The sequence below is a fragment of the Phocoena sinus genome, chromosome 2 (genome assembly GCF_008692025.1).
Source record: "Phocoena sinus isolate mPhoSin1 chromosome 2, mPhoSin1.pri, whole genome shotgun sequence".
NCBI classification, from domain to species: domain Eukaryota; kingdom Metazoa; phylum Chordata; class Mammalia; order Artiodactyla; family Phocoenidae; genus Phocoena; species Phocoena sinus.
This window is the reverse complement of record NC_045764.1, coordinates 150,578,677-150,720,983: the sequence shown is the minus strand read 5'-3', so window position 1 is coordinate 150,720,983 and position 142,307 is coordinate 150,578,677. Positions and strand designations below refer to the sequence as shown.

The window sequence follows — 142,307 nt, the reverse complement described above, 5'->3', positions numbered from 1 at the left end:
GAGAGGCCCACGTACAGCCAAAAAAAAAAAGATTATCAGAAAACATGAAATTATAAAAAAAATAAATTATTACCTTATAAATACTTTTGTTTTTTTTTTTTTTTTCTTTTTTTTTTCGGTACGCGGGCCTCTCACCGTTGTGGCCTCTCCCGTTGCGGAGCACAGGCTCTGGACGTGCAGGCCCAGCGTCCACGGCTCACGGGCCCAGCCGCTCCGCAGCATGTGGGATCTTCCCGGACCGGGGCACGAACCTGTGTCCCCTGCATCGGCAGGCGGACTCTCAACCACTGCGCCACCAGGGAAGCCCTTGTTTTGTTTAAGAAGAGAAAAGAATGTGGGCAAGAGCAGAGGACGAAGGAGAAAGACCTAGATTCTGGCCACTAGCTTCCTCTGGTTCTGAGCATTTGGTAATTAAAGGCAGACTTCTCTGTCAGGAACCCAGCAAGTAAAGCGAAGGAATAGACTCTATATGTGTCATGTTAACATTTATCATTGTCTGGAACCTTGGAAATATCTTTGAATGCCCCTGAAAAATATATCAACATAATACAAAGTGAACTAGAAATTTAATAACACTTGAATTAACTTAATTAATAGGTGGTCAAATGTCTGTCGTTGAAGTTGCCTCAGCGAAGATTTGACTCTACTATGTCTGCAGGGACCACATCTTTGCTTGGCTTCTCCCTGGAAATCTTGGGTACTTCCTTGGATATCTTGAGCCTCTGGTAGGATGCTATGACATGTCCTCCTCCTTGGACTCCTTTCCCAAGATCTGATTTGGTTCACCAAGCATTTACTGAGTCCCTCCAATGTGCCTGGCAGTATAGTATCTGCTGTGGATACATAATACAATGCATGGGTGCTAATTTGGGATTAGCATCTTTAGGATTTGTGACTGAAGGCTTGAAAAGAAGTTTTGACACCTTTTGACTGTCCCTTAAAAAAACAATAAAAAACAAAAAACCAACTACATCAGTGCTGCATTCTCCTGTTGCTTCTTCTTCTTCTTCTTCTTTTTTTAATTGTTAAAAACAATTTATTGTGGACAGTTTCAGACATATACAGCACATGAAAATAACAATGTACCCATCACCCAGCAAAGGACAAGGATGCTGTTGCTTCTAATAGAAGAGGATACTAGGTGAGTGAGTGCAAGCTGGATGGGGCTGGAAGATGATCAAGGATGTCCCAATGGAAACTGTTCGTGAAATTGTTGGAGCTGGAGGGTTGGATCTCAAGTAGGACTATGAACTCAAGATCTATATGTGGAAATCTTCCACGTAAAGATGAGTCCACTGAGACTCATGGGCAGAAAATAGAACAGAAGCCTAAGGGCTAGACCTTGAGGTGCAATTCATAGTTGAGGGGGAAGGGGAGGAAGAGAAGGCAGCAAAGATGAGTAAGAGCAATTAGAGAAATAGGAAGAAAACCAGGAGAGTACAGCACTGTTGTAGTTGGTTTTTTGTTTTTTATTATTTTTTTAAGGGACAGTCAAAAGTTGTCAAGACTTCACAGCATGAACCCTGAGAAAAGGACCTTGGGGTGTAGGGTGACCAGCTGTCCTAGTTCCCCCAAATCTGTCCCAATTTTAGTACTGAAAGTTCTACATCCCAGGAAACATCTCAGTCCTGGGCAAATATGACAGTTGGGATGTGCAAAGCCTTAAGCTAGATACTAAGTTGGGGCATCAAAAATGAAGAGTTCAGCAGTCAGTCATGTAGACACATACCCGCTAAGAGACCACATCTTAAAAAAATCAGATTCTGTATTTGCCACATCCTCTGAGCATCCTCTAAAAACCCTGGCTTGGACACAGGCCAAGGTTAATAAACTGAACTAGTTGGATCCAGTCTTTGAAAACCTTTGATCACTTTTTGAGGTTTTTGGCCTGGAAGCATTTCCTATCATAAAATTTCGTTAGCCAAACACTTATTTGGCTCCCGTACTGTTTCTCTAAATTGCCTTCACTCAGGTAATTGCTCTTACTGGAAACACAGCTGTCCAGATAGAGTAGATGGCCTTTCAGGAAAGAAAGTAAAGTTAAAAACTGATATACCAAAACAAACGAACAAACAAACAACAAAAGAAAACCTGGTGTGCCTGAGAGAAAGATGAAAGAAAATTAGCTCACTCCATCAAATCTATAGGTCGAATTTTGAGAAAACTGCAACAGATTTGGGGAACTACAAGGTACTTCTCTGGCAGAAGCCCATAGCTTTCCAGAAGCCCATAGCTTTTCTGAAGACCAAACATATTGTGGTTTTGTGAGTGGCTGTCTCAAAGTTCTTCTTCTAGTAGTATCTTGTGGTGTTTGGAAATCAGGGGAAACTATGAATGATTTTCATGTTTTCTGGTTTTGTTTTTTACATGTTTTTGTTTCTGCCCATTTCCTTTAAGCCGGAGGCCCAAAGCTGGCAGCCTGTGAGCCAGTTCAGACTGTGAATGTGTTTTCTTTGGCCTACAGGCTGTTTTTCAAATTTTCGAATTAGTTGCCGGCATTTAAAAATCAGGAGATTTCATTCCCCCCTGCCCCGCCAAAAAGAAAAAAAAATCCGGATTTCCTGCTTTTCTTGAAAAATTGGAGGATCTGAAGACACTGGGTTGCACGTCTACATTGCAATGATGTGCTGGAGCTGAGCAACAGCTGCCCCCTTTGGACAGGGTGTGTGCTCATCCTTTGGCCCCATCCCCACCTGGCCTGCTACCTCCCTTTCCTTTACCTACCAGGCCCATCCCAAGACTCCACAGAGAATGAGGCTTCCAAAATAGCTCCGTCATTAGTTCTAAACCATTTACTTTGAGCTGCTTCCTGTTCTACATCCCGACATGTTCCCAGGACTTGAAGGTTCTGATGTCACGACTGACTTCCTGTTTGTGGATTCTACTCATCCCTCTGGTTTGACACCTGGCACCATTCCCTCAGGCTACCTGTGCTTCCTGTCCACCCTGCCCCTGGCCCTCTACACCAGGAGGACCCACCCATGTTCCACGCTGCTGGCAGCCACAAAAACCAAGCCAGAGGCATCCCGCTTGGTTGGCTCTCACCTCGTATCTGTCCCTGCTCTAATTCCCCACTCACTACTTCTTTCAGGGCCAACCTGGTGGCTGACCATCCGACTTTGTCTTCTGTTTCCATCCTTGAAATCATCCCTTGGACTTGACCATAGAATTCAGCTCTTGTTTCAGCTCTGGGCCTCTCTCTCTTATGCTTTGCTTGTGACTCTTCGTACTTACAAAATCTTCAACTAAAGCCAGCTCTTGGAAATGTATTAGAGTGGTGCTAGCTGCTGTATCAAACAAATCCCCAACATTTCAGTGGTTTACACCATAAAAGTTTATTTCTCACTCACATAACAGTCAAAGGGGAGTTTTCCTGGCCTTAAAGCGGGACCAAGCCTCCTTCCAACTGTGGCTCTGCTATCCTTGAAGGTGTCAGAACCCTCTTTATCCAGCTAATGAGCAACAAAAAGGAGAGAATGGTGAGGAACCCCTGCTTCTTCACTGCCTTCCAGCCTGGAATTGACACATGTCACTTCCACTCACATTCCCTTGGTGAGAGCTTACCATGCGTTCCCACCTAAACGTAGGAGGAGATGGGAAGTATAGTCTGGGTGTGAGGTGCCAATCCCCCAGTGACAGTGTCTGCAAGGGAAGGGAGAGCCTGAGTTTGGGGAGGGCAACTGGCCTTCTCTGCCACAGCACTCTGTCCAAGCAGAGGCCCACAGAGCTGTCTCCCTGGCTGAGCTGGTACTAGTCCCCATTAAGTGTGGGAAGGAAATTGCACATTTTTCTCCAGGATTATAGAACTCTCCATGGCAGAACTCTCCATGGCAACTGACAAAAACCCAAATCAGCCTAAGGAGAAAGGGCATTTGCTGGCTCTTATAACCGGAAAGTTAAGGGAATGAGGTGGCCTAAAGCGCAATTGGAACCAGACCCTTAACCGTGGATATTAGGTTTCTTTTTCCTCTTTGCATTTCTGTATCTTGACTGAGTCCCCTCTATCCTTCTGTAGATTTTCTCCATGTGACAGGGAAGGAGGCTGACACCTGCCCTTGCATCACCTCCTCCCAATTCCATGCTCTAAAAGGCAAAGGCCACTTCTCCTCCAGCTTCAAGCTGTAAAAACCACAGAGAAGTCTCTGATTGGACTGGCAGGGGCCACAGGCCTACCAGGGAGACAGATGAGTTGTGAGTTCCTTTCCTAGCACATTGGAGTGGGAGCAGAGCAGCTTAGTTAGGGAAGCAGGTACTGCAGGACAGACAAAGCAATGCATACATAAACCTTTGACAGCACAGCATCTGACCATACCTCTGTGGCCAGCTCAGGCCCTGGGCCTCAGTGCAGATCCCAGGGAGCAGCCCCTTGAGACCAGAGCACACTCATTCTACACTATTCTAGTTAAAGCCATAGTTTCCATAAGAGTTAATAGGATCTTCTTGACTTTCCATGAATTCACCAGAGTTGGAAAAAGGCCTGATGATGTTTCTTTACAAGACCTGAAGGCCTTGCAAGTTTCATCAAGTTCCATCAAAGGGATATATTTACATAATGAAATATCATTGGAAAACTTGTGTTTTTCAGGCAAGAATTCACTTCAAGTGCTGAAGCATCTCCTTTATTCATCCATCCAACAAATCATCATTTGTCACGTGTTGGACATGCAATGATGGATCAGTTCAAGTCTATGGCCTCACCAGGCTTAGAATCTCTGGTATATTAGCAAACACAGTTGAGGCAAAATCTGATACCATGATCAAGTCTTTAAGGTAATAGTGTTACACAAACAAACAAAGATACCCTGAATCCTGAGTGTAGAATCAAGAGCTTCTCAGGAATGGAAGAAACTCCTGATATGCTGAATAAATGAAGGTAGGACTCAGGAGCAAATAGCAGTCAGAATATCTTGGAGTCAGGATGTACGGCAAAGCAATTTGGAGTGTCGGTATCACTGGTATGCTACCTTGCAGGTGTGCCGTTGGGACCAGCCATCCTCTAACTCTTTCCTTGATTGCCACTGAGTTTTAGTTGGAGATTTTTTCCCCTGAACACACATTTCCAATTTTTTATTAAGTCAATGACAATTGTTTTACATTTTCAGAAACTTATAATACCATTATGCAAAGTAAAGAAAACCAATACAGTCTAGCTCTTGATTCTTTTAATAAACTTTTTATTTTTGACTAATTTTTTTTCTTTTTTTTGCTTTTAGAAATACCTTTACTTAGAATTCTCCTAATGTTTATCCATATTGGTAAATTTCTCTTATAGCAGTTCAAATATCTAGGTAGGAGAAGGACACTTCCAGGGAAAACAGGGAATTTAAAACTTTGTTATTTAAGAAACAAACACATTATCTTCCCCAAATACATCAGAGGGCATGCTAGGCTTGACATTTCAAAACAATCACTCCTCAAACAAACTTAGAAATAATAGCACTATGAAAATGTTTGAGTCTGGTTAACTTCAAAGCATAAATCATATTATTGGAAAGCCAATCTCTACATCATTGTTTCCTGGGAAAGTAGTATGAAGATCATAGCTTTGATAAGCTTCAATAAGCATCAGTATACAGTCCACATCACTTGCTTTAGTTTGTTTGGACCTACTAATTGCTCCAAGACTTCTCCTGAATGGTCTGTTATCAGGGGGCATCCATGGAAGTGTAATATACATATCTGAGGACAGCAAGCAAGGACAGCTTCTACAGCCTTATCAGTCACATTCACACAATACCCCATATGAGTTTCCTCTAATTTCTTGGCACAAGGTCCACTAACAAGCACAACCACACCACTGTGAGATACCTGAGTAGCTGAAAAATCAACTCTGCAAAAATGGGCAGCTTTCTCCTAATGTCTGCAAGTACACCTCAGTAATATCTAAGCAGCCACCTAAGTCAATGATTTTTTTTTTTTTAATTTCGTTTATTTATTTTTGGCTGCGTTGGGTCTTCGTTGCTCTGTGCAGGCTTTCTCTAGTTGCTGAGAGCGGGGGCTACTCTTCATTGCGGTGCGCGGGCTTCTCATTGCAGTGGCTTCTCTTGTTGCGGAGCATGGGCTCAGGTGTGCAGGCTTCAGTAGTTGCAGCACGCGGGCTCAGTAGTTGCTGCACGGGCTTGGTTGCTCTGCACCATATGGGATCTCCCCGGACCAGGGCTCGAACCCGCGTCCCCTGTATTGGCAGGCAGATTCTTAACCGCTGCGCCACGAGGGGAAGTCCCTAACTTTAGCAGCCGGCAATTGAGTGCAAGAGCAAGGACTCCTTCATCAGTGAGATTGAAGCATCTTTTCAAAGAAGCTTCGTGCAGGTAAGAACAAGGTGAAGCCACAGCTTTTATTCCTTTTGAAGTTATGGAAATTCTGTTTTCTTTTGAGGAATTTAAATTTAATTTCTTCAGTTTTCTGCAGTTACATAGGTGCAGGAGAGCAGTATCTGAAATATCACAGCTTCGTAGATCTAGAGTTTGGACTCAGGATGTAAAATCTCACTGATATTTGAATGTGTTATCTGCCCCTGCACGCTCATTATTTTGAACAGTCTATCTTTTATGTTAGATGGCAAAAGCTTAATGTCTGTGATATATCTAGAAATATTCTTCATGAAGCACCAAAGGCATCCACTGAGGGCTGGGCATCACGGCCGCCCTCAGGAGCCTCTTCCGCGGTCCCAGGGAAATCCAGCCAGAGACCGTCTGTCAACTCCTGCCCCGTGCGAGATATTATTTTTGACTAATTTTTGATTTACAGAAAAGTTGCATAGATAATACAGAGAGTTTCTATATATCCCTTGCCCAGTTTCTCCTAACAGTACACTTGTCAGAACTAAGAAACTAACATTGGTACATTACTATTAACTAAACTCCCTACTTTGTTCTGATTTCACCAGTTTTTCTGCTAATACCTCGCTTCTGTTCCAGGATCCAATCCAGAATACCACATTGAATTTTGTAGCTCTTGTTTTTTAAGGATCATTATTTGTTAGGAATGGGTCAACTCTGCCTCTTTTCTTCCTTGCTGCCAATGCTTCAGACATTTCATGGTTCATTAGCACCTGCTGCAGTGTGAATAAGGGAAGGAAACAATTTTGAAATGCAAATCAGCTAAATGTTGTTATTTATTGGTCTGTGGCAGTTAGCTCAGTTGTTAATAAGGCCAAGGTTATTGGCTCCATCTCTGTCAATGAGTCAGCCGGCTTAGCAGTGACAGGGGAAATTTTGTCCTGTGGCCATTATTTGCACCCTAAACCTTGTTCAGCTTCTCTCAAATGCAAACTTTTTGCCACAATGGGGTAATGGTGGAAGTCTCTACCCTATCTATTACCTTGCTACTCAAAGTGTGGTTCACGGACCAGCAGCATCGGCGTCACTTGGAGTTTGTTAGAAATACAGAATCTCAGGCCCCGCCCAGATATAAGAATCAGAATCCACACTGTAACAGGATTCCCAGGTGATGAAGAAGCACGGCTATTCCGCAAGTGTTTATTGAGAACCTACCCTATAAATGTGCTGGAGTCACAAAAGAAAAAGGGAAGCATATCTCACCGTCACAGAACATACAACCACCTAGCAGGGATTTAAGACAAGCCAAATGACAATTACAACGTCATATTTAAGCTGAGAGCTGAAAAATAAAAAGATTTAGCCAGTTGAAAGAGGGAGGAAGGTACAGGGGGTTAGGACAGAGGAAAATCAGGTTAGGGGTGGAGGAACTCAGGGGCAAGGGAGATCATGGTGTCTCCTGGGAACTGCACATAGCGCAACATGGCTGGAGCCCCAAATGCCAACACTGGGAATGTATGATGGGGATGATCCAGAGATTTCCTTCTCTCTGTATTCACCAGCATCATCAACAATATTATTGAGCACCAACTATGTGCTAGGTACTGTGCTAGGTGTTGGGCATATAGGTAATAAATATCATGGTCTCATTAGATATGGGACTCTAGTCCAGGTCAGTTCAATGTTGCAATTACCTAAACAACTGGAGGGAAAAAGTGCACAGTACGCCAGAGGACTTGCAGGTACAGCTCAAGGATCCCCCAGATGGAACAGTCCAAGGGAGGCTAGACCTGCGTTTACATAGGGTCAGTAGAGTGTGACAAATATGGAGTGGGTAAGAAAAGGGGTCCCAACTAAATCATCCTGTAATAAAAGGATGCATGAGTCCCATAGGGCCAGAAGGTGATGCCGAGGTCAACATTAGGCAAGGGACAGGAAGTGTATTCATTTTTTACTGCTGCATAACAAATCACCACAAACTTAGTGGCTCCAAGTGAAACCCGTGTATTAGCTGACAGTTCTGTAGGTCCAGCAGGCTTGGTTGGGCTCTCTGCTTAGGTTCTCGCAAGGCTGAGGTTAAGGTATCAACCAAGCTGGGCTCTTATCTGGAGGCCCTGGGGAGGAACCCACTTCCAAATTCATCCAGGTATTGGCAAAATCCAGTTCCTTGGGGCAGTGGAACTGAGGTTCCAGTTTCCTTGCTGGCTGCCAGCCAGGGTCGACCACTCTCTGCTCCTAGACACCACCCAAGTGGCCTCTTATATCTTCAAGGCCATCAACAGTGTATCAGATCTCCCTCATGCCCTGAATTTCCAACATCCTCTTCTGCTGCCGGCCGAGAAAACTCTCTGCTCCTGAGAGACCATGTGATTAGATCAGGCCCACCCGGATAATCTCCCTGTCTTGAGGTCAACCGTGCCATATAACGTGCCATAATCACAGGAGTCATGTCTCATCGTAGGCAGAGATTAGGCTCTCTGTGGGGGGTGGAGGTGGGGTCAGGGACCGTTTTAGAAATTCTGTCTACTACAGGAGCTAGGAATCAGATGGAGTTTTGGAATCCTAACTGGCAGGTCTTGGTTCCACATGAGGCTTATGGTGAGGGTGGAAGTGGAGTCTGCCTTCTGATGAGCTCCCGGGAGGTGTGCCCTTGCACCATTCTGATTGCACACAGTCAGCGGTTGCACACACATAAACCCCATGGTTTATCTGATCTCTTGAAGGATTCTGGTTGTCATGGTTACTTCTGGGGCCAAGCTCCCCCTTCCCCTGAACTAAGTCAGTCTGTGAATCCTCTTGCCATCCCTGTGAAGGGTCTCTGTTCTGTTCCATGACAGCCCAGATCTGGAGCTCAGTCCCATTTCAGTCTTGGCCCAAAAAGACACTCACTGTGGCCTTGGTGGGAGCAGCAGACCTTACCAAGGTTTGAGACATGCACCCTATCATCCCCCCAAGAGCAATGAGCATTTCTTTCCTTAGAGGCCCTTCATGATGATTGGCTCTCTCTCCTCTCTCCAGCTTCCCACCCTGCACTACTTTACCTATTCCTGCCTCTCAGAAGCCAAACCCATGTCTCCCTTTATCATATGCAAAGCAATTCCATTTTCAACAGCTCCAGGTTTTCTTTTGCACAGCTGATGATTTGGCTAAAGCTTTGTTGTCACCACTTCTAAGAATCTACCAGATTCAGTCCTTAAGTCAAGACCACCCTCTTCCCAAGTCTTTCTTTCCAGGGCAGTGAAGGGGGAGGTGATTTCACATGCTGTGGGTGCATTTGCCAAGTATAGGGAGAGCACAGGGTTGTAGCACTTCCCCTAGTGGGTTACAGGGAGGGAAAGACTGGAAAGGGAGCCTAGGAGGGTGGAAATCAGGTCCCAACTGAGGGGAATCGTTTTTACTAAAGAAGGAGCAGAGAGTGAGAGAGCAAAGCCTGTTTTAGAAGGCGAAGAAGCACAGAACTGGACCTTGAAGGAAGATTAAGGTTCAGGTAAGTAGAGAAGAAGAAGAAACTGCTTTCCAAGCAGAGCCCTGTTGACAGGAAAGGCAGGGAGGAGGACGGTTTGGGGCTTGTTGTCAATTACCAGACCTTTTCGACTAGAGTAGGGTCCTGTCACAGAACATGCTGGGTGTCAAGGCCAACTGATAAAAGGCATAGAACAGAAGGCAATTACCGGACTTCCCTTCCACAGGCGGTGAGTAGCCATTGAGGTTTTCGGCGTGGCATGTCAGTTTGTGCTACCAAGGTCACTTTTTATTGACTTAGCCAGTACGTTTGCAAATGTATACTTTCAGATTACACAAAACCCGCCTTTACACACACACACACACACACACACACACACACACCCCTCCAATTCACAAAAGAGCACTGTTTGTTAACAACCTGCATTGATCTCGGTTTTTTTTCCTTTGGCTTAGTGATTCCTTAGTTCACTGGGAATCAGCAGCAGAGCTGCCACTGACAGGTAATGTATTAGGTGAGATTAATTGGCTTTCAGCATCCAGTTCCACTTTTTACTGAGTCTTCTTAAAAGTGAGAGAGCTAGGGGCTTCCCTGGTGGCGCAGTGGTTGAGAGTCCGCCTGCCGAGGCAGGGGACGCGGGTTCGTGCCCCGGTCCGGGAGGATCCCGCGTGCCGCGGAGCGGCTGGGCCCGTGAGCCATGGCCGCTGAGCCTGCGCGTCTGGAGCCTGTGCTCCGCAACGGGAGAGGCCGCAGCAGTGAGAGGCCCGCGTAGTGCAAAAAAAAAAAAAAAAAAAAAGTGAGAGAGCTATAAACTTTGTTTCTCCAAATCCCTCGTGGCTAGGGTTCTGTTTGATGCACATTAGGCTCTATCCATTAAATGCACTCGTGAGAGATTTAAATGGCAGAAGAGAGGAAGGGGGCACCTTTCTGATGCTTGGGCTGTGTCTGCTGAAGAGCAATGTCAAAGCCATGTGGACATCTACAGCAGCATCAGTCCAGTGTTCAATTTCCAGATCCATGAGTGTCAAGTGGAACTTGGGGCAGAGGTAGCAGAGGTGGTACCTGATCCCTGGATTACAGCCATGGTGGTATCTTAAATAGAGCAGTCTCATTAGTAGCCTTCTGGTTATGGAGGAGTCAAGGTTTCCCCAGCAGGTCAGTTCTGCAGTGCTCTGGTTTTCATTCCAAGAGGGAGCTCAGTCCTCCAACCCTTCAGAAAATTATAAAATTATTAATTTTCTTCTGGTTTAAAATACCTTGAGTGGCTTCTGTTTCTTGCTCTGAACCTTAACTTCTGCAGCAAGAGGATATAAAAGCATAGTTTTTCACTAAATAGACTCAAAAAATATTCTTAGGGTTGACGTCCGAACCGTGTTGAATTGAGGGGTCTGGAACTACATGTCTCTCAGCATATGGGCTTTTCTAGGATAATGTTCCCAAGGTGTGGTGCATATACCTCTAATGATAGGTATACCTCCCTCTATGGGAGGACTTTAGATAGTACATGAGTGAACATTTACACAGCTTTAATGGATGCATATTTATTTTTAAATGTTCTAAAAGAAAATGGACAGGTAGCATATCAAACCTGATTTCATGAATCACTGACTTCATGAATATATTGCTTATGGGAAGGCGAGAGTGGATTGTGAGCGCTCCAGCAAAATATGTTAATTAATTTAATGAAAAATAGGAAGGAAATATAGATAGATGGCACACAGATTTGGCAAAAACCACGGAGACGGTATTCAAGTGACTGAGGTTTGGAAAACCCTTTCCTAGTAGCTCATTCTTGAGTCCCCTTACCGTATGAATGAGGGGAAGCAACTTGAGACCATAAATCCTGTGCTCCAACCTATACCAGGCCCCATCCCAAAGATCACCATTCTTTTTCACTCCAGATATGATGGAAAGCCTATATTCCTCTGGAACGTCACAGAGAGAACACCCAGAGCCTTCGGGTTATCAAACGTCAAGGCTGGATCAGCCCATCAGTGGAACCAAAGGGTGGGGTGGAGAGGAGAGATTGCAGAATGAGCCTGGCTCCAGGAACAGCATGTATTCAGCACAGAGCCATAAGTTCAGAAATACCAGACTTGGGTGTGTTTGTTATGGAGACTTACTACAGTGAGAGGGAGGGTAAGAACCCAGGATTATTCTCAAAGGGAAAGCTGGCAAAGTCATCTCCCAAGAGTCCCTGTCAAAAGCCACAAACCCCAGACACACTAACAAAATAAGGGGACATCCAGGAGCCACCCTACTTCTCTGTCCTTGTTTTCATCCCTCAAACCTCAGATACTGCAGATATGTATGACGCTAAATGTAATGAGTACAAATTGCAACTACTCAAAAGCTATACCTTGATAAAGCTTAACTGCACCAGCAGAGAGATAAGACAAGAAACTGGATTAGAGGACATTTAGAAAAAAGGGTCTAATAGGTCAGTGATTTCTAAATGCTGGTCTATAGACCAGTGTCCAGCTGGCTACAGAATAATCACCTAAATGGGGGATGGATGAGTGTTTCAAATATTTTTTCCAGCTTTATTGAGATATAATTGACATATAACATTGTGTACGTTGAAGGTGTGCAATATGTTCGTTTATATACTTATATATGGTGAAATGATAACCACCATATGATAGGTGGGTGCTTTAAGATTGTAGATTTCCAGTCACCACCCAGAGAGCATTCTGGTTCAGGTCAGAAATGGACTCTCGGGATTGGTGTTTTTTGTTTTTTGTTTTTGTGGTACGCGGGCCTCTCACTGTTGTGGCCTCTCCCGTTGCGGAGCACGGGCTCCGAACGCGCAGGCTCAGCGGCCATGGCTCACGGGCCCAGCCGCTCCGCGGCATGTGGGATCCTCCCAGACCGGGGCACGAACCCGTGTCCCCTGCATCGGCAGGTGGACTCTCAACCACTGCGCCACCAGGGAAGCCCCTGGGATTGGTGTTTTTAACAAGCTGCCCTGACAGTTCCGATGTTCAGTCAACTTTTCAAACTACTTTTTTTTTTTTTTTTTTTTCAAACTACTTTTTGAGACCTTGTGACTCGTGTCTCGTTGCTTCCTTCCATTCCCCATGGGCCCAGCCTGGTTCATTTCTTCCATGTTGGTTGACACTGAAAGCTCGCTAACACATTTCCTGCCCCTCTCTTATCTTAAAACACTTTAAAGGCAAACCAATGACTCCAAAGGACAGGAAAATCATACAGTAAAGAGAAATAGGATTTAGTGTCCAAAAAGAGCTTTCCTTCTTGGGAAAAGTCATCATGTAACCTCTCAAAACTGCACTTTTCCTCATCTTTAAAAACAGGGGTTAATAAATGTGCCCACATTACTGGGTTGTTATAAGGATCAAACAAAACTATTGATTCAAACACCTAGTGACATGCAATCTAAGCTAATCACATTATTTCTGTGCTCAGAAGCACTCAATGGCTACTGGAGCCTACATGTCTTGTCTGGTCTATCAGGCTGGCATCTCTTCCTCTGGCATCTCTTCCATCTCTCCCTTTCCCTGTTCAGCAGGATTCTGTAGGACAGTCAGTCCCAAAGCCTCTGTGGTGAGCACATGACCCAAGCTAAGCCAATCAGACTCTGTCCTGGGAATTTAAACTTTGAGTGGGGATTCAGGGATGAGAGGTTTGAAGTTGAGTCATAGATTCATCCTCTGGAGATCCCCTCTCGCTTGGTCAGCTCTTCCTTCAATTCTGTAAACTCGCCCATGTGCTTCCAACAGATTGTCTTCTTTTTCATTTCAGCTAACACAGAGTCTTCTGAAGCTAAAGAGCCCTAAATGATACAGCTCCCCATCATCTACAGAATGAAGCAGGTTAACTTCTCATCCTGTGTTACAGATTCTCCACATTGTGTTTATATCTCACGTAACGGCCCTTCCCTAACTAAGCTTAAGCCCCTGTGTGACAATCCCCTGGGAGCTAGCTACGTGACTGTTGGCATTTTATGGGCAAGAACGAGGTCTAACTCATTTGTGTCCTATGCCAGATGGCTTGACGTATTTTGATCAGATTTAATTGAGAACTAGCTCTGACATTTAAAAGTAAGAAAAGACATCCTGTGGCTCAGAGCAGAAATACTTTCCAGACACTAAGATGACAGAGAATCTGGGTATCAACCAAGTTCTGGGGATATTTTTAAAAGTATATACTAAAGGACATATCCTATTCCTTTGGCTAGGAATTAGCTTTGGAAGTTTAAGATAGAGGGCCCAACTGATGCTCAATGAGGCCAAATGCTCCTGGATTTATATAGTATAATCCTCTGAGTTATGCCTTTGGGTATTCAGAAAGGTTATTTGTACCATCAAGACATCCTGATGACCCACGAAATCTTACTCATAAGTGCTCAGTTCTGGGAACTTAAATCAAGATGTCTATAATTTTTTTTAAACAAAAAATTCTTAACTGATCTTAACAAAAAATAACTTAACTGGTGGCAAGACTGTCAGCAAATTCTCTTTCCCTTCCTTATCTGTCCTGGTCCCTCTGCTAACATTATTAGCTCCAGTCACCAACTAGCCATTGCTATCTGGGGCCACATTCACCAGAGATTTTATATTCCCTGATAGTGGAGAGAGGTAATGATTAAGGTAATTTCTCCTTCAAGAATGATGCAATGAACAAGACAACCTTGGAGTCCAGTAAACTGGGGTTTCTACCCTACTCTGGCACTTGTTAGTAGTTTAACTTCAAGCAAGTTATTTTCCCTCCCTAAGTCTCAGTTTCTTTATCTGTGGAATGGGGACAATAACACCGTCCCCCATCTCCAAGATTCTGATTCCGTTAGTCCGTGGTGGCTGTGGATCATTGGAATTTTGCTATGAGTATCAAACGTATGAAAAGCCAAGCCTAGTGCCTGGTTCTGAGTCTGTGCTCCATAAATGTTCCTTTCCCTTCTCCTCCAATGCTCTCTTCCCTAGTAACATCTGTTAATTTCCACTCCGGACCTCTAATCACATTATATACTGGTATATGTACATAAAAACAAGTGATTTTAATATATAAACGTATTCTATCTACATATTCATTCATTTGTTCAACAAATAGTTATTGAGAATCCATTTGCGCCAGGCACTGTGATTAGACCAGTTAGACAAGTTCCCTTTTCTCATGGGTCCTACTTTCTAGGAGGGGAGTGATGTGACAGGGAGGTGTAGGTGTGGTGGAGGAGTGCCATGTGGACTGGGCAGGTGAGGGAAGACTTCTCTGAAGAGGGGGCCTGTGAGATCCAGAGGGCAAGGAGGAGCCAACCTGCAACCAGACCAGGGAAGAGCACCCCAGGCAGAGGGCAGAGATGTTGAAGTGGGAAAGGAATAGGATCCGATTTTATGTTTAAAAAGTATCACTCTGGCTGCTGTGTCTCAGTGGATTACAAGAGGCCAGGATGGAAGCAAGTCCACGTGACTACAGAACATCACCCCGGACACGTGGACTCCCAGAGTTAGAAAGGAGGGCAGAGGAGCTCTGGCCCAGAGATGCATATGCAGGAATGACTGGGGGGCTCACCAGCCTGGGGAACACGGGTCCTCATCCCCACTTGCACAATCAGCTGGGGGCATTACTAACAAAATTTCAAGGATCCACAGCCACCACTACAGGCCAAGAGAATCAGAATCTCAAAGATGGGGCCAGGTTAATGGAATTTTTTTTTTTTTTTTTAACAAAACTCCCCAGGATATATTCAGAGTTGAGAATCATTGTGGCTGGGTGAACTCTCCAGGGCCCAAGCTCTCTCTGCTCCCTGAGACACCTTTCCAGTGTTGGACATCCCATTACTATGATGTTCTTTTTCAGAGTGGGCTAAAAATCAGTCCCTGGGTAGCTTCCCTGTACACCCACTCTTGGGAGGCCAGTCAGCAACTCTCTTTCTTCTATCCAACCCCCACCTTCACCCCCATTGTTGCACGTCACACCCACCATCACCCAAGGCAAATTTTGGCATAGGGGAGTGAAGGAAGTACGGAAACCTTGGATAGGAAAGAAGGAGTTGTCAGGCTTCCCTCCCTTCCCACCCCTGCAGGGGCCCCATCTAACAGGCTCTTGCACCCAGGGATACCGTGTAGGCTGCTCAGAGCCCAGCTTTGTGGCAGCAGTGGCGAACACGTGACCAGGAGGTGAACTGATGACTGTCCTCTCCCACCCAGTCCACACGTGCTACCAGAGAATTTGAGAACTGGAAGGGGCTTTAGCATAAGTAGCTTAATTCTAACTTAACTACGGGTGGGTGGGGGAGGGAGCCAGACACTAAATATAGTTAGTTTTGTATTTCTGGGGCATTCCTAGAAGCTTGAGAAGGGGGAAGGGAACTTGATCAACTGCATTCTGGCAGGCTTTGTGTTCTATAATTTACAGTCCTCACAAAAGCTCCATGGAACAGATGCTGTTCTTCTCATTGAGAGATTAGGCAACTGAGGTTCAAAGAGGTAAAGTAACTTGGCCAAGGTCACACGGCAGATCAGTGCCCAGGGCTCAGCCTTCATCTACCACTGTACCATGCTCCCTCTTGGTGTCCTTCTCTAGAATCTTCCTTCGGTAGACGGATAATCAGCATCACCTTTTCCCCAAGTCACCCCATTCGAGGCCAGGAGCCAGCTCTCCAATTCCTACTACCTATTGCCCATTACTCTGTGGCCTCTGCCCCCTGGGTGCCCTCTACCAGTGCCCAGCCTCTTCTGGCCCCTCTTTCCTCTTCCTCGACCATATTTCCAGAGCACGAAGAAACCCTAAAGTATTCAGAAAAAACCCAAACATGGAGGTTGAAAATGTGTCCATTTTGCTTGCATGTTTTGATGCAAGGGCTTAGGGAGGGAACTGCTTTCACTCCTGTTTTGACGTGTAGCCCATCACTTTACCAGCATTGCTATGATTTTGCATGCTGACTCCTCAGCCGTGGGAAATTTCCCAGCTGCTCCAGGCCTCCAATGATCTCTCCTTTAAAGGCTCTGCCCACAGTATTAGCACTCACCTAGGAAATCAGCTTATCCTGTAATGTTCTCTTTCTTTTTTTAAAAAAATTTGTTTATTGAATTTATTTATTTTTGGCTGCGTTGGGTCTTCGTTGCTGCGCGCTGGCTTTCTCTAGTTGCGGCGAGCAGAGGCCACTCTTTGTTGTGGCGCGCGGTCTTCTCATTACGGTGGCTTCTCTTGTTGTGGAGCACGGGCTCTAGGCGCGTGGGCCTCAGTAGTTGTGGCATGCGGTCTCAGTAGTTGTGGCTCTCGGGCTCTAGAGCACAGGCTCAGTAGTTGTGGCTTGCAGGCTCTATAGCGCAGGCTCAGTAGTTGCGGCACACAGGCTTAGTTGCTCCACAGCCTGTGGGATTTTCCAGGACAAGGGCTCGAACCCGTGTTCCCTGCATTGGCAGGCAGATTTTTAACCACTGCGCCACCAGGGAAGCCCCTGTAATGTTCTCTTGTCATTGCATATGGACATGTTATGACCCACCACTGCCACCAACTCATGTTAAACTGAGGGAGGATGTTCTATACTCCATCTGTGTTCCCCAACATCTGAGTTACTATTGAGCTCTTGTTGACTAACTGATTGGCTGATCTGTATACCAGGACCACTCAAATGAAACCTGAAAGGTGGCACCACACCTATTCCTAGACCTCAAAAGAGCAGGGACTAGAGAAAGAAGCCATTCTTTATGCTGTTTTGCTTTCACCGCAGAACTCAGTCCCTGGAGGAAGCCATTCCTATAACCACGATCCTCTCCCACCTGAAGGAAGCCTCCTCCAGCTCTTGGCAGAGCCTTGTCACCTCCTGCAGGAACTCAGGAGCTAACGTCATTATCTCAGGGGCTCTGCCAGGCCTTTTTTTTTTTTTTTTTTGCTGTACACGGGCCTCTCACTGTTGTGGCCTCTCCCGTTGCGGAGCACAGGCTCCGGACGCGCAGGCTCAGCGGCCATGGCTCACCGGCCCAGCCGCTCCGCGGCATGTGGGATCTTCCCAGATCGGGGCACGAACCCGTGTCCCCTGCATCGGCAGGCGGACTCTCAACCACTGCGCCACCAGGGAAGCCCTGCCAGGCCTTTTATGAATCTTATCTTAGTTAATTCCCACAGCCAGCCTAGGCAGCATTATTCCCATTTCACAGCTAAGAAAACTCAGGATCACAAAGGGTAAGTAGCTCACTCCAAGGTATGTAAGGACAGCTAGTAAAGAGCAGAAAAGGGACCAGAATCCAGGTGTGCCGGGCCACAAAGCATCAGGGCACCTAATGCTCCTGTGTGTGCTTCATCTTGAGCAGATTCACGGCTCTTCAAGGTGGAGACCAGGTTGGGGTTCCCCATAAGCCTTAGCATAGAGCAGGGGCGTAGTGAGTGTTTGCTCAGCAAATTGTTAGAGGAAGTTTACCCTGATTACCTATTGTGTGAGAAACAGCATTGGGGGAAAGAGGAAGTGTTTGCATAGTGATAAGGCCTGTGTGCCTGATGGTAGCCCCAGGCCCTGGGCCAGGGACAAGAAGTGGGCGGGTGGGCAGCAGAGTGGAGCCTGGCGAGAGGCACCTCCCTGACAGCGGCTGAAGGGAGTACTGGGGGGGAGGCCAGAGACCTAGGATTTAGTGGAGGACGGGAGCAGCATCCCAAAGGTTGACTGGCTTTGCTTCCCTGGCATCCAGGCCTACAGGTTTCCACCACCTAAAGGGGCTACAGAGACAGGGAGGGAAGAGGGAGGCATGCTCTCAGTGGACACCAGGGCCACCTGGGGGTTGAGGGAGTGGCTGTGTGTGAGGCAAGGGATTTGTGTTTGGGAGCCGCTGGGGGCAGATATAATGCTTTGAAGGTACTCCCCAGGAAGATGCAGGAGAAATATGGTTTGATCCAACACCTCTGAGGAGAAGACATTTTCTTGGAGGACCCCAGACCAAGGAGGCAAAGCATGGAAAACCATGGTTTGGAGGGATCAGAAAAGGCGGAGTTTGATATGGGGAGCTGGTTCCGAGAGATGGCTGGGCCTGATGAGGGCACAGGGTGTGCCTTCGGAGGGACCACAAAAGTAGAGGTGCAGGGGAGCAGAGGGAGTGGGGACCCAAGCGGATGCTGCACATCCTGGCCTCACCGTTCACTGACTGTGGGACTTTGGGCAAGTTACATAACCCGCCTGACCCTCAGTTTCTTTATCCATAAAATGGGAGATAATAGTACCACCTGCCTTATACCATTGTTGAGGGGGTAAAATGAGATAAAATATGTACTGAGCTTATCACTGTGCCCAGAAAAGAAAAAGATTCAATAAATGTTAGCAGTAGCTGGTGATGGTGAGGTATGTTCCTGGGAGGGAGGGATCTAGAAATACAGTGAAAAAATAAGCCACTGCCAGCCTATTCTGTTTCATGACAACTTAAATTTACTGAGTGCATACTATGTGCCAGAAACTATTCTCAATGCTGTAAATATTTTATTTCATTTAATCCTCATCACAGGCTTAGGAGATAGACACTATAATTTTCCTCATTTACATGAGGAAGCAGAAGCACAGAGAGTTTGGGTAATTAGACTGAAGTCACACAGTTAATAGGTAACAGAACTCGGGAATTCTGATTCCAGGACCACACACTTACATCCTGCCTCTCATCTGCTTAGATAAATGTAAGACATCTAGAGATAGAGCAGACAACTGGTCATGGAGTACACAGCAAGGCATGGGGCTTCTCAAACCTCTATTGCACCAGAATCTCCTAGGGAGGTGATCTAAAATGTGCACACCGGGGCACCATGCCCAGAAAACCTGACTCTGGCAGCAGTGAGAGTGGTAGGGCTGGGGCAAGGGAGGACAGAAATTTGTATTTTTAATCAGCTCCGTAGGTGATTCTGATGCAGGTGGTCTAGAGGTGGGAGGGGAACACATAGACAGTGCAGTGAGTGAAGTGGTGGCTTCACCTTTGCGAGCCTGCGATTTCTTCACTATGTTTTGGACGCATGCTTATAAGAAGTCAAAGAAAGGCTCTGTTCTCAGTCTCTGGCTTCACATTTTACAAAGGATGAAGTCAACACCTAGATGGTGTAATTTCTAGCCCCAGGTCGCCCAGTGAGTGGGTGGCAGGGCAGAGCCAGGACCCCTATCTAGAGCACATACCTCCTGTGGGAAGCCCAGTTCATGGCTCTCAGTGTGGGCTTGCCAGGAAGTCCAGGTTATTGTAATGCTGGAATGTTTTTACTTTAACTTCACTCCAAAAGAGTCGATTCTCTCTAATGATTTTGCTTGGTGGTGAGTCTCTTTGCCCCTGACCAACATGTAGGTAGTGGCTTTTGACCTCTGGCTTAGAGACTCTGATGGTTCCCTTCCACACTGCTGGGTCTTCTGCTTTAGGGATGCAAGTTGAGCTTTCTTCAGAAGCCGCTATCTGAAATGCAGAAGTTGGCCATCTGTAGAACTGACAGCACTGGCTGTGGTCTGTGAAACACCAAATCTTGGAGAAGTACCTCTTTAGAAAGGTTATTAATACTTCCTTTGCCCACGTGCCGCGATGATTTTGTGCAAGAAAGAAAAAAAAGAGCCTCCCTCATGTGCCTGCGGAGAGAGCTTCCTCCTCATCTGAAGCCCTGGCTTCCCATTCCTCCCTCTTTGCTAACACTTGAGCTGGCAGAACGTGGCTGGCCCAGGAATGAACCTTGTCCCCAAGCTGGTGTTCCAGATACTCTCCTTACCAGAGGTCTAATTTCGTGTCGTGTTCCAGGAGAAAGGGCAGCAGTGCTTGAGCTGGAGAAACAGGGATGTAAGTCAGACTGAGAAATATTTATTGAGTGCACGCTGCTTGGAAGGCATGGAAAGGTTAGGTATTGAAATAGGAATGGCCATGGGTTAGGTGGAGCATTAGTTTTCAACTCCGGATGCATGTTGGATCACAGAGAAGTTTTAAAAAATCCAAATGCCCAGGTTGCACCCATACCATTTACATCAGAATGTCTGGGGGGGTGTAGTGGAAGTAGCCAGACATCAGTATTTATTAAAGATCCCCAGATGGTTCCAGCGTGCAGCAGAGTTAGGGAACCACTGAAATATGCTATTGCCCTGGACAAGACCCAGATATTCTGTTTTCATTGGTCTGCATTGGGTCCTAGGTGGGTCCTAGGCACTGGCATTCTTTAAAAAGCTGCCAGGTGATTTCAGTGTGCAAAGGTGATTCAAGTAAATAATAAAGGGAAAGGCATGTGGGCATTATCAAGATGCCCACAGCTGGTGGTCTTTCCCCATCTATATGGTCTGTAATCGCTCACAAGATGGAGCTTTTGCGGAGGGAGAAAGAGTTTTGGTGGATTTCAGAGACAGCTGGTGATGGTAGACACCAGGTGCTGACCACTTAGTAGCCTATCAAGGAAAATGCGTTGGAGAGAAAACAAAATTTCCTTAGAACCAGGAGTGAAGGCCAAAAACGGTGTAATCCTCTGCTCTAGGTCACCAGGCTTTAAGGTCTCAAAACAGTTTTGAAGTAATCCCAAGTGCTCTTAGGATCTGCATGTGTACAGGCTTCAGGCATGGCTGTTTCCAGGGGTTTGGGGGTACATGCCATTTGGCTCTCTATTAATCCTCCTTTGGAGCGCCTCAACTCTGGGGCTACTTCCACAAAGCACTGAGCAATTTCCCCATTTCTTTCTTTCCTTCTCAGTACTTTTATTTCTTCTCAGAAGCATAAGTGGCTACAGACATAAGGTAAACATGGGGTCCCTGCAGTTCCCATCTTACCTCCCTGATCCTACCTCCTTCCCCCACTAGAGTCTCATCTTCACAGCTCTTCTTTTTTTGTCCCTAGGTTCTTCCACTCCAACTGGTCCAGTGGATTTCTTTTCATCTCATTCCTGTCTTGGGATTCTGCCTTCCTGGCCTCCAGGACTTCATCTCTCTGCCCTGGGCTCTGGGGCTGGTGTTCTCCATAAGCAAACAGTGCTGATGGCACAGAGGTGACACCTACCTTCTATTCCTGTTCTTTTCAGCTTTGGTTTGCTCTCAAGACATGTGGGTAGTGGTGACAGTTCATGTCATGGTTCTTATGTTTTCTGGAACTTCTTCTTTGGGGACATATTTTTTATCTTTTGCTTACATCATTTCTAAAATTCTTGCTAGTAATTTTTTGTTAAATCCAGACTTAATGTTCTCAGCTCATATATATCACTAGAAGAACTTTGATCCTGGCAATAAGGATTTACAGGCTGTAACTTAAAGGCTGGGTCCTGATAGTTTAACTCGACAATGTTCTAGAGACAACACTGATGAAGGGCATTAATTGTGATGGAGGGTTGGTGAGGAGGTCATGCTTCCTACTAGAAAGATAAAAATTCAGCATCATGGGAGTCTGGAGAGGAAGATAAATCTTGTTTTTTCAAGCAAAGTGAATTGAGGCGAGACGCTAATTGATGCTACAAGTTTTGCATTAACTATTAACATCTTTATGGATTTTCTGAAAGACTTAAATTTACTTAAACCCCACAAAAGTTGTATTTTGAATATAAGTGAGGGTAGAAAAAGAGAACCCAGAAGAATCTAAAACTTCTTAGTAGAGTGGGAACTAAATAATAAAGATCATGTTTTATCAAATGTAATTATGTCTGAAAACCGGTCTGCAGTTAGGAGCTCTCATTTCTATTCTCAGCTCTAACACTGACTCATCATATGGCTTGAAGCAAGTCACTAAACAACATTGGACCTCAACTTCTCCAGATGAAAAAATGACAATTAAAATACTAGATAGAGGAACTAGCATTTATGGAGCAACTGCTCTATGTCAATGTGCTAAGTGCTTTATATTATGTTGCAGTATTTCATTCAGCAAATATTTGTTGACCGCCCAGTGTGTACAGGACATTGTGCCTGGCCTCAGGGAACAAAGCAAAGATCTTGCTCTCTTAGAGCTTAAGTTCCATTCGGGTTGGGTGATAATAAACAAAAAAGAAAGAAAGGAAGAAAGAAAGAAAGAAGGAAGGAAAGAAAGAAAGAAAGAAAGAAAGAAAGAAAGAAAGAAAGAAAGAAAGAAAGAAAGAAAAAGAAAGAGAGAAAAAGAAAGGAAGGACAAGATACTCTCAAATAGTCACAAGTGCTATATAGATAATAACACCAGATCATGTGATAGAAAGTAACCTGGGGACAGGGTTACTTATGTAAGGTGGGAGGTGACATTGGAATTGGGACCTGAACAGCAGAAGCAGTTTGCAGAGCCCAGAATCCATGGGACAAGATGTGGAGAAGAGAGTTCCAGGTAGGCATTAAGTGCAAAGGCCCGATGCAGGTAGGAGCTTACATTGTTTGGAAGGCCAGGTGACTGTAGGAGAGTGAATGGGTGGGTGGTAGGAAGAAGTGATCACTGGGTAAGATGAGATTATAGAGGTAGGCAGGAGCCCGACTGCAGTGGCTTTGGGGCTGTGGAAAGGTATTTGAGCTTTATTCTGATTGGCCTGATTTATATTTTTTAAAGAAAATCACTTGAGGTGTATTAAGGAACATGATTATAGTGGTGCAAGAATGGAAGCAGAGACAACAGTAAGTAGGGAGGCTGTTGTCTTATCTAGGTGAGAGAAGAAACGTTTCTGTAAAGGGTCAGATGGCACATATGTTAAGCTCTCTTGCACACATTCTTTTTTTTTTTTTTTTTTTTGCCGTACGCGGGCCTCTCCCGCTGCAGAGCAACAGGCTCCGGATGCACAGGCCCAGCGGCCATGGCCCACGGGCACAGCCGCTCCGCGGCATGTGGGATCCTCCCGGACCAGGGCACGAACCCACGTCCCCTGCATCGGCAGGTGGACTCCCAACCACTGCACCACCAGGGAAGTCCCTCTTGCACACATTCTGTTTCTCTTCCTCACTCTCCTGATCCTCCTCCTTTTTTTTTTTTTTTTTTTGTGGTACGCGGGCCTCTCACTGTTGTGGCCTCTCCCATTGCGGAGCACAGGCTCCAGACGCGCAGGCTCAGTGGCCATGGCTCACAGGCCCAGCCGCTCCGCGGCATGTGGGATCTTCCCGGACCGGGACACGAACCTGTGTCCCCTGCATCAGCAGGCGGACCCTCAACCACTGCGCCACCAGGGAAGCCCCTCCTTCTTTTTTAACAACCCTCTGCAAATGTAGAAACCATTCTTGGCTCTTGGGTGATACAAAAACAGGAGGTTGCCTGCTGGATTAGGCCTGACCAGCTGGGCAGTAGTATGCCGACCCCTAGCTTAGAGAGAAGTAGAAACTGATCAGCATATATTTAGGACACAGAACTGGTAGGACTTGCTGATGAACTGCTCTGTGTGGGGTAGGGTTAAGAGAAAGAGGAAACAAGGATGGCCTCAGTGAAGAAGTAGAAAGTGGTGTCATTTACTAAGATGGGGAAGCAGCAGATTTGGGAATAGGGGGAGAGGGGATATAAAGAGTTAAGTATGAGTTGCCTATTAGTCATTCAAGTGGAGATGTCAAGTGGGGAGCCTGATATAGACTCTGGAGTTTAGGGGAGAGGTCAGGGCTGGATATTCACATTTGGGAGTTATCGGTCTATGGATGCATTTAAAGTCATGGACTGGATGAGATCACACAGAGTGCAGTGCAGAGGTTCCAGGACCAGCTCCCGGGGGACTCTAGAACTTAGAGGACCCATAGAAAAGGTCCTAGGAATCACTCTCTGGGTCAAAGAGTATGACACATGACAAATTGTTTTCCAAAAGGGTCTTTTGCCTCTTCACAGAATGCATCTTGTTTTCGCTATTTAAATATACCCTGTGAGTGGGACTGTACAAATGAATGGGCGGGGGGGGGGCACTGGAGTTAGGAATCCTTGACAGCTTTTGCATTGGAGCTGGGGATCCTCAAGCCACACCAGAGGATTAGTCTGGTTAAAGGAGTCATCAAAGGGCCATAGCTCTTCCAGGGACTTCCAACCACCGAATTGCCCAGCAAGGTTATTACAAATCAGATTTTTAATAAGAGCTTCTGAATCACTGTCTGGAGTGAGATGTGTTTTAAACAAACTCCCTCTCACACAAACAAAAGTTTGCGAAACTTGTGGCTTAAGGATAGACTGGCTGGAGGGTGTGTCCTAGTGACATCTCTTCACCTCCACAGTCTGGGGGGTGGGGGGATGGGGGTTCAGGAGTCTTAGGTGAGACTGGCTGGGGAAGTTTCAGGATGATGGGATGGCAGAGGACTGTTAGGCCAGGAAAAAACAGTTTCTCTAGTTGAGGGACACTTTCCATTTGCTCTCCAATTCAGAATGAGGCCTTTTCCCCAAACAGATGTAAAATGGTACCTTGTTTAATGCTGATGCAGAGTTCAAAAATTCTAGTTCCCTAGGAATATCTACTCTGCCCTCTAGTTACACAGCACAGAGGGTAGATTTTTTTTTCCCACTGTCCTTATATGGAAACAAGATCACATTTTTCAATTTAAAAAAAAAGATATGAGGACTTTCCTGGTGGCGCAGTGGTTAAGAATCTGCCTGCCAATGCAGGGGACACGGGTTCTAGCCCTAGTCCGGGAAGATCCCACAACTAAGCCCGTGTGCCACAACTACTGAGCCTGCACTCTAGAGCCCACAAGCCACAACTACTGAGCCCACGTGCTGCAACTACTGAAGCGCGTGTGCCTAGAGCCCTTGCTCCATGACAAAGAGAAGCCACCGCAACAAGAAGCCCGTGCATGGCAACGAAGAGTAGCCTCCACTCGCCGCAACTCGAGAAAGCCCGCACGCAGCAATGAAGACTCTACGCAGCCAAAAGTAAGAAAATAAAAATAAAAAAATTTATTTAAAAAATATGCTCATTGTTGGTGAAACTGAATTAGTACCTACATTTTGGATACATTATGGATTAAATAAATTTGTTTGAAAACAGCTAAGGAATAATGGAAGAAATTTGCTGTTAGACCTTCTGCTAGGAGCTAAGGAATTAATCTTGCATTCATTGAACCATTATTTATTGTGCCTTCTAAGTGCCAGGCACTATTTTAGATTCAGGAAATAAAGCAATGAATAAAATGGACAAAAATTCCTGCCCCTGACACAACAGATATCCTAGTTAGGGAGACAGATCAATAAGTGTGATAAATAAGTGAAATGTATGCAGAAACTAGATAGGGATGAGTACGAAGGAGAAAAATATAAAGGAGGGAATGGGGGACAGGAAAGAGCTGGGGGCCAGGATAAGTGAGAATATAGAACAGGAAAGGACTTAAGAGCTGTGACTGCAGAAAGTAACTCAATTTCCCTAAGTCTCAGTTTCTTCACCTGTAAAATAATATGTAATAGCACCTTTCTGAAGATGGTTCAGGCCCTCAGACTGACTCTGTCACTTTTAAACTATGGGACTTTGGGTACAAAAGTTCTCTGGCCTCTCAGAACCTCAGTTTCCTCATCTGTAAAATCAACAGATTTCCCCAGCCTATGTCCCATGGGTTTTGAAAACGCCAAATGAGATCATTAATATTTGTGAAAATATTTTAAAACATATAAGCTATTATTTAAATGTAAGAAATTTAAAGAAAACACACACACAGGTATTTTATGGGTTGCAGATCTCTTGCTGATGGTCAGCAGAGCCTCAGGACTGAGAGTAAACAATGAATTAGATAACGGCTTGGTTCTGATTCCCTGCACTGGCAGGGAAAAGGCCAGTGCAGATTATCAGGATGTAGTGAGTAGATGAACAATCATATCTTAGATCAGGGATAAAATAATCAAACTAAATGTTCCTAAGTAGACACCTCATAAGGTAATTATTATATGACATTTGTCAAATTTTAAAATGCTTTACAGCTCCTTTATGTTTGTTCTTGTTTTGTTCGTGGGACTTCAGTTCCAGGAAAAGAATGAAAGAAGTTATAAATACAGAACAATTATTTAATTTACTAAGAACAGACAGTCCATCTTCTGGGTATTTCTGTAGATGCTCAATAAACATGAATCGAAGTAGATAATTCTAAACATAGGCTGTGGAGTACTCCTTTTTTATCTTCCTATTTTCTTCAGCCCTGAATATTTGATAGCATCCCCATAATGGTTTGTTAAATCAATAAACATGTCGGTATGCATGCATGCTATAGTGTCTGGCACACAGTAGGTAGTCAGTAAATATGTGTTAAATGAAAGCGTGAATGATTACCATGTAAATTTTCTTACTATAGACTAGCCAATTTGATCCCTAAAGTAATTTAAACACTTAAAACACACCAATACTTGCTTTCCCTGCATAACGCTTACCTGGTAAACTGCATTAGGTTCATCTCCCACAGTGGGCTAACACAAGGTTTTATTCAATTTAAATACAGAATCCAAATTTAGCTTGAATAGTACCTAGCAGAGTAGGTGCTCAATGTTTGCTAACTAAGATGCACATTCAGAAATCAGTTATTCGTAGGGGGCTTCCGTGGTGGCGCTCGTGGTTGAGAACCTGCCTGCCAATGCAGGGAACACGGGTTCGAGCCCTGGTCTGGGAAGATCCCACATGCCGCGGAGCAACTGGGCCGGTGAGCCACAACTACTGAGCCTGCGCGTCTGGAGCCTGTGCTCCGCAACAAGAGAGGCCGAGACAGTGAAAGGCCCGCGCACCGCGCACCGCGCAGAAGAGTGGACCCCGCTCGCCGCAACTAGAGAAAGCCCTCGCACAGAAACGACGACCCAACACTGCCAAAAATAAATAAATAAATTTATTTTAAAAAAAAAGAAAAGAAATCAGTTATTCCAGCCCAAATACCCGGCTCAGGAGCATGAACTGGACACCTCCAGCTCACATTCACCAGGTGACCTCTACCCCTTCTCTGAGGTTCTGGCCCCCGCTCGCCTAATAGCCAAATTAGAATCTTTTCTCAGCCTCTCGAAGTCTTCCTCTCAAGTGCTCAATGTCCCAATTGTCACCAAAGCGCTGGGACAACGCAACCTCTTCCCCACGTCCGGTGCGCCTGGGAGGTTGGTGGGCGGGCCCAGCGATGGGCTTTGTGGCTGTTTCCTATTGGGGCTTGGTTGCTATGGTATCACCGACCTTAAAACTCGCGGGCGCTACTTCCGGATGTTCAAGGAGAATTGCTTCCTGTGCTGCCCGTACTTGCTATGGTCGACTGGGCGGTCACAGAGCTTAACAAAAATGACTTTTTCCGGAAGCTTCTAGAAAACCTCATTTAACCACTTTAATTTGAAGGCATTACGTGGTATCATATGCCTTCTTCCCTTTCAAAAGATTCACTATACATTTTTCATCTATTTGCCAGCCTCCAAAATGGCGCCAGCGGCATTGGAAGGTCAGAGGTGAGTTACGTGATCCCTCCCGGTTCCGGCGCGATAGAGGCCCAGGGTGGTGAACAGTCTCCGGCACGATGTCTGGTTTCTCTGGGCCACGGGCCCAGCGTGGCCCTTACCCGTTAGCGTTGCTGCTTTTACTCCTGCTTGGCCCCACCTCGGTCCTCGCCATCTCCTTCCATCTGCCTGTTAACTCCCGCAAGTGCCTCCGCGAAGAGATCCACAAGGACCTGCTGGTGACGGGCGCGTACGAGATCACCGACCAGTCTGGGGGCGCCGGCGGCCTACGCACCCATCTTAAGGTGAGGTACTGGGTGGGGCGGGGAGAGAAGACTGAAAGAGTCGGCGAGGTAGCTGGGGACTCGAGAGTCCGGCGGGCGGAGGCCTGGAGGGCGGTCTGGCCTCCCGGAGCGCTAAAGGGCGAGCTGTCGAGACCGCCCCCTCACCCCGCTTGTTGGCTGTCGCGGGGCGGAGCTGGGCGCCAAAGCTGGGAGCCCATTGAAGGGCCGCCCGGCCTTGGCGGATGTGGTGACAGCTGAGCGGCGACGGCCTTGACTTTGGGTCCTTGTCACGGTCCTATACCTGTTTTGGTCTTAGGTACCTTGAACTGTAACTAGGGTCTCCAAAGAAGTCTTTGGATGCTGATTATGTGTAGGGACCGGCATCTTAAGACACCTGGATGCCTGCAGGAAAACGACGGAAGCACTGAAGCTTACTGTGAATAACAAAAAGCTGTTATTTCTTGGGCATCAGCTGTGTGTCAGGTCCTGTGCTACTGTACACATATTACCATTTAGTTCGTACACTACCCTACGAAGTAGATACTGTTAGCCTCATTTTACACACGAGGAAACTGAGGCTCAGAGAGGTAGTAGAACATATTGGTGTCAGAGCTGGAATTGATTCTTAGTTTGGGAGTTAAGTAAGGTGACAGAAAAGTGCTGCAATCTTATTCTTTTTGTTTTTTATTTGTAATTCCTGTGATTGATTAAAGTCGATTACTGGTCACAAAACGGTTTCAGTCTCTAGTCCTTTCCTTTTTGGCACCCCCGAGTATGGACTTGGCCAAGTTTTCGGTAAATTTCAGTGATACTCTTGGATGGTGACAACTACTACTATAGTGCCGTTTGGTCCCATATTACATTTAGGATGACCGGGCCTGATCTTTGAAACGTTAATATAATTTGATATGTGTCAAGATTCGATTGTATTTTAGGTAATTTTATTCATTCACTATAAGCACGTGGTTTTTGTTTTTAACAGAATGGGTCTTGAACTAAACAGGAAGAAACATTTTTACATTTTAATAGAGCTTCAGGTATAATAAGACCATAATTTATTTTTAAGGTATTGGAACCCAGTAGTGGTAACAGATGCAGTTTATATAGACTTTATTTGAGAGATATAAACTAGTTTCAGTGCTGTTGCACCATGAGCCAGCCTTTTGTTATTCTCTTCAGATACCAAACACCTTTGGCCAAGAAAGAGATGATGGCATAATTTTTTTGTTTGTTTGTTTTTTGTTTTTTGTTTTTTGTGGTATGCGGGCCTCTCGCTGTTGTGGCCTCTCCCAGTGCGGAGCACAGGCTCCGGATGCGCAGGCTCAGCGGCCATGGCTCACGGGCCCAGCCGCTCCGCGGCATGTGGAATCTTCCCGGACCGGGGCACGAACCTGCATCCCCTGCATCGGCAGGCGGACTCTCAGCCACTGCGCCACCAGGGAAGCCCGATGGCATAATTTTATATGCTTAGATAACAACATTTTGGGGGTCGTGCTTCTGGCTCTTCAAAGGATGTGTAGTGCATAGAATCAGAGAATTTGAGCAATGAGAGTTTACTCTCATCTTTAGTGTTGCCCCCTCTGATTTGTACTTACGTTTTAAAACCCTCCCGTGGCTGACTGTTCTTCATCTGGTAAAATGTAAATTTCCCAGCGTACTCTGTAGCGTTCTTCATGACCTGTTCCTGAAGCTTTGTATGCTTTGTCACTCCTCACTTTGCATTTTACATATGAACCTCCCTGAACAGTACCCTAAACTCACTTATTTTCATCTTATATTGTAATTACTTATATTTATATTTTGTCTTCCTCATTAGACTGTTAGTATCCTGAGGGCAGGAATTATTTTCATGTTTGTATTTTTCAGAATGTCAGGCGTACTGCCTTGCTTCTAGTAAGCACTGAATACAGGAAGCATATAGTGTAGCATAGTCTTATGGGAATTACATCTGTATCCAAGGCTGCTGAAGGGACCTTGACAGCAGGACTCTGTGCATCTACGCACTAGCATTTTACCATCAGAGTTGCTCTCCCCATGTCTGCTCTGTTCTCTTGCCACTAACCAGCTTAATCGGACTACTCCTGGGGTCCTTAACCTAAACGCCAAGTAGGTAATGTAAATGAATGAATTGGGCCAGCTATAAGAAAAACAGTGGTGATGTTAAATGGGAGATAATTGGGAGTAGTGGAAACTGTCAGTTTGGAGTAGCCAGTACTCATCTCTTGATGAGGGCCTGTTGCCACACCTGATTTTTCAAATGAAGTCAGAAATCTAGATTTTCATGTGAAAGCTCCTGGTTTTAAAATGTCACCAACGAATTCAAATCAATTTTGGCATTTGTTTATTTTCAGTTTTATAGAGAAGAGTGCAGTCAGTCCACTGTGTACACATTACCCAGATTCAACAGTTATCAGGTTCTTGTCACACTTGTTTCATCTTAACTATTTCTCCCTTCTCATTTTATGCTGAACTGTTTTAAAGTAAATCCTAGATATCGTGGTATTTCAGTCCTTCATAATTCAGGATGAATCTCTTAAAAATTATGAACTTAATCACAATGTTATATGACTATAATATACCTCACAAATTTAACAATAATTCCATAATGCTATCTGATAATACCCAATTCATATTCAGATTTCTCCGCTTGTCTCAAAAATACCTATTTAAAATTAATTTGTTGTATCACTCAAGTCTCTTTAATCTATAGCAGTCCACTCTCCCTCCCCGCCCCCGCCTTTTTTATATGCTTGAAATTGTATTGTTGGAGTCAGAGGTCCTTAAATCACGTCCTACATTTTGGATTTGTCTCTGCTTCCTTGAGGTGTCATTTAACGAGTTCTTTCCCCCATATTTCTTGTAAAAGGAATCAGCTGTAAAGATGTAACTAGATTCAGGTTTATCTTTTGGTGAGGTTACTTTAAGGGTGGTATTGTGTACCTCATGTGGCATCACGGCAGAGCACACAGTACTTTTTGTGCCCCTTAGTGCTGCGAAGATAGATCAGTGGGTTCAGTTGGGTGTATTAGTGTCCAACTGCTGCTATAACAAATTACCATGAACTTAGTGGCTCACAACACACATTTATCTTACAGTTCTAGAGGTCAGAAGTCCTAAAATCAAGGTGTCAGCAGGACTGTGTTCCTTCTGAAGGTTCTAGGGGAGAATCCATTTACTTGCCTTTTCCAACTTCTAGAGACCACCTGCATTCTTTGGCTGGTGACCACTTCCTCCGTCTTGAAAGCCAGCAGCATAGTATCTCCAAAACTTTCTCTTCCTTTCTCCCACCCAAACCTGTCTCCCTCCTCAGCTTCCATCATCTCATCTACTCTGACTGTGCTGCTTCCCTCTTTCCCTTATAATGACCCTTAATTTAATCCACATCTGCAAAACCCCTTTTGCCACATAGGGTAACATATTCACAGGTCTGGAAATTAGGCTATGGACATCTCTTGGGGGGTGGGGACATTATCCTGCCTACCAAGATGGTAATAGCCCAAAGCCTCCAATGTAAAACTTCCAATTAATCTTTCACTTAGGAAGCCACTGATGACTTATGTAAATTACTTGTTTCATTAAGGTTGTGAAATGATGATTTTCTAATTGTTGTTCCTTTCATATTTATTAGCTGGAATTATTAAAGAATTCATCACTTGAGGCCATTTGGTTACCCTAAAATTTATAATTCAGGAAGGAAAGTCGGGGTAAGTGCAGAGTTTATTCCTTCTTATTGACAGTTTTCAGAGTAAGGAAGTTACCCTTGTCATTTCCAGTGTAGTCTGAAGAAGGTTGTTTTTGTTGTTTTAAGTATTATACTGAGATCATTTTTTATTGTTGCTTATTTCAATTTTTGGAGTCATTGTTTTAGTCATCTGCATTCGTTCTCTATGCTCACTTGTCTCTTTGGCTCCTGTATCCTTTTGACACAATCCTATTAGACTTTGATAGCTGCCCTGTTGTGTGGAACAACTAGGTGCCGAAGGCTCATCTTTTGTATGTCAAACCCCTGACCTGGATGCAGCTATTCCTCCAAGAAGTTGTGGTTCCTTTTTGTGAGAAATGGTATTTTAGAGACCGTTAAGTTGGGTGTCATTTTTAACAGTTTAATATATTGTGCAGGCCACAGACCTATCTGTGGTTTGATCCCACTCCTTAGCATAGTTTGCAACCTTTTTTCATAGCCTCTGTCCACGTAGTTCTGCTTTGTCTTAAATTTTGACCACTCGTGGCCCAGACACTGCCTCCAGGGTTCTCTCTATGCATCATTTCAGCTTCTGAGGTGTGACTCCGGAGTGCAAGGATCTCATTGGTTCAGCTCCTTTTTTTATCTAAGTCTCTGAACAGCCTGTTGCTTATCTTCTCTTTGGTCATATATCCACCCCTGGTTTAAGCAGCTGTGGTTTGGGTTGAGGTTTGGAGAACTGGACACTTTCTGAAGTGCAAAACTTGGCCAACTGGGCTTGGCATTTAGTTATTGCTCTAATTGAGGCAGTCTCTCTTAGAAGGGTCTTTGTGAGTGTAGTGCCTTGATAGACCTGTCTCGTTCATCATCTCCCTATCAAGGAGCACCTTAATGTCCAGTGAATACATCAGTGTTATCATGTATCACACTGTGTTGTAGTTTTGTATTTACCCATCTCCTCAGGTAGACTTTAAGCTCCTTGAGCAGAGGCTGTGTCTCAATCATCATTGAAATGCCTGTGTCTAATACAGTGCCTGGTACATAGTAGGACTTCAACTTAAGGAATGAATGAACAAATGAATTGACACTGTCCTAGCCTCATCTCTGATCTTTACCTCTTCCTTCCTCTTCACCTCTCTCCTCCTGCCTCTAGCTGTTCTGAATACCTTGCAGTTCTTTGAACACAGTGTTCTCTTAACCTGGACCAGTCTTTGCCTGTACACCCCTCTTGTGTGCTTCCATTACATCCTGTTTGACACAGCTTACTTTGTGAACTCCTTGCTGTCTTATTCATCTTTGTGTCTTCGGTTTAATATACTACGTAGGCATTGTTGTACAACTGAGTTAAATATCTTAGTCTTATTGAGCCTGCACCTGGAGTCAGACAGATTTGGGTTCAGATCCCATCAGCTCCACCATTTAAAGGGTGTATGGTCTTAGGGGAATTACTTAACCTTTCTCTTTGGGTCTCTTATATGTAAGATGGGGATGATAGACTTCATAGAATTGTTAGAAGGGCTAATGGAGGTGGTTTCTTTAATCGTTCAGGGCCCATTGTGGTGGGCCATAGATGTTGGTACTCTTCTTTCCTGTCTAGTGAATGAAAATTGAATTGCTTATCTGACTCCCCCACCCTATGTCATTGCAGTGACCAGATAAAGAATATTTTAATGAGAGGAATTCTGAGTTTTTATGATTCTCGCATTCATTCAATAAATATTTATTTAATACTTAGTATATGCCAGACATAGCTGGGGTTATAACAATGAATTGCAGACAAGGTCCTTGAGCTCTAGTGGAGAACAAAGACAAAATACAAGTTAAAAAAAAATACACACAATGTCAGGTAGTGATAAGTACTATAATGAAAAATCAAGCAGTAGGTGGTAAGGCGTGATTAATGGGGTAAAGTATTTGAGTGGCCAGCGAAGGCCTTTCTAGAGAGAGAAATGGATTGAAATGATGGGTGGGACTCTTTCCGCAAAGATTTCTCCTTCAGGCCCATGTTGGGATGTGCTTTGTGTTAAGATTTCCAATTGAGGTTATCCCTTCTCTACTCATTTCATAAAATGAGGCTAAACCAGGCTAAATAGTTTCAGATTTAAAGACTGCTGCACAGAATTGAAGCAGAAGTACCAACTCATCATTCATAGTGAATGTAGAAGTTTCCTCATTACTTCAGGTCCATATTAAAAGCCCGTTGTAGGGACTCAGAATCTGTGAATTGAAAACCACATTTTCAGAAAGACTAGATGATACCATAATAATTTAATAGATTCCAGTACCATTTATTATTTAGAATGCTTGTTAATGGTGAAAATTGGAGGATGAATTAATTTTAGGGGATGAGATGAGTTAGTTATTGCCTAAGGGTGATTTATGTTTTGGAAATACAGAAAGAGAGAAAGCAATTGTGAGGAGATGTCATAATCATCACTGGAAAGGAAAGAAAAGCCTACCGGTAATTTAGATCACTTATACTTTTTTTAACCTCTTCCAAATAATCTTATTGGTCTAAGGTTTATTTTCATTGTCATTCTTCAAGAGTGCTGTTGCTATTAATAATTCATTTTCCTAAATGAGATTATCTTTTATTTGGATATTACACTCAGTTATGGTCCCCGTGTTTCCCAACTAGCTTACAGATGAAAAAGCCAAACAAGAACATTTGGAGAGTTCAGCCTTGAGTCGTACGCTTATCACAATTTAAGCATAAAAATTATCAAGAAGGATCTTGGCGGTTGGGAAACCATTGGCTTATAACATTTTTTCACACTAAAAGCTGTATGAAAAGAGTGTTTGTGTGTGTGTATGCTATAGCTTTTTATTAAATAAAAATTTATTTATTTACTTATTTTTGGCCGCACTGGGTCTTTGTTGCTGCACGCGGGCTTTCTTTAGTTGTGGCGAGCGGGCTTCTCATTGTGGTAGCTTCTCTTGTTGTGGAGCACGGCCTCTAGGTGCGTGGGCTTCAGTAGTTGTGGCACACAGGCTCAGTAGTTGTGGCTCGCGGGCTCTAGAGCACAGGCTCAGTAGTTGTGGTGCACAGGCTTCGTTGCTCTGTGGCATGTGGGATATTCCCAGACCAGGGATTGAACCCATGTCCCCTGTATTGGCAGGTGGATTCTTAACCACTGCGCCACCAGGGAAGTCCCTATGCTATAGCTTTAATTGATTTTATTTGGAACAGTTACACTTCAGCTCATGATTACTGTTGTCTGTACTGAGGGCTGATCTTTTCCTGTTAGGAAAAATATGTCTTTTTCAAATTTATATTTGATGTGACTGTTGTCCAGTGGGTTAGAAACAGGTCAATAAATAGATGGTTTAGTACAGAAGGCTAATTGGTACATTAAAATTTAATAATATTAAAATCTAGTTTATTTTTGTATTATATACAGATTTCTAGCTTTAAATTAAATCCTGACTCTGTGTTTCCTTCTCCATAAAAGTTAAACAATATGTTACTTTATTTATTTATTTAGTACAAAAAGCTTCAGCGTTTATTAAATAAAGAGGAGGTAGAAGATAGATGTGGGAACAGACCAGGATCCCCTCCTCCTAACTACACATATGCAGACATACAGACACAACTGAGAAAATGACAGGGACAATTCAGGGGACAGACTGAAGGGCAGAGGGAAACGGCACCCTCCGAGAGTGGGCCCGGACCCAAGGGTGGACTGAGACCTGGGCCAGCGGTAAGCGTTCTGAGCGTTTATGCTTGAGCAGCTTGTAGATGAGCTCCTGGGCTCCTGCAGGCATGGAAGGGGGGAACCTCAGGTCCACCTTGACGATGCACCGATGCATCTCGTTGTGGGAAGCACTCTCGAAGGGGGGGTTTCCCACCAGCAGCTCATAGCAGAACACTCTGATGCACCACAGATCCACCTTTACGTTGTGCATGCGCCCCTCAATCATCTCTGGGGGCATGTAGTCCAGAGTGCCACACATTGTCTTCCTCCTCAGGGAGGGGGCGTGCACAGACCAGCCGAAGTCGGCAACCTTCGGCTCTCCGTGGAGCCCCAAGAGCAGATTCTCTGGCTTTATGTCTCTGTGAATCACCTTCTTCCCGTGGCAGTATATCAGAGCATCTGCCAGCTCCTCCATGGTCGTGGCTGTACACTGCTCGTCAAAAGTGCAGCTCTGGGGGCTTCCCTGGTGGCGCCGTGGTTGGGAGTCCTGCCAATGCAGGAGACGCGGGTTTGTGCCCCAGTCTGGGAGGATCCCACATGCCGCGGAGCGGCTGGGCTCGTGAGCCATGGCCGCTGAGCCTGCGCGTCCGGAGCCTGTGCTCCGCAACGGGAGAGGCCACAACAGTGAGAGGCCCGCATACCGCAAAAAAAAAAAAAAAAAAAAAGTACAGCTCTTCTGCATGTTCTTGTAGAGCTCCCACCGGGAGGGCATACTCCAGAATCAAGGAGATCCTTGCCAGTCATAGAAGTAGCTGTAGAGACGCAAGATGTTGGGATGCTGCGGATGGGCCTGGATTTCAGTCTCCCTGTGCAGCTGGTGCTCCACACCCTCCTTCTCTACCTGAGACTTGAAGAGGACTTGGAGCGCCACGATGAAATGGCTTTTCTTCTCCCAAGCCCAGTACACATTTCCAAACTTGCCTTTGCCCAGAGGACGCCCAGTCTCAAAGTCGTCAATTGGGAAGGAACGCATTGAGAAGCGTGGGGTCCCATTGCTGTTCTCCACCAGCTTCTGGACAGGGGCACCTGTGGGCTGGGCGTTGGAGCGACTCATGAGGACAAGTGCAGATGGGGTTACAGGCTCCTTCCGGAGGACTCTCTGAGGCCAGACTGAGCCATCTGCTGGCCGTAGGGCCATGCATAGACAGTCTCCTTATGGATCCTTAGAGGGAAAAGGGGAGGGAACTGGAGCCCATGGCACAGCCCACGCCCCTGGCCCCTGGCAGACTGGCAAATGACTGAACCTGCCTCTGTTACTTCATTTAAATTTCTCTTGTTCAACAATTGTCCCCAGCCTTCTCTCTTTTCAACTGGTCTAGAGAAGGGGGCTGCTTAGAATTTGAAATTGCTATACATATCTTTATGATGACTTCTGAAGACTGAGCCTAGTTTCTAGGAAAAGGGAACAGATTTATAAAGGTAAATCTAGTGAGGTGCAGTGACTTCTGTGTTGTTTCTTGTGTGAATTGCTAACTGGTGGTTGATCCTGAGCCATGGCCCCCAAATGCATACGCAGCCTGGCATCCTGGACAGTAGAGCCCTCTGTGAAATCAGCCAGCTGGCCACAGACCAGAATTCGGGCTCTGAAACAAGCCTCCGACTTGAGGGAGATTGATGTCATCTGCTTTATTCTGTGCCCCCAACCTCATTGTTCAACACAACGTGTGGGAAATCAAGGGACTAGTTGTTAAGAAAGAACAAGGCTTTGTTTGTGCCTGAAAGGGTCACGCTGGAGGTTTTACCGTAAATAACTTTGGAACAGTATGAAAAAAAACATTTGATCTGGCTTCACCCCCGCAGCAGTATTGTTAGGGCAGCAACTGGTCTTTCCTTCTCATTCCCCTCCCTTCCTCCCTCTCTTTCTCCAGCTTTCTCCCCCCGCCCACCCCCGCAACCCCCCAATTCCCACCCCCCCAGTCAAGTATGACGTATTGCCTATGTTGAGTTAATGTCGTAAATGCTGATAGAAGCAGGAGGAGAGCATCTATCCTTTATCATACCAGTACCTGGAAATCTTCCATGTCTAGTTTTCAGTACTTCTATAAGCCTTCTTAAACTACTTCTGTGCTGTGCTCTGCCATTGCTGAATTGTGTTGGAAATTTGAAAGAATTTAGTGTTGCTAAATGCTGCTTATGGCCTTTCTAAGTTTGACTTTGTTCTGGGTAAAATCTAGATGTGATCCTTTGATTTCAGGGGTGCTGTTGGTAGACTTGGTACTTACTCTTGTTTGAAAGATCAGAGTAAATTTGTTTTCTGCCCATTAAATATAGCTTCTGGGCTGACAGAGTCGTCCATGTTCTTAGTGTGTAGTACTCGTGGTAGTCTCTTGCAAGTATTTCTGATGCTATTTTTCTAGTGTAAAACTACAGCATCTTCAGTGATTTGGTGTTCTTTCTGATTGGACCCCACAGTTTAAGATTCACTGTGAACTATTACCAAATGAAGCGTACAGACCTACAACCCCTGATCATTATATATGCACCCACAGTCCTCTCTTCTCCTTTCCCCACACTTAATGTTATTGGGTCCTTCACGTAGTTTATTACTTACTGGGTAAAACACTTGCAGGAATTGCTGAAGTCATCTGGTATTTCTTTCTATCCCGTTAGCAGCTAAAATGATTCGTTGAATACCTGCTTTGTTAGGCATTTTGTATCTCTTCAGTTTCTAAATCTTACGGCTGCTTCCTTGAGGTTTACCTGTCTGTCTTTTCCTGTCTCCATGCAACAACCATTTAGGCCCTAGTCACCCCTGGGTTTAGTCGATGCAGACTACTTTATCTAGTTTGCCATCTATTAGCACTTTTAGATTGAAAGTATGGTTAGTGACCTAATTGTTTGTGGAGTTCTGAGTTATCACTAACAAGCAGTTACCATAATAGCAAAAATGCTAACAGTAACAACGACAATGCTGATAATTACACTTACTGAGTGCTTGCCAGCTGCCAAACACTGTTCTAGGTACTTTACCTTTATTAAATTTAATTTTCACAATAACCTTGTAAAGTACATACTCTTGTTCTTATTTTACATATGAGGCACAGAGAGGTTAAGGAACATATCCAAGGCCTTACAGCTAGCAAGTGGCCCAACTGTGATTTGAACACCAACCTGAGGCCTGACTCTAGAACCTTCAGTCTAACTACTATGCTGTACTATCTCTCAAAAGGAGAAAAGGGTAGGTGTTTCTGTTTTGGTTCATTTTTGTTCAATGTATAGAGCTTCTCCAAGGAACTTGGCTGTTTCTGAATTCCTGAGTTAGTCATTCAGGAGTTACAAGGTTTATGGTTAGCCTTAAAATAATATGTACACGTTGTATACTCAGTATTATACCCCAGATTGGTCATAAACCTGAGGAAGACAGAGTGCAGGTAGGAGCCTGTGTGAAGGAAATTACATCTTCAGAGTTTCACTAAAGCTGCAAGCTGATTGACCTCTGCTGCTATGGTAGCACACCTGGAAAGACGTGGATTTGGCTTTTGGTTTTTAACATATTCTTGGACTGGTGGGGTATGGAGCTGATTCAGCAAATGAAAGCAATGTGTGACCTGTGCCATTAGAAATACACAGACTTCCCACCTCCCCCGTAGATCATATGTCATTTTATAAGGGTAGGTATAGACTTGTCCAAATTAACTATTTGTATTTACAACATAAAAAGTATATGAAAATGTTTATTTACTTGCTTGGCTTTGATTATAAATTTCTTGAGAATCTGGAGGTGTATGTGTATATGTGTGCGTGTGCGTGTGTGTGTGTGTATGTATGTGTATGTATGTGTTTGACTTCATCTTTCTGAATAGTATTTTTTTACATAAGCTTTTTATCTTAGAACAGTTTTAGATTTACAGAACAGTGAAGATAATACAGTTCCCATATACCCCACAGCCAGTTTCCCCTATTGTTAATATCTTATGTTAGTATGATACATTTTGTCTGTCACAATAAACAAGTATTTATACATTATTATTAACTAAAGTCTATACTTTATTCAGATTCCCTTAGTTTTTACCTAATGTCCTTTTTTCCTGTCCCAGGATCCCATCCTGGATATATTACATTTAGTCGTATTTCTTTGGGCTCCTGTAGATTATGACAGTTTCTCAGATATTCCTTGTTTTTGACAGCCGTTTGAGTTTTGAGGAGTACTGGTCAAGTATTTTGTAGGATACCCCTCTATTGGGATTCGTCTGATGTTTTCCTCATGATGAAACTGGAATTAAGGGTTTTGGGGAGGAAGACCACAAAGGTAAAGGGTCATTTTCATCATATCATGCCAAGGGAGCATATTGTCAACATGAATTATCACTGTTATATTGTCCTTGATCATCAGGCAGAGGTAGTGTTTGTCAGGTTTGTCCACTGTAAAGTTACTCCCCCCGCCCTTTCTATGCTGTGCTCTTTGGAAGGAAGTCACTATGTGCAGCCCACACTTGAGTGGGGAGTATGCTTGACCTCCTTGAGGGTGCTTTTTCTAAAATTTCATAAATTATCTGAGTGTTCTGCATGGGAGATTTTCTTCTTCTCTCCCAGCTTGTTTGTTTGTTTGCTTGTTTAATCATTTATATCATTATGGATTCCTGGGTATTTATATATTGAATTACAATCCAATACTGCTTTATTTTGTTGCTCAAATTGTTACAGCTTTGGCTTTTGGGAGCTCTTTCATTTGGCTCCTGTGTCCCTTTGACAAACCCCTGTTGTTTTTTGTCTTGTTTTGTTTTCCAGCGCTTCTTTACTTTCTGGCACTACAAGATGCCCCAGGCTCATCTTGTGTATTTCTTGTTCCAGTCCTGGGGTCAGCCATTTCTCCAAGGAGCCCTGGTTCCCTTTTATTGGAGAATGGTATTAGAAACCAAGATCTGGATGGGTAGTATTATTTTTAAGGTATCTTTTCCTGACACTTTTTTTTTTTCGAACACACTTGTGGTAGCAGCAAGTGGCCAAAAGTAGCCCCAGCCTTCTTGCAACTTTAGAGTAAGGCTGAGAATTCCCTGAGCAGCAAGAGGAGCCAGGATGGGGAGAGAAGTGGTGCTAAAGAGCAGAGGCCCGCGGTTCGCGAGCGTTCATCCAGTTCCTTCAGGTCCCATGTCTGCGTTATTAGGTCAGGCAGATTGTTATGGAGGGTCATTAAAAGCATCCATCTGAATTGTATTTCTATCTTTAGCAAGGCTGTGGTTGAAAGTGGAGAGTCTAATATTGGTCACAGTCCTTTCACAAGAACCTTCCTGATAAACTGTTCTTGTTTAGTTCCAGGAAAATTATCTCTGAAGATAAATTTGTGAGCTTTCATCAGAAAACAAATGATGTGTAACCCAACTTGTTTCTCTCTTAGTCTTGGCTTCCAGAAAACTGAGAGCCAGATTTATTATGCACCTACCATTTGCTTAGTTCAGGTTCTTGATAGTGCCTATTAGTTTCTTCCTCCAGCTGAACTGTATTCCTTAATTCCTAATTGCTTTATTTGCCTAGTGTTTGGGCCTAAGCTACTTAAAGATCCTTTTGAAGTAGGCAGGGTATTATCTTGCATGTGTGGTCAAGGAAGGGGGGCAGGCTTCAGGAGCAGAAGAACTGCTCAAGAACCTGTTTTCTCTGGCCACTGCCTAGAATCGTCCAAGAAAATCCAATTCTAAATAAGTCTTGTTTTCCCAGTGGACCTGTATTCTCACTTATTTGATGGTTTTGGTGTGAGTATTCACATATTCTTGATATCAGCTACTGTGCATATACATACAATTAACACTTTCTTCCCTACTTTGTAAGTTGTGAACTTTGGTTTGCTTTTCTTCAGAAGGTGTTATCTAGAAAGAAATCTTTATTACTTTCCATTCCTTGATGTCACATGGGCAAATTTTATGCCTTGATATTACCTTTGGTTAAGAACTTTACAGTAAGTTTTATGTTTTTATTGTTAAGGGGGAATCCTTTAAGGGTTTGCTGTTATAGTAGGTGAAAGTGGCAGTTATCATATTACCAAGGTGGTTCTCTAGTAGAATTTAAGAAGAAAAAATAAAATCTCTTAATTTTCGAGAAACCAGATGATCTTTTAAAGTGATCTGTAATCAGAACATTTTAATTAAAGAAATTTAAAACGATTATTTTAGCCTATTAGACTTTGCCGGCTCTGGCTAGTCACTGAGATTTGCCCAGTTTTTTTTTTTTTTTTTTTTGGCGGTACGCGGACCTCTCACTGTTGTGGCCTCTCCTGTTGCAAAGCAAGAACCCGTGTCCCCTGCATCGGCAGGTGGACTCTCAACCACTGCGCCACCAGGGAAGCCCTTTTCTTTCTTTTTTAAGGTCAGTGGCTTGGCTCCTTAATAACTGCAAAGTTATGAACTACGTGGGAAACCTACTGATTTTCAGAAAAATTCTGGGATCTGTTAGAATCCCCAACAGTCTATAAGAGCCTAACATGAAGGTTAAATTGTCAAGTTGCCCGTCTGGATTTCCAGATGTCTGGATAGATACCCTTATATAGTTGTGTCATCTGAAGGTCATAGGGAGTATAGAAATGTGGAGACACTGATGGAAATGTGATCATTATCACACACTATTTCCAGGAGGTAAATTTCATGCTGATAAATGGTATAGGCAGTGATGGGTGTTTTGCCTTCAGCCTCTTGTAAAATATTTGCGTCTTTAATACATTTTCAGATGTCATAGAAAGAACCAGCAATGCAAGTGGTTCTACCATGACTATAGTTCCTCAGTACAGTGTAGAAGAAGACAATTTAAACAATTTTTACTCCTTCCGAGAACCAGTTGGAAGTGTGGATTGTATTCGAGTCTTTCAGAAAAACATGGCAGACTTCTTAATTCATTTTGCAAAGTACTCAGTGAAGGATTTTTGCCACTGCTTAATAAGAGTTTTCTGACCTGTACCTAGGATCATTTGTCATCTAAAGAGGCTCCTGTCCTTAAATAATTTTTTTGAAGAACCCTTTTAAAATCTTAGGAGAGGGGCTTCCCTGGTGGCTCAGTGGTTGAGAATCTGCCTGCCAATGCAGGGGACACAGGTTCGAGCCCTGGTCTGGGAAGATCCCACATGCCGCGGAGCAACTAGGCCCATGAGCCACAACTACTGAGCCTGCGCATCTGGAGCCTGTGCTCCGCAACAAGAGAGGCCACCATAGTGAGAGGCCCGCGCACCATAATGAAGAGTGGCCCCTGCTTGCCACAACTAGAGAAAGCCCTCACACAGAAACAAAGACCCAACACAGCCAAAAAATATAAAAATAAATAAATAAATTTAAAATAAAAAATAAATAAAAGTATTCTAGGGCACATGTATTAAAAAAAAATCTTAGGAGAATGCAAAGAGATCATAAGCTGTTCTTCTAGGAAATAACCTGGTTGGGCAAATTTATGCCAAGTCTTGTAAGTCTGATTAAGTTGAATTGTCCTTTGTTTGGCTTTTTCTTTTAGTTGATAATTCAGGAAAAGTATCACATGAACAAGAGGCCTTTAGGAATTTTCAGGGCCAAATATTCCCATGCAGATTGTTTATTTATTGCTGACTTCAAGGCCTCTACCTTGTGGCTGCCTGCTAATCCCTCTAAGGTGGAGAATGCAGACTGAACAGTGCCATGTCCCACTCAAGAGGACTCTCAGACTCTCTGACTTGCACCAACCCAAAGAATCCATCAGATTCTGTTAGTCTTTCTTGGCTTCTGTGCATTCCACTTCCTTCAGCCATTCCTACTGTGGGGCTGCAACATGGAATGTGGAAAGAGCATAGGTTTTAGACCCTGTCTTCAAATCTACCTACACAATTTATTAGCTCTGTGATAATGAACAAATTACTAAGTTTCTGCCTCAGTAAAATGGGGATAATAAGACTGGCCTCTCTTGGATTGTTGTGAGGATTAAAGACTATGTAGGTAAAGTTTATAACATAATCCCTTAATCCCCGTTTCCTTCCAAACCACTCAGGTGTAGACCCCAGACCTAAATCATATAATACTTTTCTTTGCTCCTGCATCCTGGCTGCTAGGTGCGGCCACTAGAAATCCATGGTCCCTGATCTCAGCTCTCACCTCAGTGCTGCCCAACAGTTCTTTTGTGTGATTTTAGCCAGCTTTCTTCCTGTCCTATGCAGAGGTCAGATATCGGTGGCCCAGAAGCTGTTTCTATAGACATTTTTTTTTGTGGTACGCAGGCCTCTCACTGCTGTGGCCTCTTCCGTTGCGGAGCACAGACTCCGGATGCGCAGGCTCAGTGGCCATGGCTCACGGGCCCAGCTGCTCCGCGGCATGTGGGATCCTCCCAGACTGGGGCACGAACCCGTGTCCCCTGCATCGGCAGGCGGACTCTCAACCATTGCGCCACCAGGGAAGCCCCTATAGACATTTTTTGTTTGGCCTTGAGATAGTTTTTCAAATGTTGGGATTGGTTGTGAGGATTTAAAAACTAGGAGATTTCAAATAACAGTTAAAATGTTTAGGTTCTTACGGAGAATTAGATTGTCTGAAAAACTGGCATGCCATGGTAGTAATTGGTTTCTCCCTTGAGACCGGCCTGTCTCCTGTCTGCCACATTGTTCACCACACCCCGTGGACTTGTGCTGGCCCGTTAGACTCAGTGTATGCTGCTTGCTTGGTCTTTGTGGGCGTTCACTTTTTGGTCTTGTCCTGTGGGCTCTCCGGTTTTTTTGTTTGTTTGTTTTTAAGTATTTATTTAGCTTGCGCCGGGTCTTAGTTGAGGCATGCGGGATCTTCGTTGCAGTATGCATGCGGGATCTAGTTCCCCGACCAGGGATCAAACCCGGGCCCCCTGCATTAGGGGCGCAGAGTCTTACCCACTGGACCACCAGGGAAGTCCTTGGGCTCTCCGTTTTTATTTTATTTATTTATTTATTTTAATTTATTTTTTTTCTCCATTTTTAAAATTCCTCAGATGTGGCCCCTTCTCTCCATACACAAAGCCTTCATCATCTCTAACCTGGAGTACTGAGTTAGTGTCCTAACACATCTTCTTGTCTCTAGTATTGTCCCTCTTGAGTCTGTCTTCACAGTGTTATCAGATTTATCTTTGTAAACTTCAAGTTGAATCGCATCACTCTGGTTTCAAATTCTTCATTGCCTTTTCCACTTGGTGCGCAGTAAACTCCTTAGCGTGATGTTGTAGTTCTACATGATCTGGCTAGTATCTCTCCAGCCACTGAACTTCTCTGTGCCTCAGTTTCCTCCTGTGGAACATGGGAGAAAAAATACTTCTTACCTGTAGGGTTATAGTGAAGATCAAGTAAAAAGTGCATATAAAGGCCTTGGCACAATACTCAGCATTTAGTAAGTGCTTAATAAATATTAGCTATTAGTGTTACGATGATATCATGTTTTTGTTCTGTTTTGTTTTTCTGGACCTAAGCCTTCGTATTTGCTGTCTCTTCTACCCTGAATGTCTTTACTCCTATTCTTCCCTTGATTGCAACTCATCCTTCATGACTCAGCTCCCGTGTCACCTCCTCCATGATACACTCTGTGACCCTCCATAATCCCATGGCACAGACGCACTCTCCACACTGCAGCGAAGTTGTCTCATTTCTTATTCTTCTCCTATTTATACTCTTAAGCCCTTCGAAGATGGGAACCATCTTCCACATCCTATTTCTCCAGTGACCAGTGCAGATCCAGGTATCTTAAATGTTTGACAAATTAATGAATGATCAACATCATTCATGGCAGAAGATACTTGGTTAGTATTACTGCTGTTACTCTTAGGGAATTTAGATGTGCCATAAAACCTTTTTTATTAACCCATCATTTCAAATTTGTCTATCAGTGGTAACTATTCTTTCGTTATGTTTTTCTTCACAAAACTGAAATAACTTTATTTCTGACCATAAGTGATACATGCCTTTGTAGAAAAAAAAATTATAAAGAAATCTCACTACTCAGAAATAACTAGTGTTATTAAAGTGCTTTAAATATATAGGTTTATATGTATACTATTCAATTTTCATATTTAAAATCTCATCTATAATTGAATCTTGTTTTACAAACAGCATTAGAACGTCCAGTTTAATATAATGAATCCACTATTTTTGTGTTCTACATTTCAAGTAGCTTCCTGTCTTAGGTCATGAAGTGTGCCTTCTGCCAAGACAACCATGTACTCTAGAAAAGAAGCCTGAGACCCGGTCTGTCATATTACTGTGTCAAGCCCTTGCTTTATATGCGACCGTTCACTTACCAATGTATGCCGCTTCGTCTGTGCTTACAGGCCATTCTGTAGGAATGGAGCGGTTTAAATTTGGAAAACCAGAGGCAACAACCTGGAAGACAGGAATTATCATTTGTGGAAGCCAAAGATGTCTTTTTTAGGAGTAATTTCTTGTTTATCCCCCTGCCTTCCCCCACCCCTTGTAGCCATTGACATAATCCACATAAAATCTGCAGGAATAGCTCTGCCAGATTTTTCCTCCAAGCACGCCTTCTTTTCCTTCACTCCTTGTGTCAGGTGCTCCATTTCCACTCTCCACCCCTCCCCCCAACCATGTGTCAAGATTTGTTTTAAACAGGAAATGTGTTCTTATATATCTTTCTCCTTTTTGTATATTCTTTCAGTAATTATCCACTTCCATTTTCCCTTTCTAGGAAATGATACTGATCTACATTCTATAAAGTGAACTTTTGCTAATAAACCCACTTTATATCAACTATATCAACTGTGTGAAATTTGCTGTATTTGGGTTTCACCTTCTAATCCAATTCCTGTCTTTGGGAATGGTTGGACCATAGTGATCATAACACACTGTCTTTTTTTTTTTTTGATAAATTTATTTATGTTATTTATTTGGCTGTGTTGGGTCTTCTTTGCTGTGCACGGGCTTTCTCTAGTTGCGGCGAGCGGGGGCTACTCTTCTTTGCCATGCATGGGCTTCTCATTGTCGTGGTTTCTCTTGCTGCAGAGCACAAGCTCTAGGCGCACGGACTTCAGTAGTTGTGGCACATGGGCTTCAGTAGTGTGGCTCGCAGGCTCTAGAGCACAGGCTCAGTAGTTGTGGCGCACGAGCTTAGTTGCTCCGCGGCATGTGGGATCTTCCCGGACCAGGGCTCGAACCCATGTCCCCTGCATTGGCAGGCGGATTCTTAACCACTGCGCCACCAGGGAAGCCCTAGACTGTCTTTTACAGACAGTGTTTCTTTCCATTTCTCCAATTTCTATAAGTTCTCTTCCCGAGTATTATTTGCTGCCTGTTCTTACTTACTTTTTACTTTTAGATTACAGATTCTGCTGGCCATATTCTGTACTCCAAGGAGGATGCAACCAAGGGGAAATTTGCCTTTACCACTGAAGATTATGACATGTTCGAAGTGTGTTTTGAGAGCAAGGGTAAGTAAATCAGAGTATTTTCCCTGAATTAAGCATCGTCTTCTAAGCAAGTTAGAGCATGAACTTTCTCTCTTGGTCTGGGCAAGAAGAGGAAATGAAAACTACATTTGCTGGAGTGCACACACGTATAAGTGAAAGTTGGCGAATTGGTAGGGTTCTTCACGTGCAGGAGTAGGCATTTCTTGAATCCTGTGATATACTTGGCTTGAATGATAGAGTTGAATTTGGTATAGATGCTAGAAAATAGTGCATTTATATGCTAGTGATATGTTTTCTTTGGGATTAGAAGTAGGGTCTGTCTGACAAATAATGTATCATCAGAAGCAGTTTCGATCTCCAGGGCACTTGCTATTTCCTAGTCCTGATAACTTGCTGTGGCTTCTTCTGTGCATCTCAAGGCCAAGAGTCCTTAGTAACTTTTAGGCTGATTGATTACCTGATGGCTTCTGTGCTCAGTGGTTGGGGACTTTTTCACTCCCTATTCTTCAGCTTCAAGGACACCAGACTCTAAAAGCTGTATGCATTTATACCTATTATATTACTTGGGACCCTTTGGGGCTGCAGGACACAAAAACGTAACTCAAACTGGCTTAAAGAGGAAGAAGAGAAAGACCATGTGACTCTCTCAACAGGGAAGTCTACATTGTGGTACTGACTTCAGGTAGGGCTGTATCTTGGGGTTTTAACGGTATCATTGGAACCGTACATTGTTTTTAGTGCTTCCTCTTTTTGCCTCCATTTGACTTTATTCTCAGGCTTTCTCCGTATGGTAGCAAAAGGACTCCTGGCAATTTTACATTTATAGAATGTTCAGAACATACGATCCTAGAAGAAAAGCAGGCACCTTTGCCAACACCTCTAACATATTCCCAGGAATAGCAAAAGAACCAGCTGCTTTTAACAGTTAATCAGAAATTGACCCCTGATCTAAAGTGGGTCAGTTTAGCCTAAAAGCTAAGGGAGTTTGCCTGAAGTAAATGGAATAATAGATTAAGAATAGAAAATTAAAAGACTGTAATAGTGATTTCATGACTGATACCCTTCTCCCTGCCCCCACCCCTGCCAGTTCCAGGATGTCTCAACAGTATTCCAGACATTTCCACATGGTGTGCTATTCTTACCTCAAAACTCAGACATCTAAGACTGTATTCATGACCTACTCTTTCAAATTAGTTCTCCTCACTCATCAGTATTAACACCATCCTTCCAGTTACTTGGGCTCACATATTTTAAATTACATACTTTTGTCTTTTCCAGTGTGTCATCAAGTTATGCTGATACTTCTTTCAAAATACCTCCTGTATCAGCCACCACACAGATCTGAATTCTAATCTTTCAAATCATGGATCATGTCATTAGCCTTCTAACTGATATCCCTGCTTTTAATATATCCAAATACTGCCACCAGATTTATCTCCTAAAACACATCTTTCATTATGTCAGTCCTTTTTCAAAAGCTTTCCCTTCTTTGTAGTGGCAGTAATATTCCTGTTCTATAGAATGAAACACAGAATCATGAAATTTTCAAGCTAGAAGGGATTTTAGGCATCATGGCTTTTAATAGTCTTTATACTCTTGCTCCATCCAACCTTATCTTCCTCTGCCCATCAGGCCCCAGTCATTCTGGTTTGCTCTGCCTTCTAAACATGTCACATTTATTCATTTGTTGGAATGCTCTCTTCCCATATGAACATAGGTTTACCTTTAGTTTTGGGATTTTTTTGTTTTTGTTTTTTAATATTTATTTATTTGTTTGTTTCAGCTGTGCCAAGTCTTAGTTACCCCACGTGGGATCTTTGTTGCGGCGTGTTTAGTTGTGGCATGCAGGCTTCTTAGTTGCAGCATGTGGACTCTTAGGTGCAGCATGCATGTGGGACCTAGTTCCCCTACCAGGGATCGAACCCAGGCCCCCTGCATTGGGAGTGTGGAGTCTTACCCACTGGACCAAAGGGAAGTCCCTACTTTTAGTTCTTTTAGAATGCATCCCTCAGCCGTTCTAGTCTGCTTGATATCTCAATCGATTGATTGATTCATCCATCACTGTTCTAGGTGTTGGGGATATAGCAGTGAATAAAACAGAAGTCTCTGTTCTCAGTGGAGCTTACATTTTCATTGGAGCAAGCAGACAATAGACAAATATAAGTCAAACGGGGGCTTCTCTGGTGGTGCAGTGGTTAAGAATCCATCTGCCAATGTGGGAGACACAGGTTTGATCCCTGGTCCAGGAAGCTCCCACATGCCGCGGAGCAACTAAGCCTGTGCGCCACAACTACTGAGCCTGTGCTCTAGAGCCCGCGAGCCACAACTGCTGAAGCCTGTGCGCCTAGAGCCCATGTTCCGCAATAAGAGAAGCCTTGCACACCACAACAAAGAGTAGCCCCCGCTTGCCGCAACTAGGGAAAAGCCCGCGTGCAGCAACAAAGACCCAGTGCAGCCATAAATTTATTTATTTATTAAAAAAAAATAAGTCAGATGGTAATGAGGGCTTTGGAGAGAAAGCAAACACCTTAAGATGCTGAGCATGTCTCAGAAACAGCAAGGAGGTCAGTGTGGCTTCCTCTGAATAGTGCATCACTTACTGATTGGATTGTTTATTTAAATATTTGAATATATATATATCTCACACACACAGCCTTGTGTTGTTAAGTGTCTCGTGTATATATCTTACATTCCCAATTTTGTACTCTTTGAAGGCAGAGATTATCTTTTGTTCTGAATTTCTTATATGCTGATGCTGTGCATGTAAATGCCTAGGAACTAGTTCAAAAATGTGTGTGTATGTATGTATAAATGTATGTGTATACACACATGTTATAGCCAGCATTCAATTTCTAGTTTCATTTGTGTTTATTCAGCTGTTTATTCTGATGTGAAGACCTGATACCTTGTAGTCTTCGGAGCACCTTTAAAAGACTGTCTATTTGTCAGGCAGAGAGAAATTTCAAAAGGTGTTTTTACAAAGGAGACCCTTTATGGCCATGATGTCAATTAAGGGGCTGGGCTGGCTGTTCTGTGCAAGAAATTGTATGGTCTGGACTCAGATGGTCTGTGGTTTTGTGGTTTCATTCGTGTTTGAATAATGCTAAAGCTGTGCTGTGGCAAACAGAGATAGCGAGAAGAGTCTGTTAGGAAGAGAATATCTTGATCATTCCGACCAGGCGGAGCTGTGAGCTGCTTGGATTTCACAACTTTTTAAGTGAGGAAGGAGAAGCAAATATTTGCATTGAATCTCTTACAGGCAGTGCTGTGATCAGGATTGCACATTAGATTTGGGAGAAGATACCTCTCTGGGTGTCACTTTTTGTTTTGCTTTCTTTTGTTTTGGAAACCTAATTGGTTTAATGCTCAGAAGGTATCTGTGACTTGGCTTAGTTTCTTTCTTTTTCTTTTTTTTTTAAATAAATGTATTTATTTATTTTTGGCTGCGTTGGGTTTCCATTGCTGCATGCGGGCTTTCTCTAGTTGCAGCAGGCGGGAGCTACCCTTTATTGCATGTGCAGACTTCTCATTGCAGTGGCTTCTCTTTGTTGCGGAGCATGGGCTCTAGGCACGCGGGCTTCAGTAGTCGGGGCGCACGGGCTTAGTTGCTCTGCGGCATATGGGATCTTCCCGGACCAGGGCTCGAACCGGTGTCCCCTGCATTGGCAGGTGGATTCTTAACCACTGCGCCACCAGGGAAGTCCTTGGCTTAGTTTCTTGATCCTACCTATTCAGTCTTATAAGCTTTCAAATTGATCTTTCTAGTCTATCCAAAAGAACTTCTTTACTGTCTTTTAAACATGCCACAATCCTTTCAATAGCTGTCTTTGTTCATGTGTTCCCTTCTGTCCAGATACTTTGTCTGCTGTCAGGTGCTACCTCTCAAGTGAAGTCTGTCCACAACTAATCTCTTCCCTCTTCTAACCTTTGCTCCATAGCTGGGATTGTCTGAACCGTTTTTGTTTTTTCCTTAAAGTTTTATATGCCTTGCATTTTTACTGTAGCTGGTATGCATATTTATGTCTTAGATGCCCATAGAATTATTTGAAGGCAGAGATTGCAATCTCTGTTCTAGCGCCTTGTGAGTTCTTAATGAGTAGTTTTTGAATTGACATTTCAGAAAATCTCCAGTGTTTCTCAGGGTACAGTACCACTCTCTATGGCTTATGGTCTCAGGAACCATGATGATTAACTGGCAATATTTCCCAAAACTCCTAATTTCATGCAGGCAGTTTTTAATTATACAAGTAATCAGGTGAATTCCAGGAGATTGAGACTGAGCAGTTTTCTGGGGCTCTTTTGAATCTTTCACTTTCTCCTATTTGATGATGTAAGAATAGAATTCCTTTTTTTTTTTTTTTTTTGCGGTACTGTTGTGGCCTCTCCCATTGCAGAGCACAGGCCCCGGACGCGCAGGCTCAGCGGCCATGCCTCACAGGCCCAGCCGCTCCGCGGCATGTGGGATCTTCCCGGACCGGCGCAGTGGACTCTCAACCACTGCGCCACCAGGGAAGCCTGAGTAGAATTCCTTTTGATCAAGCTGAATCAGATTATCTTTTCTAATATGAACATTGCTCTGTTGGTCCTACTATCCCCAATAGACTTTTCTGTTTGTAAGAAGTATCCCTGAGAATTTTACTCTTATTGTTAAGTTTCTTCTTGGGCTCTTCTAAAGGCTTTGTGGGAATAGTCCCATAACACTTTGTTTACCTATTGAAATGGCCTTACATCGACCAAAATGTTTGAAATAAGTGGAATAGTAGACAAATCCTGTGTACTTTTCAGTACTCATATTTGTATTAAGTAAATTCAAGCTTAGTGTATACCGAGTAATCCTTCTCTCAGAATTTCACAGGTCAGCCTTTTCAGATGTGGAATGTGCCTTTTCAGCCTAAGTTGGTGCCCTCTACCTATTGGTCTATATGCCACTCAAGTGTATGCTGTTGTGACTTTCGTTTCCTAATCCAGTGAGCCTGTGTGTTTTCTCTTCCCCTGTTCTGTTCCTGTGTAGTACCAGCTGCAGTATCTTGTGTCCTGCTCCCTCAGAGATGTTTGCCAGCAGCATGTTCTTGTCACTTTCTGGCACCCCACACAGATAGAGGCTTTGTCTGGAATGCTTGTGATTTTTAGCCAGAGCCAGGAATTTTCTGCAGCTGAGTAGGGGGAGGAGTTGCTGCTGTTTCCCTCTATTGAGAGGGTAGGGCTTAGGGAGAGGGAGGGTGGGTGGGTGATTTCCCGGAATTTTAAACATTCCGCACAATGAATCCTTTGATTTCTTTCTCAGGAACAGGGCGGATACCTGACCAACTCGTGATCCTAGACATGAAGCATGGAGTGGAGGCGAAAAATTACGAAGAGGTATGTCCTGCTGTAACAGCCAGTAGAGGCAGTAGCTTGCTGTTCTGTGAGGTTTCTGTGACCTAGTCAGGCCAACAGGCTGTGCTTTGCCCAGGAGGCTGTGGTTTTCTCAGCAGTCATGTGATAACCAGCTTGGTATAAAAAGTTATGTTAACAGCCTTGAACAATAATTCTGGCTGTGCTGTCAGCCAAATGACTGGACCAACTGTCCCATAGAAATGTTGGTGTGATAAAACCCAAGCATATGCCATTAGTGCTCTTGAGACGTCTGAAACCAAATATATATTTATAATTTTTAAAAGCTGGAATTCATTTATGTTAATGTTCAAGGTTAAGAAAAGTGATTTTTAAAAAAATTCCTATGGCTTTTATTCCCCGACTGACAGCTATGTATATAGCTAGGGCATAGATTCAGTGCCGTTTTAGACTTGAACAGTTGTGCTGTCTTTGAGAAACACAATAATCAAAAGTAGCTTTTAGTTAAAATAATTTCAAAGAGAGAGCAAGATGGAAGAAAAAACTGCAAGAGACTAACAGTTTTGCTGACAGGAAGTATTGTAGAGAACAAAAATAGGCATTTATTTGGGTGGTAGGGAGGCGGAAGTGTGCATAGAATTAGGGGAAGGGAGACCAAGCCCTTTTAATCTCAATTATTGTGAGAGACTCTGGGGGCAGCACAAAATGGTTCTTCAAATGAAGAGCACCTTTGAAAAGCCACAAGAACTATTTAAGACTGGAGGATTGATCTTTACAGAAAGATAAGAGTGTTTGTACCGAGATGAGTCTTTTTACAGCAGTACCTGAAGGCATGAAGAAGAGGTGGGGTACAGGAAATGTAAATGGCTTTTGAAGAATGTAAACTGAATAAACAAAGGAAAGTTGTTTTAAGTGATTTAAGAGAATTTTCTAGGAATGTTGGAACAGGAGAAGTTATTCTATCTTTGGTCAGAACTTGGAAGGGAAATATCCTAAAATGGAAGATTGGAAACGACTGGCTGGTTCTACGACAGGAAGTAGTACTACAATGATTGCAGCTCTCCAGGTCTTTCCTCTTTTTTCCTAGTTCATGTGTGTGTTCAACTGAACAAAACTAGACTGAGTTATTTGTAGGGAATAAACAGGAGCAAGTGATGCAGTTGTGAATGGAAGACAATTCCTAGTGGAGACTTTGATTTGCTTGTTTCTGTCTCCAGGCTAGTTTAAGTAAAAGAAATAAAGCAAGAGCTTCTTTGTTTGATGAACTTAAGAGTAAACTGAAAAATCCAAGAATCCTAATTATATCTAAATAAGATCATGTAAGTTAAAGCACTGTTGTACGGTATAAAACACTAAGAAAAATGTTGTATTATCATGAGGTAGAAGAATAGGTAAAATGATTTTCAGTTTTTGAGTACTGCTGCTATATTCTCAACCTCAGACTGCATATTAGACATAGCTTGTTTTTCTCCAAAACAGATGGTATCATTGTGAGTTTACATATAGAATGATGTGGACGTCACTAGCGTATGGCATTTTACTTTTTAATTATTTTTTTAATATATCTTTATTGGAGTATAGCTGCTCCACAATACTGCGCTAGCCTCTGTCACACAACAAATTGAATCAGCCACGTGCATGCATGCATCCCCACGTCCCCACCCTCTTGAGCCTCCCTCCCACCCTCCCTATTCCACCCCTCTAGGTCATCACAAAGCACCGAGCTGATCTCCTGTGCTATGCAACTGCTTCCCACTAGCTGTTTTGCATTCGGTAGTGTATATATGTTGATGCTACTCTCACTTCGCCCCAGCTTCCACCTCCACCCGGTGTCCTCAAGTCCATTCTCTATGTCTACGTCTTTATTCCTGCCCTGCCACTAGGTTCAGTAGTACCATTTTTTCTTAGATTCCCTATACATGCGTTAGCATACGGTATTTGTTTTTCTCTTTCTGATTTACTTCACTCTGTATGACAGACTCTAGGTCCATCCACCTCACTACAAATAACTCAATTTCGTTTCTTTTTATGGCTGAGTAATATTCCATTGTATATGTGTGCCACATCTTCTTTATCCATTCATCTGTCGATGCACATTTAGATTGCTTCCATGTCCTGGCTATTGTAAATAGTGCTGCAACGAACATTGTGGTACATGTCTCTTTTTGAATTATGTTTTTCTTAGTATATGCCCAGTAGTGGGATTGCTGGGTCATATGGTAGTTCTATTTTTAGTTTTTTAAAAAACCTCCATACTGTTCGCCATAGTGGTTGTATCAATTTACATTCCCACCAAGAGTGCAGGAGGGTTCCCTTTTTACCACACCCTTTCCAGCGTTTATTGTTTGTAGATTTTTTGATGCTGGCCATTCTGACTGTTATGAGGTGATACCTCATTGCAGTTTTGATTTGCATTTCTCTAATAGTGATGTTGAGCATCTTTTCATGTACCTCTTGGCCATCTGTATGTCTTCTTTGGTGAAATGTCTATTTAGGTCTTCCACCCATTTATTTTTCTTTTTTTTTTTTTTTAAGCAGAGGTCTTCTTAGAAGCCCATATGATTTAAATTTATTTATTTATTTATTTATGGCTGTGTTGGGTCTTCGTTTCTGTGTGAGGGCTTTCTATAGTTGTGGCAAGCGGGGGCCACTCTTCATCGCGGTGTGCGGGCCTCTCACTATCGCGGCCTTTCTTGTTGCGGAGCACAGGCTCAGTAATTGTGGCTCATGGGCCCAGTTGCTCTGTGGCATGCGGAATCTTCCCAGACCAGGGCTTGAACCCGTGTCCCCTGCATTGGCAGGCAGATTCTCAACCACTGCGCCACCAGGGAAGCCCCTTCCACCCATTTTTTAATTTGATTGTTTGTTTTTTTGATATTGAGCTCCATGAGCTGTTTGTATATTTTGGAGATTAATCCTTTGTCCCTTGTTTCATTTGCACATATTTTCTGCCATTCTGAGGGTTGTCTTTTCGTCTTATTTATGGTTTCCTTTGCTGTGCAAACGCTTTTATGTTTCATTAGGTCCCATTTGTTTATTTTTGTTTTTATTTGCATTACTCTAGGAGGTGGGTCAAAAAAAGACCTTGCTGTGGTTTATGTCAAAGAGTGTTCTTCCTATGTTTTCCTCTAAGAGTTTTATAGTGTCTGGTCTTACTTTTAGGTCTTTAATCCATTTTGAGATTATTTTTGTGTATGGTGTTAGGTAATGTTCTAAATTCATTCTTTCACATGTAGCTGTCCAGTTTTCCCAGCACCAGTTATCGAAGAGGCTGTCTTTTCTCTATTGTATGTTCTTGCCTCCTTTGTTGTAAATTAGGTGGCCATATGTGCGTGGGTTTATCTCTGGGCTTTCTATCTTGTACCATTGATCTATATTTCTGTTTTCATGCCAGTACCATACTGTCTTTCTTTTTTTAATTTATTTTTTTATACAGCAGGTTCTTATTAGTTATCCATTTTATACTTATTAGTGTATATATGTCAGTCCCAATCTCCCAATTCATCACACCACCACCACCACCACCACCCCCGCCACTTTCCCCACTTGGTGTCCATACGTTTGTTCTCTATATCTGTGTCTCTATTTCTGCCCTGAAAACCAGTTCATACTGTCTTGAATACTGTAGCTTTGTAGTATAGTTTGAAGTTGGGGAGCCTGATTCCTCCAGCTCCGTTTTTCTTTCTCAAGATTGCTTTAGCTATTTGGGGTCTTGTGTGTTTCCATATGAATTGTAAAAATTTTTTTCTAATTCTGTGAAGAATGCCATTGGTAATTTGATAGGGATTGTATTGAATCTGTAGGTTGCTTTGAGTAGTATAGTCATTTCCACAATACTGAGTTTTCCAATCCAGGAACATTGTATATCTCTCCATCTGTTTATGTCATCTTTGATTGCTTTCATCAGTGTTTTATAGTTTTCTGAGTACACGTCTTTTACCTCCTTAGATAGGTTTATTGCTAGGTATTTTATTCTTTTTGTTGTGATGGTAAATGGGATTGTTTCCTTAATTTCTCTTTCTGATTTTTTGTTGTTAGTCTATAGGAATGCAAGAGATTTCTGAGCATTAATTTTGTATCCTGCAACCTTACCAAATTCATTGATTAGTTCTAGTAGTTTTCTGGTGGTATCTTTAGGATTTTCTGTGTATAGTATCATGTCATCTGCAAATAGTGACAGTTTTACTTCTTCTTTTCCAATCTGTATTCCTTTTATTTCTTTTTCTTCTGTGATTGCCGTGGCTAGGATTTCCAAAGCTATGTTGAATAAGAGTGGCTACAGTGGACACCCTTGTCTTGTTCCTGATCTTAGTGGAAATGCTTCCAGCTTTTCACCATTGAGTATGATGTTTGCTGTGGGTTTGTCATATAAGGCCTTTATTATGTTGAGGTAGGTTCCCTCTATGCCCATTTTCTGGAGAGTTTTTATCATAAATGGGTGTTGAATTTTGTCAAAAGCTTTTTCTGCATCTATTGAGATGATCATATGGTTTTTATTCCTCAGTTTGTTAATGTGGTGTATCACATTGATTTGTGTATATTGAAGAATCTTTGCATCCCTGGGATAAATCCCACTAAATCATGGTGTATGATCCTTTTGATATGTTGTTGGATTCTGTTTGCTAGTATTTTGTTCAGGAACTTTGCATCTCTGTTCATCAGTGATACTGGTCTCCAATTTTCTTTTTTTGTGGTATCATTTTCTGGTTTTGGTATCAGGGTGATGGTGGCTTCGTAGAATGGATTTGGGAGTGTTCCTCCCTCTGCAATTTTTTGGAAGAGTTTGAGAAGGATCGGTGTTAGCTCTTCTCTAAATGTTTGGTAGGATTTGTCTGTGAAGCCATCTGGTCCTGGACTTTTGTTTGTTGGAAGATTTAAAATTACAGTTTCAATTGGGAGATTGGGATTGACATGTATACACTGATGTGTATAAAATGGATGACTAATAAGAAAAAATAAATAAACAACAACAACAAATTACAGTTTCAATTTCATTGCTTGTGATAGGTCTGTTTATATTTTCTAATTCTTTCTGGTTCAGTCTTGGAAAATTGCACCTTTCCAAGAATTTGTCCATTTCTTCGTGGTTGTCCGTTTTATTGGCATATTGTTGTTTATAGTAGTCTCTTATAATCCTTTGTATTTCTGCGGTGTTGGTTGTGATTTCTCCTTTTTCATTTCTAATTTTATTGATTTGCATCCTCTCCCTTTTTTTCTTGATGAGTCTGGCTAACGGTTTATCAATTTTGCTTATCTTCTCAAAGAACCAGCTTTTAGTTTTATTGATCTTTGTTATTGTTTTCTTCGTTTCTATTTCATTTATTTCTGCTCTGATCTTTATGATTTCTTTCCTTCTACTGACTTCAGGTTTTCTTTGTTCTTTCTCTAGTTGCTTTAGGTGTAGGGTTAGATTGTTTATTTGCAATTTCTCTTGTTTCTTGATGTGAGATTGAATTGCTATAAACTTCCCTCTTAGAACTGCTTTTGCTGCATCCCATAGGTTTTGGGTTGTCGTGTTTGCATTGTCATTTGTTTCTATGTATTTTTTGATCTCTTCTGTGATCTCTTGGTTATTTAGTAGTGCACTGTTTAGCCTCCATGTATTTGTGAGGTTTTTTTTTTTTTTTTGGCTGCATTGGGTCTTTGTTGCTGTGTGCAGGCTTTCTCTAGTTGCAGCAAGCAGGGGCTACTCTTCGTTGCGGTGTGCGGGCTTCTCATTGTGGTGGCTTCTCTTGTTGCAGAGCACGGGCAGGCTTCAGTAGTTGTGGCATGAGGGCTCAGTAGTTGTGGTTCGCAGACTCTAGAGCACAGGCTCAGTAGTTGTGGCACACAGGCTTAATTGCTCCATGGCATGTGGGATCTTCCTGGACCAGGGCTTGAACCCATGTCCCCTGCATTGGCAGGTGGATTCTTAAACTGTGCTACCAGGAAGTCCCTGTATTTGTGTTTTTTACAGTTTTTTTCCTGTAATTGATTTCCAGTCTCATGGCATTGTGGTCAGAAAAGATGCTTGATACGATTTCAGTTTTCTTAAATTTTCCGAGGCTTGATTTGTGACCCAAGATGTGATCTATCCTGGAGAATATTCTGTGTGCACTTGAGAAGAAAGTGTATTCTGCCACTTTTGGGTGGAATGTTCTGTGAATATCAATTAAATCTATCTGGTCTGTTGTGTCATTTAAAGCTTGTGTTTCCTTATTTATTTTCTGCTTGGATGATCTGTCCATTGGTATAAGTGGGGTGTTAAAGTCCCCTGCTATCATTGTGTTACTGTCAGTTTCCCCTTTCATGGTTGTTAGCATTTGCCTTATATATTGAGGTGCTCCTATGTTGGGTGCATAAACATTTATAATTGTTATATCTTCTTCTTGGATTGATCCCTTGATCATTATGTAGTGTCCTTCCTTATCTCTTGTAACAGTCTTTATTTTAAAGTCTATTTTATCTGATACGAGTATTGCTACTCCAGCTTTCTTTTGATTTCCATGGAATATCTTTTTCCACCCCTTCATTTTCAGTCTGTATGTGTGCCTAGGTCTGAAGTGAGTCTCTTGTAGACAGCATATATATGGGTCTTGTGTTTGTATCCATTTGGCCAGTCTGTGTCTTTTGGTTGAGGCATTTAATGCATTTATATTCAAGGTTATTATTGATATGTATATTTCTATTACCATTTTCCTAATTGTTTTGGGTTTGTTTGGTTTGTTTTTGTGGGTATTTTTCTTCTCTGTGTTTCCCACCTAGAGAAGTTTCTTTAGCATTTGTTGTAAAGCTGGTTTGGTGATGCTGAATTCTCTTAGCTTTTGCTTGTCTGAAAAGCTTTTGATTTCTCTGTAGAATCTGAATGAGATCCTTGCTGGATAGAGTAATCTTGGTTGTAGGTTTTTCTCTTTCATCACTTTAAGTATATCCTGCCACTCCCTTCTGGCCTGCAGAGTTTCTGCTGAAAAGTCAGCTGATAACCTTATGGAGTGTCCTTTGTATGTTATTTTTTGCTTTTCCCTCGCTGCTTTTAATATTTTTTCTTTGAATTTAATTTTTGTTAGCTTGATTAATATGTGTCTTTGTCTCTTTCTCCTGGGGTTTATCCTGGATGGGACTCTCTGTGCTTCCTGGACTTGGTGACTAGTTCCTTTCCCATTTTAGGGAAGTTTTCCACTATAATCTCTTCAGATATTTTCTCAGACCCTTTCTTTTTCTCTTCTTCTGGGACCCCTATAATTCAAATGTTGGTGCGTTTAGTGTTGTCCCAGAGGTCTGTGAGATTGTCTTCAGTTCTTTTCATTCTTTTTTCTTTATTCTGCCCCTCGGCAGTTATTTCCATGATTATGTCTTCCAGCTCGCTTATTCGTTCTTCTGCCTCAGTTATTGATTCCTTCTACTGTATTTTTCATTTCAGTTATTGTGTTGTTCTTCTCTGTTTGTTCTTTAGTTCTTCTAGGTCTTTGTTAAACATTTCTTGTATTTTCTCAATCCGTGTTTCCATCCTATTTCCAAGACTCTGGATCATCTTTACTATAATTACTCTGAATTCTTTTTCAGGCAGATTGCCTGTTTCCTCTTCATTTATTTGATCTTTTAGGCTTCTACCTTGATCATTCATCTGTGACATATTTTTTTGCTGTTTCCTTCTTTTTTTTTTTTTTTTTGGATGAGTGGGATTGTGTTCCTGTCTTACTGGTTGTTTGGCTTGAGGCTTTCAGCACTGGACTTTGTACGCTGTTGGGTAGAGTTGGGTCTTGGTGCTGAGATGAGGACCTCTGGGAGACCTCACTCCTATGAATATTCCCTGGGGTCTGAGGTTCTCTGTTAGTCTGGTGGTTTGGACCTCGGAGTTCCCACCACAGGAGCTTTGGCCTGACCCCTGGCTCGTGAACCAAGATCCTGCAAGCCACACGGAGTGGCAAAAAAAAAGGGGGGGGGGGTAGAATGATGACAAAGAAAAAAAATAAAATTAGACTAGGAAACTAGCAGATATGTGGGGCGCTTAGGCTCAAGGAACAGAAGGGGCTCAGAGGGTGGGGGACCCCACCTGGGAGCTCACCAGGTCTCCGAGCTCAAGTGGGCAGGGCCATCCCAGAGGGCCCCCTCCCACCTGCCTCTCCTGATCTCCCTGGCCTCCCTCCTATGCCCCCAGGACCCACGCAGCCCCAAGGGGGCCTCTGAGGGGATAGGACCCAGCCCGAGAGCCAGGCAGACTTCTGCCAATTGGGCAGGGGATAGCATGCTCCCCCCTGATCCGAGCCCCCAAGGGTCCTTCCAGGCGTGGGGAACCCTCCCCCCCGCCAGCCACCCTTCAGGAGCGCTGGTCCTATCTGGCCTCCACTTCTCCTCCCCTCTCAGTCCCCCCACATCCTACCAGTTCGCTTGGGGTTTCCTCCCGTCACCTTGGGCGTGGAGGTCCCCCACCAGCATCCTGCAGGCACCCTAGTTTTGAGGAGACGCAGACTCCACGTCTTCCCACACTGCCATCTTGACTCCGCCCCCCCCCCCCCACGTGGCATTTTAGAATCCCCATACCTCCTGGCATTTCCATCATCCTTGGACTCTGTTTACACTGGGAAAGGGCCTTTATCTTTCCTGACCTTTTACTTAACCCAAGAGGGGAATCCCTAGCAGAAAGGAAACCACAGTGCTTCCTTTGCCTGCTTCCTGCTTCGGAAGTCTGGCACGTCCTAAGCCTTTCTTTACGCACATGGTTACAACACAACTCTGAATTCTCTTTCTTAACCAAGAAACTCCTCCCACTGCTTTCTTCGGTGGTCTACCTCCCCACTCCCCCACCCCACAAAAAGCAGATCAGACTGAGACAGAGGAGGACAAGTGGTTATTACACAGGCCAAAGACTAGCCCTTTTCTCAGTCTGTGGCTAGGCTGCCTTAAACCTTGCTCAGAAATAGCTATTAGTTGTCTCTGGGCTAATGCCTGTGACAAGAACATGGATAATAGAAGCACTTGTTGAGTGGTTAATTACCAGAGAGCACTGAGCGTATGTAGAGGTTTTGAGGCATTTAATTTCAGGTCCTTGAGGCAAGGGAGAGACTTTATCTCCGGAGGATTGTGGCCCTTCAGCATCAGTATTTAGATTCAGGAAGGTGGCACATTTCTTTTAATGTTTTTTTCACATCACAGCTCTCCCTCACATTTGCAGACTTCATAATTCTGAAATCCCATGTGGTCCTGTAAGATTCAGTAGTAATCGCTGTCTAAATAGCTGGACAGAGTACCACACTACCTACTAAATTGTTATGGAGGATTAGTTAATGCATGTGAATTGCTATGTAAACACGATACAAATGTAAGGTGACATTATTTGAAGGCAGATCGGTTGCCATTTTGTAAAGAAGCATAGTCTTGTAGTTTGAATTCTTTAAAGAGAAAGAATGTGTATTTCCTCAGAAATAAAGCACTTTTGATTCCCTCCATTGTATTTTAAGGACCTCTCACCCCTATCAGAGGGTGGCATTTGCCCCTCAGAGGGTGGCATTTTTGTAGAATCAGTATGTGAATTGAGCCATTTCTTTTTAGTTTGTGGTCTGTGAACTAGATCAGCGGTTTGGAGGGACTTACTGTCTAATCTTACAGTTGTGGGAATGAAGGCAATTATCCCACCAAGAACGAGCTGTCTGACATATCCTCTAACTCTTGGGCTGTGTATGTCCCCTCTTGCTTGGATGTCCACATTTTCAACTCAACTAAAGTCATGTTTTGCCTAGGGGTCTATTAGTATGCCATTTGCTACCAACAAATACACCAAAAACACAGTTGCACTTGTTGGAGCAACAGCTGAAGGCTTTCCAAAGGTTCTGTTTCTCTGAATGCCCTCATGAAGGAGGAACTCTGGTTTTATATACTTGATCCAAAATCCCTTTCTTGACATAAGTTAAATGAAATAACATGGGTAAGGCACCTGACACATAGGTAATCAGTTCAGTAGATTTTAGTTCCCTTCTCCTACCCTTTCTAGAAACTGCCAGATGGCTATGACAGAGTAAATAGGATCTTTCTAAATTTCATTCATTTAGCCCTAAGGTTGGCAGTATTAGCTGGACTTATTTTGCACAGCTGACCTTTTGACCTTCGTTGAAGAAGCCTGTGATTCACATGCCCCCATGTATAAGTAGACTTGCCTTTGGGTGTACAACTGTCTTCATTATCTTGATTGTGTTAGACTGGATGGTCTCCACTTTTATTGCTATGCTTCTAAAATTTGCAGGGGCTGTGGAGTGGGGTGTGGAGATAACAGAGTCATTTGTCTGAATCTGGTTCTCCTCAAAAAGCTTCTCTCTTGAGTTTCTCAGTGTTCCACCAAGGGAAAGAATCTAATGATTCTCTAGAGGCTGGTTTCACATGTGTGTTTTAAGAAGCAGTCTTTCAGATTTAATACCTTTCCTTGGTACAATTACATAGAACTCTGAACTCTTTAGATTCAGATCATCATTAGAGGAATGGAAGATTTGGATATGGTTTAAGAAGAGTAATTTTACGGTTATTTTGGAGGTGTCGTAGATACACAGGGAAAGCTTTCCCAAGCAATACCTACCATTACAGATGAAGAGTGATAGATACTGTGGTAGAGAGAACTTTTTCCTAGGCAGTGTGCCTGGTGAAGATGAATGCTGAGTGAAAGTAAATGCAGAGTGCTCTTAACATACAGGGAGTGTGTGCTTCAGGGGACCAGCAGCACATAGCTGCTATGAGAATGTTGGCTCCTTAAAGAAGGCATAGAATGGACCTAATGGGTTAGCTACAAGTGTGTACCATGTATCAGGCATGTGGGACTACACAAAGTATATATCATTCTAATTCTGTTGAGTTCAAGATCCAAACTAGTGTGGGGGGAAAGGATAAAAAGCAAAAACAATGTGAATATGACAGTATATGATTGAGTGTTAATTGTGTGACACAGTCTGAGTGTTGTAGGGCATTAGGGAAGAGGGAATCAGTGTTAACAGTAGTGGTTAAAGGAGGCTTCATGGCTAAGGCTGGAAAGATAGGTACGATTTGGGTACACTGAGTGTGTACGCTTTTGGAAGTCAGGGATTCATTTCTGCTTACATTTTACAGCAGAGCTTTGCAGTTTTGATGCTAAATGCTTTGGTGACCCTGGGTAGGGAGTCAAGAGACCGTGGTACTGCTAGTCTTGGTCTTCCCCTCAAAGGACTGAATAACTTTATGGAATCATGAGTTTCCTCATTTGTAAAATGAAGTCTCTGGTAGCTCTGATATTTTTGATTATTTAATGGTTAAATGCAGCCTACAAGGGGAATGCTACCTCCTAGTGGAGAACCTATGGTACACATTGTCAAATAGGGTTTGCTTTTATCAGACTGTTGGCAAAACACACATCATCCTTCCAACCTTGGAAGAGAAAAGTAGACCAGAATAATGGCCTGCCTTCGTGAGATGTGTAATTTCACATTCTTACAGACACTTTGAACATTGAATCAGATGTTTTGAATAGCAGAACAACAGTCAGTGGGGATATTGATAGAGGTTTTCTTATTAGCTTTTTGATATAAAGTCTTGATGATACTCTTATTATTATTATTTATTTGGCTGCATTGGGTCTTAGTTGCAGCATGTGGGATCTTCGTTGTGACGTTCAGGCTTCTCTCTAGTTGTGTGCAGGCTCCAGAGTGCATGGGCTGGGTAGTTGCAGCGCGTGGGCTCTCTAGTTGTGGCGCACAGGCTCAGTAGTTGTGGTGCACGGGCTTAGTTGCCCCGCAGCGTATGGGATCTTAGCTCCCCGACCAGGGATCGAACCCACGTCCCCTGCATTGGAAGGTGCATTCTTAACCACTGGACCACGAGGGAAGTCCCTTGATGATACTCTTTGAATGCTTAGTCCTGGGCAAGCGAAGAGGGTCTACTTTAAAATACTTAGGATAATTTGTTTTAAAATTTTATTCTATTAGTTATAAAAATTAGAGTAATGCAGTATGAAACTTATGAAGCTTAACTGATAAACTGGACAACTTACCCAGATCCTTGTGGCCTACTATAGCACATTCACTTCACTTTTGATCCAGATAAAACTTAGTCTAGTCATCTGGTTTTCTTCACCAAATTTTTTGTTCCTACAGAATAAAATATAAACTCAGACTTGGATTGCAATTCTAGCTCAACCAAGCTCGGAGACCTTGGGCAAGTTATTTAACACTCTGAGCCTTAATTTCCTCATCTGAGAAATTTAGGAATAATAATGTTCACCATATATAGGATTATGTTATGAGGATTAAGTGAGAGTATAAGGTATAAAATACGGATCACTTTCTGGGTATATAGTAATAGGTCTACTTCATTATATTACCTTCTTCATCCTCATCCTCAATTTAGCTCCAGCCTAACTTTTTTTTTTTGTGGTACGCGGGCCTCTAACTGCTGTGGCCTCTCCCGCTGCGGAGCACAGGCTCTGGACACGCAGGCTCAGCGGCCATGGCTCACGGACCCAGCCGCTCCGCGGCATGTGGGATCCTCCCGGACCGGGGCACGAACCCGCGTCCCCTGCATCGGCAGGCAGAGCCCCCAACCACTGCGCCACCAGGGAAGCCCCAGCCTAACTTTTGAGGCTTATATTTGCTGTTACCCATCACCCACCCACACAAGCTCGCATGCACGCACACACACGCACATCTACCTACTTTATGGCTACTCATGGCCTCCTAAGCAGGGCCTGTACTTTCTTCCCTACATGTTTTGGTTTGCAGGTTCCCCTCAGCCTTAAATATCTGTCTCTCCCATCTCTTAAAATCCTGTACACCTTGTATGACCCAACTCCCCCACTTCCTGTTAAGCTTTCCTTTATTCTTCCAATTGTAATTAAGTTTGTGCTACTTTCTTTGCATTCCACTTTCAATGTGTACCTTTGTTGTAGAAGTTAATACATAGTGCTTTATATTATGGTTGTAGCTTTTTAGGTGAGCCTCTCCACGAGACTGTGAGCTTCTTAGGAGCAGAGATCATAATTTATCTTGGTGCCTTGCACATAATAAGCCCTCAAAAAAACATTGTTAGGGTATTAACATGTTAAAAAACAAAACAGAAAAACCTTTTTACATTTGTTTTGATTTCTAGGTTTAGATTAAATGTAGAAATATATTCATTATTTTTGTTATTTCCACTGAGTATCCATGATATGTTAGATGGTTAAAATAGCAAGTTGGTTTTCAATATTGTTTTAGTCTTTTGGCAATTCTTTACGTTCGCTGGATTTTAAACTAATATCAAGAATAAAGGTAGTTATCAGGCAGAGATGTTTTTTAGGGAAAGAGACCTTCATCCCACTCAGGAAGTCTGCAAATAATTTACTGAATTAAGGGCAGGATTGAGTAGGGATTTCATTGAGAAAATGAAATCGACTTGGATGATATGTTATGAATAGAAGTATAGAGTCTACAGTAGGTCCTATACTAGAAAAGGGGTTAGGAAATTGAATGATTAAGTAAACAGTGGCCCATATGCCATATGGAGTGCTATGTAGCAGTTAAGAAGTAAGTATGAGGTGAATCTACAAGCACTGAAGTTTTTGCGGTAAGAGGGCCTCTCACTGTTGTGGCCTCTCCCGTTGCGGAGCACAGGCTCCGGACGCTCAGGCTCAGCGGCCATGGCTCACAGGCCCAGCCGCTCCGCAGCATGTGGGATCTTCCCAGACAGGGGCACAAACCTGGGTCCCCTGCATTGGCAGGCAGACTCTCAACCACTGTGCCACCAGGGAAGCCCAGCACTGAAGTTTTTGGAAAGATTTTTATTAAATGAAAAGAAGGAAGCCTTAGAACAACATATACATTATGATCGCATTTATAAGTATGTTTTTAATTATATTTTCCTATGTACATTTATATACATACAAAGGCGTAAATAGTGTGTTATCTTCTGACAAGGTCTAGAAAGATATACACCAAGTTCATAACCACCTCTGGGAAGGAATGTGTGAATGTGGGGATCGAGGAGCTGTGAAGATGGGCCTTTTGTTTTTGTTTCCTTTGCTTCTGAATAATTTAAATTCTTTAGTAAGGGGACATATTTATATGTTTCTTGTATAGCTAAAAAATAAATGAAACACCAGAAAGGAAAAGGATTGGGACAGGTTTGGGGGACTATATTCTACAAAGGCTATTCTCAGTACCAAATTTATTTTCATTCCATCCTCCTTTTGGGGGTTTTAGGCCTTTGGGCTATTGTCATTTAACCAAAAAAAGGGTGGGGAGTTAGAAGTAGTCTTCAAAGTAATTTTTAAGAATATTATTTTCAGCTGGCAGAGAGAGGTACAGCCATAGTTTCACTTCCAGTTCCTTTTATAAGTTTCTATTTAAGGAGCCTTAAAGCACTTATCTCTAAAGATGTATCATGCTGTTGCCTTCATACTGTCTCATTCAAGAAGCTTTGGAGGGGAAAGCATATACCAGGAGGGAAAATGTTAAACAGCCTAAGGTTCAGCTTATTATATATGTCTTGTATCTTTTTCCTGGGGGGATTTCTTTGCTCTGCACCTCTATATGAAATCAATTAACAGATATATATTGTAGGTTAATGGCAAAACCTGGTGTTTGGGTATTCAGCTAAGAGTGTTAGCTCAGTGTATTAACTAACCATTGTAAATCTTATACCCAGTTAGCTTTATTCTGTTCTGTAGCTAGCTGTCAGTCAAGCTATTAACTGTATCCAACATTTTACAATTGTAAGAAATGTACATCCAGTGAAAGAAAACTTAGGTGGATCATTACAAATCCATCACTATAGTTTAGGTACCTTAGGACTTCCTTGGTGGCGCAGTGATTAAGAAAAAGTGGGGAGTTGTATAGAGAATGTATAGGGAGTAAAGAAGCAGATGTAGAAATATCTTTTGAAGAATTCTCTGTGGAAAACATGTAAGAGCAACTGGTATATGAATTTTAAGATCTGAAATGCTCTGGTGTTATATCCCCATTTTAATACAAATCATAATCTAAGATTGATAAAGAAAAAACAAATAGAATAATGAAATCCTCTCTCTGATCATATATGCCTTTAGTTACTAGATACTCTTGGAGGTTTCACAGTGGTCTGGGGTGAAAAAGGAAGACAGTTTATTTCTCATACCCTTCATTCCTTAGCACACAGTGATGTCCTTGGAGATTTATTTTGATAACTGGCTGTGTAATTAAAAACAAAACACATGGGGATATATGTATACATATAGCTGATTCACTTTGTTATACAGCAGAAACTAACACAACACTGTAAAGCAATTATACTCCAATAAAGATGTTAAAAAACAAAAACAAAAAAACTGGTTTTTTTTTTTTTTTTTTTAAGCAGAGCTAGGATTCATCTGGGTTCTAGAGCTCTGTTACAAACCTTAAAGCGTTGTGGGATTTAAATGAGCAAACCAGAATTCTCTAATTTTGCAGTTTGAGTTAATTATCTTAATGTTATAGTTATATGTACTCTCTCATTCCTGTGCATTCCCTATTGGGAATTTGGTGTGTTTTCTTCTCAAAACCACATTTGACTAATACTATGACGCTCTCACACTTATGCTAATAATATTACTTATTTCTTAGACAAAAGTGGAAAGGCAAAGTAAAATGCTTTATTAAAGTCAGAAATCTTGGAAAAATAATATATCTTATTTTATAGGCTACCATATTATAGTACTACTAAGGAGGTTTTAATCAAAATTAAAGTATAAAAAAAGTCTGAGATGGAAACATATAGACAGTAGGGAAGGGAAGAAGCCCAAATTTTAAAATGTGTTAGAATGATGACAGAAGAAATTTTAAGTTTGGCGAAACTTTTAAAAAGACTCCTCTGTTATGTTGTGTTCTTGACTGTAGCAGTTTTTTCGGGGAGTGTGTTCATAATTCCTTTCTTTTCCAGATTGCAAAAGTTGAGAAGCTCAAACCTTTGGAGGTAGAGCTACGACGCCTAGAAGACCTTTCAGAATCTATTGTTAATGATTTTGCCTATATGAAGAAGCGAGAGGAAGAGATGCGTGATACCAATGGTGAGGGGAGGGAAGCTCTTGTTTCTCAGTACGTGCACCGTAAAGGAGATAGATCCCCAAACTTTAAATTCTGGTGTACCTTTTTCTCAGATTTGCCAAAGGGGGTTGTGTGGAAGGATAATTGCTTACTTCCGTGTTGTTGCTCTACAGGTAAATGAGCCTTGTTAGATTTTCAAGGGAATAGCAGTTTTTTCTGTGGTAAGCAGTTGACCATATTCTCAGTCAGCTCATAGTGTATCAAACTAATAGTACTAATCTTTGTAATTTTTAACATTTATGTATAGGATAATGAAAATTTAAGAAAAAAACTTATCTGAGATCCTACTGTAAGGCCTAGGGGCAGAGTGAAGCTAATTAATTGCCTTTTCCCCCTGGCCGTTTACCCTACTGAGCCTCACTTCATTACATTTACACTGCTTTTGCTTTTTTTTTAGAGTCCACAAACACTCGGGTCCTGTACTTCAGCATCTTTTCAATGTTCTGCCTCATTGGTCTAGCCACCTGGCAGGTCTTCTACCTGCGTCGCTTCTTCAAGGCCAAGAAGTTGATTGAGTAATAAAGCCCAGTCTCCTCCCACCTTGTATCTTAGCCAGCAGAACATCGCTGGGATGTGCGTGGCCTAAGACATCCTACCAGCAGCACCATCAAGGCACGTTGGAGCTTTCTTGCTAGAACTGATGTCTTTTGGTGTGGGAGGACGTGGGTTACCACCTACACCCAATAAGTCAAAGAGGGACTTCTTTTTAACTTGGTAGGATTTGGACTGGTTTTGCAACAATACGACTATTATTAGAGTCACCTATGACAAAAAATAGGGGTTACCTAGATAATGCCAAAGCCAGCATTTGTACTGGGTTTCCTCGTATGATCTGTTTGAACCATGTTTTCTTTCCTTCTCCCACTTGCTCACCAGCTTGGGCTTCCACTCTAGTTCTTTTACCAACATTTGTATGACCATGTTGAACTTGTTTCATTCTGATTGTCCTCTTTGGATTTCTGTGTGACAATACCATTAACTTTCTCTTGACCCTTAGCTGAAATGTTTAGATAGTTTCTGGGGATACCCTTTCACAATTTTATGTCTCTTAAAAGTGTAATGGATGTGACACCTCATAGAAATGAGCTTTGAACTGTAGATTACTCTTAAAGAAAATTTCATTTTAGAGAATTAAAATATTTGTGCTCAGCCGCTTGAACTTCTTTCTTTTTGTGTATTTATGTGTGTTTAGTTCTATGCAGTTTTATCACATGTATGGATGTGTGACCACCACCACAAGATGCACAACCGTTTCATCACATGGATCCCTTGGGGTACCCTTTTATAGCCACAGTCACCTCCTTCCTTAACCCCAAGCCCCAACCTCTGGCACCACTAATCTGTTCTCCATCTCTCTAATTTTGTAATTTTAAGAATGTTATATAAATGGAATCACACAGTACATAACCTTTTGAGACTGACTTTTTTCACTCAACGTAGTGCCCTTGAAATCCATCCAAGTTGTTGCATATATCACTAGTTTGTTCCTCTTTATTGCTCATTAGCATTTCATGGTGTGGATGTACCACAGTTTAACCAGCATCTGAAGGACATCACTGTTGTTTTCAGTTTTGGGCCATTACTAATAAAGCTGCTGTGAACATTCATGTACATGTTTTTATGTGAACATAAATTTTCATTTCTCTGGGATAAGTGCCCAAAAGAGCAATTGCTGGGTTATCTGGTAAACACATGTTTATTTTTGTAAGAAACTGTCCTGCTTTTTTCAGAATGACTGTGTCATTTTACGTTCCCATTAGCAATGTATGACCAATCCAGTTTCTCCACATCCTCACCAGTATTTGCTATTTTTTTTTAATTTTTTTAGTCATTCTGAGAGGCGTGTGTAATGATATTCATTGTGGTTTTAATTTGCATTTTCCTATTAGTAAATGGTGTTGAACATCCTTTCATGTGTTTATTTGCCATCTGTATTTCTTCCTGGTGAAATATCTGTTCCTTTGCCCATTTTATGATTAGATTGTGTGTTCTTTTTACTACTGAGGTCTTTTTTTTAATTGAAGTATAGTTGACTTATACTATTGAGTTTGAGGAGTCCTTATATATCCTAGATACAAGTCCTTTGTCAGTTATGTGGTTGCTTAAATTTTTAACATAACTTATACAAAGGAAAATATAAGTAAAATTTACGAAGTCTTCTTACATGGCAAGTCACTGACTTAATTTCTGTTCTTATGTATTCCATCTAGACAATTAAGACATATGAAGTATTAAAAGGTAACACATCTGGAAGGATCATGAATCGAGTAAATACCTGAAAATATATGTTATAAAAGCAAATCCAATAATCACTTTGGGAATATGAGGTGCCTAAAGGCCAATACTAAGGTAAATAAGAGAAAGAGTGGACGCGAATGATCATGTTCATAAACAACAGTGAAAAAATAACATCACTTGATATTTTCCCCACTTCTCCCAATAAAGTGGGTGGGAGTTTGTCCTTTCTGTAATCTCTTTTTTTAACCCTGCTGACTGTTACAGGGCTTGTCCCATCGCAATGACAAGCATTACAGGACTTAGGGCTCTGCAGCTTGCAGTTAAGAAGCAGCATGTTGGAATTAACAGAGAACAGTGCTGTCATGACCTGGATAAAGTACAAAGGGGAAAGAGGGAGTGAGTTATGTTGTTAAACTCCCAGGCTGTTCTGTAAATGGTCCAGCTATTGTGAACCCAAAAGCCTTTATTCCCCCTCTTTTGACTCCCTCTATGCATTCCTCTGGTGTGGCATAAAAGTAGTGCTGTCATTAATTTGTGCAACGTTGCCATCTGCTGTTAAGAATTGATAGATACTGTTTCTGAGAACCTGGCAGCCAAATCTCACCATAAGGGCAGCAGATGTTGAGAAAGTCTATCTGTGGTATTACATGTACTAAACAACAGAGGATACATCCAAGCAGGGAAGAGAATAACCAAATTTGTGAGTTAAGATCCATCCTTAGACGTTTAAAGGTGAAATACTGTTCTGTACCATTAGCCTAACAAGAAACTTTCATATTTCTGACTGGTGCCTTTTCCCTTTTTAGAAACAATGAAAGCTACTCAGTTGGTAGTAGTCTTCTGTTCTGACAAAATGTCAAAGAAGAAGATAGGAGAGGAAAATACTTTATTTGGCTGATGTTTTGTTCCCACATGTGACTTTGTGAAACTGAAATTCTTTCCTGTGCTTTCCTTTTACTCATGCCAAGACTACAAACTTGGAATTTGTGCTTTTGGTTTAAAGTTCATTGATATCACAGTTTGATTTTATCTAAAAAGTAAAATTATTTGCCTTTGATAAAAGACTAGTGCAAGAGCAAATCAGCTTTAAAAACGAAAATGTTATCTGCTTTCCTCCATTTTTGAACCTGTTATTCAACAAAACCTGTAAATTATTGATGAAAGTGATAGTTTTAAGTAAGCTTTGTTATACCATTGTCATAAACCCCTGTCATAAGCTGTTTTTATGTTTGTTTAATGGAAAGAGGCATGTGGGATTTATGGATTTATACAGATTCACTTGTAAGTGTTGGATTGGGGATTTTTGTGTAAATTTTCTCAAATAAAGGCTAGCAGAAACTATTTTAGGTGTATTTTTCTGTTACTCGAGTATCTCTTTGTCTGGATTGGCAATAATTCCTCCATATTCCTCAGTATTAAAGTATGGCAAATTATATGTGACGAATTAGAGAAAAAATGTTTGTAATTTACTCCAGATGGATAAAGTTTATGTGAGCTAGTAAAAGTTTGTTATACTTTATATATAAATGTATAAACTATATAATATGTATATTAAAGTAATAATAATTATACATGTTCAGAAAGACCAAATAGGGTTCTGTAAGCCAGGAATTCTCTGTAGCTTCTCTGTTTTAGAAACTGCTACTGGAATTATTCCTACAGAGGGTCTTTTCCCTTTCCCTCCATTCTTAGAATACCCCTCCCAATTTAGAACCCCCCCAGGACTTGCTTTTTTGACCCATCACATCTATGCAAAACCCCACTCCAGCAGGTAAAGGCCATTTTCTCCGTTCCATTTACTTGCAGTTGAATCTTTTCCATAAAGCTTCTTTTTTCTTTTAAATTGTTTTTGTTGTTGTTGTTTTGGGTTTTTTGTTTATGTTTTTGTTTTTTTGTCTTTTTTGCGATACGTGGGCCTCTCACTGTTGTGGCCTCTCCCGTTGCGGAGCACAGGCTCCGGACGCGCAGGCTCAGCGGCCATGGCTCACGGGCCCAGCCTCTCCACGGCATGTGGGATCCTCCCGGACCGGGGCGCGGACCTGTGTCCCCTGCATCGGCAGGCAGACTCTCAACCACTGCGCCACCAGGGAAGCCCTTTTTTTTAATTTAATTTTTATTTTTGGCTGCGTTGGGTCTTCGTTACTGCGCGTGGGCTTTCTCTAGTTGTGGCGAGAGGGGGCTACTCTTGGTCGCGGTGCGCGGGCGTCTCATCGTGGTGGCTTCTCTTGTTGCAGAGCACAGGCTCTAGGCACACGGGCTTCAGTAGTTGTGGCACACAGGCTCAGTAGTTGTGGCTTGCGGGCTCTAGAGCGCAGGCTCAGTAGTTGTGGCACACGGGCTTAGTTGTTCCGTGGCATGTGGGATCTTCCCGGACCAGGGCTCGAACCCGTGTGCCCTGCATTGGCAGGCAGGTTCTTAACGACTGCGCCACCAGGGAAGCCCCATAAAGATTCTTTTTAAGAGTCAACCTGAAGTGCTTTACACATTGACTAGCTGGCCTCTTGTTTACCCTCTACCTCCATTCCCCCAAAAAACAGTTAATAAATTATGTCAGTGAATCTGTAGTTTATAAAGTAGTGGTTCCCAACATTTAAGTGTAAATACTTTAACATCAAAAAATGTCTTATTTCTTACTGATATTTTATAGAACATAAATAATGAATGAATTCAGCAAAATGTGTAAGTGAATTTAAATTTAATTGTCTCAACGGTATATATGTTAAATAGTTGTACGTGTTCTACAATTAGCTATTCAGTCTGCTACAATGATATCTCATATAGCCTGAGCCCCATGAATAATATGAATTTTTCTAGTACCACATTTAAAAAGTAAAAGAAACAGTTGAAATTTATTTTCTTTTATTTTTAAAATAATTTTTATTGGAGTATAGTTGATTTACAATGTTGTGTTTTTCTGCTGTACAACAAAGTGAATCAGTTATACCCATACATATATCCATTCTTTTTTAGCTTCTATTCCCATATAGGTCATTACAGAGTATTGAGTAGAGTTCCCTGTGCTACACAGTAGGTTCTCATTAGTTATATATTGATATTTTATATATAGTAGTGTGTGCATGTCAATCCCAATCTCCCAATTTATCCCTTTCCCCCTTGGTAACCATAAGTTTGTTTTCTACATTCTGTGACTCTATTTCCGTTTTGTAAATAAGTTCATTTGTACCAGTTTTTTTTTTTTTTAGATTCCACATATAAGCAATATCATACAATATTTATCTTTCTCTGTCTGACTTACTTCACTCAGTATGACAATCTCAGGACTTCCCTGGTGGTCCAGTGGGTAAGACTCTGTGCTCCCAATGCAGGGGGCCCAGGTTCGATCCCTGGTCAGGGAACTAGATCCCACATGCATGCTGCAACTAAGAGTCCACATGCCGCAACTAAGAAGCCTGCATGCCGCAACTAAGACCTGGCACGGCATGCATGCATAAATAAATAAATATTTTTTAAAAGTACGACAATCTCTAGGTCCATCCATGTCACTGCAAATGGCATTATTTCGTTCTTTTTGATGGCTGAGTAATATTCCATTGTATATATGTACCACATCTTCATCCATTCATCTGTTAATGGACATTTAGGTTGCTTCCATGTCCTGGTTATTGTAAAATTAATTTTAATAATACATTAAGTCTAATATATCCAAAATAGGATGTCAACATAAAATTCAATATAAAAATGTAAAAATGACTGAGATATCTAACATTCTTTGTTCCATATAAAGTCTTTGGTGTGCATTTTACGGCTACAACACATCTTACTTCAGACTAGCCACAATTCAAGTGCTCAGTAGTTTCGTGTAGCTAGTGGTTACTACATTGGACAGTGAAACTATAGACTTTGCTAAGTACTTGGGTAGTTTCTTTAATATTACCAGTAAATCTATGGCCCCTGGGAATCATCCATTCACAAGAGATGATAGAGAACTTCTGCTATATAGCATCCTAACTATTCACTTGTTAAAATATAAAATGGAAATACTGTTTTTTACCAGAAGCACTTTGAAATCAGTTATACCTTTAAAATGGTGTGTATTTCTGGACTTAAGAATATTCCAAAGTCAGATATTTAGTTTCATTTTTATCTAGTACAATGAAGTGCTGAACTTGAGTTTCTGTTTTGTATTCTTTAATATGGAACAGGATATTTGTTAAGCTTTTTATCTATGCATTATAACTAGAACATAATATCAGGCTAACTGTCTAGTTCCATATTGCAAAGGTGCCAGAAAAGTGAATTTTTTAGCTTTGGCTGAAACCTACTCAGCTCCTCTGAATGAAAGTCAGCGCTTCTAGCTATAAGTAATTGTTTTTTCCATTCAACTCAAAAATCACTTATTGATCATCTATTCTATTTAATGTGCTGAACTAAACTCCAGAGTAGACCCAGATAAATAAGAAGCAATACCTATCCTCACTCAAAGTGCCTTCTAATTAATAGGAGGAGGTAGATGGAATGTCCTCTCTCCAGCATGATCTCCGTACTTTCTTTAGCCACCGCTGACTTAACATTTTGCATATTCCTCCAGGAAGTCTTCACTAACCCAGCTAGTTTGGCTTGGAAGGGTACCCCTCCTAAATACCTTTCTAGAAGATTGTACTTTCCTTTTAATAGCACTTATATACGGTTGTAATTGCCTGTTTATTTGTCTGTTATATGGATTGTAAGCTCCAGGAGAGTAGGAACCATGTTTATTTTGTTCTCTTGTAACCCAGCACCTGACACAAGTTGGTGCTCAGTGTTTGTTGGATGAATGAATTGAAAGTTGAAAACTATCTGTACAATCTAAGAACCCCGGAATGAAACCAACAAAAAATTTAACAGGGGTTATCAGTCAGTCAGTCTTGCATTTTGGTTTAAAAACTGTTACATATGTATGAAGTAATAACGACCTGATATTCTTTCAACAAATAATTTTTAGGCCTGTAATATCAAGCACTTTTCTAGGCACTGATGATACATAGTTGTGAAAAAGAGGGCAAAATCCAGGCTCTCATGGAGCTTATATTCCAATGAATGGTGATAATCAATAAAGTAAACAAGCAAGACATCAATTTTACAGATAAACATTGTGAAGAAAATAAGGGGTGATGTGATCTGGTGGGAGAGCTGTGTTACTTTGCATCAGATTGGCTGTGAAAAAGAGAGGTTTGGTTAAATACAAGCACAGCGTAAGTAGATCATCATGAAGTCTGGTACAACAATAGAAAAAATGGATCCAGATCAAGGAAGACAGAAGTCCCTTGTACCCTCCTATTCAGACCCAATGTGGAAGGTTATGCAGAGTGTAGCATATCATACTTTAAAAGGAATATTGATGGGGCTTCCCTGGTGGCGCAGTGGTTGAGAGTCCGCCTGCAGATGCAGGGGACACGGGTTCGTGCCCTGGTCCGGGAAGATCCCACATGCCGCGGAGTGGCTGGGCCTGTGAGCCATGGCCGCTGAGCCTGCGCGTCCGGAGCCCGTGCTCCGCAACAGGAGAGGCCGCAACAGTGAGAGGCCCGCGTACCGCAAAAAAAAAAAGGAACATTGATGAACTCTAGAAAGGTCAGAGGAATGTGAGCTCGTTAGCTCTCATACCCTTCACCCCATTCTACCAATTCTCTTCCTCCTGTATTTGCTGTCACTATCTACCTAAAAACAAACCTAGATGTGAGTCTCCTGGACTCAGATTTGCCTCACCAACCATATCCTAGCTGAGCACAAAGTTCTAAATGTTCCTCAGATGGATTTCTTAAATCTGGGTCCCTTTTCCACTCACAGTGATAGTACCTCAGTGCTTGTCTCCCAGCCTCCAGTCTTTGTCTTCCATATTGTCATCAGAGTTCTTTGTAAAGTATAGCTTTGGTCTATGTAAGGTGATCATGTTGGTTTTTGTCTGTGCTGGGCACATGAGCAAAAGAAAACTTACTAATTATGCGAGGGGTGGAGGTATAAACTGGGACATCACATCCCCCAGCAAATCAGGACATATAGTCACACAAATCATATACTACCCTGCTTAAAAATCTCCAATATTTTCCATTGCCCACAGGAAAAGCCAAATTCTCTAAATAAACATTTGAGGCCTTGTCTTCTGCTTCTACCCCACATATGCCATGGCCTCCAGCCACATTGCCTTCTCTTAGCCCTCAAACATCCTGTTCTCTGAAAGACATCTGGAGCCATGTTGCTGGCTTTGACTCCCAGCTCCCCTCACTACCTATGTAACACAGAGCAGGTTACTTAACCCTTCTCTCTCAGTTCCTTTTGTAGAATGGGAATACTATGAGGATTAAACGGGATTATACATAGAAAGAAAACCTTTAATTTTTTAAAAATATTTATTTATTTAGGCTGGGTCCGGGTCTTAGTTGCAGCATGTGGGATCTTTGCTGCAGCGTGTTTTAGTTGTGGCATGCCGGATCTTTTTTAGTGGCAGCACGTGGGCTTCTCAGTTGCAGCCTGCATGTGTCATCTAGTTCCCCCACCAGGGGTTGAACCCAAGCCCCCTGCATTGTGAGTGGGGTGTCTTACCCACTGGACCACCAGGGAAGTCCCAAGAAAACCTTTAGCATAGTGCCAGGAACACAACAATAAATGTTGGTTGTTATCTCTGTAGGACATATTCCCACAATTTTACGATTAAAAAGTAACCTTGGGCTTCCCTGGTGGCGCAGTGGTTGAGAGTCTGCCTGCCGAGGCAGGGGACACGGGTTCGTGCCCCGGTCCGGGAATATCCCACATGCCGCGGAGCGGCTAGGCCCGTGAGCCATGGCTAATGAGCCTGCGCGTCTGGAGCCTGTGCTCCGCAACGGGTGAAGCCACAACAGTGAGAGGCCCGCGTACCGCAAAAAAAAAAAAAAAAAAAAGTAACCTTGAAGGGTCTCCCTGGTGGCACAGTGGTTGAGAGTCCGCCTGCCGATGCAGGGCACTCGGGTTTGTGCCCCGGTCCGGGAGGATCCCACATGCCGCAGAGCAGCTGGGCGCGTGGGCCATGGCCGCTGAGCCTGCGTTTCCGGAGAGGCCACGACAGTGAGAGGCCCGCGTACCGTAAAAAAAAAAGGGAACCTTGGAGATGTAAAGTTGCCCAAGGTCACATAACTGATGGAACATGTTTTTCCACTGTATTGCAATTTTTTTAGTGACTTTAGGGCGGGGGAGCACCCTTTGCAGATCCCCCACCTCCAGATACAGTATCTGGCAGTGTGCAAAGAATGTTGCACGAGGTCAGTTGGTTAAAGATTTGGAAAGACACGTAGAAGGAGAATGTGAAATCTGGAAAGAGAGTGTCCGGAGAGTTGACTTAAAATATTCTTGACGTTATGTGGAAGATGGAGGGACCCAGCGTAGTCCTGGGCAGGTCTGGAAGAAACAACTGGGCCCACTGACTGAGATGACAGGAGGCAAGTATTTCCGCTGGGGGGGAAAAAGGTATAAATTGAGGGGAAAAGGTATAAATTGCTTACTAAGCAAAGAGCGCTGTGCGATGTTGGAAGGGACTGTATCCCCAGTCACTGCCCTTGAGATAGGCCTGGCGCCCATATGAGACTGGATGACCTCTGGACGTCGAAACTGTCTGAGCCTAGAGTCTGTCATACAGAGTGAAGTCAGAAAGAGAAAAACAAATACCGTATGCTAATGCATATATATGGAATCTAAAAAAAAAAAATGGTACTGATGAAACTAGTGGCAGGGCAGGAATAAAGATGTAGACATAGAGAATGGACTTGAGGACGTAGGAGGAGGGTAAGTAGCATGGACATATATACGCAACCAAATGTAAAATAGATAGCTAGTGGGAAGCAGCTGCGTAGCACAGGGAGATCAGCTGGGTGCTTTGCGACGATCTAGAGGGGTGGGATAGAGAGGGTGGGAGGGAGGATCAAGAGGGAGGGGACATGGGGATGTATGTGTGCATGTGGCTGATGATTCACTTTGTTGTGCGACAGAGGCTAGCGCAGTATTGTGAAGCACTTACACTCCAATAAAGATCTATTTTAAAAAAAAAACTGTCTGGGGCCCTGGCCAGCAATCAGGGGAGGGGTCTGCAGACCCGTCGATGACGCCCTTGCCCCCGCCAGAGCCACTGGACTACACGCGGTCTCCACCAGGCGCCGCCACCACCGCCCGAGGCCTCGACTTCCCAGACCGCCCGAAGGAAAAGCAGCCTCGCCGCTAGGCTAAACTAGCGACCAGCGAAAGCGGAGGAACCCCCGCCGGGCCGGAAGCACCCAGAACTGCTTCCGGGTCAAGGGGGAAGGACCCACCATGGAGTCTCGCTGGGTGGCGGGGTGGCTGGGCTGACGGGGCCGCGGGCTGGCGTCTGAAGCGGGAGAGGCGCAGCGCCGCCCGGGACACGCAGGCGGGTCCCGCGGCCGCCGCCATGTCGGTGCTGGGCGAATACGAGCGACACTGCGATTCCCTCAACTCGGACTTTGGGAGCGAGTCCGGGGGTGGCGGGGACTCGGGCCCGGAGCCCAGCGCTGGTCCGGGGCCCCGAGCCGGCGGCGGCGCGGCGGAGCAGGAGGAGCTGCACTACATCCCCATCCGCATCCTGGGCCGCGGCGCCTTCGGGGAGGCCACGCTGTACCGCCGCACCGAGGTAGCGGCCCCCGGCTCCGGGCGCCCCCGCCCCGCCTGCGCGGCCCTGCTCTCTCTGCTCGTCGTCCTCGCTTAGTGTTAGGGCCCCGAAGGGTATCTGTCTCGGGGTCTTCATCACTCGTTCAACTCTCCTGTACTAGGAGTTCGTTAGAGCACTGGTTTTACTGACTGGTCGTTTTTGTTTAAATCAGGCAACTGAACAAGTCATTGAACCTTCTCTGAGCCTTAGTTTCCCCATCTGTAAATTGGAGTTAGTGATAGCTACGTACCTTAAACGTAATATTTACTTTTTAAGGTTATTTTGTGAATCGAACAAAGGTACTTTGCAAACTGTAAATTAAAGTAGTTTATGAATGTGAGGTATTGTCAAAACTTCCTTCCTATTGTGCTGTACAGCTCTCCAAGGTCGAGGTGGAGAGGAGGGGATAGCTTCAAAATTCCCACATCCGTGGCAGGTCCTCTGCCTTTGCCATATCTTTAGGTTCAGATATGAACACGCAGTTGGAGATTTTTCTTGAAGATCATGGGGAAGATTGTAGCGTGTTAGTTTCTTCAGTGATTATCCAGCAGCGTTTATGCGTGGGAAATACTTTTTTATTTTTGGTATATTCTAAGCCATTAGTTCTTAACCTTGGGAGGGACAGGACTCCTTTGAGAATCTAATGTAAACATACCCTCCCCCCAGTCCACTACTGCACACATACAAATCCTTTGAAGAGATTTGTGGATTACTGACCCTCAAGTTCAGAATGTATACTGATTAAAACCCTATACTGAGGAGTCTACTTCCAAAAACTAACCATGAACAGGGTTTGATCACTGAAGTCTTAAGACTCTAGTTTTAGAATAGGTAAGCATCCATGAGAACTTGCTGGGGTTGCTGAAGGCGATTGATATATCAGTGATCTATCTGTCTGCAGTTCTGGTGTGTGTTCCAAGGTACTTTTAAGGCTAAAAGATGGAGGAGGAGAGAGGTGGTTGCAAGATTAATGTATAAGGTTAGAGTTACTGTTGGTATTCTGTTTTCTTATTGGTACTCAAAATATGAGAATCAGGAGATGAGCTTTGGCATTCCTATTTTATAGTTAAAGAAACTAAGATAGTATATTTAAGGACTTGCCCACTTAAATTAGAAGCAAATCCTGGGCTAGAATGGAGTTTCACATCTCTCTGTCCATGCCTTTCCATTATTATCATGTTGAACTTGGTTACCAAGGTTGTTTTAAGTTTGATTGCACTTTCCCTAAAATTGCACAGTGTTATCCGTAACACCAAATGTTTATTACATCTGTGAATTTACAAGGTTTTAATTAGAAGCAGCCCTTTCCCTCAAGAAGCGTATATTTCATTGGGAAGACATGTTAGTCTTGTTAGTAACAAATAGCGTTTAAGTTGTATGTGTATATAAGGGGAAAAGAATGGACAAATATTTTAGCGTATGAGCTCTGAAAGTTAAGGAAATGCACAGTGGAAGGTTCATTGATCTTCCCCCGAAGTTTCAAAGGCCTAACGAAGCCATTCTAAAGGATAGGGAGGGTCATTTAGGTGGGGATGCTCCTGGGCTGGGGAGCAGTATCTGTAAGGAATTAGAGCTGTTATAAAACGGAGTGAATATTGGGAGCCACAGGTAAGTCTTCAGGAATAGAGGAAAACATGATAACATAAAAGTGACAGTAGAAACAGAGCTGCAGAATGGGACAGGGTGAGGAAAGTGAACTCAGAGCCCTTAGACCTGGCTTATTCTTATCCAGAAAGGATAAATGAAAATCACTAGAGAAATCTAAATTTATAAAATTAGAGGCAATTTTTTTTTTTTTTTTTTTTTTTTTTATGCGTTACGCGGGCCTCTCACTGTTGTGGCCTCTCCCGTTGCGGAGGACAGGCTCCGGACGCGCAGGCTCAGCGGCCATGGCTCACGGGCCCAGCCGCTCCGCGGCATGTGGGATCCTCCCAGACCGGGGCACGAACCCGTGTCCCCTGCATCGGCAGGCGGACTCTCAACCACTGCGCCACCAGGGAAGCCCCTAGAGGCAATTTTAACATTTCTATTTTACAAGAAACTGTGGTCAGCCATAGGTAACCATTTTCCAGTTCTCTATCTCTCCAATACAGTCCTCATCATGACTAGCAGTCTTTCATAATGTCCCTCAATAGAATCTTTGAGACCTACCTCCATCCCATATTTTTTACCTGGAATTGACATCATGTAAATTAAGTGTAGAAATGATGTAACAGCATCTTTTTTTTTTTTTGCGGTACGCGTACGCGGGCCCCTCACTGTTGTGGCCTCTCCTGCTGCGGAGCACAGGCTCTGGACGCACAGGCTCAGCGGCCATGGCCCACAGGCACAGCCGCTCCGCAGCATGTGGGATCTTCCCAGACCGGGGCACGAACCCATGTCCCCTGCATCGGCAGGCGGATTCTCAACCACTGCGCCACCAGGGAAGCCCTGTAACAGCATCTTAATGCTTTCCCAGGCCTGCAGTAAATTATGATGCTTGGTTGTATGCAGAACCTTTAAAGTCTGTTCATGTTTAAAGGAAAAAAAGGAGTCAGTCTAGGAAGTTTTCTTTCTAGGCTTACAGATCCGGGTGTGGATTCATTCTCTGCCAGGCGCGAGGAAAGCATGATAGCTCTATTACTGTGTTACAGGATGACTCATTGGTCGTGTGGAAGGAAGTTGATTTGACCCGACTGTCTGAGAAGGAACGTCGTGATGCCTTGAATGAGATTGTTATTCTGGCGCTGCTGCAGCATGACAACATCATTGCCTACTACAATCACTTCATGGACAACACCACCCTGCTGATTGAGCTGGAATATTGTAATGGTACGGTAGAATTCAGTGGGACTTCCTCCAGTGAGACATTCCTGTGCTTATACTTACCTTAAGGGGGAGAGAAAAAGAAGATGCACATACAAAGAATAAGAACTTTAAATGGATTTCTAGAGTTTAAGAGAAATAGTTCAGGCCCTGGAGAGTTTTGAAATGATCTACAAAATGAGGGGAGGGATTTTTCCCCTGCATACTCAGATTCTCCTTTGTGATGATAATTCCATCTTCAAATTACTTGTTCAGTTGAATTTTACATTCATTTTTCAAGGTTTTTTCCTTATGAAATGACATTAGTCAGGCATTAGAGACATAGCATGGTTTGACACTTGATATAATATATAATGAAATGGCTTGATATATAATGAAATCTTATAGGTAATATTTATTTATATTGACTTCAGCTAAAGCCATCCTATTGAAAAGTGGTCCAAACATCTTAGCTGACTGAAAATGAAAATGATTTCTTTGAACACTTTTGCTTGTAAAATAGCAGTATAGCCTGTTTGTTAAGAAAATAGACCCTGAACCCATATCCTAAGCTTCACTACTTTTTAGCTGTGTATCTTGCATTAGCAACTTAACCTCTCTGTGCCTCAGCCTCCTTATCTTAAGTGAGCTTGATGATAAGCAATAGTTACCTCCTAGGGTTGTTGTATGAAATGAATATGTAAAGCTCCTAGCATAGTACTTGATATGTAGCAAATTTTTGATAAATACTGTACAAGCTATTATCCTTATTACATAAGAGAACCCCCAAAGCCCTTTCTTGAGCTGCATGCTAAAGAGGTCCCAGCATATTCTTCACTTAAATCTCTTAAGAGAAAGCTCCTAGACTTCTAACTTTCTTACTAGATTCTTGTGTACCATGATTGTTCCTGTGTTCAACCCTAAATGTATGAGATTATATTAGAAATTTTTGAAGTAGCAGAAGCCTCAATTAGCTAACTTCCTTTGTGGTTAGGAGGAACTAGAATGAATGGTGTATTTATTGAAACTCTGAGTTACTAAATTGCAAGGGGAAAAAAGTTGTGAAACTTAACCAGGACTACAGTGTAAGTTACAGCTGCAGGTAGGAAATAAAATGAACCATCATCATTTGCAGTCTGTATTACTTGGTAATGAAAGGGAGAAGCAAATTCAGACTTACTCTGCAGGAAGGAGTTAGTAAAGGGAGTAATGATTGGAAACAGTCTAGAGTCTACCCTAAATTTTGGGAAACTTTTTCAGTGTGAAGTGGAAAGAAAAAGAAGTTGATGATATACACCTGTATATACAAAACATCACATCACAGCTGTAACCCAAATGTTCTAATAGTCACACTGAGAGAGTTGTTACCAAAATATTGCAGATTCCTTTAAAAGGAGTTTTGGAAAAGAAAATCATCTGATTTTGAAGACTTTCAAAGTAATTTTATAAATTAGGGCACTATAGAAAGTGTCTTTACTCTCATCTTTTCTAAAAATGCTGTACTTCCCGTTTTCATATTGAGTCTCTTCTATTAGGGAGGGGAATCTCTGAAGAATATTTCAGATATAGTCCTTGACAGATGGGAAGAGTTTTGTACCCATGTACCCAAGAGCTGAGAAGGAAGAAGGGGTATCTTTTAAGAGGAAGCAGAATCCTTCACTTACTGTGGCACCTGTTAAAACCCTAGGAGCGTTGATCTCTATTAAGCAATTCAAACCTGTTTCTTGTTTTATTGCAGGAGGGAACCTGTATGACAAAATCCTTCGTCAGAAGGACAAGTTGTTTGAGGAAGAGGTAATTCATATTTCTGTGGAAGGAAGCTAGAATTGTAATGTTGTGTTTCCTGCATTCTAGTTCTGTATTTACTCTTACAACAATGAAGAGTGTTTTTTTCCTTTTATTCAGACTCCCTCCAGGCTCTGATTGATATTCATGAGAAAGGAAATCTCTAACAAGGAAGCTGACTATAGCTGCTTCCTAAATGGTTTACCTCCACATCATGATTCTCTATGAGCTTTCTTTCCTGGTTCTGTTACTGCATACTGGTATGCCCAGTTTTCTATACCTTTGCATTCTTCCTGGATTTCTTTCCACAAGTCTGCTTCATCATACTATATAACAATATTGGAACTATTTTATAATGATCTGCTTTTTTTTTTTTTAAACCCCTACCACTTTTCTTTGCCTACTCAACCTACAAGCAAGAAATGTCAAGTCATGTTGAATCATAACCTCTGGTTGCAGCTTCCTTTGTTTTGTGTGTTCGAGTGTGTGTGTTTATTTATATGGTTTTTTTGGTTTGTTTCCAGTCCAAGTATAATTTATTTTTTCTCTGCAGATGGTGGTATGGTACCTATTTCAGATTGTTTCAGCAGTGAGCTGTATCCATAAAGCTGGAATCCTTCATAGGTAATGAGTGAAAGAATGTGGGATGTATTCCTTTCCACCAGTCCAACCCTCACCTTGGGTACCTCCCATCAGCACTATTATTTTCTTGATTAAGCAGTCAAGGCTTTTCCGTTGATATAATTTAGGAAGGAAACAGTGAGTAATGAGGGGCGTTATCTTCACTTCCTAAAGTTAAACTGTGATCTAGGAAGAATCTCCTCAGTAGCTAAGTACTGCTCAGTCATCACTTTAAGAAGTATTTTAGAGGTGAGTTCATTAATTCATCAGTAAAGCCTAGAAAGCCACAATAAAAGTGGTATTAGATTGGTTGGAACTCATAGTAAATGTTTTCTCTGAGCAATTGTTTTTAATTTTATAATTAAGTCTTTTAATTTAAGTAAAAAGGGCTTCCCTGGTGGCTCAGCAGTTAAGAATCCGCCTGCCAATGCTGGGGACATGGGTTCAAGCCATGGCCTGGGAAGATCCCACATGCCACGGAGCAACTAAGCCCGTGTGCCACAACTACTGAGCCTGCGCTCTAGAGCCCGTGAGCCACAACTGCTGAGCCCACGTGCCACAGCTACTGAAACCCACGCGCCTAGAGCCCGTGCTTCGCAACAAGAGAAGCCACCGCAGTGAGAAGCCTGCATACCACAACGAAGAGTAGCCCCCGCTCACCACAACTAGAGAAAGCTTGCATGCAGCAACAAAGACACAACGCAGCCAAAAATAAATAAATAAATAATTTAAGTAAAAAGCTTATTCACTTTGTACAATTAATTATGCAGTTTTACCAGAGCTTTGGCCAGGGGAAACAGCTTTCTATTCACTTCTAGCTATAGGAGAGAACCATTATAAGAACATTTCCACGTCATTATACCCTGCTTAAGTGAGTCATGGACCATTGTTAGAGATTAATGTTAATACACTAGCATTTCCCTTTTTATTGATTTGTCCATTCAGTTACCATATATTTCTTGATAGCTGTCGAGTGGCTACAGTTGTGTATTGTTACTTTCTTTTCGACAATTACAAAGAATATTGTTCTGTTTTTTTCACATCTTTCAGTAAAGGAAGCCAGAGTATGAACTAGACACAGTTTATTTGTGTTACTTATGGTCAATTCATCTTTAGAAAGATAGTGATTTTATTTAGGTGATCTGCATAGCCTAATCATTTTGCTGCTGGGCTGTGCTGTCTCTTCTGTCTCTTCTGTTCTCTTGCCTTAACAAATTTGAAACTTTGGCACCAACCAAGTGTTAAAATTGCCTTGATAATCACTTATTTCAAGGCACAAGTGTTAATTGAAGAGGCAGTACACCTTATAGGAATTATGATTACCTAGGGCACCTTTTTTTTTTTTTTTTTTTTTTGGTCTGACCCTCTCAACTTTTCCTAACGACTTCAGTGTTTTGGGGGACATGCCTGTGCCGCGAAACCACGGAGGATGAAGTTAATTCTCTGCCTCCACTCCCCCAAGTCCCCTTCTCAGTGTTAAAATGTATGAGAAAGTGATGACCACTCTTTGGGATCCCGTAACAACCTGAGCAGTGGTAACACACTCTTTTTATTTTGTAATAATTTGGGGCGGGAAGGGGGATGAGATAAAATAGTTGAGTATATGGGTTTAATATACAGCATCTTTTTTTTTCAGAGATATAAAGACATTAAATATTTTTCTGACCAAAGCAAACCTGATAAAACTTGGAGATTATGGCCTAGCAAAGAAACTTAATTCTGAGTATTCCATGGCTGAGACGGTAAGTATGTGTTATCCTTGACTTGGTTGGTTTTGTTTTGTTTTTTGGTGGCACTATGCAGCATGTGGGATCTTAAGCAAAGTCCTAACCACTGGACCGCCAGGGAATTCCTCCCGACGTACGTAGTTTTTTTCTTTTCCTTTCCTGCACTGTGAGATATAACTGTACCCCCTAAATTTTGCACACTTTTCTCAATATTTTTACAAGTTCTCCATACTTCTAAAGCAAGTCTTCAGGAGTCTTTTTCCTGGACCCACTGTCATTTACATGCTCAGGTGTTTTTTCAAGAGCCATTGTCCACATAACAGCTCTGACATCATTGGCCTTTCCAACACTGACTAGAGACTTTTCTAAAAGCAATAAAATACTTCACCATTTTTTCCAGCCTAGGATCTTTAGTAGATTTCACTTTATCTCTCATTTAATGTTTGTTCTTAGGGTGTTAGACATCTCTGTGTTTCCTTTGAGTTTTTTCTGGTTCAGAAACCCTATATTACAAATAAAGGCTGATGCCCAAAGAACAATCTCATCTTTATTATGATACACAGTCTGAACTGCAGAGCTCCCTTCTCACCTGATCCTATGAAGGACCATTTGTAAAGAGTAGACATAAGCTGATCTTTAAAGACAGTGATCCTTTTAGGACTTATAAAACCCAATTGTTACTCTTCTGGTTTCACAATGCTTTGTCTTTAAAAGAACTTGAAAATGTAAACTAATAAAATTAATTTTGTCCTGATGATTATTTTTGATAATGTTGAAGTGTGCCTACAAGCAATCTAGAAATATCCAAGGATACTGATAGCCAAGGTTGGGAGTCGGCTTCAGGGACTCAGTTTGCTTGTGTGACGGTGCCATATTGCGTTTCTGAGGAAGTAGTCATGTTGTTGCATGGATTTTTCTCATCAAGAGTAATCCGATAAAACCAAGATTTAACTTTTTTAACCCAGTTAAATGCAAAGAAGGAACAATATGTAAGCCATCTGAAAAACTGCTTTGCCTTGCTGATGAAAGATGGCTGTCAGTTTTATTAGAATTTCCAGGGTACTCATTGTCTCTCATCTTGGGAGAGGCATGACCTCCATTCAGGGCATTTTTTTCCCTTCCAACACATTCTTGAACTCAGAAGGTCTTTTTAAATTTGGATGAAATTCACTAGCTGTGTTAGTATTACAAATGTTAAATTGAGCCATTTACAAAGTTTCACTACTATGCATTTCAGTTAGAACTTTTAACCTGTTTATTCAATTACCATCTCTGCACTACCAGTGTTTTTTTTTTCCATTAGTGAACTTTTACCAAGTATGCTTTTTATAAAGTCTGTGAAGTCTTAAGTGGGTCTTGGATGCCTAAATCCTCTGGGATCCAGGAATCACAGAGCTTTTCTGTCTCCCAAATTACCATAGGTCTTTACCACAGAGATTGTCCCTTTATAATTGGCCCAAGAGATCTGATATGAATGATTTCTCCTCATAGTGGCATCATCTCATAAAAACCATTTTGGGATATGCTGATGAATGTTTTGTAATTGTTATCACTAGTTCTAGGAAATTTAATTTAGTTGTTGAGATATTAATATAGTTACCTCAGAAAAGAAGTTATTCTTTGATTGCTTTCTTTGTTGTTCAGCTTGTGGGAACTCCATATTACATGTCTCCAGAGCTCTGCCAAGGAGTTAAATACAATTTCAAGTCTGATATCTGGGCAGTGGGCTGTGTCATTTTTGAACTGCTTACGCTAAAGAGAACGTTTGATGCTACAGTAAGTTGATGTATTATCCCTGCATTGTCCTTGCAAATGGTACAGCTTGGTTGAGAGAATCAGCTTTATCCCTGAGCTTCTGATTTCTTGAACAGAAATCAGCTGTAGGAAAAATAACCAGTATTCAGGCACTGGCTTAGTAGTGTATTACTAAAATTCTATAGACAAGATTTATTTCCAACTTGAATTCCACACTGAAATAATCATAATCAAGTAGTTTGAGCACGGTCCTTGAATCCGTTGACTATAATTTTAAAACTGGCTCTAGGATCGACTGTGTGATGGGGCAATTTAGATAAGCTATTTCATTTCTTACGCTTCAGCTACATCATTTTATAAAAGCTAAGGCAAGTTATATAATACTCATGAAAGTGTTTTGATCTTTTTTATGAAAAATTACACCCTGACTCTTACTAAAGATTGCTACTGTTTTATAAACAACAAATCCCTTTAAGTCTCTTTTCTTTTCCTCTTAAGTAAAGCCCAGTGTAAAGCAGTGCTTGCCAAACTTTAATATACATAGGAAATCACCTGGGCATCTTGTTAAAATGCAGACTCTATTTTAGTGTGTCTGGAGCTAGGCCTGATATTCTGCATTTCTGACAAACTCCCAGATGATGCCGATGCTACTAGTCCATGGGTCACAATTTGAGTTAGCAGAAGTGGATTCACATCCAATATCCTCTACAAACCAGATGTGAGAACTTAGGCAAATCACTTCATGTCTTTAATCCTCTATTTCATTAGCTATAACAAGGGAAAAAATACATATTCTTCTCATAGAGATGCTCTGCTAATGTATATGAAAATGCAAATATAAGATAATGCAGAATTCTTTGGCCTTTTGTGAGACCTGTTTATTTTTCTAAGTGCTGAAGTTTATTCTGATCTATCATCTAGTTTTCTTAAATAACATAGTGGAAAGAAAATGAGTTTTGGAGTCAGATAGACTTTGGTTGAAATTATGGCTCCATTTTTACTATCCGTGTAGTCTTGGGCAAGTTACTTTACGTCTCTGAATTGGTAATGATAACCTTGCATGGTGTTTGCAAGGGTTAAAAAGCATTATATGTGCAACTTGTGTTTCTATTGGTCTCAGTAAAGGTGGTGGTGGCACTGTTATAATAATTTCTTATCATTATGAACTTATTATTCATTGCCTTGTCTGTTACAGCAGAGTATCACCTGTATAACCATTATTCGGATATATAAATTAGGAGGCAAATTAGTTGGCAAAGGACATACTTAAAGCCAAGGAGCATAGCTAACCTTGCTTTCCTTTTTCTTAGGATTCAGTTGAAGGGTCAGATTATAATATACTCTGAGTATTATTCTATTGGTCGCATATTATTCTATTGGCTCCATGTTGGCCAGTTGGCTTCATTCTCTGACAGCAGTAATGCATCCCTGACCATTTCTTTTTTTTTTTTTTTGCGGTACGCGGGCCTCTCACTGTTGTGGCCTCTCCCGTTGTGGAGCACAGGCTCCGGACACGTAGGTTCAGCGGCCGTGGCTCACGGGCCTAGCCGCTCCACGGCATGTGGGATCTTCCTGGACCGGGGCACGAATCCGTGTCCCTTGCATCGGCAGGCAGACTCTCAACCACTGCGCCACCAGGGAAGCCCCCCTAACCATTTCTTGCTGATATATACCAACGGTTGTAAAAAGAAGTCAGACCTAATTCAGAACTATTGCCATTTCTTTATATGATAGTCACAGGCATCTCAAAGCCCCTACTAGTAGATTATAATGTCATCTTTATATAACCAAGGACAATACAATAATCATTTTCTCATAGAACCCACTCAACTTGTGTGTGAAGATTGTACAAGGAATCCGGGCCATGGAAGTTGATTCTAGCCAGTACTCTTTGGAACTGATCCAAATGGTCCATGCATGCCTTGACCAGGTAAGCGTGACTTAACATATTGATTTCAGTTCAGTGCTTTCCCTTCCAGCCTCAGTGTTTGGAGTATGGCATAGATGAACCTGCACAAAACCACATCCACTTCCCCAGGGTAGGATATATTTGGGGCTGTATCCGGGAGAATAGGCATTGGCAATTCATGATAGTTGTGTGCTTCAGCCAACAAATTCTTCCTTTACTAACCTGCGAAATGAATTTACCATCTAAATTGTGCTGCCTTTTTTATGATCAAGATTAATTTTTTAAAATTGATTTTATAAAATAATAGAGGTAATTTAGAGTTCCTAATGTGCAGAATGTATACAGTTCTAAATATCACAGTTGCCTTGCAGTGCAGCTCTAGGTCAGTATTATTCAAAGGTGGTCCAGGAACCACAGGCGTTAGAATCGCCAGGGGATGGCGGAGTTTTACAAGAAGAAAATGAAGATTCCTGGGCCCCACCCTAGACTGACTGGATCAGAATCTCTGTGGATAAAGCCCAGAAATCTTTATTTGTAACAGGCACTCCAGGAGATTCTTATGTACTATATATACTGAAATTTGAGAACCACTGCCCTGACAGTTAAAACAAGTGAGGAAGGTACATTCTCATTCACATATAAGTGTTGATGATAGTGAGCATGAAGCATAGAATGTGACATAAGAAATAGGTTTTTTGAAACAGAAGGATGGTATATAGTGATCTTTGAATAACAAACCTCCAGGCTTCTAAGAGGAAGTAAAATGCGTCTTTAAATCCCATTTTGCCCATTCCATTTATTTATTTAAATATTTATTTTGGCTGCACCAGGTCTTCGTTGTGACGTACAGGATCTTCATTGCGACATGTGGGCTTCTTAGTTGGGGCACATGTATTCTTAGTTGTGGCATGCACACTTCTTAGTTGCAGTATGCATGCAGGATCTAGTTCCCCAACTAGGGACCAAACCCAGTCCCCTGTATTGGGAGCATGGAGTCTTACACACTGGACCACCAGGAAGTCCCTTGCGCATTCCCTTTAAGTTAAAACTAACCCATTGATACTTTTTAGGATCCTGAGCAGAGACCCACTGCAGATGAACTTCTGGATCGCCCCCTTCTCAGGAAACGCAGAAGGTAGAGAGCAAAGAAGTTGCTTCATTTTCTTTCTGTAGATGGCTGACTATTAGAAGCCTGACCAGAGTACTACAAAGAGAGGGTGGTGTTTCCTGACTGTGCCACTCTGCTGCTGTTTTCTTCCAACATCTCTGCTTTCATTGCTTGTTGTAGTTCCTGACTTTCAGGTCCTTAACCTGTGCTACTTTGTTCTAAATTAATACTGATGAGACCCTGGAGCCCTTCACTCCTCCCCATCTTCTGTGAGTTCTAATCTAGAGTTTGGGCACTAGAGTGTAGTAATTAAGAGAGGAGGGCTCCGGACTCAGACATCCTTATGTTTGTATCTGAGTTGTGTCATTATCTTTGTCAAGTTATTTAATATCTCTGTCCCTTCGTTTTCTCTATAAAGTGAGGTAGGGTGAGGATTAAAGGAGGTAACGCATATAAAGTGCTCAACATATAAAGCCCAGGGCCTGGCACAAGATGCTCAACAATTGTTGGATAGTAGTATGGGTTTGGACCAGGCCTTTGCTTTTTAGTGCATTTGTTTAGATGGTAGATTGCAATTGGAGGGGTCCTCTTCAGATACCTTTTGCCCATTTCCTGTAGTCGAGGTTGATTGATTCCTGACAGGTTATTTCCTGAGGTTTATTTAGTGTTAAAGATCTCTAGAGGTAGGAAGAAGGTCCTTTATCCCTCATTTTTTGTAGGAGGCTTCAAACCCTAACTCAGAGGAAGAGGTGTTCTTCATCCTTGTTAAATGCTCTAGTCTCTATTTCATCCTGTTATACTATTTTTTTTTCTGTTATACTATTTTTGCCTAACAAGCCTTCTTCCTCCTCTACCAGTTCTTTGTTTTTGAATCTTCCCAATATTCAAATATGTACTGTGCTCTTTTTCAAGTGTTGCCCTTACGTGCATTAAGTGATACCTAATTCCATAATCTCTGCTGTTTGGTCAGCAACCTTTATTCTGTTGTATTAAATTAATCCTTTTCTGGTTCTCCAGTTGATCTCCAGCCAGCGTTTTAGTGCATAGGATTATGTATAGTACTCCAGAGGCAGCACTGTAACCTTCCATTTGTGTTCTTTTCGTATTCAGGCAATAGCACCCTTTAGGGCTGGTTAAGCATATTCTAATTCTTTATCTGGCTTATTTTCCAACAATATATTCACTGTTTAAATCTCTTATTTAAATATTTCCATTGATAATGCAATTTTTATTGAGAGAGTTGGAGATTTACATGTAGTGCTTTGTTAGAACTTTGTTCTTTGATGGAAAAACAGAAGACAAAGAGCTTTCGAGATAAAGCACAGACACAGGGAATTGTGGAAGTATTCAGGAAGCACTAAGTCCTGTTTGGCTAGAGGTTCTAGACCTGGCGTTCTCAATAGCAACACCTCAGGAACTTTAAAGAAAATGCTGGTTCTTAAGCACCACCCCAGGTCTTCAGCTATAATTAATTTAGGCAGAATGAGAACCCTGAGTTAGCACATGGGAGTGGATACAGGGAAGGAAGGCTGGAAAGGTAGGCAGAGAATGTTGAATGCCAGATGAAGGAATCTGTGCTTTATTCAAGGAATAGTACGGAAGTGTTGGTTATTTATGAGAGGGCAGTTCATGTGGGGAGAGATGCGCCTTAGGAAGAGTTATTTAGCAGTAGTAATATCAGTGTTAAATCAGTATAGGACTGATTAAAGTGGATTGAAACTGTGGTAAGACCAGTTAGGTGCTACCACAGCCCAGTTGGGAAGTAAAGCTGCCCAGAACCAAGGTGGTGAGACTGGGAAGGAGATGTGAGTGAAAGGGCATTGTATAAGTAGAATCTATAAAACTTGAATATTGAAGAAAAGAAGACATCTGAGTCCAAAATCACTGAAGTTTTAAACCTAGTTCACTGGGAGAATAGAGGGTGCCAGTTATAGAATTAGGAGAGTCAGAAAGAAAAGCTGTATTGGAGAAAGACAATGAGCTAAGCTTTAGAGATGTTGAGTTTAGGGAGTCAGTGGACAGACTAAAGGAAGATGTCAGCAGGTTCCTAAAATGAGCATCAGAGGTTCTCAAGGCTCTCTGGTCCAGCCTGGAACATTCCTCAGAGACAGAAAGCAAATGGCCCCAGACTGCTGTCCCCCCTGTATTTAATGAATTGTCTAATGCTAGGCCTATAGAACTGTTTCAGTTGTATCGAAGTACTTTCTTAAAAGTATTGTAACATTGTGGGAGGCATATGGTTTATAGAAGATTAAGTCTGTGAAAGGTTTTAAAGAGACACTAGTGCAATATAGGAGCCTATTATTTCTCTCATGTATCTTTGCTTTTCTTTTGGTAGAGAGATGGAGGAAAAAGTCACACTGCTTAATGCACCTACAAAGAGACCAAGGTAATGCTCAAGAGACTCTTGAAAAGTAATATATCTTAAATTACCACCAGGGGGTCTTTCTTTCTTGGGTCTGGACATTGTTTGATCCCAGTAAGAAGCCTTTGGCATCCTTTCAGAAGCCAACATCTGCTTAAATGTCAAATAGTCATTTCAGAGAAAAGGAAAGCTATAATTTTACCCTCATGCTAAAGTGGACATCATTATCATGATGAATGTTGAAAAGTTGAAAAGTGTGGGTGTTATGGATCAGACTGCTATCTGATCTGGCTGAGCTGTGATGAAGCCTTAAGGCAGGAATTGCATAGCCTCCTATGTTAGATGGTTGAAATAAGTCGTCGAGAAAGAACATACTTTCTCATACCATAATTGGCAGTTCTCAGGGAAAAGACTGGAAGCATTTTTCCTCGATATAATTTTTATGTTAAATGTTCCTTTGTTCTGGGGGTTGTCGTCAGGTCAAGCACTGTGACTGAAGCACCCATTGCTGTGGTAACATCCCGAACCAGTGAAGTCTATGTTTGGGGTGGTGGGAAATCCACTCCCCAGAAACTGGATGTCATCAAGAGTGGCTGTAGTGCCCGGCAGGTGTGTGCAGGGAATACCCACTTTGCTGTGGTCACAGTGGAGAAGGAACTATACACCTGGGTGGTAAGTGAAAGCTACGTACTTTAGAACAGTGACGTGCGCCTCATTGTTTACTGGGCCCAGGCTGTCTAAGAATTTTGTTGGTTGAACATGTGCTGCAGAAGTGGCAGCATGGGATGATGGAATGTAAGCTCCTTTGAGAGTAGGGATTTTGTCTGTTTAGTTCACTGATGTATCCCCAATGCCTGGTACATGTTAGGTCGCTTATAAATGTTTTTTGAATGAATGAATAAAAGAGAGAGAAAGAAAGAGAGAAAGAATTAAAAGGCTTGGACTCAGGAGATTGGATTCTCATTTACCACTGGGTGATTTCAGAAGGTCACTTAATTACTCTGTTCTATTACCATGCATTTCAGAGCAACTCATACCTGTGAAATAGCTTTGTAAACAAGTGAAGCAGTGTACCATGTCAGGAAAATTCTAAGACTTCCATCAGTGATTGAAGATGGAATATCTTGAGTAGAATTTTCCTTTGTTCCCCTCTAGATTCTATCCTCTCTTTCACCTCGAACAAACTGCCTATATTTGCTGTCTCTTTTCTTATCTCCCACTCATTCCTCAATCACCTACAGTGCAGCTTCCATCCCTCCACTCAATTGAAACTACTCTTGACAAAATGACCTATAAATTGTGAAAATAAAACAGATAGGTACACTTGAGTCCTTGCTTGATCTCCTGTAGTATTTGACATAGTTGGTCACTCCCTCCTTGAAGCCTGGTCTTCCCTTGGCTTCCGCAAGAGCATGTTTTCTTGACTTTGCTCCTGTCTCTTCTGCTGTGCCTTCTCAGGCTCACTTCAGGCCGCTTTTTCTTTACCCGACCTTGTCTTATCTTAGGTTCTCAGTTCTTCCCACTCTTCCTCCTTCCTGAGGGAGCTCATTTTTTCCAGTAGTTTCAGATAACTTCTCCATGAGGACAGGCTTTATCCCCAGTGTGTAACAGAGTAGACACTCAACTATTGATTGATAGAAAGAATGAGTGATTTGGCCTCTGTTATAGAGTTTTAACTTGCTGTTATTTCCTAAAATCCTCTCACTTAAAGAACTAGCTTCTGGGGGGCTGCCAGAGGTGGATTGAAATTAGTGCCTTAAAAAACATTTGTGTAAGGACTTACAGTTGAGTTATTGAATGGGAAGAATTACTTATATCTTTAGAACTGTTGAAAAGTCATGTAGGACTATTCTCAGTGCTTTACAGCAGCGTCTTTGATGTTACCAGATTCCTTATGACTGTTACGTATTTCAGGGAAACTGTGACCAAAATTTGTAAAACTTTTATAAGGATTTCCAAGAGGCTGTACTCCTGTAAAAAAAACAATCAAATTAGACTACGTAAAGAATTTTTTCATCATCACCCATAATTAAATAGACAATTCACCTTAGACTTGAAGAAGAAAGACAAAATTGAGAATGGGTCCTTTTAAGGCCCAGTGGATATCAGTCTGGATACTTTAAAAATCTTTATCTGTTGGCAGGGGTTTTTTACTATCTACCATTAAAAGGTTTAATCCTCTTACCTTTTTTTTTCCCCGTTTCTATATTTCCAACTGATTTTTTTCCTACTGTTTTTCTTAATAAGTGATACTACAGATTAGATTAAAGATTTGGCGTGAAAAGTTTAAAACTTCACAAGACCTATTTATTTCACAGAACATGCAAGGGGGTACTAAACTCCATGGTCAGCTGGGCCATGGAGACAAAGCCTCCTACCGACAGCCAAAGCACGTGGAAAAGTTGCAAGGCAAAGCTATCCGTCAGGTGTCATGTGGCGATGATTTCACTGTCTGTGTAACAGGTAAGCCAGCAGCAGAAAGCACCCAGGTGCATTTAATGTGGGGTATTTTAGTTAATTCTATGCAGTTTTAGTTGGGATTTTACAACGAAAGACAGTATCCAAAGAACCAAAGACAGTGAGCAAATATTATACACATTAATAACAACATGCCCAACTTGCTATAGCATTAGAGTAGTGATGAGCAAGGAGAAGGCAGGTGGATAACAGAGAAGAGGTGGGATTAGGAGAAATGTATCGTATGTCCCAGTTGTGGGGGGAGCAGAAATAACCTCACTACCTAGTCAGGTGTAGATAACGCTGAGTCAGGAATTAGGAGCTCAAATTTAGTTTGGGTCTTGCCATTACTCACTTTATGATGTGTAAAATAGAGATGGCCCCGGTAAAATTTTAAGCCTCTTTAATATATCATCCCACCATTCTTTTTTTAACTGTTACCGTAACAGTACACATGACCCCCTAAATACCAACAACTCTAGGCTTGATAGACAGTCTGTCAGATTTCTCTGATATAATCATCCCACGTGAGCTCATTGGCTGAGGTCATCCTCATTCCAGCCCTGCCCAGCTTTCTGATGAGACAAAATAAGTCATTCCTTTGATGGGTTCTGCTTTCCTCCCTTTCACAGATGAAGGTCAGCTCTATGCGTTTGGATCTGACTATTATGGCTGCATGGGCATGGACAAGATTGCTGGCCCTGAACTACTAGAACCCGTGCAGCTGGACTTCTTCCTGAACAATCCAGTGGAGCAGGTCTCCTGTGGGGATAACCATGTGGTGGTTTTGACACGAAGCAAAGAAGTCTACTCTTGGGGCTGTGGTGAATATGGTAGGTGTAGCCTTGACTCTGTCCACTTATTCCCAGGCGGACAGCCTGACCTCTTGCTTGTGTGCCTCTAAACACATCATGCAGCCTCTATTTGAGAAGTGTTAATTCAGTAAAAGAGAATCTTTTTTGGTTTTTTGGCTGCGTTGGGTCTTTGTTGCTGCGCGTGGGCTTTTTCTAGCTGTGGCGAGCGGGGGCTACTCTTTGTTGCGGTGCGTGAGCTTCTGATTACAGTGGCTTCTCTTATTGCGGAACATGGGCTCTAGGTGTGTGGGCTTCAGTAGTTGTGGCACGCGGGCTCAGTAGTTGTGGGTCGCGGGCTCTAGAGCACAGGCTCAGTAGTTGTGGCGCACGGGCTTAGTTGCTCCATGGCATGTGGGATCTTCCCAGACCAGGGCTCGAACCCATGTCCCCTGCATTGGCAGGCAGATTCTTAACCACTGTGCCACCAGGGAAGTCCAGTAAAAGAGAATCTTATGGACTATTTTCATTGGGAAGGAAGCACTCATTTTATTTTGTTTTATTTTTTTAAGTTGAGGGGTACAGTAGATTTGATTTGATTTGATTTCTTTCTTTTTTATTTATTTATTTATTTGGTTGCACCGGGTCTTAGTTGCAGCAGGTGGGCTCCTTAGTTGCCGCTTGCCGGCTCCTTAGCTGCAGCACGTGGGCTCCTTAGTTGCGGCTCGCGGGCTCCTTAGTTGCAGCTCGCCAGCTCCATAGTTGTAGCATGCGAACTCTAAGTTGCAGCATGCACATAGGATCTAGTTCCCTGACCAGGGATCCAACCCGGGCCCCCTTCATTGGGAGTGCAGAGTCTTATCCACTGCACCACCAGGGAAGTCCCTGGAAGCCCTCATTTTAATGATTTTCTTTCTTATGTGTGTCTCAGGAAGGCTCGGTTTGGATTCAGAAGAGGATTATTATACACCACAAAAGGTAAAATCAGAGGCAACTTCTTCCTAGAGCCTGTCTAGGTCACACAGACTACAGTAATATGTCCTCTTTACCTGACTCCTCATATCAAGGTGTTTATCCCTGAAATATTTCCTATCTGGGAGACTGACAATCCGGGATTCCTAATTTAGCACTATGTGGTCTTGTCATCTGACTAAATCATAAAAAGTTGCGAAAGAAGATGCAGCCACTGTGGACACTCTGGAGTCACATCTTGCTTGGGGATGAGCACTAAAATCAGAATGTATAGCGAAAAAGTCACATCAAGCTAAACACACCCTGGATGGGAAATATTGGAAAGCAATAGAGTATCCCTTAACCCAGCACAGCCATTTCCCTTCCCCTTTCCACAGTTGGATACCAAATGAAGTAGTTGTTTGTATTTAGGGGTCATATTGTATAAAATGTAATATCTAATTCCTCTCAGTACTGCGAGAGCTGGCACTGTGAGAGCTGGCACGGGAGCTGAAACAAGCAGAGAGAGCACGGTCATATGCACCCTAGGACACAGGCTCACCCACTGTTCACTATTAACAATGTTTATTTACATTTTAAAAATTAACATATATCTGTGGGACCATTCTCAATCAATAGGATTCACAGTTATTCCTCTTCTTCTGAAAAGACTATAGGAGAAGGTTTGAGGTTTGAGTTTTCAGGTTTCACAGACATCCATCATGTCCCCCCACCATTCTTCAGCCCTGTCTAGTTAGCTGCAGAGGGATGTGAGCCTTCAGAAGTCTTGGCTGCTGCCTCAATCCTTGGTCACCTCACTTATTATATGACCAGACTAGCACCCCACAGGGCTACTGAGTTTCTTCTATAACTATCATGGGATCTCTGCATCTCAGAGGACTAAATCAGTAATAGATCGAAGCTTCTCTTTTCCCAGTGTTTTCTGAGAAGTCTTCCTAAGTAGGACCTATTGCTAAAACTTTTAGCTGACCTGGAATTGCCTTCTTTTACTTTATTATAAAAGTTGAGCTCCTTGTTGAAAACAGTAGCCTCTAAGCTTCTGGGCAAATCTGAAGAAAATAGAGCAACCTTTATTTCCCTGTAGTCATTCTGCTAAATGCAGAGCATCATTTTTGAAAGAATTTGAGGGTTTTTCCCTAATACAAGTTATGTTTGGGAGATTTTCTGATTTTTTTTTTTTTCTTGCAGGTGGATGTTCCCAAGGCCTTGATTATTGTTGCAGTTCAATGTGGCTGTGATGGGACATTTCTGCTGACCCAGTCAGGCAAAGTGCTGGCCTGTGGACTCAATGAGTTCAACAAACTGGGTCTGAATCAGTGCATGTCTGGAATCATCAATCATGAAGTGAGTACCCCGTTTGGTATCCTAAGTACATCATCAGAACTTCTCTAGGTTGGAATTTCTTTGGAAATGCTATTATTGGTTTGTGACTGTGGAATTTGACTTAAGAATAAAGTGACGATCTCACAGACATTATGTCCAGTAAAGTAGCCAGCCACAAAAGTGTACATACTATATGATGCCCATTATATGAAGTTTAAGAACAGGCAAAATTAACTTATGATGGCAAAAGTCAAAACAGTGGTTGCTTCTGGGAAGAGGGGCATAGGTGTTAACAGAAAGAGTAGGAGGGATCCTAGGGTGATGGAAATGGTCTATATCTTGATCTGGATGGTAGTTTTACATTTATATACCTTTAGAAAAATGTATCAAGCTGTACAATATTGTATATATGTTATACCTCAATAAATAAATTGATTACAAACAATCAGTGACGGAATTCAAATTCTACCTTATCACTGAAGTAGATACAAGAAAATTAACATTATGAAAAGAAACATTTTTCCATGTATCACCTCTCTAGGGAGTTTTTATGATTACTCTCAAATCACTGATCCTATACAGGCTTATTAAATGTAATTACCATTCCCCTCCTTCAAGAATGTCATAAATTCGCCACTGATTAAGTACTAGTCCCCTCTTTGTGTTAGTATGATGAATTTTTGTCATTTTCTAAAGAGTCATATTGAGACAAGTTTGCTGTCTCAATGGAAAAGGTAAGAATTAATTTTTAAGGGCTTCCCTGGTGGCGCAGTGGTTGAGAGTCCGCCTGTCGATGCAGGGGACACGGGTTCATGCCCCGGTCCGGGAAGATCCCACATGCCGCGGAGCAGCTGGGCCTGTGAGCCATGGCCGCTGAGCCTGCGTGTCCGGAGCCTGTGCTCTGTAACGGGAGAGGCCACAACAGTGAGAGGCCCGCGAACCACCCCCCGCCAAAAAAAAAAAAAAAAAGAATTAATTTTTAAGCCATCTCTAAAGTAGTGATTGTGAAATGGGAGAGTGCAAATTTGGAGCAGGTCTGGGGAAGGTGTCCATGTACTTTGAAAAGGCATGTTCAGAATTACCATTACTTGATTTGGGTTTTGTTACAACATTGTGTTTGTTGTGAAATTTTAAACTTACATGGGAAGATTTATTTTTATGCTAATCTAAAGGGGAAAAAAACAAAACAAAACAAGGGCTTCCCTGGTGGCGCAGTGGTTGAGAGTCCATCTGTTGATGCAGGGGACGCGGGTTCGTGCCCCGGTCCGGGAAGATCCCACATGCCGCGGAGCGGCTTGGTCCGTGAGCCATGGCTATTGAGCCTGCGCGTCTGGAGCCTTTGCTCCGCAATGGGAGAGGCCACAACAGTGAAAGGCCCGCGTACCGCAAAAAACAAAAAAAAAGGAACGTGGTTTTTAACAAGTTGAGAATATTGTAGGTAAAATTAGATCACAGTAAACTGATGGGCTGGACAGAGTCTTCAGGATTTTAATTCCTTCCCCTGCTTTTGTTAGGTATGTAGAGTGTATAACCAAGACAAAAGTCAATGATTCTATCCTTATATAGATGCCTTCTGGGATGGAGAGTTCATGTTGTGCATACCCTAATTTAGGAATCTTAAAACTTTTGTGGTCAGAAAGTCCTGTCTCATACTAAATTCTCTGATTACATATTGAGCTTATTTCTTCTTTTATTCTATTGGAGATGAAAAGCTACCTGGCACCTTCTTAATAACATGATTCGCTTGAAAGGCCTTTTGATCACCACGACAACATTTTCAGCCTGTTTCCCCTCCATTTTTTACTTCATGAGTCTTTGCTTTGTGTTCTACCTTGTTTCAGGCATACCACGAAGTCCCCTACACAACCTCCTTTACCTTGGCCAAACAGTTGTCCTTTTATAAGATCCGTACAATTGCCCCAGGCAAGACTCACACTGCTGCTATTGATGGTGAGTTGATGTACGACTGTGTACACAGGCCTTAGTATTTCAGGCTCTTTTATTCTATCAAGTAGTAGCGCTTCTTAACTATATGTACACATTCTCCTGATTTCCCCCATCATCCAGTATTATCTCATTAACAAATTGGGCATTCAAATAAATGTTCTGTTGGTAATCATTATAAGTATATAATCAATACATTCCTTAATGAGAATACCATACCTATAATTTCTGGCAACTGCTATTTGTATTTAGCACCATCTATAAGTTTTCTAAGTTAAATAGTACCCATTTTCCACATTTAAAATAGAATATATAATATTGAATCACTTCCTGGGTCTAATTGGTCATAGTTCTAGATGCCCTAGCTGCCCTAGGTCCAGGATTGTGTAGCTAGCTTTATATTTGTATACTCTAACAACCAGAAGCTAGTCTATGGGACTCTGCATTGTCTGCATTTTCCCTCTGTTTCATGACCCATTTGTACCTGGTTATTTATTTTTGCTTCTGTCTCAGAGCGAGGCCGGCTGCTGACCTTTGGCTGCAACAAGTGTGGACAGCTGGGTGTTGGAAATTATAAGAAGCGTCTAGGAATCAACCTGTTGGGGGGCCCCCTAGGTGGAAAGCAAGTGATCAGAGTCTCCTGCGGTGATGAGTTTACCATTGCTGCCACTGATGGTGAGTCTGTACATGTTATTTCAGGCTTTCTGGATAGGTGGCTATATTTTAATTTTTGCTTGCAAAAGAGGTGGACTGGTTATTTGTGTAGCTGGATCATATGTTTACTTTTTTATCTGTGTTAAATTGGTGGCCAACTTTTATGCCTATGGAGTTTCATTAACTTTTCATGTGTCCAACATAATGATTGCTGTAAAAAGGTCAGATTTCTAGAAAATGGCAAGTTAGTACTCTTAAATCCCTGCTTTTTTTACTTTACTTTTTTGGTACAATGTTTTAAGAATTATTAAATACTTATATATATACCTTGCCCAGTACCATGTTGGTTCCAGTAAATGTTGGGTGGCTAGAGAGGAGAACAACATAATTTAACCTTGTTCCTTGGTTGGGGTCAGCTGCACTGCAGTGATGTCTTTAGGGACTGCTAAGGCTTGAAGGGCTATATACCATGTGTTTCTCAACTTTCTGAATTGGTCTAATAGAATTTTCTTCTCTCTTTCCTCTCAGCTATTTCTTCTCCTCAGCATCCTGCTCCTATCACTTCTCTTCTTTTTTGCAGCTTCTGCTAGCCTTCACTCCCTTTCCTCTTTCTTGTGCTTTCTTTTTTTCTTTTTTCTCTCTTCCTGTATCACCTTCTAAACTCTCTTGATTTTTGTAGCCACTTCTTTCTTGTGACTAGTGAACAACAAAAAAACATATTTCATCTTCTTATCTTTTGACTCATTTTGGCTTTTTTTGTTATTGCTCATGCTCTGGGACGTCTTTGTTTTCTTTCAGTCTGTGTCTGTTACTTACACAGGAGAGGTCCAGCAATAGTGTCAGATAAGTGATCTGTTACCATATTTAATGAAGTGAACCAGCCTTCAGAGTAGCACTTTAACCTTCCCTGCTTGTCCCCAAACAAGTGGTTTTAGGGAACAGACTGGTTAGTTCAGGCTAAATAAATGGAAATGGTACCTAGAAAGACAGAATCAGGATGTCACTGAGGATTAAAAATAGTATAGCAAGTTCAGTAGCACTTTCTGACAGGTCCTCAGAGAGGTAATGTTTCTTCAGTATCTGTGTACTTCTCAAGTTAAACTTCAGAATGACGAGTATAGAATTAGACTCTGTGTCTGGGCATATTACCTGTTGATAAATGTTCCTCTACTCCTTTGAACTGTACTTGATCACCTCATTCACATAGCAGACATAAACTGAGTGCCTACTATGCTCCAGGTCCTCCTTTAGGCTCTGGGACTATAGAAGTGAGTCTCAGTAAAAATAGAACCATTGTATGATCCAGCAATTCTACTCCTGGGCATATATTCGAAGAAAAGGAAAACAGTAATTCGGAAAGATATGTGCACCCCAGTATTCATAGCAGCACTATTTACAATAGCCAAGACATGGAAGCAACCTAAGTGTCCATCAACAGAGGAATGGATAAAGAAGATGTGGTACATATATACAGTAAATGGGATATTACCCAGCCATTAAAAAGAATGAAATTCTGCCATTTGCAACAATGTGTATGGACCTAGAGGGTATTATGTTTAGTGAAATAAGTCAGAGGATGGCAAATACTCTATGTTATCACTTATATGTGGAATCTAAAAAATAAAACAAATGGATGAGTATGACAAAACAAAAACAGACTTACAGAGAGTGAGATCAAACTAGTAGTTACCAGTGGGGAAGGAGAAGTGGGGAGGGGCAAGATAGGGATATGGGGTTAAAAGATGCAAACTACTATGTATACCATAAATAAGCACCAAGAATATATTGAACAGCACATTATTTTATAATAACTTGAAATGGAATATAATCTATAAAAATATTGAATCACTATGTTGTATACCTAAACTAATATAATATTATAAATCAACTATACTTCAATTTAAAAAAAAGTGACGGGGCTTCCCTGGTGGCGCAGTGGTTGAGAGTCCGCCTGCAAATGCAGGGGACACGGGTTCGTGCCCCAGTCTGGGAGGATCCCACATGCAGCGGAGCGGCTAGGCCCATGAGCCACGGCCGCTGAGCCTGTGCATCTGGAGCCTGTGCTCCGCAACAGGAGAGGCCACAGCAGTGAGAGGCCCGCGTACCGCAAAAAAAAAAAAAAAAAAGTTTCAGAAAGCCCCTGTCCTCAGGGAACTCACAGTCTAGTAGGGTAGGGGAGACATACATATAGACAGATTAGTGCAGTCAGGTAGGTTCAGTGCCATGATTGTAGTATCCAAGTCTAAAGCCTGGAGTGTCCAGAGCACAATCCTCTCCCTTTTTTTTTTTTTTAATATTTATTTATTCATTTATTTGGTTGCACCAGGTCTTAGTTGTGGCAGGTGGGCTCCTTAGTTGCAGTTCCCGGGCTCCTTGGTTGCGGCATGTGAACTCTTAGTTGTGGCATGCATGTGGGATCTAGTTCCCTGACCAGGGATAAAACCCGGGCCCTCTGCATTCGGAGCGCAGAGTCTTATCCACTGTGCCACCAGGGAAGTCCCTCTCCCTTTATTATCTAATTGAGCTTATTACCTTAAATCTTCCCTGTGCACTGATAGCTTTAATTACTGTACCTGACTTCTAGACTCACTGATTCAACAGTCCCTTGATTTGGATGTCTAAAGATAAAGTGGCTTTATAGCCCAGTCTTCCCACGTTGGTCCTGATTCATGCCTAATGGGCATCTCAAACAAACTTACTGTATTCAAATTTCCGATCTTTTCAAACCTGTTCCTCCTGCAGCCTTCCTGTTTCAGAAAATGGCAGCTCTATCCTACACCCCACGTCCCATCCATTCACAAATTCTATAGATTATCCTCAGAATATATCCAACCACTTTTTACCATCTTCACTATTACAACTGATCTCCCTGCTTCCATCCTTGGGCCCCTGCAGTCAGTTCTCCTCATGGTAGCCTAGGGGATCCTTTTAAATACCTACTGTTCAGAATCTCTACTAGTTTCCTATCTCAAACAGTAAAAACCAAAGTCATTGGAATGGCCTGCATGACCCAGACTCCAGTCACCTCCTGACCTCTTCTGTGGCCACCGTCCCCTCCTTTACTTTGCTTCAGCTGCAGAGAACTTCTGTGTTGTGTTTGTGATACATACTTTGCACTTTGCTATTCCCTCTGCCTGGAAAGCTCTTCCCCTAGATATCCACCTGGTTCTCTCCCACTTCAATCAGGTCTCTGCTCAAGTATCAACAAGTACTTCTCTGACTACCCTGTCTAAAGTAATGATACCCTACTATTACTGTTTATCTCCACTTTTCTTTATTGTTTATCTTCCTTCTTAGCGCTTAATGCTACCTGAAGTAATTTATTTATCAGTCTCTCCCCACTAGAATGTCAGTTCCACAAGGGCAGCAACTTTATTTTGTTCTCTGCTCTCTTCCTAGCACCTCAGGCAGTGCCTATCATGAAGTAGATGCCCAATAATTATTTGAATGAATGACCAAAAATGTTGAATGAGTGAATGAATGGATGGCAGCATGTAGGAGCGGTGGTCATTTTTACCTGGGTGGCATCAGGAGTTGTTTAGGCTTTATATAGGGGAATAAATAGCTTTCCCTTGTTTTGTACATGGTGGAAAATCTTTTTAGCTCTAGGGCATAAAGATGGGGAACCCAAAAGAGTTGGGAAGCCAGTGTTCTGTTCAATTGTCTGCTGTTTAATTTTTTTTGTCTAGATAATCACATTTTTGCCTGGGGCAATGGTGGTAATGGTCGCCTGGCAATGACCCCCACAGAGAGACCGCATGGCTCTGATATCTGCACTTCATGGCCTCGGCCTATCTTTGGATCTCTGCATCACGTCCCAGACTTATCTTGCCGAGGCTGGCACACCATTCTCATTGTTGGTAAGGGCTCCATATGTGTTGGTTAGGAGGCTTTGACAGAGGATAGACCCACACCTAAGTTACTAATGGTCACATTCTGGCAAACAGAAGTGTCCTGAAGAAAAGAAGCTACTCGTGTAAGTCTTAATAATTGTCAGTGATACCATATCTAGTGGTAGGAATAGAACATTGTTTGCTGTCTTATGATAACATAAGGGCTCTGACCCCCTTGCGGTAGAATTTACTTCTAGTAGTCCACTAATTAGTTTATCTGTGCTCATGCTTTTGTGAGAAACATACAGTACACCTTTAAAAAGAAACTAAATCATAACTGCCTCCTGCATAAAGATTCCTTTGTTATGAACAAATTATAAAGGTCTGTGGGAAGGTTTACAAGTTCATTCTTTAGGTCAGTGGTTCACAACCTTGGCTGTGCGTTAGAATCCCTTGAGGAGTTTTTAGAAATCCCATTGTCCTGACCAATTAAATCAGAACCTCTGGGGTGGAACCTAGGCATTGCTACTTTCTAAAGCTTCCCAGGTGATTCCAAAGAACAGTTAAGGTGGAGAATTGCTACATAGTTGAATATAGAGTAGCTATTGGTGCTTGGCTTATAATATTTTTATCTGGTATGAGAGATAGCAGTTGTCTCCTAGATTAACTTTCTATCCTAGGCTGTCACTTTTCCTGTCTCTGGCTGTAAACCATGCTTACCTACTGAATATTTTTCCTCAGAGAAAGTATTGAATTCTAAGACCATCCGTTCGAATAGCAGTGGTTTATCCATCGGAACTGGTAAGTAGCAGTATCTCAGGTACCAGTGGTTTTCTGAGGTGTGAGTCTTTGGGTTGAATTCCGTGCAGTCTCCCAAAAAAGGAAATAGGAAATATCTCTGGGAAATGAGGAATACAGTGATCAAGAGGGAAGGTCATAGTTTGGTAGATTTCACAATAAGTTACGACTTCTACATTGCGGTCAGAGGGAGAGTACATCTTTGCCACCACACATGTGGGAGTAATTACGTGGCTTGCCCAACATTGTGTTGTGACTTACGTACTGTTCCTTTCCTTTCAATGCTAGGGGCTATGGGTTCTGTCTACCCTTTACTTCCATAGTGTTCCCAGGGGTATTCCAGTCTATAGAAGTAGTCCTTCAGAATAAGCCCTTAGAATTAAAAGTTGGCTGAACTTTCAGTGTAGTTGGGAAAATCAGCCCAAACCTCTCTAATACTTTTCCTTTGGCTGCTTTCTTCATGGTTCTCTTATTTGGGGCCATGCTAGGAAATTGAATCTGTGTTCCTTCTGGTTTTCCATTTGCTAGGGTACCTGTAGTCTTTGATGTCTCAGAACTGGATTCTGATGTTTTGTGCAATCAAAACAGATGAAGACCCAGAATGAAAGCAGACTAATCCTCCAAAAAGACAGTTGAAAATCTGATCTAAACTTGTTGAGCTCTAGTTTACACAAACACACATCATACCTTTTATTAGTTTCCTTTAGTAACCCATTGCTCAGCATCTGTTTGTGCATATTAATATCTGTCACAAACGATAAAATACCTTTTTGCTAAGCACAGCTGTTATATTACAGCTCTGTTTTACTAGAACAGTATTTAAAGGAAAAACTTAAGATTAAAAGCACATGTCCATTGTCTGGAAAATATAAACTCTGTAAGGGCAACGATTTTTGTCTTTTTTATTCAATAATTTTATCCACATTGCCTAGAAGAATGCCTGGCAAATGGTAAATGCTCAGTAAATATTTGTTGGTTGACTATGTTATAACCATCCAATGGAATATTATATGTGTTAAAATGAACAACATCTACAAATATTTCCATAATGTGAAATGTAAAAAGCAAGTTGCAGCAGACTACATGCCTTTTTATAAAGTTCAAAAACAAGCAAAATAAATAATATATTGCTTAAGGATACCTAAGTATGTGATAAAGTTTTTTTTTTTTGCAAGAAGAAATGAAAAATACAAAATTAATCAGAGTAGTTATATATAGGTAGGAGGCCAGAGAAGGAAGGAATTCACAAGGCAGATGGAGCAAAACAGGTATTATTCTTGTTCAGCCCTGTCCCATAGCTTTTTCTGCGATAATGGAAATGTTCTATGTCTGTGCTGTCCAGTGTAATAGCCACCAGCCACATGTGGCTGTTGAGCAGTTGAAAAGTGGCTCTTGCGACTGAGGAACTGAATTTTTCATTCTGTTTAAATTTAAATAACCATATTTGGCTAATGGCTACCGTATTGGAAACTAATTGTACTTTCACGTAGTAGATGCATGTATGGTTATTTTGTTAGGCATCAAAACTTACACATATGTTAAAAATAGTCTTAATGTGTATGTCAAATGTAACGTAATTATTAAAAGCCATTTAAAACAAAAAAGCAAGCTTAAGAGGTTATTTTGGCATCTACAGTTCTGCTGCTTCGGTAGGATCGCAGTGTGGCATAGTCAGTCCTCAAGCCAGCTTAGCTGGTGATCGTAAATAAGCTTTTACATTTAACTTTAGAATATACCATGCAATTTTTTTTTCTTTTAGCTTTGGCAAATTACTTTCTTAGTTATATTTTTCTTTGGCTCATATTAAAGCTTAGTGTCATTTCCTGACTGTGCATCAACTCATCTTCATTAAATGTAACTTGGAATATGCTGCATGATATTTAAAGAACCAGCCATCATATTTTTAAAATTCTTACGAATAGTCATTAAAGAATTTAATGAATTTAATGGTTGAGGACTTCTCCATTCAGGTGTTTCCCCAGAAAGGGAGATAATGGTGAGTTTATCTGGCAACTTTAAGAGGTGTTTGGCTCAAATGTGAAAAAGCTTTGTATATAAGGTGAACCTCTATGAAGGATGCTGGAGTCTGGGTATATCTGTTAAGGCATGGATGCTGTGGTTGGGGTGAGTATTCAGTAATGCGGTAGAACATTGATAATCTGCTGTGGACGTAAGGATAAGCAAGTTTGGAAAGTAGAAGTGAATATTGCTATAAAGATACTGATACACAATACCTTGTATAAAAACTAAAAATTTAGTCCCAAGTATCTGATTTACACTGTTGCTGTTCTGCTTCACGCAACTCTAGGAACCTCTCCGGGGGTCGGTGGGGCTATCAGATGGTAAATCTTGCTGCATAGCAAAGCTTTCTATTTCTGTGCTGTGTATCTGTCAGTGGTTCAGAGCTCTAGCCCAGGAGGTGGCAGCGGTGGCGGTAGGGGAGAAGAGGAGGACAGTCAGCAGGAATCTGAAACTCCTGATCCAAGTGGAGGCTTCCGAGGAACAATGGAAGCAGACCGAGGAATGGAAGGTTTAGTCAGTCCCACGGAGGCCGTGAGGATCAGTAGTGGGGCCAGCAGCTCCTGTCCTGGCTGGCTTCGAAAGGTAATTCCTTTGGTAGAGGTACCTCTGTAGGGACTAGAAAGGATCTGTTTCCCATGTCCTATCCAAGCGTTTTGCAGCAGGCATCTAGGTTTCTGATTTCTACCTGAATCGAAATCACCAAATCTCTAATCCTTTTTCTTCCTGACAAGAAAAGGTATAAGATGTGCTCATACCTGTATTACTTAAATGAATGGAAATTAATGCAGCCTTCCTTGAAGGCAGTTTTTGTAATACACGCATGCAAAGATTAAGCTTCTAGATTTTGTACTGTGGTTCGTAGAAGTAGAATATTGGGGCAATTGGAATGCCTTATGGTAGAGAAATGCTTAACAGTGGTTATCTATGAGTGATGGAATTACTGGTGATTTTTATCATCTCCCTTTGCCCATCTGTATTTTCACATTTTCTACAGTCAACATTTATAGTTAGAGAAATTTTAAATTTTTTACCCGCCCCCCACCAAAGAGAGAACGTGTAGATTTAAAGCTCCCTCTATAATAAGATTAAACTTGACAGCTACATAGGAATATGAATGGAGGAAGCAGCACACAGTTCTGTCTAAAGCTTTAGGTCAGCCTTTAGCAACCTGGCAGTTGGCCTCACTGCCATTACCTTAGAGCTTCCCAACTTACTGAATAGCCTGTGTAGACTGAGTGTGTTAGAGAAACATGTCAGACACTCCAAAATGTTCTTGGATTTGAGTTTGAATTCGCTTCACTGTTCACTCCTCAGAGGAAGGAATGGCAGGATATTGACAGGTAGGGCGAGCTATGTTGTAACCACAACTGTCCTGCTCCACTAGAGGGTGCTGATGTTACGACAGAGTGAAAGCTATAGCAAGAAGGGAATTTGGTCGAAAGTAAATGGCTCAAACAGAACTGATGAGATTCTTTCTTTTATACATAGGAGCTGGAAAATGCAGAATTCATCCCTATGCCTGACAGCCCATCCCCCCTAAGTGCAGCTTTTTCAGAATCTGAGAAAGATACTCTGCCCTACGAAGAGCTACAAGGACTCAAGGTGGGCTCTGAAGCTCCTTTGGAACACAAGCCCCCAGAAGGAGCCTGGGTAACTGAGCTTTTGCCTTTAAATCACAACTAGGTAAACAGTGGCTGTAAGCTCTGCCCACTTCTCCTGGCCTCACTGTCCTCCCCTGTAGCTTCATTGGTTTCCCAGCTGCCCAGCATCAACTCATACTGTCTGTTCAGTAGTGCTTAAAGCCTGTATGCAAGGCGAAACTGATTTCTGTGGAAAAGTATCTACCCTTTCACATTTCTGACAGGCCCCCATCTTTCTATACCAGATGATTGTCTTTCTTTTCTCTCTGCCTCAGAAGTACCAAAACTGAAATTCCAAAATTCGAATCCAACTTTTCATGACACTGCTAGGGTAGGTTGGAGGTTCTAAATGTAAGTAAGAAATAATACTTGTAGTCTACTGGGGGAGCAATGCATGTATACCTAACTTTGGTAGAAATCAAATTGTGGTAAATATCTCAATAAAACTGTAAACCAGGGATCATCAAACTTTTTCTAAAGGGCTACATAGTAATTATTTTAGGCTATGCGGACCATACAGTCTCTTGCAACCATTCAATACTGATATCGTAACACAGAAGCAGCCAAAAATAATGCATAATGAATGGGCATGCTTATGTTCCAATAAAACTTTATTTATAAAAACAAGCAGTAGGCTGGATTTGGCCCATGGGCTATCATTTGTTGACCCTTCCTATAAACAAAGTACAGTAGAAGAAGGGAGAAAAATCCAGGCTAGGATAATTGAAAAGCTTCCCAGAAGAGGAAGTAAAGCCTTTGAAACTTCAAGGTAAACATTTTAATTCCTCTGTCAGTTAGCCGTCTTGAATTGTTTTGGCGATCCTATTTACTGAACACCTCTTAAATCTCTTCTAAAGTGTGATCCACTACATTTCATGAATATTGACCCTTTGAATCATGGTATCCTCACTGTGGTCAGAAAGACTTGTTCCATCTGGGAAGATCCCACATGCCATGGAGCACATAGAGTAGAGTGCGCCACAACTACTGAGCCTGTGCTCTAGAGCCCACAAGCCACAACTGCTGAGCCTTGTGCCACAACTACTGAAGCCCGCACGTCTAGAGCCCGTGCTCCGCAACAAGAGAAGCCACCGCAATGAGAAGCCCACACACCACAACGAAGGGTAGCCCCTGCTTGCCACAACTAGAGAAAGCTGGCGTGCAAAAAAGAAAAAAGAAAAGAAAAACTTGTTCCAAACCAAATTGTGCATTCTCTCACTTCAGCATTTTAAATAGGAAGATATCAATGGCTTTAAAATTTTTCACAAAGTTCTCCAAAATAGATGATTATTCTTTTACCTTACCATAATGCAGACCGAGGCACTGAGAGTTCTCTTGCTCTGTTATGTTAGAGCCAGGTTCTATTGTAATCCCAGCAGTTTTCAGTTTCTCTTCCATTTACTTCGTGTATATGTGTTTTATATTGTTACTTTAAAAGTAAAATCTGGTAGCACTTAGAGGACATTTGGATTGGGGAGCTGTAGCATCCGGGCAGAACCTCCTATGACCCTTTTCTCCTGTCTCTCTAGCCACCTCGGCTGAATCCTGCAGGAACATGCGCTGGGAAGGGAACACCCTTGACTCCTACCTGTGCATGCAGCACTCTGCAGGTGGAGGTTGAGAGATTGCAGGGTCTGGTGTTGAAGTGTCTGGCTGAACAACAGAAGTTACAGCAAGAAAACCTTCAGATTTTTACGCAGCTACAGAAGCTGAACAAGAAATTAGAAGGAGGGCAGCAGGTGAGAGCATTAAAAGGATAATTGAATTTCTAATTCTGTTTTGAAGAATCACAGAAACAAAACACCAGTGCCTGAAATAGGCTTACTTCTTTGCAAGTGCTTACCTTTTGATGATGTAATGTTTGTAATTAATCCCAGATGCTTGGTCCTTCTTCAGGCACCTGGATTGAATCATTTCATCACCTAACTTCCATTGTATTTTTGTTACCTTTGCTTTTTCTTCTACTTATTATGAAAAACTTTAAACATTACAGTTCAGTGGACATCCACCATCTAGGTTCAACCGTTGTTAACATGTTGCTGTAATTATTTCAAATGTGTTTGTGTCTGTGTATGTTTAAAATATGTGTAGGTATTTATCTGTGTATTTGAAATATGAGTGTGTGTATGTGCATGTATATTTTTTCCTTTTTCTTTTTTTGCTAAACCATTTTCAAGTAAATTATGAAAGTCATGACATAGCCTCCCTAAATACTTTATTACACATATCTAAAAATAAAGACGTCATTCTTCTGGAGAACCACAGTACTATTATCACACTTAACAAAAATAACACTAGTATTCTCAATTCTCATCTAGTACCCAGTTGATACTCAAATTTTCCCAGTTTTCCCATAAAAATGTCCTTTATAACTCTTTTTTTAGACCAGAAACCAGTCAAGAACCCCCTTTTACACTATTATGTTTCTTATTTCTTTTAATCTAGAACAATTCCATCACCACTTCTACCCCCCTTTTTTTTTAACATTTTTAAATTGTTTTATTCAGTGATCCATACTTCCCTCACTGATTTGAAAGATCACATTTAATATATTGTAAATATCCAAATACACACGGGTTCATTTTTAGGCTCTCTTTTCTGTTGCCTTGAGCTATTTAATTAGTCCTATTTAAAATACTAGAGTTTTGAATGTCTTGATTCCCAGTAAGGAAAGTCCTGTGCTCCTTTTTGTTCTTTTCTGGGGTTACATTGGCTATTTTTGCACATTGCTTCTTCTGTATGAATCTTAGAATTCCTCAAAAGTGAAATTTCTCAAAACTCCCTTTGGTATTTATATTGGAATTTATTAGATTTGCTTTGAATTATATCTTTATTTGAGTAGAGTTGACTTGTCTGTAATGCTGAGTCTTCCCAGCCTTGAATAGTTATTTATTCAAGTCTTCCTTTATGTTCTTACATAAAGTTTTATCATTTCTTAGAAGTCTTGTGCGATTATTTTTGTTGTCATCTACCCCCGTTTTTAAAAAAAATTTCCATGGCATTGGTTTGTTGAAGAAACAGCGTCAGTTGTTTAACAGAATGTCCTACATTCTGGATTTGCCTTATTTTCCTGAGACATTGCTTATCTTATTCTTTTGTCACCCTGTCATTTCTGTAAACTGGAAGTTAGACTTAAGGCTTGATTAGGTTCAAGTTAAAACATTTTTGGTAAAAATACTTCACCGGTGATGCTGCTTGTGTCGTTTTTTTGTTGGTTTTTTTTTGCGGTTCACAGGCCTCTCACTGTTGTGGCCTCTCCTTTTGTGGAGCACAGGCTCCGGACGCGCAGGCTCAGCGGCCATGGCTCACGGGCCCAGCCACTCCGCAGCATGTGGGATCTTCCCGGACCGGGGCACGAACCTGTGTCCCCTGCATCGGCAGGCGGACTCTCAACCACTGCGCCACCAGGGAAGCCCTTGAGTCGTTTTTAAAGGGCCATAGTATTGCTCTATATAGAGTGAACTAGGTTAGGGAAATACTGTCAACCTTGGCTTTGCCATTTACCAGGTTTATGTGTTTGGACAAATTACTTTGTTTCTCTGAGCCCTGGTTCTCACCTGAAAGAAGAAAATAGTTGTTGTATGGTTGTTTTGAGAATTAGATGAAATAATGTCTGTGAACGTACTTTGGAAAGTAATATACACACTTGAAGTAAGCATGGAGTGATTGGCAGCTGTAGGAGGGAGGAGGATTGTTTTGCCTAGGGCTGTTTGAGTTTTCAAACTGAAGAGTTCTGCATCCCAGAAAATCCTGCAGTCCTGGGCAAACCACGACACTTGGTCACCCTACCTGCAACAAATGTACAGGTGTGGACTTTATCTAAGGTCCTATTATTAAGGTAGTAGTATGAGCTTCTCACAAAACCATGGCTACACATTCTTAGAGGTGGGCATTGAAAATCTAGTCCTGAAATGCTGTAACTAGGTGGCAATGTTGTTAACCTGGAACTGTGTTTTATCTGGACAGGTGGGGATGCATTCCAAAGGAACTCAGACAGCAAAGGAAGAGATGGAAATGGATCCAAAGCCTGATTTAGATTCAGATTCCTGGTGCCTCCTGGGAACAGACTCCTGTAGACCCAGCCTCTAGTCTCCTGAGCCTGTATAGCCTCCAGGAAACTGGAATCCAAAGACCTTCACAGCACACTTATTGAACGCAGAGAGCGCTTTCCTGGCTTCGTTCACTTGCAGACAAGGAGCGCGAGGCGGAGGCTCTGAAGCACTTTCCATGTACACTTGGAGAGTAGCATTGCCTATTAGATAGGATCTAGGAGTGGTTTTGTGTTGGAGAATGGAAGGGCCCCATGGCCCTGGCTTTGTCCTCAGTGACTGCCATAGCAACAGCAGCTCTGTACCTCATCTGGTGATCCCACCTTTGAAGAGGAGACACAATGCTCACCTTAATTTTGCTGGTAGCAGCTTACATCCCACTTACCATTTTCACCATTAATTGGAAGCTGCCTTGGGAATTCAACACCAGGCATTGCACCTCTGGGTGGAGGAGGTTAAAGTGTAAAACTGGAGTGGGCTGGAACCAGGTGTGGCCCATCCAGGGTCATCTGGAGAGTGGTGAAGTGTTCTAAGCCCTCTCAGGAGCCTTAGTCCAGGAAAGTATGTCTGGTGGAGTCAATCTCCAGCTTGTTTTCAGAAAGTTCAATTATTTTGTGCAGCTAAATGCTTGAGGAGGAACAGTGGGCTTAGGTTGCTTTTCCTCTGAGGGTTGAGTGAGACTTCTTCATTGAGGAGTAGAGAAAGAAGGGTAGGTCCCTCCTTGTCACACAGCAGGAGTGTGAGGCTGTGGCCAATGCAGGGTGGGATTTCCTAGCTTTGGAAGATTCCTCTGAGAGATGAAGCGTCTCGTAGAGAATTGAGTCTGTGGGGCAGTAAGAATGGACTTCAGAGGAAACTGTGAGGGGAGGCCCTCCTTCAGCTGCCTCTACTCAGTGTCTTCGAGAGGGCCTAGAGTGACTGAGTCTTCTGCCCCTGAGAAGACTTCTTGTGCCTCTGCCTTCATGGCTCTTAGGGTTCTAATCTTGACATCAGCAGCTCCAACCGCTCCCTTTCTGTATGTCTAGTCAGTGTGTTTCCCCTTTTGGTGTTTTATGAAGCCATATCAGTGAATCTGTATCATCTTTCCTACTTGAGTGGCCCAAAGCCAGCCCCCAGACCAGGTAGTCCCTGAAGCCTAGCAGAACAGGAGGAGCCTGCCAAGTGAGAGGAATTTGGCTGAGAGCTCCCTTCTGATCCCCGTGTCTTCATGTCCTTGTAGACGGGAGCAAGCTAGCTTTCCCGGAGAGAGAAAGTGTCCTAGAAACGTTTGATGGTTTCACGTAAGGATGTGAGCGTTGTGTTTCCACCTGGCCTTTAGTATTTTGAGTCACAGGAGCTGCCTTGATGAGTCTCATATCCTACCTCCCTAGAAAGAGCTAAATTAATTTTTGTTTCATTTTTCCCCAACCAAAAAATGAATGTTTGATATCTGTTTAATATTTTGGAAGGACCTGTGCAATGGAAATTTTGCCATTTCCCTAAAACTGGTGGTGTAAAGGCTGCTGCTCCGGGAAAACCCCTCAGCTGGGGATGGGCAACTCTATTCAATGGGATCTTCTTTGGTTTAATATTCCCATTGTTTTCTCAATTCTGGGAAGCCTAGTACAATGGTACTAATGTAATCACTGAAGCCTTTTCTTAAAATAAGGGAAGGGGCCAACCCTGGATTAAAGTTACAAGTTCTGGGGACTTGGGGTTTGCAACAAACCCTAACAATGGGTTTTGATTCATCATGTAAATGCAACTTTGATTTTTTTTTTTTTTTTTTAAGGACTGACTGGCCTTTCACGTTCCTGTATCCCTCATGCTCACCACCTCAGCAGGCCTGAGAGGCAGGGTCATTTTGGGTGTTAATCATAAGTATTGCTTCTGCCATGGAACCGAGGAACATGGGCATGTTGCTGAGACTATGGGATGAAAGTGAGCACTGAAGGGAGGGTGAGAGCTGGGCTCTTGGTCCGGAGGGGAAGTCACTCTAGCAGTGGAACGCTGGGGTCGTTTTCTCTACCACGTTCCCTTGGGAAGTCTAGGTTTGCTGTTAATCTGGCCGAGATTCTAAGTTCTGTGCCTTAGAGACAATTTGCACTTTGCCAAATTGTGCCTGGGATAGCCATATGATTTTTCCCACCAAAAAGCTACGCAAACAGAAACCAGTTCAAAGGTGGTAGCCATGCATCAGATAAAAAGTAAAAGGTGAGGCAGCAGAAATGCCTTTGAATGGTTTTCTGTAGCTAGTTCTCTTAAATTGCATCCTACTTTTCTTCTTTATGTAGTGCTAGGTGTTTTAAGTTTTCCAGTAGTATTGCTTTTGAGTTATAGTATAACCTGAGTTACTCCTCTGCTCTGACATTGTTGCTGAAGAATTAGCTTATTGTTAGCCAGATGTTTGAAAGGTTGAGGGTGGAGTGGTTTGACATTTCTGTTTTAAATAAACATTTAAACTCTCAATCAGTGCTATGCCTCAGTGAGCCTACGCATGGACCTTAGTCACTGGGGATAAAACACACAGACTCTAGGCCTTCGTGAATTTTTGATTCAGTGAGTCTTTATATAAATAAAGAAATAAATGGTCTTGTAACAGAAACAATGCAAGGGACTTTTGCACAGAAATAATCTTTGCTTCTTGCCAGTTTCTTTTTCTTACTAATAGAATCATTTTTGCTGCTACAACTTTTTTTCCCCCAGAACTTCTAAAATATAGTGCTTAAAATGCAGAAGGAGAAAAAGATGAGCCATTAAAAGAGGAAGGGTCATGTCTTGTACTTATCTCCACAGTGGGCTTTTTCAAGGTACTGCCAGTTTATGTTTGTAAAACTGTTTTCCCTCACAAAGGCTGAACTGTGTTTGGTCTCCCTGGCATAGCCAAGTTGTAACTTCTCTTGGCTGAACATTTCACTAAAGTTTAGAGCAAGAGCAGACTTAACTCACATTTCATTTGATTTTGCCGAATATTTGGAAACATTCATAATAGAACAACTCTGGTGCAAGGATGTATTGTAAATGAATTGTTTCAAATGAGCATCCTTGGGCCTCCAAAGAAATATTATTCATGATAGTGTCAGGGCAGAGTGGGCTGTAGTCAGGACTACGAAACAAGTTCCTTTTCCTGCCACAAAGCAAAGAAATCATTTATTGCTTCAGTGATTAACTATGGAAATAAACATGCTGATCACTAAACCTCCCTCACAGAATTACGAACATTAGGGAGAAAAACACTATATCACATCTCTGCTACCTCCTGTGTAGTTGTGAAAAGTGACAAACTGATGACCTAAAGCAAATGTTGGCCAAAGGTGCTGTGCTGCATTCAATACACTGCGTATACTTTTTAACGAAGTGAGTTTCACCGTAAGATCTTTTCTCATTGCTTAACCTTTTGAACTTTAAAATTTATAGCATCTACTTGCACTAAAGTTTCTTGGATAAAGTAGTATAAAACACGGACATTAACAAGCAGCATTATTTATCCTCTGTCATCCTCTGCTATCTAGGAAGAGATGTAGATAGAAAAAAAGTTCTTCTTCCCAAAGATCCGATCAAGCTAAATTTAAAAGGCTAATAGATATTCCTGATACAATCAAAGGCCTAAACATGTTGAGATCGAAGGGAACACTATGGCATTGACTATTCTTTGTTCCTCTAGCAGCATAAGAAAGCACTCCCCACACACACAACATTTGTTCTCCCTGGAGGCCCCTGGTCTGTGACCTTTATAATGTCATCCAGGGGTTCCAGGCCAGGCAGACAAGGCAAATAAGTGAAGCATGCCAGGCGGGGCTGCGGTGATCTGTGTGCTCCACCCCATCTGGAAGGAGCAACTGATTCTAAATCCCACTCAGTTGGTGCTATACAGGGTTGCAGGCCCAGGGTTTCCAGAACTTCCAGTTTCTCAAAAGATGCTCCATATCCCAATTTTTTAATGTCAGGTTATATTTTTAATACTATGTCGGTCAAATAAAACATACCTGTGGGGCAAAGCAGTCCACAGGCTACCACTGTGTGACCTTGGCCACCACTCATTCTAGTCACCTACTGCTTTTACCATCAAGTGTGAAACTTAAAGTGGGTACCTCATTAAACTTGACTGGAGAATGTATATATTGGGTTAAATATCCAGTGTCTCTCTGTGAGTTTTCTTTGAATGACCAACCAAAAGGCCCTATTATGTGATACCTCTCTTTCTTTGTAACAGTTATGAAGAGCATAAAGCAATATATGCGGTTTTTTAAAACATTTTTTCAGCCTGGCATCTAGCAGCTGCACAGCTAAAGCCTTAAACTTGCATATCAAATTGGTCTGATCTGTTAGCCCAGCCACTCAGCAGAAGCTGCAGAGGAAATGGAACAAGAGTGAGTGGCCATCTGTAGTTTAGTAAATGTGGTTTTGTGGTCTGCACAGTCCCCTTTGCCCAGGTCAGGTTAGGTGATTTTTCTCCAGTGTTTTTTTTTTTGTTCGTTTGTTTTGTTTTAACATCTTAATTGGAGTATAATTGCTTTACAATGGTGTGTTAGTTTCTGCTTTATAACAAAGTGAATCAGTTATACATACACATATGTCCCTAGATCTCCTCCTTCTTGCGTCTCCCTCCCTCCCACCCTCCCTATCCCACCCCTCTAGGTGGTCACAAAGCACCGAGCTGATTTCCCTGTGCCATGCGGCTGCTTCCCACTAGCTATCTATTTTATGTTTGGTAGTGTATATATGTCCATGCCACTCTCTCACTTTGTCACAGCTTATCCAGTGTTTTAAACTAACAATTTGAGTGATACTCTCAGGACAGTAATCTTACTAGTATTTCAGATCTGTTGTGTTAGCTTCATCCTACCTGAACTGATAGCTTCTCCCCCATCAGACATTACCTTATCCCTTCTCCCATTTGACAAGTCTAAGACTCACTCATTTTATTATTTGTTTAATTTTAAATTCCCCAAACCCATTTATTGAAGGCCTAATTATGAAGGTTACTTGCAGTAGGCATGATTCTGCCCAGAGAAAATTTTAGATCTGCTATCTTTTCCTTCAAAGTTTACTTTCTAGAATAGAAGTTTACTGTGATGTGATCAGCAGGGACATGTGACACCAGAATGTCCCAGGTTGCTTTGATGGTATATTTTGCTGCTTCATTCTAAAAGTCATTAAACCAACCTGATTTGAAAGCAGAGTGCTAGCAATAGCTGAAACTAAAGTTCCTTCCTTCCTTTTTTTTTTTTTTTCTGACATATGAAATCCATTAGGAAGGAACAACTACAGAGACATAGTGTGCTTTTCCCCATCCCTACCCTGTAAAGTATTGTACATAAAGATGAGGGTCCCTTTATTACACAGTACAACATGGGGAGGCTTTAGGACATACTGGCGCCTGAACCTTCCATACTTGTATTGACTTTTGGCCAGGACCATGTATCAGGGAGGTCATTTGTCTTATGGCAAAACTGTATTTTTTATAAGATACCATGATCCTCTGATACCAACGAGCCAACTTCTTGCAAGAACAAGAGGAGTTAACAGAAGCCATAGACATACATGCAGAGGCAGTGGCAAGAAGGCACAGCAAATGCAGGCACTTAACTAGCACAAACCACAATCAGGCTTGCAAGAAGAGAGCTTTAATGTAGCCTACTCGCTACTCTTACGTGTCCTCACCCATCAGTTCTTAGGGCAATAACATGAGGCACACCAGCCGGAGGCGGTGATTTAGTGGGAAGCTGAGGCTTCCTGTTGCCTCCTGCTGCTTAGCAATGGGTCTCTCTCTCTTCACCGATTTCAGCTCTGCAGGCACACCTGGGAGATGTAAAAGTCTTAGTTCTTTCTGCTCTGCATCAAATTATTCTACTCCCATTTACTGCTGAAGCGAAGCAGAGCCTTCTGGGCTATCAAGGAAGTTTCCACTGTTGTCTGCTCAACTGCAGTGCTTCCTTGGAGGTGGAGGGCGGTTCTTGATGGTCTTACACTTAGGAATGTGCCACTCTGCCACCTTGGGAGCAAAGTGGCGGCTACAGTGAGGACACTGAATATAGTCTGGATTTTCTGCAGGCAGGATGGGAGGCAGGTCGGAGGGGTTTCCACCTTTGGCAACTACCTGCTGGACCTCGCGAGCCTGACGGAGGGTACGGATGAAAGATTCGTGCTTCTGTTTCCAGTTGCTCTTCCAAGGAGGTTCAGCCTGTAAGTTGAAGGAAGACTGATCATTTAACTTGGTGTCTATCTCATCCCCCTCCTGAGTCTCCGTTAGAATGACAGTAAGGAAATTAAGGTCAAGGAGAACAGGAAAGAAGCAACAATGATAACTGACTTGCCAGAGTGGAGGCACTTAAACCAGGGGCCCCCAGCGCCCCCGGGGCTGCGGACTGGTTCTGGTCCGACGCCTGTTAGGAACCGGGCCACACAGCAGGAGGTGAGCGGCGGGCAAGCGGCGAGCGAAGCTGCATCTGCTGCTCCCCCATCGCTCGCATCACCGCCTGAACCATCCCCTCCCCGCCCCACCCATGGAAAAACTGCCTTCCACAAAACCGGCCCCTGGTGCCAAAAAGTCTGGGACCGCTGACTTAAACTAAGGGCCCGCAAAGGTGGATGGTACTGAGAGGCAAGCCTATTTCCCAGCAGAACCCCTGGGAGGCTCAGTGCTTGGAAATACACGTAGTGGGAAGGGGGAGGTGAACAGGTTGGCTCCCAGGGCTCCTCTCCACCTTGCACATCCAAGTGTCCAACACTTCCAGCACCCCCTCTGGAGAAATTGAACCAGACAGGTTTCAGACTCAGGACATCCAGGCACAGTGGAGAGCAGGGTTAATCTAGGGGCTGAAAATGGAGATTAAGGGCAAGTGTACACAATGTATTGTGGAGTTAACTGTCAGCTTCCTTCCCCCACTCAGCTCCCAGAGTACCAGACACAGGCACCCTCACAGGAGGCAGGAGTTCTCTGGATGCACCAGGCAGTTGAGAGAAAAGTTGAGATGCTGATTCTGAGGGACCCCAATTAAAAGACTCACTGTTTGACAACCCTAATATGAAAGCCCTCAGTCAACAAGCCCCACTTAAACTTAAATATGAACAGACAGTCAGTAAAGCTCTAACAAGGAAGGGACCAAACAAGTACAGGAACACACATGCATACACGCTCAGGAAGTAGCAACAAGGCAGGTAGCAGAAGAAATTTTTTTACAAAAATTCATAATATCAAAGTAGTGTTAGAAGAGATTTTATCTATGAAACTAGAATATATATACTATGAAAAAGGAATGAGAGAACCAGAAAGAACTATTATAAATTAATACTGCAATAGCTAAAAACAGAACTGTTGTAAAATAATGTCAGAAAAGTTATGCAGAATGGGAAAAAGGACCAAGATGGAAAGTAGAAAAGATCAGAAAATTAGGAAGTTAATCTAGAAAGTCCAACACTGACTAATAGGAGTTCCAAAAACAGAAAGCACAAGGAGGAAATTATTAAAGACAATAAACATTCCTAGAAATAAATATCACTACCCTTGAGATTGAAATGGCCTACCCACTATCCAACACAATCATTGTAGAATAAAGAGAGAATCCTATAAGTTTTAAGAAAAAGAAAAAAATCTATAGGTTTCATATAATGGAGCAGAAATCAAAATGGTATCAGATTTCTCAACAGTAACATTGGATGCTAAAAGCTAGTGGGAAAATGCCATAAAAGTTCTAACAGAAAATAATTTTCCAGCTAGAATTCTCTACCTGGCCGATTCATCAATCAAAAATAAAGCTTTTATATCGATATTTTAATTCATCCCAAGACAAAAAATATGCCTCCCGTGCACCTTTCTTAATAAAGCTTAAGCAAAGCAAGGAGTAAAGCAAGAAAAAGGAAGACACAGGGTGCTGGAAACAGGAGAGAAGCAGAGAGAAGTTCCAAACAACAGGTCTGCACCAGGCCTGGAGAAGAACCAGTCTGGGCTGGAGCAGGAAGAAAAAGAATGGTGGGATGGAGTTTCCAGAAGAAAAAAAAGTCAAACTGATAGAAAAACATTAACAGGTGTCTGATACTGGGCAGATCATTCAGGGGGGGAAAAATACAATTAGGTATGTAGGAAACCAAGCAAATTAAAACATGGGTCAATTATTAACTCTGGGTGAATGTGGGCAGGGGCAGAATCTGTCCACTCAGCAGTGAACAAAATTTATGTGTTTATTATCACATAAACAGCTGACTACTGGTTTAACCCAAAACTGTGATATCACTACAATGGAAGGATAAGGGAAGGAGAAAAGTGGGAGGAGAGGGGATAAGAACCCAGAGTGTCCATAAGAGGTCAACAGATAATGTGCAAAATTGATAAATCAAGCAAATAAGTATATTATTTAGAAATATGGAAATGCATACCAGAAGAGCCATCTATCAGAACTGCCTGTGGGAGCTAGATGAGGGGCCAGAGAGGGATGAGGCAAAATACTGTTGATCTGCATTATAGGTCACTCAGTACTACATGATTTGTCAAATGTATTCAAATACTACTCAGATGAAAATAATATTAATTTTAAAAAGAAGAAAAAAGAAAAGCAAGTAGCTGCTTGGTGATGAATATAGGAAGAGATGTTATCAAAGGAAAAGGAAGGATCCACCAGGAAAATCTTACTGAAACAGACAAGGCAAGAGAATCAGAGTGTTAGAGATGGTATTTAGGAACATTTAGAATTGAATTAGGGGAAAGTTCCTCAACTATATGATACTTATACTTTAATTCTTCACTTATTAATCACAAAGCACAAAGATATAGTCTCTATGCTCAAATACATAAGGTCTAGTAGAGAGACAAGAGTATGAGTCTGCTGGAAGTTATGTGAATATTAAAGGATAAAAGAAAAATCACCTGTTCTTGCAAGTACACTGAAGGAATAACAGAGAGACACAAACCACTCAGCTTACAAAGGCACAAAGCTTTGGAATAAAACTTGGGACGGTCCAAGGAGAGGAGTCCATCTCAATCCAGATCCTTTCTGCCTTGATGTCCTCAATGCAACATATTTCCTCAAACTAGTTTCCACAAAGCTAGGGCATCTGATCTCAGAAACCCTTTTTTTTTTTTGCTTTATTCGATTTCAGGGAGATCGTCGCTAAACATGGAAAGGACTTTCTTGTAGTGATCTCCCATATCATACTGAAAGAAATAATTAAGACTGCAAGAGACTTCTCTTAACAGCCACCACATAAACGTGAGTTTTTAAAGGCCCCGCAAATACACACATAAACTGTAAAGTGCTAACGGACAAGAGGTGTTAGCGTGGCGGTGGGAGGGTTGGAAGGAAATGAAAATAGAATAACACTCTCATAGTTTACGAGACTCAGAGCTGGACGGGCTTTGAGATCACGGCTTTCGCACATTTTGATCATTTGCATACCACTTTCACTTCATCCCCCTTACTATTTTTCTTTAAATTCATGATTCCTGGAAATCAAGGGCTTACTATGTTTTACTTTTCTAATACACATTACAATTACTGAAATAAAAAATGCATGTCAGCATGCCACACTTTGAGAAACACTCATTTACAACCCCAGTGTTATAACCTTGACAAGGTGGTAGAAGCTTCACCAGACAATCTTCTCCAGATCTGACTATCCAAATGTGCCTATGAAGTTCCCCCAAATGTATGGAAGTGTCTCAAAGTCACTTTTTACAACATTTTTCTGCAGCTAGGAATGTTCACCAAAGACGAAGTCCTCTAATCCAGCAATCCCACTTCTGAGCATATATCTGGAGAAAACCATAATTCAAAAAGATACATGCACCCCAATGTTCATAGCAGCATTATTTACAGTAGCCAAGACATGGAAGCAACCTAAATGTACATCAGCAGAGGAGAGGATAAAGAAGATGTGGTACATATACACAATGGAATATTACTCAGCTATAAAAAAAAAAAGAATGAAATGATGCCATTTGCAGCAACACGGATGGACCTGGAGATTGTCATACTGAGTGAAGTAAGTCAGACGGAGAAAGACAAATATCATATGATATCACTTATGTGTGGAAGCTGAATTAGGTGATTGGGATTGACATGTACACACTGATGTGTATAAAACCGATGACTAATAAGAACCTGCAGTATAAAAAACCAACCAAACAAAAAAAAACAACTAATACTAAACTTTCTTTGGGTTATTTGTATGGAAATATGTTAATATAAATGTTTCAGACACTACATGAAATTTCTAAAAATCTTATATGTTCTGGTATAATGTTATAAGTCATAATTCTAGTCATTACTTTAAAATGTATGTCTCAGAAATAACTAAATTTCCTTGTCAACTGCATTATTATGAACTTTCATCAAATCTTTAACTGCAGTCATTTTTAAGTCTTTGGTCATTTACAGAGAGTTCTGGGTGTACTCTGATGCTTTTGCAAAAATGTTCCTATAAAAGGGTTTCATCTTCAAGGAATTCATGGAAAAGACTCTGACAAGTACAGGTTTCTGGTAACTGACTATACTGCTGAACTGAATGAATAAGCATTTTCAGAACTCTGATGGAAAACTGATGAATTCATAAAAGTACGAACAAAAGATCAAGATGAAAAAAAATTAATTACAAGGGACTGAGTGAACTGATGAGGATGATTATAATTTTAGTGACTTTCTGTTTGAATAAAAAAAAATCCCACAGGGACTCAGAGGCAAAAAATATACAAATCAATTTTCACTGCAAAGTAAAGGAGCTGTTGCAGTGGAGGATTACTGGACTGAATGTCAATATTATGACATAGAAAAAAAAATATATATATATGTGTGTGTGTCATCTTGGGCATGTTACTTAACTTCTTGCCTCATATCTAAAATGGGATAGTAGTAGTATTGTTGGGAAATTATGTGAGATAGTATATGTAATCTAGAGCACTTAGAATGGTATATGGTTCAACCAAAAAAAAAAAAAGGTACAAATGAGCTTGTTTCCAGAACAGAAATAGAGTCACAGACATAGGGAACCGACTTGTGGTTGCCAGGAGGGAGTGCTGGGGGGGAATAAATCGGGAGATTGGGATTGAGATATATACACTACTGTATATAAAATAGATAACTGGACTTCCCTGGTGGCGCAGTGCTTAAGAATCCTGCCAATGCAGGGGACACGGGTTCGGGTCCTGCTCCAGGAAGATCCCACATGCCACGGAGCAGCTAAGCCCATGCACCACAACTACTGAGCCTGTGCTCTAGAGCCCACGAGCCACAACTACTGAGCCCACATGCCACAACTACTGAAGCCCGCGTGCCTAGAGCTTGTGCTCCACAACAAGAGAAGCCATTGCAATGAGAAGCCTGCACACCACAAGAAGAGAAGCCCCTGCTCGCCGCAACTAGAGAAAGCCCGTGCGCAGCAATGAGGACCCAATGCAGCCAAAAATAAGTTTTAAAAAATAAAAATAGGGCTTCCCTGGTGGCACAGTGGTTGGGGGTCCGCCTGCCGATGCTGGGGGCGCGGGTTCGTGCCCCGGTCCGAGAGGGTCCTGCGTGCCGCGGAGCGGCTGGGCCCGTGGGCCGTGGCCGCTGGGCCTGTGCGTCCAGAGCCTGTGCTCCGCGGCGGATGGGGCCGCGGCGGTGGGAGGCCCGCGTACAGTTAAAAATAAATAAATAAATAAATAAAAATTAAAAAATAAAATAGATAACTAACAAGGACCTACTGTATAGCACAGGGAACTCTACTCAATATTCTGTGATGACCTATATGGGAAAAGAATCTAAAAAAGAGTGGACATATATATACATATAACTGATTCACTTTGCTGTACACCTGAAACTAACACAACATTGTCAATCAACTATACCCCAATAAAAATTATTAAAAACATAAAATAAAGTCTTCTAACCTTAAGGTGTTTACGCTCTAAATGGGGAGAAAAAGAATTCCAAACAATTGTGTTTCATGTATTTACTAAGAATGTATATCAAAATTAGCCAACCTTGAAAAAATAGATACAGCTTATAGGAGTGGTAGCAAGTCCTAATCTTGGGAGGTGGCAGAATATATTGCAGAGAGCGAAGAATTCTCTCAGGGTAGTGAAATGCTTCATAATATTTTTCTTTATATTTTTCATTCCCTTAAATTTTCTAAAGTAAGTGTTTATTACTTTTATAATCAAAAGGACACACACACACATATATATATATAATTTTTTTGTGTGTGTGGTGCACGGGTCTCACTGCTGTGGCCTCTCCCGCCGCGGAGCACAGGCCCCAAACGCGCAGGCTCAGCAGCCATGGCCCACGGGCTCAGCCGCTCCATGGCATGTGGGATCTTCCCGGACTGGGGCACGAACCCGTGTCCCCTGCATCGGCAGGCGGACTCTCAACCACTGCGCCACCAGGGAAGCCCAAGGACATATATTTTTTAAGTCTAGATTTTTGGAGTCATTCTGACCCAGATTTATATGCTGACTGTCATTTAAGACTGTGATCTCAAGCAAGTTAACCTCTCTGACACTTGACTTTTGAACTGATAAAAGATAATGAAATCTTCACAGGGTTGTGGTGAGGATCATATGAAAAGCTCCCATCACTGTGACTGGCACACGGTAGTAATCAATAAATCAAACGTTAATTCTCACTTTCTCCCCATATGACACATGAAATTTTTTTAAAGAAAATGGATGAGTATATAACAGGCTCTTAAAATGATCCCCACTCAAGGCAAATCCATAAGGCCCTTGTTACCTTGACTGAGGCTGGTCCCTTCCAGTTCAAGTACTGCTCTAGTTCTGTGCCCTTGGCCCGGGCCCTGGAGGAATCAAACACTTTCCTCTTGGAACTCTGCATCCTGCGGCAGATGTTGGAGTGTCTCTCCAGCCTGAGCAAGAGAAACTTTCGGCCACAGTGGCTGCACTCGCCCAGTTCTGGCTCTTCAGTGGAACAGCTGGAGCCCGAGGAGTGTGGTGCCCTAGACGAGCTAGAATTGCTGGTGGACCTCCGCAAAGCACTGAGTGGCGCTTCTGAAGCTTGAGAAAATGTCTCCTTCAATCGCCCTGAGACTCGGTCTCGGATGTTGTTATTGCTTGCCACCAGTCTTTCCCTTTTGAGCTTCTGAACTCCATAATCAGAGAACTGGAATGGACTAGATCTTTCTTGAGACCGTCCCCAAGTTTCATCCTCTCCTGTGTCTCTACTGAAGACCTCCTCAGACATGAATTCTGGGGAGAAGATAGGTTTGTATGTGGTATTGCCTTTAACTCTCCTCCCGGGGAGTACCATTCTCTGCAGCTCTCTTTTTTCATTTTCCTCGGCCTGTTCTTTTTCCTTCTGGATCCTTCTGAGTTCCTCCTCTGTCTTCTTCAGCTTTTCCCTCAGAAGAGTCTCTTTTCTGCGGATTTCCTCCTCTAAACTCTCCCCTGCAGCCTCTAGTCTTTGGATCTGCATCCACTCCGTCCTGTTGGGGTTTGCCATGACCCTGTCCTCCTGACTGGCAGCAACTGTACCAACCACAGATGAATTCACCCAGTTCCTTGAACCAAAGCTATTGTATGAAAACTTTCTTGGCTCAGGGGGTCTTGGAGAGACATTCTGGTCCCCATCAGTGCCAGCCTCACCTGTACTATGGGGCTTCCGGTGAAACACAGGTTTCAGTGGGTATGCCCGGTCTACCCCAACTCGTTTCTTTGTAAAGGGGATGAATTCCTGGTTATTTGCTTTGGGATACTGGGATTGAGGGCCTGGTGAGTAAAACAAACACTTTGCTTGGCCCTGGGGATTGCTTCTTGAGTCTTGCTGGCTGATTCCAGCACAGCAGGGATAAGAGTAGCTCTGGGCTTTCGTGCAGGTGTTCCATTTGGGGTGAGTGTAGAGATTATCCAGAGTCAGCTCTTGGTTGCTCAAAAGCTTCTGCTGGACATTGTTCCTCGGGTGCCCCATAGAGGACCGCTGGGAAGAGTCACCTTTTTCAGAGGGGTCTTGCTTAGCTGAGTGGAACTCTGGAGCTTCCGTTTTATTATGTGGGAGCATAATGCCCACAGGCAGAGGCAGTGCCAACTGGAGACCAGCCATTCAGGGCGTGGACTGAAAGCCTAGGGGAGATTTAAACCAGATGTATGTGAGGAGTTTGTCTGAGGTTCATGTCGGCTGCTGAAGTAAACTGTTTCTACATTTGTCCTACCCACATTTTCCCTTAGACTTCTTAGGGACAGTGGAGCTGGGTTTGCCAGAGCTTTCATTCAATAAGCATTTGGTGAACGCTTATTATGTCTTGCGGGTGCTTATTAGGTCCTGAGGATAGAAAAAGGAATGTGATACAGGTGTTCCTGTCACCTGGCTTTCCTTTGTATCAGTACCAGCCTCTGCCATACACAGCATACTCTGTAGCAGGTGGAAAGGGCTATTGGATTGAAAGTCAGTTTTTAGGCCTGTGACACAGGACAAGCAGCTTCCCCTCGCTGGCTCCAGTTTCTTCACCTGTAAACTGAGGGGTTCTCTCAGAGTTACAGGACTCGAATTTAGGGACCTTAGGACTCCAAGTCTAGCCCCATTATTTTATAGGTGAGAAAACTGCGGCCCACTGCTAAGTGACTGGCACAAAGAGCTCTCGGGGCTTCCCTCCTGCTGAAACAATGCTTGACCCCAAAGAGCACAGCTGCTGCAGCTCAGGGCCTGCAGCAGGTGCCTGACTGGCAAACCCTCACTCAAGGAGTCCCCGCGGCACAGACGGCAGGTCTGTAATCTGAGACGCGGGGACCACCTGATCTGGCCGCCGCGGGTTTTAGATCCGGAACGCCGAAGTCGCATTCTGTCCTGGAGGGCTCAGCCGGGAAGCCTCTACTGGAGACTCCGCTTTGGGGACAAGCCCTCGCTCTACAATCTGTCGGGCCCTTGGGAGGTCAAGGTGCTGAGCCCATGTCTCCCCGCCCTTCCGCGTACCTGAGGCTCTCGGGAACAGCTGTTGCCCAGGGGAAACCCCAGGACTTAGTTTTCCCGACCACGAACCCTCCCTCCACCGACGGCCGCGCAGGCGCTCTCAGCTGGCCTCTGTTTTTCCCGTTGCCTGGAGACGGGAGAGCGTGGGCGCCCAGCCCCACCTCGCAGCGAATTCCGCGGTGGGTGGGTGGGTGAGGCGTGCGCAAGCGCAGTCCGCACACCACCGGGCGCCGCCCCGGCCGCGGGCGCGGTCGACCAGGGTGTCGCCTGACCCGGTGTCCCGCCAACTCTGCAGCTCCGTCCAGCTCTGCCCTTAGGGGACGGGGGAATGGGGTGGGAGAGGCTTTTCTGGGGCTCCATCAAAGAGCTTGGATTTTTCTCAGAGCGATGGTCTCAGATCCTGGGGTGTGCCCTTCTCTGGCAAAAGACGGAGCGCCTAGATGTGCCCTCAAGTCATTCTGCCGCAGGATTCCGGTGTCTGCCCCCTTAGCGGGAGTGGGCCTGCTGATAGCCTTTCTTAGCACGTTCGGCTGCCTTGTACGGGCCCCAGGTACGGCTGTATACTATCTCTCCATGCTTTTCCTCGCAAATAGTTTGGAGCTTGCGTCAAATTTTAGCAACTCGGCTAGGTTTTGCTACGCAGAAGGGGGGAAATTTTTGTAGCCAATCTAATTATTTTGATATAATGTTTTACTCTCACGTGGTAACTCTGGCCCTCTCTTCTTAGGGCCCAGGAGTGACTCAGACAAGTGTAATGATAATAAAGTTAACTACCAGATCGAAAATGCTCAGTATAACCTGGTTTCAACGCTAAAGATACTCCATAACTTGCTAACATCAGAAGAGAGTTTATTTGTCTTCATACTTCAGTTCATTTGTGTAAGCTGTTTGGAACAGGCAGCTTACTTTTCTCCCTGTAACTACTTAAAAGATTCATGCACATGGAAAATAATATAGACAGCAGTGGTCGGTGTTAATACTTCAACATGTCATAATACAGCTTTTACATGTTATAAAGAAACGCCTTGGTGGTGCTCCAAGGCAGTCCTTTTATGCCTTGTTTTCTTTCCTAGTTGACTCTCCACTGTCTTCTCTATGTATGCATTTTCAGACATTTCCCGCTCTTCTCAAAGTCCCGGTTATCTCAGCATGGGGCTTGCCTGTCATCAACTCCAGAAGCTCCCCTCCAGCCTGGCAGAATTTCCCAGGGTGCCTCCCTCCATCTTGACTTCTTTCCCTCTTTATGAGGAAGAAGAATCTTTGTCTTCCCTTGAGTTCTCTTGACTTAGTCCCTTTCAGTACCCTCCAGGAACTGACTCCCTTTACCCCTGCATCTTGTTAACCTCAAGTTGTATCTATCCACACACGCTTCTGTGGTTTTAGAATATGCTTAACTTTGCCCTGCACAAAAAGCCTCATTTCCCTTGGCCACACCTTTCACCTTAGGGTCCCATTCCTTTCTCCTCTTCTCCACGTCTTAATAGAAAACTTTACATTTCCTGCCCCCACTTCCTCAACTCCCCTTCATTGTCCAGTCCATTGTGGTCTGGTTCCCCTCTGTCCGCTTTATTTAACTGCTAGGCTACCAGTGACTTTCCAATGACCCTAAAGACAAAAGCTGCTATTTCTTCAGCCTACTCATTTGACATTGATTTTTCTCTCCGTTGGAACTCTTCTCACTTGCTCCTGTGTGCCTTCTTGGTTTCTTCTTTCATGTCCTTGCATTTATGTCTTTTCTTCACCTTCCCCCCAAATGTTAGGTGTTCTCCAAGGCCCTCGTATTTCTCATATAAATGTAGTTTCAGACATTCTCTTCCTTAATGATTTCAGCCAAATGCTGAAATTTCAGGTCTCACCTATGTTTAAATGATATCTAGCTTAGTTCTCTCTCCTTAATTACGGACTCAAATTTCCAAATTCCCATGTAGCACTTGCACGTGAATGTTCCTCAGGAACCACAAACTCAATGTGACAGAAAACGAAGTTGTGATCGCCTCCGCGTTCCCCAATCTACTTCTCCAGTGTTTCCTCCCATGCTGAAAGCATCAGTCATCTTCTACTCCTCCCACTTTGTCACCCCCTCTCTCTAACTGGTCAGCAGGCTCCGTTGAAGTTACTCTGCGATGTCTCTTATATATGTCCCCTCCTTTACGTTTCTACAACCCTAGGTGAGTTTCTCCCTCACTTCTCACTGGGATGGCACCACTCTCCTAACTGCTATTCATCTGCTCCCCAAACCTATCCTTCTGGCTGCTGCCAGAATAATTATCCTGAATACTTCTGACCCCATAATTCTCCTACCCAGTGGCTTCTTCTTTACCTATAGGATAAAGTTGAAATGTGTAACTTTGCATGGAACTTCAGCTTGCCAGATTAGGTCCAGCCTACCTTTCCAGTCTTGCCTCCCCAGAGGCTAGCCCAGGGCATCTGAACCTTGGCTGTGCTTTAGGACTACCTGGAAAGCAATTTCTGGGAGTGAGGCCCGGGTATCAGTATTTTACAAAGCTTTCCCCAAGGTCCTAATGTGCAGCCAGGGTTGAGAAACCCTGGTCCAGCCACACCTGACTACTTGTACTTTCTTACCTCAGTGGCCTTACTCCAAGCTCCACGTACTGGGAGGTGGTGGAGCATAGCATTCATGGGAGTAGGTTCTGTACTCAGACTGCTTGGAACTAAATCCCAGCTCCATCACTTACTGTTTGTGGTTGTGTAACCTTGGGTAATATGCTGGTTCCTCCAAGAATGCTTTCCCACTCTTCCCAGCCAGAATGAACCTCTTTGCTCCTTTGTGTTCTCATAATATTTTCTGTCCTTGTTCTAGCACAGGGCTGGCTCATGATGAGCTCTCAGTGGATGCTTGTGGAATTGAATTAGCATGTTGTGCATTGTATTGTCATCATTTGCACGCGTATTTGTCCCTTACACTAAATAAAAGACTCTTTGAGGGCAAAGATTATATACCATCCATCTTTGTATATCCTGCAGTGTATATACATAGTAGATACTCAATAGGTTAATTCTACAGAGAAACTAGTTTTTTAAAAATAAATTTTAAATAACATCAGCCAGTTACTCTGTTCAGCATTATTTTCAAATATTACCAAGCGTAACAATTCAGTTCAGCTTCCCACCCCACTCCCACCCCAACGCCAGCACTGAGGTTGTATGATTCTCCAGGATCTGGATCCTCACTTTGTAGTGGGGAGCTGATGGAATAATGAATCTCCATGGCTTCCATTGCAAATCCATCTCACCTTGCCAAGTCTGCCAACCTGGCATATTCACAAATGGAATCTTATGTTATGAAGGGATGTAAGGTACACAAGCACTCCAAAGAGCAACAATAAACACCACAGTTTTCCTTCATACACATTCTTAATCTTAAGGGTATCTGTATTCAAATGCCTTCAAGGTGACCCTACTTTTTTTTTTAATTAATTTTTATTGGAGTATAGTTGCTTTACAGTGTTGTGTTAGTTTCTACTGTACAGCAAAATGAATCAGCTATACATATACATATGTCCCCTCTTTTTTGGATTTCCTTCCCATTTAGGTCACCACAGTGCATTAAGTAGAGTTCCCTGTGCTATACAGTATGTTCTCATTAGTTATCTATAAGGTGACCCTATTTTTGTTGTTGTTGTTGTTGTTGCGGTACACGGGCCTCTCAGTGTTGTGGCCTCTCCCGTTGAGGAGCACAGGCTCCGGACGCGCAGGCTCAGCGGCCATGGCTCACGGGCCCAGCCGCTCCGCGGCATGTGGGATCCTCCCGGACCGGGGCATTAACCCGTGTCCCCTGCATCGGCAGGCGGACCCTCAACCACTGCGCCACCAGGGAAGCCCAAGGTGACCCTATTTTTAACAATCATCACCCACAACTCCCCTTGACAATTCCCTTCTCCCAAAAGAAATTCATGCAACTTGGTCACTTGGCTTAGATTGACTGATTCAGTTGTGATTATGGGTTATTTTGCTTGTGCTTGTGATTGATGGATTGATTGCTTTAGATAAGCATTGTTTGTAGGTTTCTTAGTAAGGTAGACTCTGGTGGGCCGCTTCCAGAATCACAGAGGGAGAAATAACCTCCACTGGGACCTCCTATACAGTTATCTCCACTACCAATTCCAGACTTAGGCATGACTCAGAATTGGAGGAGAACTGAGAAAAAGGGCAGAAAAGTTGTATGTCTTCTATTTAATTTGTTTGTCTGTTTATGATGTTTAGTGTTTATCATCTGTCTCCAGAATTTAATCTCCTCCGGTCCAGGGATCCTTTTTGTTCATTAACGTGTGTCAACCACCTAGAAATGTGCCTGGCACACAGAGGCTCTCAGTAAATATTTACAGAATGATTGGATTTATCTCAAGTGTTTCTTCGTCTTTGTCTTTATCCCCGCGAAAAAATGAAAAAAGGCGTGCGCTTAGTGACAGAGGTGGGGTGAGGGCTCGGTGTGCAGAATCCTAGCCGAGACCCTGGACAGATCCCGCCCCCCCGCCAATCGGAGGCTCTGGAGCTACTAGACACTGGCGTCCCGAAATCCCATCCTCTGGGCGGGCTCTGGGCCGAGCGCGCCGTGCGTGATTGGCCGGTAGAGGTGATGGGCCTGAGAGACAGCGAAGGAGGAGCCGCGTTCTAAGTTACCGGGCGCGGCGGTTACTCAACCGGGGGAACAATTGGCCTGCTGGTCTCCCGGGTAGTCCACCGGAGAGGAGGACGAGGAGAGTGAGCCTGGGGCAGGGCCACGGGGCGTGCTCATCAGTTCGATTAGCCCTGAAATATTAATAGGGCATTCTGGTGGGGGCGCGGAAGCCAGGTTAGCGTGGGAAGAGGGAGGGATGGAGAGGGAGCGAGACCGGGGATGGGTGTAGGGAGGTAACTGGATAAGCAGGTAATTGCCCCAGAAGAGGCCTCTGTGGGCTCCCTTGCCCGGGTGTCTTCCTGTTAACTTCACACACCCGCGCTTACACGTGACCGCTTACTCCGAAGTACTGGCACCTTAAGGTCAGGGAGAGGTCACAGTGGTTAACGATGGAGAGGTGTGTGTGTGACCCATTCTGCCTCAGGATTGGGGGCCCGGGAATAGGATAATGAGTCCTTTACTTTTCTGCTTTCATGGTCTCTGACAGGTCTGAGCGTGAGTATGGCAGAAGGGGACACCCTGATATCAGTGGATTATGAAGTTTTTGGGAAAGTGCAAGGTGTGTTTTTCCGCAAGTACACTCAGGTATGTGGCTTACAGGCTTTGGGGACATACCTAGGGTATGAGCATGGGAACAAGAGACATGTTCCTGAAAAATATGCATTGGAGAACCTTTCTGTTTGGTAGCTGGATGGCAAAGAGGTGGTTTGTAAAACAATGGGTATGAAAATGCTTTGCAGTGGGTAAAACACAATGCAAATGGAAAATTTGTCTACTGTTATTATTGGTCTTTTCTAACAGTGGTACTTGAGTACCTAGACACATATGGGTGAGCTTCTCTTTTCCAAAGGGGAATAGAGGGCTTCCCCAGTTCTCCCTGTTGTGGCATCATCAAACCAAGTCACAATTCTTGTAGGAAAGTTAACATTGATCAAAGAGATGGCATTTAAGTGAACTTGTGACATTTAATTGCTTCCTCTGCAGCTGCTGCATTTTCTTCAGACCTCTTTCCTTTTTCAACCTCTCCCATTCCCCTGTGTAATTCCTTTCCGCTCATTTTAGCTTTTAAAGAACAATTACCTTTTCCAGGTGAAGCTTTTCTAATGAAAATACTTTATCCATTCCAGGGTAAGTAATGGTAACATTGAACATGGAGCCTGGTATTCCTATTGGATATTAGGGAGTAGTTGAGGGGATGAACAAACTATTGACAGCCTCTGTCTTAATATCACTAATCCTCCCTCAGTGGGCACACACAGATGCAATCTCAGTTTGCTTTCTGTCTTCTATAGAGAGGTATCAGGCTATTGCCTTCCCAATGTATCTCCAACCCCAAAGATACTGAGTTAAGACTGCAGAACTTGCCAAGTGTCACATTCCTGGGACTGTGGTCCTTAAAATTCAAACGTGAATCTTTGAAATATGAATGTTAAATATCATTACCTCTTTTTCCAATTACTTGCAAATCATTTCCTCCTGTTTCATGCTCATATATGAAGTGCCTATTGGAAAAAGAGAATTACTGAAAGTCATAGCAAGAGCTATGTTCCAATTAGCTTTGCTACTAATTATGTATGGTAAGTTCCTGTGATTTAGTAAATGGAGGTAGCAGCCTCAAAGATTAATTAAAGTTGTTGAGCGAAAAGGACCAGATGGCAGTATACTCCATCTTTCTCTACTGCGCCTCCCACCCCTCAATTTAAAGAGAGAATAAAAGAATGCAGAAAAACAAATATTGATTTGGAAAACTGCAAGGAAAGTGTCATCCTTTTTTCCCCTTAATTAGACTTGTAGTTTATTCTTGACTACTTATAATCATTTTATTATATATGTTCATTTTAACAATTATTTTGTTTTGCTACAGTCTTTTTATGTGTTGATATCATCTAGCCTCTTAATTTAATTCTATCACTCCTAGAATGAGTGCTAATACTTGAAGGGATTTTTTTTTAAAGTTGGAATATAATTCACATTCCATAAAATTCACCCTTTTGGGACTTCCCTGGTGGTCCAGTGGTTAAGAATCCACCTTCCAATGCAGGAGACATGGGTTCAATCCCTGGTCGGGGAACTAAGATCCCACATGCCGCGGCCAACTAAGCCCACTCACCGCAACTACTGAGCCCATGCACCACAACTACAGAGCCCACGTGCTCTAGAGCCCGCACGCCACAACTAGAGAGAAGCCCGCGCACCGCAACGAAGAGCCCCTGCACTGCAACGAAGATCCCGCTTAAGGCAACTAAGACCCAACGTAGCCAAAACTAAATAAATTAAATAAATAAATATTTTTTAAAAATCACCCTTTTAAAGTGTATAATACAGGTCTTCCCTGGCGGTGCAGTGGTTAAGAATCGCCTGCCAATGCAGGGGATACAGGTTCGAGCCCTGGTCCGGGAAGATCCCACATGCCGCAGAGCAACTAAGCCCGTGCGCTGCAACTACTGAGGCTGTGCTCTAAAGCCTGCGAGCCACAACTACCAAAGCCCACGTGCCTAGAGCCCATGCTCCACAACAGGAGAAGCCACTGAAATGAGAAGCCTGCCCACCGCAACGAAGAGTAGCCCCTGCTCGCTGCAACTAGAGAAAGCCCGCACGCAGCACCGAAGACCCAACGCAGCCAAAAAAGAATAACAATTAAATAAATAATAAATTTATTTTTTTAAGTGTATAATACAGTGGTTTTTTAGTATTCATAAAGATGTACACTAATTCCAGAACATTTTATCACCCCAAAAAGAAACCCCACACCCATTAGCACTCACTCTTCATCCCCCCAGCCCCTGGCAACCACTAACCTCATTTCTATCTCTATGGATTTGCCTGTTCTGGACATTTAATGTAAATGGAATCATACAATATGTGGCCTTTTGTGTTTGGCTTCTTTCACTTGACATGTTTTCAAGATTTATCCATGTTGTAGCTTATATCAGTACTTCATTTCTTTTTATGGCTGGGTAATATTCCATTGTATGGGGAATTCCCTGGCAGTCCAGTGGTTAGGACTCGGTGCATTCACTGCCAGGGCCTGGGTTCAATCCCTGGTTGGGGAACTAAGATCCCACAAGCCTTGCAGTGTGGCCAAATAAATAAATAATAAAATAATTGTTTAAAAAAATATTCCACTGTATGGATATAACACGTTGTATATATCCAATCATCAATTCATGGGCATTTCGGTGGTTTCTACTTTTTATCTGTTATAAATAATGATGCTGTGAACATTTATGTACCTGTTTTTATGTAAACATTGTTTTCAGTTCCCTTGGGTATATATGCCTAGGAGTAGATTGCTGGGTCACATGATAACTCCACGTATAACTTTTTGAGGAACTGCCAAAGCAGTTTTCCAAAGCAGCTGCACCACTTGACAGTCCCACTATCAACGCCTGAGAATTCCAATTCCTCCCAATTGTCAACAGTTGTTATTGTCTGTCTTCTTTATTATAGCCATCCTGGTGAGTGTGAAGTGGTATCTCATTTTGGGTTTTTGTTGTTTTGTTTTGAGGTATCAATGAATTTAAAAGGATTTAAGTCATATAAAGCATGTTCTCCTATGACCATAATGAAACTAAACTGCCATCAATAACAGAAAACTGGGAAATTCCCAAATATTTGGAAACTATAGAACACATATTTTTTAATTGTGGTAAAATATCCATAATGTAAAATTTGCCATTTTAACCATTTTGAGTATACAGTTCAGTGACCTTAAGTACATTCATATTGTTGTGGTACCATCACCATCATCCATCCACAGAACTCTTTTCATCTTGCAAAGCTGAAACTCTGTACTCATTAAACAATAACTCCTGATTCCCCTTCCCTAGCCCCTGGCAGTTACAGTTCTACTTTCTGTCTCTATGAATTTGACTACTCTAGGTAACTCATATAAGTAGAATCATATAGTATTCAGTTTTTTTCCTGACTTGCTTATTTCACTAGCATAACATCCTTAAGAGTCATCCATGTTGTAGCATCTGTTCAAATTTCCTTGCTTTTTAAGGCTCTGTAATATTCTGGTGTATGTGTATACCTTCATTGTGGTTTTGTTTGCCTTCTAATGATTAATGATGTTGAACATCTTTTCATGTGCTTATTGGCACATGGAAGAAGATATTTCTTCTTTGGAGAAATGTCTCCAAATCCGTTGCCCATTTTTTTAAAATATAAATTTATTTATGGCTGCTTTGGGTCTTAGTTGCTGCACGCGGGCTTTCTCTAGTTGTGGTGAGCAGGGGCTATTCTTTGTTGTGGTGCGCGGGCTTCTCATTACGGTGGCTTTTCTTGTTGCGGAGCATGGGCTCTAGGCACGCAGGCTTCAGTAGTTGTGGCACGTGGGCTCAGTAGTTGTGGCTCGCGGGCTCTAGAGCACAGGCTCAGTAGTTGTGGCACGTGGACTTTAGTAGTTGTGGCGCACAGGCTCTGCAGCATGTGGGATCTTCCCAGACCAGGGCTCGAACCCGTGTCCCCTGCATTGGCAGGCGGATTCTTAACCACTGCGCCACTAGGGAAGCCCTTTAATACATCTTTATTGGAGTATAATTGCTTCACAATACCATGTTAGTTTCATTTGTACAACAAAGCGAATCAGCTACACCCATACACACATCCCCACATCCCCTCCCTCTTAAGCCTCCCTCCCATCCTCCCTATCCCAGCCCTCTAGGTCATCGCAAAGCACTGAGCTGATCTCCCTGTGCTATGCTGCTGCTTCCCACCAGCCAACTATTTAACATTCCATAATGTATGTACGTCGATGCTACTCTCACTTCACCCCAGCTTTGCCCTCCCACCCCATGTCATCAGGTTCATTCTCTATGTCTACCTCTTTATTCCTGCCCTGCAACTAAGTTCATCAGTACCATTTTTTTTTTAGATTCCCTATATATGCGTTAGCATACGGTATTTGTTTTTCTCATTCTGATTTACTTCACTCTGTATGACAGACTCTAAGTCCATCCACCTCACTACAAATAACTCAATTTCATTCCTTTTTATGGCTGAGTAATATTCTATTGTATATATGTGCCACATTATGGAAAACAGTATGGAGGTTCCTTAAAAAACTACAAATAGAACTACCATATGACCCAGCAATCCCACTACTGGGCACATACCCTGAGAAAACCATAATTCAAGAAGAGTCATGTACCACAGTGTTCATTGCAGCTCTATTTACAATAGCCAGGACATGGAATCAACCTAAATGTCCATTGACATATCATGGGCAGTTTTTGATTACTAATTCAATCTCTTGTTATAGGTCTATTCAGATTTTCTATTTCTTCTTAATTCAGCTTCTGTAGTTTTTGAGTCTTTCTAGGTATCTGCTCTTTTAATCCAAGGTATCTAATTTGTTAGAATACAGCTGTTCATATTATTCCCTTCTTATCCTTTTATTTTTTTTGTAAGGTTGGTGGTAATGTCCCCTCTTTCATTTCTGGTTTTAGTACTTTGAGCCTTCTCTCTCTCTCTTTTTTTTAATTGATCAGGCTAGCTTAAGGTTTGACAACTTTGTTGGTCTTTTTAAAGAATCAACTTTTGGTTTCATTTATTTTTTCTTTCTTCCTGCTTTCCTTCCTTCCTTTCTTTTTTTCTTTTTTCTGTATCTATTAACTCCTGCTCTAATCCTTATTATTTCCTTTTTTGTGCTTGTTTTGGGTTCAGTTTGCTCTTCTCTTTCTAGTTTCCTAAGGTGGAAGTCTAGGTTATTGGTTTGAGGGTACTTTCTTTTTAGATTGAGACTAGAGTTGGTGATTATATTCGTTAAAATATTTCCAGGGGCTTCCCTGGTGGCGCAGTGGTTGAGAGTCCGCCTGCCGATGCAGAGGACACGGGTTCGTGCCCCGGTCCGGGAAGATCCCACATGCCGCGGAGCGGCTGGGCTCGTGAGCCATGGCCGCTGGGCCTGCGCATCCAGAGCCTGTGCTCTGCAATGGGAGAGGCCACAACAGTGAGAGGCCTGCGTACCGCAAAAAACAAAACAAAACAAAAAAAACGTTTCCAGATGACCATCCAAGCAGAAATATTATTACGAGGGAGAATTAGCTTTTTGGAATTTTCGTAGGAGAAAACACTGCTTACTTGTTTAGATATATATTCAAAACTGAACATGACTCAGCAACATTATGTTATCATTTAAAAATAAAAACAGGGACTTCCCTGATGGCACAGTGGATAAGACTCCATGCTCCCAATACAAGGGGCCTGGGTTCAATCCTTGGTCAGGAAACTAGATCCCACATTAATGCTACAACTAAGAGTTCGCATGTCACAACTAAGGAGCCCACCTGCCGCAACTAAGACCTTGTGCAACCAAATAAATAAATATACATATATATGTGTGTATATATATATATATATATATATATATATATATATAAGAAGAACAGAATCGAGTGCACAAATAAAACCTATAGGAAATCCCCATTCTCAACACCAGTCAAAGTTGGGAGTGTTTTGTTCACTCTCAGAGTTCAGATAAATCGTATTGCAATTTAAAATTTAAATAAATTAGTTTTGAGCAGTACTGTTATAACCTCCTGCTCAAAACTCAACACAATCATTCCCATAGCTAATTACCATATAAGGTAACTAAGAACTAGGGATAGCCCATTCCCCTAGGTTAAAAGAAGTAGAAGAGTGCAGTTGTTACACAAAGTCAGCTGGATGTGGAGTCTTATTCAAATCCATTCTCTGCATTCTTTTTTAATGCCACAATCTACAACACTCAATCATGCTGTAGGTATCTCTTATTTTTCTTCATTCCTTAATTTCCTCTGTATCCTTTAAACTGTTATTTATTTGACCAAAGTCTCTTGTTCATTATGCAAACATGTCTTTGCTTTGAACGTAACTGATTTGATGAATACTTCAGTTCCTCATCAAACATAGTTTTGCTATGCATAACATTTCCTTTGGCCAACTCCAGCAATTTCCCATATTTACTAGGTCACTAGTCTGGCATTTGGACATGCAATCAAGTTAACTCCTGTTTTCTTTTGTAATCTGACCCCTTCTATTTAGATAGAATGTAACAATCAATAACTTTTATAATATCCTTAATTGGAAATTTTACAAAAATAAAGTTGCCTCTAAAACATTGCTACCTTTCCCCAATTTTCAGTTATTCCACAGTTAATGGTTTAAAGGAAACAGCATTGGAAAGCCTAAGAAAAGAGCAACTACGGTGATTAGATGATTTTCATAAGCTTATGCAACATTAAAGACATTGTGATTATTTAGACAGAAGAAAGTCAAGTGAAAACAGTAGTTAATGTAGTCTCATGAAACTTTGGTGTTTAGAGGCTGATCACCAGCTGCTTTTACCTTCTCTAGGAGGATGAGAGAAAGTGGGCTTTGGATGCAACATAAAGACCTTGGGTTAGACAGTTTCTTTACAGTGAGAACAGTGGGTTGCCTTGCCCAGGAAATTGTAAAATACTCTCTAATGATCTTTAAAGAGATATTGGACACTTAATCATCTGGATTTGTTTAGGTGTGGTCTTGGTTAAAGAAAAAAAGAAGGATCAAATAGCTTCATGCTTTTTCTATTTAATATACCCAGTAGATTCTTGATTAGGAGACGGAAAATGAACAAGATAATACTCCAGTATCCTAACAACAGTCATCCTTAGGGAATCATTTTGAAAACATCTGATTTGGTCTTAAATCTTTAGTACTTAACCAAATTGACGACATAGTGAAAATTTCTGGTGCCTGGTTTTATAGGGTAGAAGAAGGAAATGGAGTCAAGTGGTCAACACTGCATGTTAAGATCAGCAATGAGATTCTCCTTGCTGTAGTTCTGTTTTGACTGTTCTGGACAATATCAAATTAGTTTCAGTGGCTTGATTCTAGGCCAAGATTCTGGCAAGAGATTGTAGTCTAATTTTGTTTTGTTCAATCTCACTGGATTTCTCTCTCTTGTCTTTCTCTTTCCCTTAGGCTGAGGGTAAAAAGCTCGGATTAGTAGGCTGGGTCCAGAACACTGACCAGGGCACAGTGCAAGGACAATTGCAAGGTCCCACCTCCAAAGTACGTCATATGCAGGAATGGCTTGAGACAAGAGGAAGTCCCAAATCGCACATTGATAGAGCAAGCTTCAACAATGAGAAAGTCATCTTAAAGTTGGATTACTCAGATTTCCAAATTGTGAAATAACGGTCTGAATTAAATTTTCCAAGATACTCAGTGGTTGTTTTTTTATTTTTAATAGGGATAGAATTATTCTGTGTTCAATATTAGAATTTGTAAGTAAGTTATTTTAGTATCAGATATTTGATAGTTACTGTATATTATGTGTATGATGGAAGGATTACAACTGTACACAATTCTAATCAATAAAAACACAGAACCTTCTGTGTGGGATACTTATTTTCTTTTTGGTAAACTTCATTTTGGGCAAAATAAGAGGTATTTACTTAATAAACATCTTTGGGAAGAGAATTTTGAGGTAATTTAAAGAAGTCTGAAAGAAAAAGCAGTTACTTTTAATCATTTCTTTTTAATAGTTTCCATGAACTTTTCTTCAGGAAATTGTACCTAATAAGAACAAATACCACAAGTTCAGTTTGTTAGCTGTTCAAATGATATTTTGGACCAATTGTTTTTCATTTTCTGGAGTTTCTGCTGTCATCCCTGTCCTCTGCGTAAGGAATTCACATAAATTGATATTATGGGCTAAATTATCCTCCCCCCCAAATTCATATGTTGAGTCCTAACTCTGGATACCTCAGTATGGGACTACACTTGGAGACCGGGCTTTTATAGAGGTAATTAAGGTTAAATGAGGTCATTAGGGTGGGCCCTAATCCAATATGCCCCAGTGTTCTTATAAGAAGAGGAAATTTGGACACAGCCCTGTGTGCACAGAGGAAAGAACATGTGAAGACAGAGGGAGAAGACAGCAATTTTACCAGCCAAGGAAAGAGGCCCTAGAAGAAATCATCATTTCAACACTTTGATCTCAGATTTCTAGCCTCCAGAACTGTGACAAAATAAATTTCTGTTGTTTAAGCCACCCAGTTTGGTACTTTGATATGGCAGCCTTAGCAAACTAATACAAGCGATAAGCATTTTGCTTCATCAGACTTAGATATCTCC

General features: G+C 42.3%; 6 protein-coding genes and 1 pseudogene across 12 annotated transcripts; 3 read left to right on the top strand and 4 right to left on the bottom strand.

Moving 5' to 3' along the window:
- Positions 1-5,565: 5,565 nt before the first annotated feature.
- Positions 5,566-6,613, bottom strand: LOC116749702 (annotated as a pseudogene).
- Positions 6,614-27,405: 20,792 nt separating this feature from the next.
- Positions 27,406-71,871, top strand: TMED10 (transmembrane p24 trafficking protein 10). 4 transcript variants are annotated; one of them, XR_004348464.1, is made up of 6 exons: positions 27,423-28,264; positions 46,843-46,954; positions 52,218-52,291; positions 68,129-68,255; positions 68,690-68,904; positions 70,503-71,871. XR_004348464.1 is itself a non-coding variant. In XM_032622843.1 (5 exons), exons 1-5 carry the CDS (start codon positions 28,040-28,042, stop codon positions 68,809-68,811), a joined length of 660 nt encoding a protein of 219 aa, XP_032478734.1. In that variant the 5' UTR covers positions 27,423-28,039; the 3' UTR covers positions 68,812-71,871. The 4 variants fall into 4 exon arrangements, 2 of the variants coding, with proteins under 2 accessions (XP_032478731.1, XP_032478734.1); XR_004348465.1 differs by having other exon boundaries at positions 68,690-70,641; positions 71,337-71,871; XM_032622843.1 differs by having other exon boundaries at positions 68,690-71,871.
- On the bottom strand, positions 33,403-36,258 carry LOC116749010 (aurora kinase B-like). The gene has a single exon (XM_032622844.1). It carries the CDS (start codon positions 36,186-36,188, stop codon positions 35,541-35,543), a length of 648 nt encoding a protein of 215 aa, XP_032478735.1. The 5' UTR covers positions 36,189-36,258; the 3' UTR covers positions 33,403-35,540.
- Positions 36,285-37,269, bottom strand: LOC116749011 (aurora kinase B-like). Its single transcript, XM_032622845.1, has one exon. The coding sequence runs from the start codon at positions 36,756-36,758 to the stop codon at positions 36,342-36,344; it is 417 nt and encodes a 138-aa protein (XP_032478736.1). The 5' UTR covers positions 36,759-37,269; the 3' UTR covers positions 36,285-36,341.
- A 6,901-nt stretch (positions 71,872-78,772) lies between the features above and the next one.
- NEK9 (NIMA related kinase 9) lies at positions 78,773-117,802 on the top strand. Of its 3 annotated transcripts, none has more exons than XM_032622667.1 (22): positions 78,773-79,135; positions 81,787-81,964; positions 83,676-83,731; positions 84,276-84,346; positions 85,980-86,085; positions 87,715-87,846; positions 89,645-89,755; positions 90,805-90,869; positions 93,181-93,231; positions 93,687-93,879; positions 95,526-95,670; positions 96,297-96,497; positions 97,387-97,433; positions 98,616-98,771; positions 100,592-100,700; positions 101,208-101,369; positions 105,038-105,208; positions 105,923-105,982; positions 108,375-108,583; positions 109,490-109,651; positions 111,171-111,380; positions 113,608-117,802. In XM_032622667.1, the coding sequence occupies exons 1-22, from the start codon at positions 78,917-78,919 to the stop codon at positions 113,728-113,730; spliced, it is 2,937 nt and encodes a 978-aa protein (XP_032478558.1). In that variant the 5' UTR covers positions 78,773-78,916; the 3' UTR covers positions 113,731-117,802. The 3 variants fall into 3 exon arrangements, with proteins under 3 accessions (XP_032478558.1, XP_032478559.1, XP_032478560.1); XM_032622668.1 differs by having other exon boundaries at positions 78,792-79,135; positions 109,490-109,603; XM_032622669.1 differs by lacking the exon at positions 87,715-87,846 and having other exon boundaries at positions 78,792-79,135; positions 109,490-109,603.
- Positions 117,803-119,008: 1,206 nt separating this feature from the next.
- On the bottom strand, positions 119,009-128,636 carry ZC2HC1C (zinc finger C2HC-type containing 1C). The gene is made up of 3 exons (XM_032623346.1): positions 128,564-128,636; positions 126,374-127,716; positions 119,009-119,853 (listed from the first exon to the last, which is right to left on the bottom strand). Exons 2-3 carry the CDS (start codon positions 127,694-127,696, stop codon positions 119,590-119,592), a joined length of 1,587 nt encoding a protein of 528 aa, XP_032479237.1. The 5' UTR covers positions 127,697-127,716; positions 128,564-128,636; the 3' UTR covers positions 119,009-119,589.
- Positions 128,637-128,801: 165 nt separating this feature from the next.
- On the top strand, positions 128,802-141,578 carry ACYP1 (acylphosphatase 1). Of its 2 annotated transcripts, none has more exons than XM_032624859.1 (3): positions 128,802-129,110; positions 133,687-133,784; positions 141,150-141,578. In XM_032624859.1, exons 1-3 carry the CDS (start codon positions 128,948-128,950, stop codon positions 141,363-141,365), a joined length of 477 nt encoding a protein of 158 aa, XP_032480750.1. In that variant the 5' UTR covers positions 128,802-128,947; the 3' UTR covers positions 141,366-141,578. The 2 variants fall into 2 exon arrangements, with proteins under 2 accessions (XP_032480750.1, XP_032480751.1); XM_032624860.1 differs by lacking the exon at positions 128,802-129,110 and adding an exon at positions 133,213-133,373.
- Positions 141,579-142,307: the final 729 nt, after the last annotated feature.

Bases quoted from the DNA above. Each gene is read 5' to 3' on its own strand.
- TMED10 (XM_032622840.1), top strand. From the start codon at position 28,040: ATGTCTGGTTTCTCTGGGCCACGGGCCCAGCGTGGCCCTTACCCGTTA. The intron at 46,955-52,217 runs GTAAGTAAATCA...TTTCTTTCTCAG, and splicing joins AGTGTGTTTTGAGAGCAAGG to GAACAGGGCGGATACCTGAC. The intron at 52,292-68,128 runs GTATGTCCTGCT...TTTCTTTTCCAG, and splicing joins AGGCGAAAAATTACGAAGAG to ATTGCAAAAGTTGAGAAGCT.
- LOC116749010 (XM_032622844.1), bottom strand. From the start codon at position 36,188: ATGGCTCACGAGCCCAGCCGCTCCGCGGCATGTGGGATCCTCCCAGAC.
- LOC116749011 (XM_032622845.1), bottom strand. From the start codon at position 36,758: ATGGCCCTACGGCCAGCAGATGGCTCAGTCTGGCCTCAGAGAGTCCTC.
- NEK9 (XM_032622667.1), top strand. From the start codon at position 78,917: ATGTCGGTGCTGGGCGAATACGAGCGACACTGCGATTCCCTCAACTCG. The intron at 87,847-89,644 runs GTAAGTTGATGT...ATTTTCTCATAG, and splicing joins AGAGAACGTTTGATGCTACA to AACCCACTCAACTTGTGTGT. The intron at 93,880-95,525 runs GTAAGTGAAAGC...TTTATTTCACAG, and splicing joins AGGAACTATACACCTGGGTG to AACATGCAAGGGGGTACTAA.
- ZC2HC1C (XM_032623346.1), bottom strand. From the start codon at position 127,696: ATGGCTGGTCTCCAGTTGGCACTGCCTCTGCCTGTGGGCATTATGCTC. The intron at 119,854-126,373 runs GTAACAAGGGCC...TTCAACTTACAG, and splicing joins AGGGACCAGCCTCAGTCAAG to GCTGAACCTCCTTGGAAGAG.
- ACYP1 (XM_032624859.1), top strand. From the start codon at position 128,948: ATGGTCTCAGATCCTGGGGTGTGCCCTTCTCTGGCAAAAGACGGAGCG. The intron at 129,111-133,686 runs GTACGGCTGTAT...GGTCTCTGACAG, and splicing joins CTGCCTTGTACGGGCCCCAG to GTCTGAGCGTGAGTATGGCA. The intron at 133,785-141,149 runs GTATGTGGCTTA...TCTTTCCCTTAG, and splicing joins TTTTCCGCAAGTACACTCAG to GCTGAGGGTAAAAAGCTCGG.